Raw genomic sequence first — 132,821 nt, forward strand, 5'->3', positions numbered from 1 at the left:
TTTGTTTTGCTCCGAAGGGCACTCGGGAGGCGGGACAGGTGGGCACTCAGCACCGCGGGGGGTCCGGGGGGGCCTGTATCCTCCCGGAGCCCGGGCTCCGGGCTCAGCTGCTGTTGGAAACCAGGAGCTCTACTGCCACCAGGTGGATCTTTAGTTGCGCGCAGGGTGGGGGGAGCCGGAGGAGGCCCTGCAGGCAGGGGGCCCCTCCGCGGGAGCAGCTCTGAGCCCAGCTACGCCGCACCCTAGGCCCGGGGCTGATTTTTAGCTAAACCCAGACACTTGCTAATTCCGGCCCCAGTTCCCAACCGTGCAGTCATTTCGTAGGGTTATGCATACCGCACTTTTCAAGATTTTATTTATTTATTCATGAGAGACACAGAGAGGCAGAGACACGGGCAGAGGGAGAAGCAGGCTCCCTGCAGGGAGCCCGATGTGTGGACCCCAGGATCACACCCTGGGCCCAAGGCAGGCGCTCACCCTCTGAGCCACCCAGGTGCCCCTTTACTACACTTTTAAAAAAAGTCCTTTTGGGAGGGACACAGAGCATGAGGGGATTGGGAGTTTTCGTCTGCTAGTACTTTTGACGACCATGAAGAGTGATTTGGAGCAGCAGCGGGGCCTGCCTACCTGTTTTTGAAAGAGAAGTGTCTGGAGGCTTCAGCTGACTGGGGCCTGGGGCCTGGGGTCCTGCTGGACGGCAGGCCTGGGGTTGCAGCCTGTCCCGGGCCACGGGTACCTGGGGTCAGGCCTTGACACACACGCGGCCGCCACAGCCTCCCCTAAGTCCTGAGGCGGGAGGGACGGAAGTGCAGGCGGCTCTGCTTGGCTTCGCAGGCCCCACGCGTGAATGACTGACGACAGGGGAAGGAGAAGGAACAAAAGGAGCGTGTCTTAATTCGGGTTTCTCCGGAAGCAGAGCCTGGGAGCAGGGTTCCAATGCTAGTCACCATCTGGGCCTTGACCCCAGGAAGCCCTGGAGGGAAAGAATCAGGAAAGATGTGCCATGAAGCCATGAGCATTGTGCTTTTGGGGCTCACTCCTCCTGTCCCAGCTGAGGTCCGGGTGAGGAGGCTGGGGTGAGGGCTGCTTCTGGGGACATTAACGGCCACCCTTCTGGTGCCCTGGGCCACAGTCGACAGCTTCTAGAGGGCAGAAGTGGGTGCTAAGGAGATGGCCTGGGCACTGCTAGGTCTTCTTAGTGTGTTCGTGTTGGGGGTTGGCACCCAATCCCACTCTACGCCCCTGGGGAGAGGGCCAAGGTGGGGCAGCCCGAGGGCCGGGGAGAGCACAGGAGCCCACGGAGATTCAGCTGAGCAAGAGAAGGTACTACGTGGGTTAGGAGGAGGGTCGAGCGGACCCTCACGGCCTTCTCCACACAGGTGACTTTATAAAGTGGGGAGATGCAAATGTCTCTCAACATTGAGAGGGAGTATGCGGGGGGGGGTGGGGGGCACCCACCAGGGAGGAAGGAGAGGGAGCCAGCGTCCTTGTCTGGAAGCTTCCCCTGGGCTGGCCCTGAGGCTCCTCCTGTAGCCTTGACCAGCAGCCCTGCTGAATCTCCACCCAGTGGAAGACCCAGGTCCTGAAAACCACAACAGGACCGCGCTATTTCCACAGAACACCAAGCACTTAGGGGATAAAAACCTATTAGCAAGGGGCTAAAACTCATCTTGTGAGGAATGTTGAAAAACATGAACCTTCCCCCCAAATCTCTGGCGTCCGTGTTCCTGGGGTATGACCTAGAAAAAAGCATTTCATTGATTACAGAGGACGTGACCTCCTGCTCAGAAACCTGGTGGCCACGGTACTCGGCGACCAGGCCCTCGGGGCCTGTGCTCCATCTTCTGGTTGTCAAGTTCCCACCCGATGATCACACAGGCGACCGGACATCGGTGGGGCCTTAGAGGTCAGCGGGGACAAACACACCACCAGGGCCTCCTGCCAGCTGTGGAGCCGCAGGTCGGCCTCGCTTCGGTCAGCGTGTGCGCGCTCCGGCAGGGACAAGTGTCCGTGAGAGGGCGTGGAGGCCTCTGTCCCTGTAGGCCGTGTCCTGGGTCCTCAGGGCCTGGTGGCGGCAGGCGGAAGCTGATGGTCCTGTCACAGCAGAGCTGGGGGGACGCGTTCACGGCTCCTGAGGGACGGCTGTCCGTGGGGGTGGCTCCTGGGAGCCAGCCGAGAGGGCTGAGGGCGGAGTGTGGGGCGTGTAGCCGGGTCCTTCACACCTTCTAGAACAGGATGGTCCGAGAGAGAGGGTATCGGGCTCCGAAAGCTGCTGTAAAGGACACACGTGGCCGGTGGGGAGAACGTTCCTTGGAAACCGAGCAGCAGCTGAGGCCAGTGTATGGGGGGGGGGGACCTCATCACCTCAGAGAGCCTCTAGTCTCCTGAACGAACAAGCATGGAGCCCGCAGAAGCTCTTCTGGTCACCGCCTTCTTGGGGTCCTTACGAATTCTCTAGGGAAGGAGCTACACGTCACCCCCAGGGGCCCGAGACTCCGTCTTCCTTGCCGTGGGAAGGAGGCCCCCGCGGATGCGGGGTAGAAGACGCAGGTGCGCGAACGCCTGAGGCCAGCCCTCAGCGCGGCCACTTCTTCCTGTGTGATCAGAGGAAGGGCGAAGTCACAGGTCCTGACCTTACGGGACCCTGTCATCTTTGGAGAGGAGGGACTCAACCACCCGGAAGAGATAAGCAGAAGTTGTTTGCGCCCCGTGCCATCGCCCCAGAGAGCGGGGTCCCACTTACAGACCAAGGTGGAGGGGAGGACAGACGGTCGCTCGGGCGCTTCTGTGGCGATCTCGCCTTCACCGTAATCGACCCCGACTTATAACCCTCCTGCCCAGGGGCCACTTTTATCCTCGTACGTTCCCAATAGGTCAACAGGGACGTGGGCGGAGGATCCGCTCCCCAAATGCGAAGGTCTAAAAAAGCCATCACACAAGGTGCGACAGTGCTGACCCATGAGAGGCAGGGCCAGGGAGCTGGGAGCCCCAGCACATAAGGGGAAGTCGCATTTGACACCAAAAATAGGACCCCAAATAGGAAGCAAGACTTGGCAGAGGTGTGCATGCGGTTTCCGGTTAGGCTGGGACACAATCTGTGCCGGTGTGTCTCCTGCCGGGGCTGCTCGCAGACACACAGATGCAACTATCTGTGAGACACCATAAACACGGACAATGCTGTTTCTCCAAAATTTTATTTTAATTTAAATTACAGGGCCAGCCAGATATTCTGATAAGAAATTTGTTTCCTCAGGAGAAAGGGAATGCTTTCATGGCATTGTTAACAATTGTATACATCTCCACCTTTTTTATTTTTAAGGGTTAAAAATCACATTGAGTAACTGTAACTGACTTATGTAAAATTAAACCTTTTATAACACAAAAAGAAACCACTTCCAGTATAACAGTTTTGGTAATATGAATATATTAAATGATAACTTCAAATGCAACTTTTCAACTTTGAATGTTTTCACATTTTTGCTGAAAAACGAAAACAAAATGAGTCTTAACTCTGCCCAGATCCCAGTGCAACAGCAGCGTGTGGGTTTTGACAGGCTGCACCCTCACTGCCTTCCACATGGAGGCGCTAGTGCTGCGAAGCCAACGCCCCAGTGGAAGCCTAGTTAGGTTTTAGTTTCAAGTTCGAAGAACGAGCTTGGCAAGGAAACCTTTTGTCCACTTGGTGAAACTAATGTTTTCACGCTAAACCCAGACATGGAGCACTAGACCACGAGAACCAGAAGGCTGCATCACGGTCCAGTCCGCTGCTCCCTTCCTAAACATCTTGGATATTTTCACTTTGAGGAGCTTGGATCGCTTTCTGTACTTCCGATAGAAAAATGTCAATTATTCTACACAGATTTTGGAAAAGACAGCCTTAGAAAAACCAATTGTAATGCAGACTGCCTTTTTAGTGAGATGGAATACAAACACAGCTATGTTTTCTGGAGCTATTTTCCCCACTGGTATTCCTAGGAGGTCTGGAAACCTCACGCTTGAAACATCCACTGGGAATCTCATTTTGCTGGCTGATAATTCAATTAGTGAGAGAGGCTAGCAAAGAGTAATTATATAAATTTCTTAATCAGCTACAGCCATGCTGAATTCGAACTGGCAAACTCTGATTTGTTAAGTTGTTAGTTGTGATCTTTGTATCACTAAGATGAACAGAGACCATTCTAGTAACTTTACACAGATATGTTCTAGGAGACGTTGTTCTGCTGTGGTCACAGTAACAAAAAGTGGTGCAAAATCAGTTACTTCATAAATACTGATCATTTGCAGCATTAAGGAACAGGACATTAAAAAAAAAATAAATTTCCCCAAAGGACACCTAGGACTAGGGACTCTTCTTTTCCTAAGAGAAGCCAAAGTTTTAATTATTCAGTTTCACAACTATTGTACTGGATTACTTAGTCTAAGAAGGAAAAGGTGCTCTACAGAGGCTTCCCCCACACACGGAGAATCAGCAGTAATTTAGCATAATCGGGATCACCCATATCTGGCAAAACTCACAACTCATTTAAATGAATAAGGCCAACATTGCGCAGGAATACGTAGCCGGACTGGCGGCTCCCCAGTAGGTAACTGAATACAAAGGATTGGTTTCCATTTTTTCTTTTAATGCTGTGATACTTAAATGTTAAATCAGCATTTTCATGTGATCGGAAGTATTTCAATTACATATGAGCATTCATTTTTTTTTTTTGCAAAAACTCAATATTAGGTAATAGTTACATACTAATACAGTAACATTCCTCTGCTGTACAAATTAAATCATTTAAAAGAAATGAGCATTCTAAGAATTATATACAAAAGAAACCTGTAAGCATTGTTGAAATGAAATGCAAGGTGTCACTGTTAGCTCTACTGGTTTAAAATACCTTCCAAAAAGTAAAATTAACAAATACCCTTCAACATATCCAGGTTTACAAGTCTCAAGAAAATCAAATGTCAAAAAATTCTAGAAAGCTGTGAAAAGCATATATACATTTTTCCTTATGACCTTATGAAGCTTCACACCTTTGAGAAGTTGCTATCAATTTATTTGCACGTCAAGTTTATCCACCCAAAAAGCTCATAACTTGGATACAGTTGCCCTCTGATTCCAAATACAGCTCTGCTCCATCTTCCTTTAGCGAAGGCGTATAACCTTCCCATGAATCCACGCTTGGATCTTTAACAGAAATCAATGCAAACACGCAGGCTTAATCTGATAACAGCAATCCCCTTCTTCCCTAAACCACACCACCATCTACACATCTGCCTTCAGGAACCTAGCCACGTTCAGAACTCCTACAACGAACAGAGTCCTTGAACTCTGAAACGACACAAAGATCAAGAGAAAGTCCACGTGTGCTCTAGTGTGCAAGAAAGCAGCAGCTACGTTCTCCAACTCGGACTAAAAAAAAAAACAAAAAAGGTAAAATGAAAAACCGTTCACTTAACAGCAGGATAGCAGTAAAGTTCCTCATGAACCGCTAAGAGCGCCTGATGCTGAATAGCTAACAGCAAATGCTGAATTTGGATTTAATATTTTAGATGTTGATTGGAAATTAGGCTTCTTGCTGAGCTGGTCTCTTCAAATCCCTGATCTGTTTCACTAAATAGGTCTTCTCATCGTTAAATTGTTCGTCCTCGGTCCTGTCATTCTGGAACTTGCTGAGGAACTCTATAAGTTTGGTCTGGTTCTTGAGGAGGATGTCTAGGATGGGCTGCGTCTTGTTGGGGTTGGCTACAAACACCTGTGTAGAGAGAAACTGGTGTGAGTCACAGGGGAAGGACAAGTGCCCAGCGATGGCCCCGCAGTCAGCAGAGCTGCCCGCCGCCCATTCACCTCACGGTCCAGAGGCTTCTGCTTTGGAAGACCTCGTTTTATAAGAGGGGTGTATGGTGGGGAGGATTTTATGTTTTGGCACAAGAAAGACTGATATATTCATTCATGCTCTGAAATTCAGTAGCTGGTATTAAACATAAACTGATTTTAGAAGAAAATGGCCAGATACTATTTCTGGGTACAAAAAGTTAGAATGGATTGTAAGTATTGAAACCTCCAAGAAACGCAGTAAGAAATGGATTGATTACCCTTTACTTTGGCATACATTCTATGCCAAAGATAAATGACACTCCTCTCTAATATATAATTTTTCTGTCCCCAGCCCAGATGATATACCATTTCTGGGTCTATTTTTGTTTAAATGTTATACTGCAAAAATATAAACATTGACTGAATTGTATCACTTAGATCACCAAAATGAGGTGAATAATCCAGTAACTGGTAAATGAAAGGAGATTAACAATTCTAGAGGAAAATATTGTTTATGGTTCTAGTACTCTACCTTAAAAACGTGGAAGGCCTCAAACTGGATGTTACGACTCTTGTCTCGTAGGAGATTCATCATTAATTTGAGGTTCTCTGGTTTACTGATGTATTTTGTCATAATTGTGAAGTTGTGTCTATCTAAGAGTAGTTCTCCGAGAAGCTGAGAAGACATTTAAACAATTAACTCTTACATTATCATCAAGATTTCAAGTAAAATCAAAGTTAAAAAAAATAATTCACTTTACAATCACCACTGTCAAACACAGAACATTAGTAGGCATTCAAAAGACTGATGAGCTGAGCGGAAACTATGACCTAACGTTACCGAGCGTCCGCTACTGGCCACTTAAACACACAGCCTTTCTTGCGGGGGTAAACCTACCGAGCGTCCAGTACTGCTCTCTGGTCTTGACACATTTCAAGGCACATTCGGCCCAGAATCTGAAACTGTCAGAGCCTACTCTTTAAAATATGCATTTACATTATCTCGTTAAAAAAAAAAAAAAAAAGCAAAAAACAAAAAAAACCCAGCAAAGAAAATGGTCAGAAGTTGATAATTCTTTTTTTTTTTTTTAGAAGTTGATAATTCTTGTTTAAATACAAATCTTAATTAAAAAATGATTTATCTGGACTTCCCAGGACAGAGGGTTCCAGGTCCAAAGCTTCCATACACTTATCCTTAAGCTTGCCAAAGTTATGCTTTCATATCTGATTCAGGAAGGTTTATAAAAATGATATTTCTCTGTTCTTTCTTCAGCAAAGTATCCTGAAGATACTCCAATTTAGTCTTTATGACTCCTCATCATCTAATGACATCAATTAAGCTAAAAACAGTCTCCAGGACTTACTGAGTTCTAAAGAGTCTCTTATACCATATCAGTCTTTGATTTTCAAACTGTCACTGCTTGTTCTAGTTTTCTTTTTCTGAAACCAGCAGTCACCCCTTCATGTCCGCGTGCCAACTTCTAGTGCAGGTCTAGAGTGCCTGCCATGGGTGAGGGGTCGACTTGCAGTCCTTAGGGACAGAGGCAGAAGCAGAGTGGTAGACAGCTTGGCCCCGATCATCAGCCTGTCTGGGTTCAAATCCTGGCTCCCTGCTCCCCATGAGCTATGCAACCTTGAACACATTATTTAATTTTCCTGCACCGCAGTCGCAGTTTCATCATCCACGGTGGGAATGGGTAACAGACTTACATCTCACGAGAGTGTAGTGAGAAAGGAAAGCGTGACTATGTGCCATGCATGTGTGACCTAAGTCTGAACAGAGACCAGAGTCTGACAGAGGTCTGAGGGCAGCAAAGTGCGTGAATACAGTTATTTTGGTAAATTCCTTTCTGGATTCCTGGCCATGTTCTAGATACTTGGAAGTTTCCAGACAAATGATCTCTAGATAAGCAACATGTCATCATATTAAATCAAGAATAACCTGACATGCAGGAGAACAAACCTATTCTACTTAGGATTTATAAAGAAATTATAGAAAGAATGCAAAGGTCAAGCTCAGGCTTCACATTAATCTGAATCACGAAATATACAACTTTCAAGGTAAGAAGCAACAAATATTTACTCTTATGAAGACTCAAAAGTTATTATTCAGTATGTGAAAGTTATAGCTTTACTGGTGTTCATGTTCTATCATAGAAACCAAAGACATACCAAACATGGCTCATCTGGTTATCTGGAGAAGGATAATTGGTAATTTAAAAAATTTCTTTAGATATAAAAATAAAAGTCTGAGGTTTTGAACAGGGAATTCACATTTGCTGGTAAAATAAATATATGGATAATAAATGCCAATGTAGCTACAAAAAAGGAAGTACAAATTAAAATCCATTTTTAAAGGACTACTGGTCCTTAAAATTGCTCCATGCATTCATGCGGTATTACGAAACTGTAGGAGCCGAAGCCTAGCTTCATGTCCACGACTAAGGTCTTGCAAATGGCAGTCTTAACTTTCCTTTTCATGTTGGCAATTCATAAGTGGCAGAAAGGTCTTGAAAGCCTTTCTCCTTATCTAAGCAGCCCAAATATTCAGAATTTGGTCAAAGTCTATTGATCTGCCAAATAAACTACCCTGCTCCCCCTTCCCGGGAAGAGATACTGGCCCTAGACGCTACTACCCTAGGTAATCCTGCCTGGCATCCTTGGCCTCAGAAGATGCAGGCTCCATCCAGCTGCTCACGTCCACGTGATGCTGGGCAGACAGGGTGTCATGGCCCTTGGACAGAAAGGGGCTGTTGGCAGAGGCTACTTTACAGTGTTTAGAATCAAGCGAAGCCTATACTAGATCACAAATCTTACAAATATATATTACACTGATGTACAGGAAAGAAAACGTCCTTAAACAGCTGCCAGAAGTACCATAGCGCCCCCCCCCCCCCCCCGATGAAAGGACTGACCTATCGCAGCCATCGCTAGCTAGCACACCTGGAGAAGGGAAGGCGTCAAGGATCCTGGATGCTGGACTATGGGCCAGGCTGGGAGGCGAGGTCCAAACAGCAGCAATGAGTGGGACGTGCCCCAGCCTGACCGGGCCATTTCAGCAGGGACACATTTCCAAACTGTGACTATGACTGGTCCCCACTGTAAGAGTTACAGCCTTAAGGGAAAGGAAGGAAGTAGCTGGCCATACGGAAAGGACTGCTTTGGAAATGTGGATGGTAGAGAGTGTTCTTATCAAAGGACACAAAATATAAAAGATGCTCCTGATGTCCTTTAGTCCATTCCCACAGAAAGACAAGGTCTTCAAGAGTGCTCTCTCCCTGGCAGGAAGGGAAGCAGGAATGCAGTCCTGATCAAATGAATTCAGACAGCTCTGACAGGAAGAACTCTGGGCAGAGAAGAATTTAAAGTGGACATGGCAAAAAGTATAAATGGAATTAGGATGTCCCCCCCAAATCCTCTGTGATTTCCTCTATAGTTCCTGTCAGGACCACTTACTGACAGAGTGAGGCGTATGCTTTTATTAACTGCAATGAGAATTTTCTAGAGCAGAGGTCAGCAAACTTTCTGTAAAGGGCCAGATAGGAAATGTTTTAGACTTTGGGGGTCATATAGTCTCTACGGCAACCATTCAAATCTGCATTATTCTCTGAAATAGCCTCATGTAAATAAATGAATGTATCTGTGTTCCAATAAACCTTTATTAACAAAAACAGGCAGGGACCTGGATGTGGCCCATGAACTATAGTTTGCCAGACCCTGTTCCAGAGTTTTAAATCTTAAATTTAAATTTCAAATGGAACCATCCCTACCCTAGTTTGATACAAAGTGGCCAAAGTTCCCTGTGGGTCCCAAAGGTCAGCACCCCCTCACTCCCAACCACCCTCATGCTACAAGCCTGTGCTGTCCCACAGCTACTGGGCCTTCATCTGGTGGATGCAATTCTAAATTCCAAAAATAGGCTTCCAAATGTAAAATACTGCACTGCTAAGAGGTAGAGACCTCTTCAAAATTCTGTATATTCCATTCTGGTATCCCTACTTAACAGGCAGGTGGCCAGGTGGCCTGTGTGGACCACGGCTGAACTCCTTCCTTTCCACAAAAATCTTGACCATGAACAAATGTATTCTCCTCTCAAAGGTGTGGGACTCACACCAGCACATCTTCCTTTCCCCACATCAATTTCAGACACAGGGGAAGAAAAGTGAACTACGTAAAATAAATGAGTCATACCTTGAGTGACTGTCTTTTTGTCACGTAATTTTCTGAATGAAGTAACTTCTCATATTCACTGAAGAACTAAAAGATAAAAAAAAAATATCAGTAGTTACTATTTTAAAGATCGGTAGAGAACATTAAAAAGCTTGAGCACAAACTTTTTTTTTTTTTTTTAAGATTTTACGTATTTGAGAAGAGCAAGAGAGTGTGAGTAGGGGAGGAGCGGGGGGACAGGGAGAAGCAGGGGCTGAGCAATGTGGGGCTCGATCCCAGGACCCCAAGACCATGACCTGAACAGAAGTCAGGTGCTTAACCAACCGAGCCACCCAGGTGCCCCTGAACACAAACTTCTACCACACGAAGGCCACTTGCTGCCCATCTGTCTCATGCACTCCCAGAGCCTTCCTCAAGGGCACCCGAGGATGACCTCCAGGAGGACGGCTCCTGGGACCCACTCTTACCCAGTGCTAGCCAGGCCCATACAGCTTAAATCTGGTCCTCTTTTGTCATCCAAACTCCATATGCATAGAACATAACTCCTACCCTCCAACTGTTTCTCAAAGTGTCTCAAAATGTTTCTCTCATTTCTTGATTAGAAAATTCCTATTTTTTTTTTTTTTTATACTTCAGTGAGTCCAAAGCACAACCACAAAGAGAAAAGTTACCGGTTCTTTCAATGCATCAAGCAAGAGGAGAAAATAATTAAAAACAGATGAGGAGAAATTTAGCACTGATGAACAGGCAGGTATCCTAGGGAAATTGGGACTTGGGCCCAATCCTGAATAATGGCAGGGATTTCCTTTAGAAAGGGGAGGAGTATTCTTCAGAGATAAAAGGGGAAGGACACAGGATGAGTAAAGACCAGAGAAAGCACAACGTGACACACTTAGGAAGTGACACATGTCCACCAGATTTACAAAATGGTGCTAACAAGCGTGGCGTCACTGGCATGGTTAAGAAGCTGATCGAAGCAGGAGGTAGGGAATGGAAATGAGGGACACACAGGGGCCAAGACACACTTGCTAAAACTATTTGTACCTATGCTTTACCACGGGTCCTTATCAGCCATTCATCTGTGACTTAGAGCAGGTGTTAGCAAACTGCAGCTCCTGAACCAAATCTAGCCTGCCACCTGCTTTTATGAGTAAAGTTTTGCTGGAACACAGCTGTGCTCACTCACGTATTGTCAGTTTATGTATTGCTTGTGGCTGCTTTCTCAACACAACAGACAGGAATGCCGAGAGAGACTGTGTGGCCAGGAAGCCTCAAAGATCTACTATCTGGCCCATCACAGAAAGGGTCTTCTGACCCTTGCCTGAGAGCCAGCCCACAACTGCCTACGCATTCTTTCTTTTGCTTCTCTCTAGGCAGAGGTGGGATGGCAACTTCTTCTTCAGAGGATGTGAATGCTACCTTCTCCTCAAAGAATCATCAAACCAATGATTAAAACTAGAACTGCCTTTAGACAGTGAAACAGAATATGGACCTCTCAAGTTTTTTTTTTTTTTTAAAGATTTTATTTCTTTATTCATAGAGACACAGAGAGAGAATGAGAGGCAGAGACCCAGGCAGAGGGAGAAGCAGGCTCCATGCAGAGAGCCCGACATGGGACTTGATCCAGGGTCTCCAGGATCACGCCCTGGGCTGCAGGCGGCGCTAAACCACTGCGCCACTGGGGCTGCCCAGACCTCTCAAGTTCTTGACAGAAAATGCAGGATACAATTTTCTACTGCCTAATTCTTAGTAAGCTTAGGGGCGAGAGGTTCTCCTGACAGAGAAGCGCCTGAAGAGTACACATGTAATCCACGTGCTCTCCAGGGATGTGTGATTTTTGTCCTTGGGTTAGGAGTCTGGGGCGAGGACAGGCACCGCTGGGGCTCCTTGAAGATCTACTCAGGGAACTACACTGCAGTTCAGCCTTGCAGTCACCCCAAGGGATGTGTCCACTACATGCCGTGCTGACTGAATTCCCCTGAGAGCGCCAATGGGAGAAATTTGTTTTATTTTACAGATATTGTGATTGTTTAACTAATTCTGTTTCCCTCTATGCTTTTGGTTATTAGGAAGCTCAAGGCCCAATTATACAGGATTTCTGATCACATAGTTTTGTGTGATCACACTTCCTTGGCTCCTCACTCTCCTACCTTCCTCAGATCTTTTTTTTTTTTTTAATACTTATTTATCTATTTATTTATTTAATTTTTTATTTTTCCTTCCTCAGATCTGACCACAAGGTCTACACACTTCTGTTAGCTGCCTCCCACAAATTTTCCTAAAATTCTTTTAACCAATGTCATTCATTAATAACATGTAGAAAAATATTTTACTACAAAACTGAACCACTGTCATTGTTAGTTGTATCTTTGATGGGCTTTAAAACTAAGACTCCAGTATGTTAAGTCACAGAATCTTTGAGGCCAGTCAATAAAACAATCTGGCCAACGTTTTACTAACTGCTTACCGTGTTCAAGGCACTGCTGTCACGCACACGACGCACACATTCTTAAGTAATCCTCACAACAACCCACAACAACAGTTAGGGTGCTACTACAAGCCTTCTTTTAGGGCGGAGGATTCTGAAGGCAGCCGCCCAAGGTGGGGCTGGGACTTGAAGCCAGACTCCGGACAGTCTGGTGCCAAAGCCCACACTTCTAACTGCTACAGAAAGGTACCCCTGAGATAACCGTGCTACCATTTTAAACCAACATGCACACAAAGAAACGTACTATATCCAAATGGAAAACTAAAAATATATGACCAGCAATGTTTAAGCCACTCAAGAGGCTTTCTATGAGGGACTTCCTATGCACTCAGCATTACATGATGGACGTTACTGAGTGGGAGGGAAAGAGGAACAGAAAAGAGTTCAAAAGCACAGATTTTGCCTGCAAAATCTTTGTGTGAACAATGAGTATCAACAGTGTATACCTAGAATTTCCAAAATTCAAATGACTAAGTGGAAGAATGAAAACCTAAGCCAAATCTCATGGGTTAGACGGGAATTTTAAGTGGATTGTTAGTGTCCTAACTTCTCTAAGAGCATCCACGGGACTGTGGACAGCACATCAGTTAAACCAGTCTGGCAGAAGGAAGCACCCATGGGCAGAGTGGGGGCGGGGGCAGAGCTGGCACACAGTGGAGGAGAGCATGTGATACTATGGCCTGAAGGCTGTTGTGTGGATCAAGGGCACTCGGAATTGTTCATGAGGTTCTGGGAGTTTTAGTACCAGAAGTCTGACACCAACTCAGACTGGATGGGACCTTCCTGCTGGGCTAGTCCAGTGTCCTCACTTTATAAGGAGGATGGACTTCTGAGTCTCTGAGCCTAGTGTTCTTCTCACCCTCGCAGCTGCCACCCACCCTTCACTCTCCTGGAAGCAGGAGGAATGTAAGCAACTGATGGAAAGGAAGAGGAAGTTAAGTGTGATAATAAGTTTCTTTTTGTCTTAACTGTATATTGTCATTTGGCATCAAAGCACTTTTATTTCCTCCCCTAAAGCAAGAAAAGATGCAAAGGGTAGTGTGTCAATCAAAAAGATAAAATTCTGCTTCTGACCAAGTTAACACTCTATACCTTGTTTCAGTAGAGAAATGATCATAGCACCATTTAAAACCACTATATATGCAATATAAGTAAGTACCTGGCATAAAAATCTAATTTAAATCTTTCATTTCTGGTACAGAACTTACAATTTTATTTATTTGAGAGAGAGAGAGAGAGAGAGAGAGAGAGAGAGAGAGAGAGAATATCTTAAGCAGGCTCCATGCTCAGCAAGGACTGAGCCCAACTCAGGTTCAATCTCACAACCTTGAGACCATGGTCTTAGCTGAAATCAAGAGCTGGACACTTTAAACAACTGGGCCACCCAGGTGTCCCAAAATGTACAATTTTAAAATAGTACTTCATATACTTACTTTATCATAATGTTGTTCCAAAAATTCTGCACTGAGCAATTTATGTCTTGTAAGTAAATCCTAGAGAAAGAAAATACACTATTTTACAATTGTTTTGCATTCAACTTCTTTTAGAAATGAGAATCCTAAAACATGCCACGCCATTTTACCTGATAAAAACTGTTGTTAAAAATCACTATACTTAAAAACATTTGAACATAACTATATTGAAAATGTTGATTCTAGATAAGAGCAAATAAAATCATTAATAATTTGAAACTGTGATTGTAATGAGTGCGATTAGTCACAGGTCTACAGTTCTTAGAAGGAAAAATATAAAAACAAACAAAAAACTCAAAGAAATATAAATTCAAAGAAAGGGAATAAAGCAATAAAGTGAAATAAAAGTAAACGATTGTGGTAAAATGTCAAATAGAATACTGCTCCTGGTAGAGAAAGAGGAAATTTCTTTCATTAGAAAAAGTATTGGTGGTTCCCTTTTCTTCCTCCTAAATTCTGTTATATTCAGTTTCATATCTAATGCGATCTTGCTTTCAGAGACAGAATGTTTTTTAAAAACCCCATCATGTTATAAACATTAGCTCCTAAGTAAGTAGACTAATGCTACAAAAATGTAGATTCAAACATCAGAATGTCCTTGAGTCCAATTCTGCATGAGTACACACTAGAGCTGATGCCTCACCATATGGCTTGCCCAGGAAACCACTCAAGGGTCATTCATTCAGAAAACATCTACTATGTGCCGGGGAAAGTTCTGGGTGCTGGGGCTACAAAGACAAAAAGATGTGGTGGTCTCTGCCTTTCAGGACCTAGAAGTTAGCAACGAACTAGCCTTTGGTCTCACCAGGTGGGAAAGAGAATGGGAACATGTGGTCCATCCACTACTTGGTGAATTACTGAATACAACTCCTTTAGAGCTGCCTACTGGAAAGGTTAGTGCCAACGATCCCCTTTCCCCAATTCTCCCTGTTTCCTTAGCTGTTTATGTTTGAGGGTACCAGGTCACAATGAACTAGTATTTCTTGAAATATGTCCAAGTGTAATGTTGGTCCTGAGAAATGCTCTAGGAAATGCTGCACAAACACACGTGGGAGGCACTAAAGTTTTGGTTCCCTCGTAGGGATCTGGCAGGTCTCAAGAGATCCTGCAGGGAGCTCTTCTGTCGCCTACTTTGTGATTGCCCGTTCCTGAAAGCCTTTCCTCACACAGGCTTTCCCCTCAACTGACCTAACTACCACCCTGGAATCTTTCTCCCACATCATTGTCATAGAGAAGCCTTCCAAACTGGTCACCAGCACCAAAGCATGGACAGAGTTGTCTCTACGTCTGCGGGATTATCTGATTACCATCTCTCTCATGCTAGACTGTAATATAAATATAACGGTCATGTCTATTTTTACTAATCTTTGAATTCCCAGCACCCATGCAGGGCCCAGCACATAGTAAGAGCTTAATATTTAACAAATAAATGAATGAACCAACAAAATCAGGGAATAGGTTTGGGAAAACATCACAAGTCATCTTCAAAGTATGCTTTTAAGAAGGCTTCTAAATCCACCCCAAAGATTTACAGGTGTTCAAACTGCTGGATAAGGTACAGACTGTATACCCAGGAAAGACCTATCTCATTTTTTCCAAATCTCCATTGGGGATTAAATCGACAAAATTAGAGAATTTGGAGTTTGAGCATCCTTAAGAAGCTGGAAAAGAAATGCTATGAAGCTTCCCTATGTGGGGTAGGAGATGGAGCAGAGAAGGGAAAGGAGACTTTATATTATCTTAGTACACTGGCCCACAGGGGTCAGCTATCAGGGGCAGAGGTACACAAGAACTCGAAGGGAATGTCAAGCAAGCCTGTGAAGGGCACTTCCTCCTTCTATATGTGACTGTAATCTGTGTGTGGTGATCTCCCCTGTGTAGGAGCCTCAAGGGCAGGGGGTGTGCATGGTTCACTGCTGAATCCCACTGCCGAAAGAATGGTGCCTGACATGGGGGTCGGCACTCAGGCTTGTGGAGTAAGCAGAATGAACAAGTGAATAAGAGAGTTAAGGGATTAGTGTGTCAGGATCCATGCAAAACTAAGTGTCATTTCTACTTTTTTTGTGGCTAAATCACTCTGGAGACCAATATAAGGAAGTACTGCAAAAGGAACACAGTGTTCACTGTTCTACCATAATCTAACAGAAGAGAACACCAAAGACTGGAAGGGACCTTACTGCTGGGTAGTCAATGGCTACAATGGCTCCTCAACTGGGGTTGATTTTAGGGACAGGCAGGTAGAAAATACTGCTCTAGAAAGCAAAGTCCTAAACCCGTGGTGCAACAGATTTTTACTAAAGTTTTGAGTAAGGAAACCACTCTGAAAGGTCTCAAGTAGGAGCAAGAGCCTCACAGCTGGGCCACAGAGGAAACGGGGGGGGGGGGGGGAACCTCTAACATCTCTCCATCTAAGAAAGATTCTATTACCATCTGGTTTCAAGAAACCAGGAAACTTCAGGAAACCACTGTCAACCTAGGAATCAAATCTGAACAGCCTTGAGTTAGGAGAGACTGAAGGGGTACTCTGAGACTGCTGAAGAAAGAGCTGGACTCCAATGCACAGCAGAATGAAAGCTCCTTGTCAAGATGGGCCACACCAGGGCCTGGAGAAGAGTGACATGCTGGCAGGAAAGGAGCAACTGCTGACAGTCAGTACCCAAAATGGCCAATTCTAAGCAGGGAAAGAGGAGGTGGGGACCTGGGCAGAGCCTCTACCTACTGAGAGATGAGAAGGAAACCTCACCCCATGGGTTAGAGCCAAGAGCCTCAGAGAGTTCAAACCATGGTGGGGGCAGAAATCAACAGAGCAAAGGGAAAAGGTCAGGCAGTCAATGGTCAGAAATGTGCAAAATTTCCAGGGTGCTATGTGTCCCAGAACATGAGGTGCTGGGTCAGCTAGCAGTGGAAAGGAACAAGATCTCTGCTTTCTCACCTATCTGAATTCTAGTATATCCAAGGCCTGGGGAGGACTGGGAGAAAGGTAGGGGTCATCTCCCGAGCCCAGCAGATTGAGCAGCCAACTTTTAGGGTACACTGAATTGAAAAAAATTCCTAAAAGTCAGTTAAGTTGGGGCCTCAAACACTCTGTGGCAAAGACGGCCCTGGGGTCTTCAAAGAAATGCCACTGAGCCCAGGGCTCGATTTCACAGAGCCTTGGCAAGCTGTATGGCCCAATTTCGTCCTTGATGCTTGACCATGTCCTAGGATAAGGGACTCAATTGTTCCAACTGTGTGGCTCACCTATGGAACTCTTACGGGTTAGAAAGTTCTCCCTGTGCTAGAGTCAAACCTATCCCCAGGTTATTTTCAGAAACTGTCAGAGCCGACAGAAATAGGTTCAACCCACTTTCTATAGGATCCCACTTCACATACATGTAGTGCTCTCACGGCAAGTCCCTACCGAGTCTTCTCTTCTCCAGGCTAAATACGTCCAAGTTCCTTTAACCACTCCTCGCATGACAGGTTCTGAGTCCCCCTCACCATCTACTGTCTTCTGAAAGTCATCTATTTGTCTATGTGCCTCTTAAAGTGTAGCGCCTGGAATGGAACACATTTATGTGTTGTTACCTTAATGGCTTATAGTGGGGTGAGACCATCATCAGCTCCTTAGGTCACATACTATGTGGTCACATGTAGCTTTGGGGCAGCAGCATCACACTATTTAATTTTACAGGACATATTTAGAATTTTGTTTCCTCAGAGTGGGCTCTGGAGGCAGACTGCCTGGGTTCAAATTCTGGGTTCCCCATTTTATAGCCTGACTTCACCCAATATTTCTAGACTCCTTATCTGTAAAGGAGATGGTTGAGTAGGATATGAAATTGCCTACATTAGTAATTATTATATTTGGTAATTACTGTATTTAATAATAACTGTATTACTATGCCTTATTCCCACATCCCTTATTTATAGTTAGGTCCTCAAGTGGAGGGACCTCAATCATCGTCCTATTCCATTCTGACCTCTCTGGATCTCTATGAAGCCTTATTTTAGGATCACCATTGTCTGCTATCTTTTCCTTCACAGTCATCACCTACACATTTGATAAGCAGGCTTTGTCACCCTTTATCTAAGTCATTAACAATGTTCAGCTGGGCTGAAACAAAGCCCAGTGGAAATCCACCAGAAAATTCTCTCCAGGGTGATGGCAATCCATTCCCTAGCACTTTATGGATATGGCATTCAATTAGATGTAAATAACTACACTGAAACTCCAGCCCCTATCTTCACTGATTCCATGAAAATACAATTATTCAACATTCAGCATATCCTCATGGCCATAAAGGAATAATTCTAATAGCTACTGTTTGCTGCACACATATTGTGTGTAGACACAATAACCCTGACATACTAGCATTATCACCTCCATCTTAACAGATGAAGAACTTGAGATGAAATCCACAGCAGAGCTGGGAAATGAACCCAGGCAGCCACACACTCTTAGTCCCCTCATCTACTGGCATCTATGAGATTAATATGACTGAACTTACTCTCTTCGTGAATCCATGCTGGCTGTGGGTACACGGTTTCCTTTCCAAAATGCTCAGAAATCATCTCTTTAGAAATACTTTCTAGAACCTTACACAGGTATAACATCGAGCTCCAAGCTCCACCAGCCTCTCTGGGGAATCTACCTTCTTTTATTCTGGAAAAATTGGAAATATATTTGTTGGCCTTCTGATGCCCCTCCCCATCTCCTTAAGTCCTCAAAAAAGAAAACACGAACAACATTTGGCCACTGATTTACTGTCTTAGTACACATTCATTCAACCTACAAATCTTGGACACATTTACAGCAGGTAGTTTTTTTTTTTTTTAATATTTATTTAAGTAGTCTCTGAACCCAATGTGGGGCTTGAACTCACGACCCCAAGATCAAGAGTCGCACACTCTTCCAACTGAGCCAGTCAGGTGCCCCTGGAGCAAGTAGTTTTAATTTCCTTTTGAGACTCAGCACCTGTTCCACAGACTTTAAATTTGGGTTTGCAGGTGAACTGCATCTGTCTGAAAGTATTTATGTGCAGAGACCGTTTTCTGGAGAGAGGGGTATGGTCATATTCTTTGAGGACAGTATGAGACACAGATCTATCCCCCTTTCCTACTGTCATCCTCTCTCTTCCCGAGTCCATCCTTCGAATCCTGCACTGTGTCTGCAAGTTTCCTTCCTTAGGTCGACACCACCTGCCCGGCACTGCCCCATTCTCCCCTTCTCTGGCTAATATGACCCGGCAGGGTTGCCTGACCCACAGTGATTCCATCACCACCACTTTCTCCTTAGCGAGGATGTAATTCAAAGCAGCAGCCCTAACCGAGGGCTGATAACGAAATTATCAGCAAGGCCAAGCAAGACTGTCCAATACTGTGAATCATATCTCTGGCAAGGCGTTAACACATCTCTCCCACCTGCTGGCTGGGTGTGCTACCTTGGCCAGAAGCGTGGCAGGGAGCACGCCCCTCCCCGGGTCAGGGTCTGACTGTGCTCCCAACACTGCGGCCGCTCCTCTCTTCTTCCTCCACCTGCCTCTCCCCCAGAGGCTGCTCTTGGCTCATGGCTTGCTTTCACACAGGAGGATCTCACCACAACACATGGTGCTACCATACTTCCCTCTGTAACAGGCCTGCTGCTTTTGAATGGGGCATCCCCTTCCACCAATATATCCTAATTATCAGTCCTATTCCCAAAATGCAGAGATACAAAAGACACCACATTTGTTACTCTGCTATAACCTGGCATTCAGTTCATTTAGCTTTGTACATTGACACATAAACATCTGAGATCTTACCTAGGGCTTCCGATATCCTCTTTAATGGTTTCAGGAAAATAAATCCTTAGGCACCTCTCACACTATTACCATATTCTCGTTCCATGTGAAACCCTAATGGCCAGGTCCCCAGGTTTTCATCCTGTTTCAAGGGTGTTCATTCACTGTAAGGAACGTATTTTACCCAGAGACCAAGGCGTGTGCTCATTATCTCAAGGGCTCTTTACCTTCATAAAACCGAACCCTCATGAGAAAAGTGGCTACTTCTCACTAAAACAGTGTTCATGGTTTCTTAGCAAAGTAGTCTTCAGGTTAGTATATTAAATTCTGATTACAGTAAAGTAGCAGTTCTAAATATTCACTCATAAGGTCATTTTACATAAGAGAATGGAACTTAAAAGGAACTTAAAGGCTTACTTTCATTGTGAAGAACACTAATAAATATTACTACCTATATACCATAAACAGCATAGAACCTTACAATTCAAAGCAAAAATGTGCATGTTGTACAGCAGTATATCATATGTGTATTTAATTTATACAAACACAGAACAGGAGATAAAGTATACAGGGAAGGGAGGCTACATAATAATTTGAATAGGGCAGGTGATTCTGCTCCCCTTTCCTGAAGTATTTGATAAATAAGTTTTGGCATGAGTATGAAGTAGGAGAGCTAAGTCCACTGTTCCTTTGAGCCTAACTACAACATAATCTCTTTGCCCTGATTGTGGTTCTAGTATTAAAAGACATGCCTATTCCAAATCAGCATGGCTCTGAACAGATGACAACTTTGGTGTTTAACCAAAGAAACTGCTGTAGTATGTTCCAACACAGGAGAAAAACCTGTTTATTAGACATACTGTATATCATTATACCACACTTGGTAAGTAATTTAACAGAAAAGTGTACTTTTGACCATACTTTTAGATAGAGGTTAGAATCTCTCTCTTCCATCCTTTTTAAGCTGTGGCTCCACTGCATTAGCCTAAGTCACACGGACACAAATAAAACATATCTTCTCTCTTCCCGCTAGAGGGCAGCCGTGTATAGACTTAGAGGTTAGAACTTTAGGGAAAAACCACAAACCAGTTAACTGGACTTACAAGTATATTTAGAATTCTATAGTTTCATGTTACCTTGAATGTGGCAAATGCATCTGAAGCTATGTCAAATGTTGACATTTCGACATATCTGAAGAAATCATAAAATTGTTCTGACCACAAAATGATTTTTGCAAGTGGTTCATGTCTGATGCATTCTCTCAACATTATTCCACAATTTAGAGCTATTTCTGGAGATTCATACCTACAAAAAGAAAAAAACAAATCATGATTGCTGTTTTAAAACTCCTCTAATGCTGAACAGTTCAAATTTTTCAAATAGATGTCTCAGATGTGTCTTAATTAAGTGACTAGAGCAGGTTACAAAAGACATCTCTCTCAGAGTAGGATATATGCTCAGGTGAATTTACTCTAGAATGCACACACACATTAGCTGGTGACAACTGCTGCAGCCCAAAGGAAAACAAAAATATAGAAATAATAATAATAAATAAACATTTATTATTTAAAGCTAAAAGATTTGAGAAGTATTTAGGGTCACGCCTCCAAATGGGTTAGTTTTACATGTGGTGCTCTAAGACTTCAGAAATCAAAAACTATTATGAAACAAATAAAATCGTTTCCCAAACTCATGGTACCTAAATAGGTCTAACAAATATATAGCATTTATACCTCATTGTTTCAATTCTATACTCAAAATAGAACCTTTAAGACTCTTGGCAATGTGAACCCCACAAAATTGAAAGCCTAATCCTGAGGAGGTTACCAGGTGCTTATCAAGGAGAGCCTGGAGAACTCTTGTGGTGGGTGTTGGGGACACCCTGGCATCAGTCACGCACACACGTCTGTGGCTCAGCTCGGTCAGAAAGGAGCCCCCACACCTTCCACCCCCGTCTTCCTCTTAGCCCAGCCGCCTGCTCCTCTCTGAGGGGTGCAGATTGGCCTTCGCCCCTTCACTGCCTTTTGGGGCTGCAGGTGCCAGCTTTGTGTCTTCCGAACATAGAGTCTCCTCCAATCCTCCTGCTGCATTCTCTCTGCCTTTCCCAACATTCTACTTGCAAAACACCTCCTCTTGGCTAAGCCAAACTTCTCTCACAACATAAATTTTACTACTTAGTGTCCCAACAGTGCCGACCTTTGCATTTATGTCTTTGAAAAAGGAAAGAAAACGCTCTCTCAGTTCTTCTTTCTACCGCTCAAACTGTTCTTATTTCTTGCAGGGCTGAGGGCATTCCTCCGGGGCTGCCAGCTTGCTAGTGAGCAGCCACAGCACTTCATGGCTCCCACGGGGACTCAATTCCCCTACTCTCATCTGCTCCTGGACTCTAGTTAGGCATTTTCTGTTGCCTCTGGACAACTTCAGTTAAAGGTCTACCATAAGCACTACCCTATCTAAATTCAAATCTTTTCTCCCTTTGCAAAACAGCCACCCTCCCCTGCTTCCCCATTTCTCTAATTTGGCACCACGATTTTGTTTCAGATGCCCAGGTTTAAAACAGGTCTTCCAGAACTTTCTCATCTGATAATGGAAGTGTTCTATACCTGTGCTGTCCACTTCGGTAGTTACTACTAGCCACATGTAGCTACTAAGCTCTTGAAATTTGGCTAGTATGACTGAGGGATTGAATTTTAAATGTTATTTGATTTAAACTCATTTAAAACGAAATGATAGAGTATGGTTAGTAGGTACTGCATTGGACAGAACAGTTTACATCTTCTCCTCTTCAGCACCTCCAACCTTCCCATCTTCGGTGTCCCCACCCATCCTTTTAAAGACTTCTCTGAAATATTTTAATTTCGTTTCCTTTCATCCATCCCCACTGTTGCATTAACTCACACTTAGAAAAGCAAGAGCTCCCTAACCAGCATCTTGGTTTAAGCTGGGTTTTAACCAATTTACCTGACACACCAGTGTATCAACAGCACTTCCAGCTTAAGGAGTTCAAAACTATTTCCTCTTGCCATCAAATAAAGACAAACTTCTGGGCTTAATGTCCAGGCTTCTGGACATATCTCCTCATGAGATATGTTCCTACCATACAACGTCCTTTCCCACTCTGCCATCAAGCACTCACTCCAATTATCTCCTTATTGCTTCCCATCACTATGTTCATTCCTGTCCCTGGACTGACTCTCCTTTTTCCTAACTATGCAAATTCCAAACCCTCTGGAACTTCAATCATTAGTCTCACCTCTTTTATCAACTCTTGCCTTATTGACTAAACCCACATTTTATTTCCTGAAATCCGGCAGTACTAATCATTCTCTAGCAGTGTTACCCTTTTGTCGTATTTGGGTTCATCACAGAGCCTCAAGAAGATCCAAATGGCTCTTCTGTATCACTTATGGCACAGTAACTAGAGTGCTGACAGGCGCTTAGGTGATTACAATGTCTGTTCACAAAATGGCTGATTGTACAATTCACCTTCACTGATCTTAATTCAATAAGCAGGAGACTAGAAAGACAAGACTAAGACAGTTTGGTACAACAAGTTGGGCAGGTTTTGATGGTGGTTTGTCAAGCTCGTCTTAAACGATTAAGCCATAAACCACCAAGTACAGGGCAAACAGTTATGCTGTACAACCTGTTAGCATTAGAGTAGAAAGCACACGAACATTTAAGACACCAGAGGAGAAATGACTGCCTCTGATGCATCTAACACTAGCTACAAGATTATGTTTGGACGCACATGGTCACCTGCAGCACAACATCCCCTAACAGCTGACACTGAAGTGCTTACAGCCTACGTGGATCATCACACCACATGAGAGTCGTTGGATGGACTAAAGGTACAAAAATCTTAAAAGGCAGCTCACAAGGCTCCTTGAAGAGATGGCTGCTTCCAGGTCTGGAGCAGGAACCTGTACAATATAGTAAGGGACACCTTGTGCCAGAAAGCAAGGAAGCTATCAAAGACTAATGGGGTCTTGCCAAAAGGACATAGGAACCACTTGAAGGAGCTTCCCAATTGGCCAAGATGACACAATTTGGATATAAAAATTTGGACATAATGGCTACAATGGACTGAAACATGTCAAATATATTTTTAAAAAACCCCAAAACTTGAGTTCATAATGATTTACCAATTTAAAAGAACAGAGGAAAAAGGAACATGTTAAATGAAACCACAGGGATGTAAAATCCAAAATATGTGATTTTTTCTATAGAACAAATGACCCAGTTGCTTCAACAAGTATTCAACAAGTATTCAAAACAAAAGGCATAATAGTCTTATTAACCAAATGCAATTTATGGGCCTTGCTTGCTTGGAACTGGATTTAAACATATTAACTGAAAAATGACATTTTATGTGTGAAAGGGACATCTGAACAGTGAGTATAACATTGGGTTTGTATATGATATCATGACTATGATAAAAAAAAAAAAGGGTCCTCAAAGTGTTATGTACTAGGGATGCATACTGAAGCAATATTATGTGTGTGAGGGAAAGGAGGAGGCCAGGGGCATGAAGGAAGAGACACTGTCAGAGCTGAAGGATGAGTAGAAAAGGCTGGTTATTTTCTTCCCTCCAGTTTTCTGTATATTTCCCACTCTAAGGGCTAGAAAGGATGGGGAGATGGGCGCTGGTGGAGACCAACACCAGCTGCATGCTCCAGGCTTCTCCTCCTCTCCTTTCTTGCTGACTTTCCTGCTCTGGCCAACTCATGTGAGAGCTTTCATTTTTCTTTAAATCATACCTTAAAATTCTGACTTTACGTGATGTTTAACAATGTTTATCATTCCTCTGGCTACTCTCAAGCCAAAACATAAGCAAAACTAATTTATGGATTTTAATAACCACTGCTTTTTATGGAAAAGGAAATAGTTTAAAAATACACAAAGGCATCTGGAAGGTGCTCTAAGAACACAAAATTTCAAACTACTCATTACATGTTTATACACGCAACTGTGGATTGGTAACAACAAAAAATTAGATGCCAAAAGTTCTGTATGGCAATGTCTGAAGAAGCAACATAGATATTTAGAAATAGAAAGAAGGAAACAGAATGCTGGCATCAAACACATGCACTGACTCATGCTTTGTCTAAACAAGTTTGAACTTGGGGGAAGTGTTAAACCACAGAGATATGAATCAGAGGGAGGCAAGCTATAAAGCAAAGGGGCAGGAGAGCAAGCTGATTCACGCCAATAGTCATGCTACTAAAACGCCTGTCCGCCAATTTAATAGAACAGCACCAATGCTGGGGCAAACAGATGCACACCAGACCTAGAGCTGGCAAACAACTCTTGTGTGAAACGACAGGGGGTGACCTTGCCAATCAGGAAGGCTACTTTTTTTTTAAGATTTTATTTATTTATTCATGAGAGACAGAGAGAGTGAGAGGCAGAGACACAGGCAGAGGGAGAAGCAGGCTCCCTGTGGAGAGCCCCATGCAGGATTCAATCCCAGAATCACAACCTGAGCCAAAGGCAGACACTCAACCACTGAGCCACCCAGGTGCCCCAAGGGTAGGATCACTATTGAGGGAGGAAAGGATTTTTCTTTCATTTTAAAGTTTTGAGGTTTTAGGCTTTTTTGGTTTTTGTTTTTTGATACCAACAGACTTGATACCAACAGACTACCAATAAATGCCTCCTCCTTAGTTCCTGGAAGATGCACTGTGAATTATCAACTAAGCAGGTTAATGAGTGGATACACACAGGTAAAAAGCAAAGGGTAGACTTCATAAATGTGTTCTTTGTTGATGGAATGAAGTAACACTACATAGTACTCAAGATCCACTTCCTAGGCAGCTCCTACTGCCTCACAGTGTGCATGCATGTCTCCCCGAACAAGAGGTCTTTAAACACATCATTTAACTGATAGTTCATATAAATAAACTTTTAAAATCCAGAGAATAGGAATAAAACCACAGAAGACTTTTTTCCTTCTGTTATATAGGATCTGAGAATTTAATTAAGGGCTCACAATTCTCCCACCTTGAAATTCCCATGGGCATTTTCGAATTCAATTTAGCTCACTGGCTGAATTTTAAGGAGGGAAATGTGTTTAAGATGTATGGAAAAATGGACTGACTGAACCATAGAGAAAACACTTTCCCACATTTACCATCCTGTTTTTGCCCAAGACCTCTTTCCTTTTTATTTTTCAACTGAGAATATACATTTGTTACATTGTACATACCCTTTCAATAACATGAACAAAATATTCTGTTGAGTGCAGATGTATTCAACAGTAGGAGTTCTTGTACCAATTTGTCTTCTGAGAATATTGTTGAAAATTTGAGCCACGTCTTTTTTGCCCTATTAGGAACACAATCATTAAAATGTTTACCCGGCTAACCACCAAAAAGCCCATCCACCCTCCCAAATAAACTCAAATTAAGGCACTGCATATTTTTAATTATGACTGAATATTTGACTTTAAAATGTTCAGATATTAAATTTTCTTTATTTACAAATCCGAATTCGAAGTTTTAATAGTACATGAGCAGAATGTTCACAAAATGAAATCTTACTACATATAAATTTCAACCATTTCTAACCCTTAGAATCATGTGGACTCAGATAGGAAAAATTAAACTTTGCTAGATGCTTACAATGTTCAGGGATCCAATTCCCACCCATATGGAATAAGCAGCTTCAAATAAAATGCTCACGTTGTAAACAATACATATAATTTCCTTTTATAGTGATGAAAGGAAGAGAAGCTGCATTCTACTAGTACAAAAAAAAACGAAAGATTCTCTAAGAAGCTGAGCTTTCATGGCAAGTAGACCTTTCTCATTAAGCTAGGTCTACTTAGGAGAGATTTTATATAGATTAGTAATGAAGGCTCCAAGTACCACATGATGAGGCAGTTCAGACATCAGAATTATACAACTGTACTTTACTAAACAAAATAGGACATTACTGCTATACAGTGAATCTTATAATCAGAAAACTGCACAAGAAATTACCAAATGGAAAACAGAACCCCATGAGATTTTTCAGAGTGGCTACCTGTTGTTATGAGGCTGACAAGCCTGTAGGAAAGTGAGTGAAATGCTAGCTTTCCAGGGCTAGAGATCATCCTGGGGCCTGTGCTAGGTGAGGAGAAGCAATAGCAATCTCTAAGAACACATCTCAAGGACACACACTTCTTTTAAATTTAAGCCTCTAAAGTCCTGAATGAATATTAAATTCAGTGTTCAGGTCGGGGAATGAGAAGGGTGGACAAAGCTGAAGGAACTGGAGGTTCTAGTGCATTGCCAACTTTGCAGAGGAAATAAAGATTGTTGTTGGTGGAATCTGATACACTATTAAAAATACATAATCATCCATATAAAGGAAAATATTTTTATCTGTTCTATAGAAGTCAATTTTTACTGTCCTTTATTATCAATATTATTCTCAAGTAACCTAGGAACCACACCCTCCCATCACTCTCCAAAACTGAATCTGACTATATGTCTGCCATTCTCTCCCCTGGTTTTTCAAGCACCTGCACAGACATCTAATTGGTCACTCAGGGTGAAAAACACTGGGGCTTTAAAAACAAAGCCATGACAAAGACTCAGAGGAACCTGCTCATTCATAACCATGCTAGAGCCCTTCATTACCATATATATACTTCATTACCATATATACTTCTCAGTCTACCTTTCAGACTGGTATCAAAGACCATTATTCTCACTGCTAAATTCACTAAATATCTAATATGACATGATTCAGCTATATAAACTTGGGTAATAATATCAAATGCCCACCAGGGCCAGGCAAGAGACAGTATGTTAGGTAAAGCAGGCCCTGAGACAGAAAAGCAAGCTGCTCTCTGCAGCACACCCAAGTGTGCCCATGGGGTGGTAGCTGCTCTGTTCCAGCTGAGGGGCCATATAGGCACACTGACTCAATGCTGCCAGAGTCAAAATTTTCAAGAGAAGCGAGAGAAATTCAAAACTGCATAAAAAATCTCCTGCTATTTAACCGTTATGCTAATTTAAACATTTAAAAACAGAGCTAAACACAAGCAAACAGAACATATCATCTCTGCTGTAATGAGTTCTCAGCAGGTTAAAAAAACAAAACAAAAAACCCTAAAACACAACTGGGTATCTCCTAAGATCTCTCTACCTCTAACATTCTATGGTCTTCTTTAGGTTGCTGACTCCCTGAGAACCCAAGGCCAGTGAATTACGTAAAACAGCAGCTATTTATTAAATATAATGTAAACAAAAGGGCACAACGAATACCTAAGAAACTTCATATACAGTGTGTGTGGTGAAACAGGAGGCGACCTGGCCTAAGCCTGAGGCGGCCCTGAGCTCCTGCCCGGCTCTAATTAGGCAGGCAGCCTGGGCATGCTTACAGGTCAATAACCCCGGAGCCAAGAGCCTGGCAGGAATCTTAGGATCTTTCAGAGGAGAGAACACCAGGAAAAGGACCATGAAGAAGGCACCATTTTTGGAAAAAAAAAAAAAAAAAAAAAATTTGATTTCTTACCTCAAAGTCAATGAGCTGTAAATCAGCTACCAGGGTGCTTAGGAGCCCACTGTTATATAGTTCCTGAGCGAGCTGTGCCACTGCTTCTGTCTGTGGCTCTTTTTCATTCGTGCCATACAGGATTTCTTTCATGGCAACCAGATTTTTGGAAACTTCTTCTGTGGCCTAATTTTGAGGGAGAGGAGAAAAACCATTCATTTTAAAAAACATATGTAAAAAACCTACCTTTGTAAAATACCTTCCCTCTAGATTATATACCCACAGAGCTATGTAAAAGACACAAAGGTGGGCAAGCCCCGTCCCAGCCCTTGGGAGCTGAGTACTGTGCACATATGACACATGTGGAGACTGACATATGTGTTCAAGAGGGAAGGCCAGCAGATACACAACATGTATGCCTCAATGCTGCCAACAGTGTTGTTATGGTAGAAACTGACCAGGGAGAGAAGGTTCGACTCTGCCTCCCATGGGAGAGCAACGTCACAGAAGAGGCCAGAGTGGAGCCTGAGAATGGAGAGACACTGACAAGCAAGAACGAGGGAGGAGGAGATGGACGGACAGGAATGGCAGGAGCTGGAGACAAGGGAGGGGACAAGCACAGAGTCTGCCTGAGGAAAGGTGCAGAGGGAACAAGGGAATGACAGAAGGTGGCTTTGAATGCAGAGTTGAGATATTAGCAATAAATTAAAAAAAAAAAAAAAAACACACTGAAGAGTCTCCACGTCTGGCTAAGAGAGAGGAACAAGAGCCAGATTTACCCCCCTCCATGAAAAAGATGAAAAAACAGAAGAAGTGACATGAAACAATGCATCTTAAACACTGAACTTCAGACAGCACAGGATGGTGAGACTTGAGAGAAGGGAAACAAATGAAGTCAATTCACAAGTGCCCCGGCTTACCACCTGGAGAGCTTCCAGGCCACAGCGTAGGGAGGGCACGCGGTCTCTAGGGGTTGAGACAGCACTGGGACTTGGCAGGGCAGAGTACGAGAGAGGAGAGAGGTGTGCAAACACACACTGCTTCTTCAGCAGGGTACTGAGAAGCCCGTGTGTGTGAGGAACACACCCAAGTCAGGAAGCAGCCGAGCTCTTTCAGGGCGACCTGCCCATCTCTTGTCTTTTCCAGAAAAACTTCCTCTCAGCTTCTTTATTCTTTTAAGAAAAGGAGGACTAATGTTCCAATCCCATTAGGATGGAATGATGCACAAGACACTAGATCACGATTTCCCTATAAATGTCACAAATGTTAATGTAGCCCGACGGTTCCATCAAGAATTTCTGCAATTAACTCATAGAATTCATTCGAAGCCAGGTCTTTGAGTGACCTGCAATGGAGGCTTTAACTCTTTTCACTATTTCATTTAACCTCATTAACAGCCCATCGTTCAACACTGTGGAGGTATTTCTAGATTCTGAAGGACATCCAACATACCAGGTATCATTCTCATATCTGCATTTTCTGCAAATCTGATAGTATACCTCCCACGGTCTCAATCATTAACCAAGACACCGAAAAGGAAACTCTAAATGGAACCTACCATTATGCCTTTGAATCATCATGCTTTTCATTAACGATCTACTAATAATCTTTGCATACGGTCCCTTAGCCACTTACGTATAAACCTATTTCCAAATCAAATTCAAAAGGCTTTTTGTTAAATACTTGGATATAAGATAATTTAACATTTGACCCTCGAACAAGGTGCTAGCCCACTCATACGTATGTTTTTCATAGGACAATACTATAAATATATTTTCTCATGATTTTCTTAACATTTTCTTTCCTCTAGCTGATTTTATTGTAAGAACATAGTATACCGTATATGTAATGTACAAAATGTGTTAACTGTTTATGTTATCAAGACCAAGGCTTTTGGTCAGCAGTAGGTAGGCTACTAGCATTAAGTTCTAAGGCAGTCGAGAGTTGTATGTGGATTCTGACCTGGTGGGGGGCTTGGTGCCTCTTACCCCTGTGTTGTTCAAGGGTCAGCTATATACTATTTCTTCCACATTTCCTGAATATAAGACAATGAAATAAAGTTAATTTGGTAGCCCTTTTTCCTAAGCATATGCTTAGGATTATGACTTTCTTTTCTAAATGTTTAAAATCATCCCAATAATCCTATGGAGAACCTTCCATTATCAGTGTTCAGCAGAATCTTTACCTTCTCCGGTCAAGCTGTTACCACCCTATTCTTTCAACACCTTAGATTTCTTTCTTTTTTTTTTTTTTTTAGATTTTATTTATTTATTCATGACAGACAGAGAGAGAGGCAGAGACACAGACAGAAGGAGAGGGAGGCTCCATGAAGGGAGCCCAACGCGGGACTCAATCCCAGGTCTCCAGGATCACACCCTGGGCCGAAGGAGGCGCCAAACCACTGAGCCACCGGGGCTGCCCAACACCTTAGATTTCTAACAGCAGTTCATCCCTTATACCAAGTTAAAGTACCCCAAAATGTACTTTTTCGGAGCCAGTAGATAAAATCATTTATCAACAGAAAATGTTCTCTTATAAACTATTACATATGTTACTTCTGCAATTTCATTTTATCAACTTTATTCTTAAGATGATTTTCTCTGACAAGGAAGAGCCCGGCATTTAGTGCGTTTCCTGTGTGTATTATCTGTTGATTTTATACCAGTGACCCTAAGTAGTAAGCCTCAGCCCCCTGTGCTTCTCTGACTAGATCACAAGTTTTGAGTCTCTTGGCAACCTTTCATATGCCTCAGGTTACATAGCCTCTTCTTTGAAATCATGATACAATTTTATTATTATTATTTTTAAAGATTTTATTTATTTATTCATGAGAGACATAGAGAGAGGCAGAGTCACAGGCAGAGTGAGAAGCACTCCCTGCAGGGAGCCTGATGCAAGACTCGATCCCAGGACCCCGGGATCATGACCTGAGCCAAAGGCAGATGCTCAACCACTGAGCCACCCAGGTGTCCCAAAATCATGATATGATTTTAGATCTGAATTCAGACCTACTCTGTGCTCTCTTCTGACAGCAAGATGAATAAGAAAGGAGGGAGGTGATAGGTAAAAGGCCTGAGGTTTCTTTTTGAAGTGATGAAATGTTCTAAAATTGACTGTGGTTATGGTTGCACATTATCTGTGAATAAACTAAAAACCACTGAAATGTACACCATAAATGGATGAATTGTATGTGTGTGTTATCTCAATAAAGCTATTAAAAAATAGGGAGGAGAGAAACAAGGAAACAAAGCAACTTATGGTATTTCTCAGATGAATGGCCACCTGGACCCCCACGTAAAGCCCTTTTCTTTCCTCTCAGAAGACAACACTGTCACCTATATTATGGGCTGGGGGGTTGGGACACCAATAGCATTCCCATATCTGCTAACCACTGGACTATGCCTGTTTTTGCTGATCCTCCTGGATTCCATTCACTTTCGGCCTTTCCTGACCTGTTTTCTCACCTCCTTCTCATATAGCCAACTCCCTCTCACTTTATTTTTCCCCCTTCAATCAGTTTTAAATATGGTCAAGACTCCCATTAACAAAATCAAATAAGCTCTCTCCCTTGACAGACCCCATGGCCCCCTTCTGGCTACTTCTCGCTTGTCATTAAACCGTTAAAAAGCATCTACCTGAGTATGCTCTAGTCCACATCTCCTTCCCAGTCGCTCCCAGCCTAATCCCACGTGGTTTCTCCACCTAGTACTTTACAGCTCTTAGCAAGTCACCAATGACTTGCCCGCCAGGAAATACAATTCTCTGTCTTTAGTACATGTTAGCTCTTGGCAGCATCTGAAGGTGCTGATTACACCCTTCTTTTAAAACTGCTCCTCCCTCGTCCTCTGTGACTCACCACCATCCTCATTTTTCCTGCCTGTCTCCTTGGTTGCTCCTTTTGCCTCCTTCTTGGCTCATCCCTCTTGATGAGACCATTTAAATATTGGGAATTCCTCAAGGCAGGGTACAAGGCCTATTTCTCATTCTATCATCTCTCCCAAGTGATGTCATCCACACCCACAGCTTTAATTAACACCTCAATGCAGATGCCTCACAGATTCCTATCTCTAATCCAGTTCTCTTACTAGTACATTCAGCAGCCTACTTGGAATGTCTCCACTTGAATGTCTCAAGGTACCTCAAACCTAACGCAATCAAAAACAGAACTCATGATCTTGCCCTAATGCCTAATACTCTTCCCTTGGTCTCTATTTCGGGGAACAATACCACTACTGATGCTCTTATGCATGTCAGAAACTCAGAAGCCATCCTCAACCCTTCCCCCTCTTTCTCACTCCACCCCAATATCTAATTCATCACCATGTCTCCCAAATCCATCCATTTATCCGCATACCATGACCCCCCATGTCAGAGTCCCCACAACTCTTGCCTGGACTACTATAAGTAGTCCACTGACTGACTTCCTTGATTCCCTATAAGCCATTCTCCATATTAAGACCAGAATGATCCTTTCTTAACACAAATAGGATTGTTGTTACCTCTGCTTCAAAAATGCTCCAATTACCTATTGCTCTTGGGATAGAGAAAATTTCTTAACACAGTCCGTAAAACCCTGCCATGTCTGACCCTCCCTGTCTGACCTTAGTCTGCACTACAATTCCTCCCCCACTATCTCTAAACCACTACTCTGGTCACACTGGTATCTTTTCAGGATCCCTGCACATGTGGTTTTCCTAGGCCCATGCACTGCCTCCACCTCCTGGCCATTCACATTCTTCCTTCATTGCTCAGGTCAATGATCACTTCCTCAGAGGAGTCTTTCTTGTTAAATTCTATAATACATTCGACACTACCACATACTTCTTTTCTCACAGTTGTAATTCTGCTTTTCCTTGTGATTTCTAGGTTAATGTATTTCCTCCTGCTCTATCAGGAGCCCAGTGCTTGCAGTGTCGCCATACACGCTTGACGAATGGTTGAAAATCCGCATACTCAATCACTGAGATATTAAAAAAAGATCCAGATGAAAACTGGATGTAGGGATCCCTGGGTGGCGCAGCGGTTTGGCGCCTGCCTTTGGCCCAGGGCGCGATCCTGGAGACCCGGGATCGAATCCCATATCGGGCTCCCAGTGCATGGAGCCTGCTTCTCCCTCTGCCTGTGTCTCTGCCTCTCTCTCTCTCTCTCTCTCTCTCTCTCTGTGACTATCATAAATAAATAAATTAAAAAAAAAAAAAGAAAACTGGATGTAGAGAAATGTGATGTTATCACACCATGAAGGCAAGGAATTCCTAAAATACACAGTGTATCCAAGCAAGGCAATTTACGTGACAGCTACAGCAGCAAGCAATGAACATAAATCCTGGTGTTCTCACAGAGAATAATCTGGAAGAAGACACCCCAAACTGAGCATAGTCTTCCTATTGTAGACAGGTAAGAAGAATATTTTGTTTTCACTTGGTCTACTTCAGATGTTATGTTTCACAATTCACATTTTACTTTTACATCCATGGTTAGTTGCCATCTACAGAAGATAATCAGCAGCATGATATAAATATCTAAAACTCATCAACCTTATTACTTATTAGCAGTCCTGATATACAGGAGATTAAGCTCATATTTCAAATGATGACTTTTAATTTTATGCATATTTCAACTACTTCTGTGCTTTCTGTTCCCCATTACATGGATAATTATAAGCTGATTAAAGAAAATCATCAAAAAATAAAAAATAAAAAAGAAACATGTCCAAATTTTACTAAAAGATGATCAGAAAACCTTAAGAAGTATTTTACCAGAAAAGGTGATGTGGTAAGTGTCTACTGAATGAAGATAGCCGAGAAAACAAATAAACTTGTCTGTTCTTGTGTAGGTCTGGGTTGGCATCCTTCTTCGGCATTCACAGCAGGGAGGCTGCCTCGTCCCCGGTCTCTGGCCTGCTGGCATTAAGTCAACACGTTCTCTGCCTTTCTGATCACATCCTCTGATTGCACCTCCCCGTCTGTCCCCTTACACCTAATGAATAAGCGAGTCACACTTACCGCTTCTCTAAGCACTATGTCTTCTCAAGATGCTGAGCCCATCATGTCACCTAGTCCACTGGGCTCCTTAACGAGCACATCACCTGTCCTGCTAAGACACCAGGTTTCAGTGCTACCCATGCCCACAGCAACAGTCTCTTGTTCCCCTATATGTTGGATGTCCTTCATTGAAACGTTCTCTACTTCAGCTCCCAGGGTTCTGAGCACTGTAGAGAAAGTGCTGGAAACTTGTGCACACTTAGTTTGCTAAAATCCATGCTATTCGACAGCCTTCAATCCAGTCTGAAACATTTCTTCAAATTGGATTATATCCAACCAGTAACTCCTAGCAGCAGAGCTTTCAAAATTACTCTTATTTTCCTCAAGAGACTTCAGTCTCTATCTCTGCTCCCTAACTGAACATCTAGCTTCACTCCTTCCATGTTGTGACAAGATTTCATAATGAAATCATCCTCAACTTCCTCCATCTCAACCCTGGACACAGACCAGAATAACTTGGGGGTACTTTTTAAAAAGATGCCGAACCCCCTCAAGAGACTCATTAATGACAAAAGTAAAAACAGTACTTTCACATGCAGATACCACTGTAACCATGGGATCAGAGTAAATGGTAATGGGACCATTGACCTCACAAGCCTCCTGGCACAGCAAAAGGTATACAGCATTACTTCTGTGATTTTCTCACCGAAAAGGCATTACCTGCATTGAATCATGAGAAAACATCAGCCAAACCCAAACTAAGGAACAGTCTACAGAATTAACTGGACAGTACTTTCCTAAAGAGTCAAGGTCATGGGTGCCAATGGAAGACTGGGACACTGTTTCGGATTAAAGGAGAGTAAGGAGATGTGACAGCTAAACACAGTGTGTCATCCTGACCTGGATCCTGGGCCAGAAAAAGGACCTGAGTAGGACAACTGATGAAATTTGAAAAAGATCCATGGATTACTTAATATTATCATAAACATGTCAGTTTCCTGATTCTGATCATTAGACTGGTTATGAAAAATGTTAACATCTGGGGAAACTGGGTGAAAGGTATTCTTTTTGCAATCATTTTATAAGTCTAAAAAGTTCACCTACTCTCTCATTTAGCTTTTTCTTCACAGGTGAGAAGCAACCCTTCCTAGTTCCAAGGCTCATGGCTCTATACATGTGTACTGGAGGAAAGGGCCCCTTGCTTCCAGGTCTCCCACATGCAATTCTGCTAGTTGTGTGGCCTTGTGAAGGTACAGATTCCACACCTTGAGATCTCAAATTCCAAATAAAGGCTCTCGTAATTTTCTACTGGACCATCTTCTCTCCTCACTCTCTCGCTGGCTCTCCTCAAGCAACCCTGAATGCTCATGCTACTCCTCTCTACCTGGGAGCCCCTGCACCCACAAAGCCTTCCCTCACTTTCCCCACTCTCCTCCTCTGATGCCACAGCAGCTTCTACCCTGGCCTTGTAGGGTCAGATCTTCCCATTTTTACCGCTCATTTCCCTGTCTTATTCCAGAGCTTTGGAAAAGGCTTGCTTATACTCTTTTATTCCCTCCTCACTCCACTAAGATGGTGACTTACACGTGGTTCAACCTTCATGATTTCGTTAATGGACTAAACTGTCCAAGACATTTCATCAGTTGAACATGGTGTTCTGGGACACAGATGCTTCCCTTAGGTGGCCAGTGAGCTGGTCATATTAAGTTTCATGGACACAGATTACTAACGGCAGCCAATTGTTTAACAAATACATGGTCATGAAGAGAAGCACATCAAAGAATTAGCCCCCCTCATGTGCCTGGGAAGTGATGTGGATCATGCCTCACTCATCACATTGCTGCAAATCCTGCTGTTGCCTTGTCTAGGTAAGAAGCACAGAACTCTAAGTTCTTAGTTGTTTTCTTGAGGCATTTGAGCCACACACAGTGGGAATTTGGGGATACCCAACAGAGCAAAGTCACAAAGAAAAGAATGTGGGGCTTGGCAGAGCTTCTCAGGGTCAAGGATTCAAGGTGAGAAGCTCTGTCACAACTGCTGAGGACCAGGCATGTTGATCCTATGTCGGAAGCCTTGCTGACTTCCACATACAACTGACTGGTAACAAACCTTATTTTCAATTAATATCTTTAAGAGATATGTATTTTTAAAATATTTTATTTATTTATTCATGAGAGGGGGGTGGGCAGAGACGGGGAGAAGGAGAAGCAGGCTCCATCCCAGGACTCCAGGATCATGCCCTGAGCCGAAGGCAGACGCTTAACGGCTGAGTCACCCAGGCGTCCCTTACTCTCAAGTTTTAATAAGGTTACTAGGTAAGCCTAGCTTTAAATATAAAGCACACTTAAGGATAAACACAGCAAAGCTGGTATGTTTAAAGTACAGATGTGCCTGATTTAGAAATTAAAAGGCAAAAAAACCCTTTAAAAAAAGATATTCTATTTCATAATAACAATAAAGTTAAAAATGATACAATATTTTTTCCCTCCCACCAGAGGCAAAGACTTCTAAAGGAAGTCTGGTGAGTGAAAAGTGAATTGGTACAACACACTAGATGGCAATTTGGTGAAATGTATCAAAAATCTTTAAAAGGTGCAATCTCTATAAATCACATATTATACTTCTAGGAATTTATCTTAGGGAAATGGATAATTATACAAAGATATAAGTATGAGCAATGTGATTTGTAAGAGCAAAGAATTAGATGAAAAGTTATCCCACTGAACCGGTTAAATTACAATGTGCCCATAAAATGGAAGACCATGGCAAGCTTTAAAAATAATTAAGTAGATCTCTACTGACATGCAAAGATGTTAACATTAAAACTGCAAGACAAACAAGGTTACAGTATGATCCACTTCATTTACTTATTTGCCCCGGAGTGAGGGAGAACACTGGAGTATGAATGAGAATCTGTACGGATATCCTACCAAATCAACAGTAATCATATATATAGAGAAATCAATTACAATTTTAGGCATAATGGAAGGAGCATAGTTCTCTCACACACCTCCCCTAGATGCCTTGCACCTCTGTGTGATCTACAAAGTGCTTAGGAAAAGAGAGAGAGAGAAGTTACAGGTATCAGCCTCCTTTTCCCCCACCAAACGACTTCAGATGAACACGGCTTTGGCAAACAGACGCTGAAGTAAGGAGAAAGAATATGACGACTAAGCTTGTGAGCCAGGAATATAAAGACAACACTTTTTTTCTTTCTTTTCTTTCCTTTTCCTCCTTCTCCCTCTTCCTTCCTTCCTTCCTTCCTTCCTTCCTTCCTTCCTTCCTTCCTTCCTTCCTTCCTTCCTTTCCTTCCTTCCTTCCTTCCTTCCTTCCTTCTCTTTTTCTTCTTTCCTTTCTTTCTTTTTTCTTTCTTTCTTTCTTTCTTCTTTCAAAAGATTTTATTTTTAAGTAATCTCTACGCTCAACATGGGACTCAAACTTACAACTCTGAGATCAAGAGCTGCATGTTCTCCTGACTGAGCCAGCCAGGAGCCCCAAGACAACATTTATTTCTTAAACTGGTCCTGAGGAGAGAGACCAATTCTCTTCAGAGAAAATGAATTAGGAATTGAAATGCTACGTTTGAAGCAGTGTTGCAGTATGGAATGAGAGCATCTTAAGTATTGAAAGGAACATCAGAGGTCATCCAAGTAAGTGGGTTTTTAAAAAAGATTTGTTTGAGAGAGAGAGAGAAAAGGAGCATGTGGGAGTTGGGTTGAGGGGAAAGGGAGACAGACTTTTGAGCAGACTCCATCACCATTTTTCAAAATGAAAATCTTATGTAGAATCTCAATATACAAATGAGGATAAAAGTAAAACTTAAAAAAAAAATAGACAAAGGAAGAAGGAGCACCTGAAACCATGGCCGGCTTCTCTAGAGCACACCTTTGGAACATTAGGTTTAAAAGCAAACAAACACATATACAAAACACACACTTTCCTTGACCTCCATTTCTAACCAAAATAAGAATCCGTGCTTTAATCTACCTCATCGGAAATATCAAAGTTCCTCTAGATAAGCAGGCAGCAAACATGGGTCATACAGTCTCTGTCACAACTACTTAACTGCCACTGCAGCAGGAAAGCAGCCACAGACCACATGTCAATGAATGGGCATGGCTGTGTTCCAATAAAGCTTTATTTACTAAACCAGGTAATGGGCTGACCTGGGCCACAGTTTATTGACTCATGCACTGGAAAATATTTAGTGAGTAGAAAATAGGCCAAAGGGTATGTGACCCTAGAGTTAGTTGTATACAACCATCAAATCCTCTCAATCCTCCCTCAGAAATCTAGTCTCATATCTTGCTTCTCTTTCTTATCCTTTAGCTTTCCTTGTCATCAGAGTTCTCTCACAAAGTTCATCTGCCATTACATCCATCTCCAACACACTTCCAGTCTCACCCAATCGCGGACTTGAAATATTGCTAGTGGGAATGAAAAGTGGAACAGCAACTCTGGAAAAGAGTTTGGTGGTTTCTTGCAAACTAAACACACAGTTACTTTATGACCTAAGGATTGCACTCTTGGGCATTTATCCCAGAGGAATGAAAAACCTACGTTCACACAAAACCTGTACAAGAATGTTCACAGTAGCTTCTTTTGTAATAGTCAAAAACTGTAAACAGTCTAGATATCCTTCAGTAGGTGACTGATTAAACACAACAGTGGGGTACATCCAAAGAGTGGACTACTAAAACTCAACAGTCAAAAGGAATTATCACCACTCAAAACTACATGCATTGATCTCGTGGGAATTAAGCTAAGTGAAAAAAAGTCAGTCTCAAAAGGTTATACATTGTATGATTCTATTTATAAAATATTCTTGAAATAACAAAATTATAGACTTGGAGAACAGATTTGTGGTTGCCAGCAAGGGTTAGGGAAAGGGGAGAGGAGACAGGTGTGGTTATAAAGGGACAGCAAGGGTGATGGACTCTGTGTCGATTGTGGTGGTGGTTAGAAAGAAACCACACAGCTACACATAAGTACGCACATACGTAATACTGGTGAAATGTGAACAAGGCCTGTGGACCAGACCAACATGAATTTCCTGGTCTTGATAACTGGATATAGTTATGTGCCATGTTACCACTGGAGGAAACTGGGGGAAAGGCCCATGGGCTCTCTCTGTATACTTTTTTTGCAACTTCTTGTGAATTTATAATTTTTTAAAAACGGATTTAAAACAAAACAAAGCGAAACAATAACAACAAAGATTTCTGCAGCTTCCTTGGTGTGTATCATTAGGTCGTGTATAAGGCCTTTTCAAACTACCACAGCCTACAGCAGTAGCCTCACTTTCCACCACTTTCCTCTAGTCAGTCACCCCGATAACGTCACCCTGAACTTATCACCATGTTCTGGACAGACATACCATAAACTGTTTCACATTCCATTCCCTCTCATTCTTTGCCTGGCAACACCTTAAAATCCAGTTCAAATGTCACTTCAAACTTAATTCTGTACCCGTATTTGTATCTATCTCTGACAGAGGTAGTACTGTTTTATCCTCTTGGCTCTCACAGAATTTCATTCACCCAGGTGCCCCAGGATTTATTTATTTTATAGACAGAGAACAAGAGAGCAAGAACACATGCAGGGGGAGGGGTAGAGGGAGACAAAGGGGAAGGGAAGCAGACTCCCCACTGAGCTTGGAGCCCGATATGGGGCTCAATCTCAGGATCCTGAGATCATGACCTGAGCCAAAACCAACAGTCAGATACTTAACTGACTGAGCCACCCAGGTGCCCCTTGTGTTATATTTTTCTTTTTTTGAATTTCTTTATACCCATTCTTTAGCAAAAGAATCATTTTACACAAGGGTCCTCTAAATATGTACCAATCTATATTTAATGCCTTAAATATCAATTCATTCTCAAAAAGGGACCCAGTAAATGACCTCATTGAAAATAAGGAAGTTCTTAAATCAAAGTAACTTAAGATAAAGGATGTGAGATGGAATCTAAAAGTGAACTGAAAAATATTGTTGGTGCCAAACATTTGACAAAAGTAATTCTATTTTTACATTAATCCTTGCGTTAATTAAAAAAAAACAAAACTCCTACAAACACACACACACACACCTCTCTACTAAAGAAAATGTCTGAGTAGTCTAAGCTGAAAGATCATGGACTAAGAATAACCTATTAATAACCTCCTGGTGTCAAAGATTACTCTAAACAAGTTGAGTAACCATGAGTCACTGTTAAATGGCTATGCTAGTAAAGGCTACTCCCTTCACCCCTCTTAAATATGCCAAGATAGAGCAAACTAATTCCTCTCATGAAATGAGTGAATATAGCCATTCAACACTATGAACACATGCATTCACAGTGATGAAGAGAACCAAGTATAAGCTGAACAAGGCAGTCCTACCTTCTTTATATAGCATGCAGTGGGCAAAGAGTGTGTAAACAGTTATTACATACACAGATTTATGTGGCTCTTAGCAATGAAAGAACAAATTTCACCCCATCCCACTCCACCTCCATGCCCCAGTCACCTAAAAATAAGAGTGGTAAGATAAACCATTTTTTCCCTAAAAGTATATGGAAAGTCGTTTTCAAATACTTTTAAAATGGTGTGGCACGGTTCCTAAGGGACTAATCTATATTTATTTTATACAATTCTTAATATGGCAACTGTGTACCATATAAAATGAGTAAAAATACCAACATATATTATAAATAAGGGAATAAGCATTCAAATATTGTATTTATCATTTCATCTACAAAATCACAAGAAATGAATGAGAAAATGATCATGGATATAATCAGTAAGGCATTAATAGGCATAATTCACCCTGGGTTTGGCAGAGCTGGGAGTGAATTTCACCCGACTCTAATACAATGGGTTATACTAGAAACAATAGCTTTCTTTATATGGATTATGAGAATAATGACAGGAAACTATTATAACTTAAAATAAGATGGATGCCTATTTTCTATGAAGGCACCTTGCAAAATGTTGTCTCAATGTAAGGATGTGTCAACCATGTAAAGCTTGTATTCCAACTGCAAGACCTAAGTGGGCTCTTAGCCTGTGCCAAATACATAGAGAAAGAAATCTGCTCTTTTGCAGGGAAGCCAATTTCCATCTATTATTTTTCCAAACAGCAAGATTTAATTGGACTCCCTGTTTTACTTCCACTTACAGGTCTTAATTCTATCTCCTGCCACTATCTGGAACCTTCTCCTTCCTAATTGATCCTCTAAAAACATTTTACTAAGAACCTAGGGCTCACATTTTGTTCTTTCTCTACTTCACATCTCTGGTTCATTCAATTATTCCTCATGGTAGAGTTCTTAGTTTCTGTGCCAACTGGTCATTCCTCTCAACACATTCTAGTTTCTCTACATCCTCAAGTATGGACTCTACAGAGAAGTCTATACAGTCTATACAGAACAGAAGATGATCACTTTGATTTAAATAGATATATTTCTATTATTCCCACCTAGGCTTTCAGTGGTCTTTCTGGGTGCTTTACTACATGATATATAGACTCAGGGCAAATATATATGGTTTGTAAGCCACTTCTAACTCAGTTGGTTTATGGACAGTCTTTTCTTACTCTCTTTAATGAATTATAATCGACATACAAGAAACCACACAGATTTAAAGTGTACAATTTTATAAGTATGGACTTATGTATACACCCATGAAACCATCAAGACATTAAACACACCCATTGCCACTAACAGTCCTCCGCAGTCCCCTACACTTTGCCAACCCTACCCTGACTATTCACATCCCTGCCAATCCCAAAGCAACTGCTCATCTGCTTCTGCCATTATGGCTGTCCATAGAGTTTTGTAGAAATAGAACCATACATTATGTACTCTTTATAGTCTGGTTTCTTTTAGTCAACATAATTATTTTGAGATTCATTCATGTTGTTGTGTACACAAAAGTTTCTTCTTTTTTTATTGCTGAGTAGTATTCCATTCTATGGATGTTTATTCACACACCTGGACTATTTCCTATTTTACACTATTACAGATAACATCGTTATGAACAGTTATGTACAAGTCTTTGTGTGGACATATATTTTTTGTTCTCTTGGTAAGTACCTAGGAATGGGATGGCTAGAGGTAAACTTAGCTTTTTAAGAAACCAATAAACTGTTTCTGGTAGTGGCTTATCATCTTACATTGCCACCAGCGCTGCTCTGCATAATCATCAACATTTGGCATAGCCTGTTTTCCATTTTTGCCATTCTAATAGGTATGTAGTGGTATCTCCTCATGCCTTTACTTTGCAATTCCCTAATGATTAACATCTTTTCAAGTGCTTACCTGAAAGCTGTGTATTTTCTTTGGTGAAGTATATATTCATATTTCTTGCCCATTTTTTACTGGATTGTTTTCATATTGTTACATTTTCAAAGTTCTTTATATATTGTGGATGCAATCTTTTATCAGATACATACTTTGCAAAGATTTTCTCTCATTTTGTGGATTGTCTTTTCATTCTTTTAACAGTACCTTCTGAAGAGCGAGAAGTTTTAGTGTTGATGAATCCCAACTATCATTATCTAAGAATTCTTTGCCTAGGCCAAGGTCACAAAGATTTCCTGTTTTCTTTTAGAAGTTTTTTTTTTTTTTTAAGATTTTATTTATTTATTCATGAGAGAGACAGAGGGAGGCAGAGACACAGGCAAAGGGAGAAGCAGGATCCTCACAGAAAGCCCGATATGGGACTCAATCCTGGGACCCAGATCATGCCCTGAGCCAAAAGCAGACGCTCAACCGCTGAGCCACCCAGGCAGCCCATAATCTTAGATTTTCATTAAGTTTTGTGATCTATTTTGAGTTAATTTTTGTATAGGGCGTGAGTTATGGATCCCATTTTTTTTTTTGCATATGTGGCTATCAAATTGTTTTAGCACCAATTGTTTAAACAACTACTCTTTCTCCATCGAATTGCATTTGCTTCTTTGTCAAAAATTTTTCATACACAGGTAGAATAGTTTATTTCTAATTCTGTTCTGTTCCACTAGTCTGTCTTCTTTATGTTGATGCCACACTGGATTACTGTTACCTTTATAGTTCTTAAAATCAGACGGCATGAACCCTCCAACTTTGTTTTTTATTCCAATTCACTTTGATTATTCTAGGTCCTTTGCACAGGTCCACACAAATTTTAGAGCAAGCTCATCAATTGCTATAAAAAAGCTTGCTAGGATTGCAATGAATCTATATAAATCAATTTGGGGAGAACTGACATTTAACAATATTGAGTCTTCCAATCCTTGAACGGAGGTATTTCTCATTTTATTTAAGTCTTTCATCTCTTAGCAAGATTTTGTCGTTTTCAGAGTACAGGTCTTTCATTTGTGAAATGTTTCATATTTTTTGATATTACTCCAAATGATTTTTATTATTTCAATTTTGGGTTTTTCATTGCTACTATACAGAAATACAATTGTTCTCTGTATATTGATGTAGTAACCTGTAACCTTGCTGAACCTATGTATTAGTTCTACTAGCTTTTTTGTAAAGTCCTTCAGCTTTTTAATGTAGATGATCATATCATCCACAAAGACTGTTTTACTTCCTCCTTTTCATGCCTTTTTTTTTTCTTGCCTGACTGTATAGGCTAGAAATTCCAAGAGCAAAGTTGAACAGAAGTGGTAAAGGTGAACAGACTTCCTTTTTCTCCTTTTTTATTCTCGATCTTGGAGATAAATGATTCAACCTTTTACCCTTATGTATATAGTGCTAGCTGTAGGGTTTTTTGTAGATACCCTTGTTAGGGTTTTGTAGAACCTTGTGGAAGTTCTATTCATAATTTGCTGAGGGTTTTTATCAGGATTGTGATTTTTTCCCCCTTCTTTCTTTTCACCTACTGACATGTAGTTTGTCAATACAATGAATTGATTGACTTTTGAATGTTAAGCCAGCCATGGGTTCTAGAAATAATACATCACTTGGTCATGATGTACTGTCCTACTGTTAGATTCAGTTTGCTAAAATTAAGTTTATAATTTGTGCATCTATGTTCATAAGGGATATTAGTCTAGTTTCCTTATAATGTCTTTGGTTTCGGTATCAGGATAATCCTAGCCTCAAAGGATGAGTTAAGAACTATTTTTTCTTAAATTTTCTAGAAAACTTATGTGGAAATTGTGTTATTTCTTCCACATATATTTGGTAGAAATCTTTAGTGAAACCATCTGTGCCTAGATTTTTCTTTGGGAGAAAATTACTAACTAAATTTGGAATTACTTTAAGGGATATAGGGCTATTAAGTTATCCATTTTTTTTCTGGAGTGAGCTTGGGCAAGTTATGTCTTTCAAAGAATATGCCCATTTCATCGAAGTTGTCAAACTTAGTGGCATGAAGTCGTTCCAATAATATCCCCTTATTATCCTTTTAATATCTGTAGAATCTGTAGTGATGTCAACTCTTTTATTCCAGATACTGGTGATTTGTGTTTTCTCCTTGTTAGTCCTAGCTAGAGTTTACCAATTTTATTCATCTTTTCAAATAACAAGTTTTTGGTTTTAATTTTTTTCTGATTTTTACTTATTAGATTTGTTTTGATCTTTATTTCCTTTCTTCTTACTCTGTTTAATTTGCTCTTTTTTTTTTTTTTTTTTTTGGTTTCTTAAGGTGGGGACTAAGACCTTTCTTTCCTTCCTTCCTTTTTTTTTTTTTTTTTAAGATTTTATTTATTTATTCATGAGAGACACAGGCAGAGGGAGGAGAAGCAGGCTCCATGCAAGTAACCCGAAGTCCTTTCTTCTAATATTTGCATTTAGTGCTGTAAAATTTCCCCAACCAATGCTTTAACAACATCACACTAATCCTGGTATTATGTTTTTATTTTTATTCCACTCAAATAGCTTTCTAATTTCTTTGATCCATGAGTTACTCAGAAGTATGTTTAGTTTCCAAATATTGTTGAATTTTTCAAAGGCTGTTATTGATGTCCAATTTAATTCTACTGTAGTCACTGAACATAAGTTATATAAATTTATCCTTTTAAGTTTTGGAACTTCTTTTAAGGCCCAAAGTATGGTCTATATTTACTAAAAATATGCCTCATGTCAAAAGGATGTAGGAGTGTTCTGCTGTGGTTGGAAGGAGCATTCTATAAATATCAAATCAGGTCAAGTGGGTTGATAATATCTTTCTGGTCTACTGGAAAATCCTTGCTGATTTTCTACTTACTTGTTCTACCAAGTATTGAGATTGGGGTACTGAAATCTTCAATTATAATTCTGGATTTGACTGATTCACCTTGCAGTTTTATCAGTTCTTGCTTTATATTAGGGCTCTGTCACGAGGTGCATAAATATTTAGGATTGTTATGATCCTTGGATTAACTGACCTCTATTTTATCATGAAATGATTTTACCCCTGGTATTACTCTTTGCTCTGAAATCTACCTTTAGCTTTTTTTTTTTTTCAAATATTAACATGGTATATCTTTTTCCATCCTTGTAACCTAACTGTGGCATTATCTTTATTTATTTAGTAACTGAGTGTGTGAGCCAGTGAGCTTAAGTTGGGGAGAGGGAGAGAGCATCCCAAGTAGACTCCATGCTGAGCACAGAGCCTGATGCAGGGCTCAATCCCATGACTCTGAGATCACGACCTGAGCTGAAATCAAGAGTCTGACCCTCTTCTGACTGAGCCACCCAGGCTCCCCTGTGTTATTATCTTTAAAGTTCATGTCTTATAGGCACATTAAGTTAGGACTTTTTCATTCAATCTGACAATCTCTGCCTTTTAAATGAGGTATTCGGACCATTTATATTTAATGTGGTTATTGACATGGTATATTTGAGTCTATAATCTTGCTGTTTGTTTTCCATTTGTCACATCTGTTCTTTAATCCCCACTTTTCCTCTTTTTCTGTCTTCTTTCATTTAATCAAACATTTTTAGTGATTCTATTTTCTCCTTTGGCAGGTAGGTTTTTTTTTTTTTTTTAAGATTTCAGTACAAAGCTATACTTTTATCTGTATTGCATTTTATCAGTTAAGACCATGCCTTTCCTTCAACCCCTGCTGCACCACCTCTAGCTAACTAACGCTCCTCTGGTATTTGATTCAGTTACTTATAGACTCTATTATCCTTCTACAATATTTGTCACTCACAAACTCTGCTAACAATCCCTTTCTCTTCATATAAATCAGTAACAACAAATCAACAGCTTAGAGTTTAGGACCATATCCTTTTTTTTTTTTTTTGAAAGATTTTATTTATTCATGAGAGACACACAGAGAAGGCAGAGACATAGGCAGAGGGAGAAACAGGCTCCTCACAGGGGGCCCAATGTGGGACTTGACCCTGGAACTCTGGGATCACACCCTGAGCCGAAGGCAACTGCTAAGCCACGAAGGTATCCCTGAGGACAGTATCTTATATGAGATCACTAGAACCTTGCCTAGAAGCTTTGAGTGATCCACTAATCATATCCACTGGGTATAATTATTCATCCAATCATTAAAAATGTCCTCTGAACATCCTGAACTACAGAGAAAGATAATTAATGAATATAAAATTATATGGAAGATACTAGGACCAACAGGGTAGATCTCTTGAGAAGTCATTTATCTCACTACTTCTGTGTTTGGTAGCACTAAAAGGGAATGTGATATTTGGCCAACATCATACAATCTAGAAGATACCTATTATACCCTCTTACTAGTCACAAACTCAAAAAACAAACTTACATATTCTCAGTAATACCTGTTTTATCCCATTCAGTAGGAATTAAGAGTTCAGAAGAGTCACAAGGTGACAGCATTTCAAGTTAACTGTGCTTTGTATTCCACTTTTAATAAATGTAAATAGTCACTGAGCTCTCTTTGGAAGGTTTATAGTCTAACATGGGGAAGAAAGAATAAACAAACATCATTAGTATATTAGCATATATTCAGTGCTAAAAAGGAAAATAGAGTAAGATCAAGGGGAACAGGAATGCCAGAGAGGAGAGTTGCATTTTAAATAGGGGGTTGGGTGCAAAGTGACATTTGAGCAAAGACTTGAAGGTGATAAGGGAGTAAGCCAAGCAGAAAGCTGGGGAGAAGAACATTCTAGGCAAAAGAAACAGCCAAATGTGAAGGCTTAAAGGCAAAAGCATGACTGGAGCATATGAAGAAAGGAAGTCAAAGTGGGGGGAGCACTTGGAGAAGGGATCATTGAAGCCACAGGCCTGACTGTCCAGGGCAAGGGTCATCGTGTATTTTTATGCTAAAGGGCAGACGGTAAATATTTTAAGCCTCGCATACCATATAAGGTCTGTTGCATATTCTTCTTGGCTTTTTAAAATCAATCCTTTCAAAACATAAAAAACCATTCTTAGCTCACGAGCCTTACAAAAAGAGGCCTAGGCAAGGATTTGGCCTGTATAACTTAGTTCAGATCTTTGTAAGAACTCTTTTATTCTAAGGTAATATTGTTTGACTCATGTTTTGAAAGAACCACTATGCTTGTACGGAGGCAAAAGAGACCAGTTAAAAGGATACTGTAGTAATCCAGAGCAAAGATAACAGTAGCTCAGATGAGAGCTGGAACTAGCAAAATGGGAGACATGGTTAGATTCTGGCTTTTAATTTTTTCCCCCCAGATAAAGGGAATTGATTTGCTTATGAACTGGATTTGGGAAATGTGAAAGGAGTCATGGATGATGCAAGACTTTTGGCCTAAAAAAACAAGGACAGAGTTTCATTAACTATGGTTGGAAAGACTGTGAGTGGATGTGTGAAGTGTGTGTTTTGTTTCAAAACAAAGTAGAATTTATATTCCTTCAATCCTGCCACAACTTTGTAGTTATTTTATTTATTCTTCTAGAACTTCAGAATAATTTTTTGTCAAGTTACAAAAAAATCCTACGGTAATTTAAATTAAATTGCTGTAGTTTTGTTGCTAATGTAAATGAAATATTTTCTTAAAAGAAAGTTTCTAGATAGTTCTGACTGTTATTTAGGGATATTAATATAGCTACTGATATAGCTGCCCTGTGAATTCACATTTTCACACTGGTTCATTTGTGTTTTATACAGACATACAAGTATCTCAACAATGTAATTTTTCCTGTTTATTTACAGTCGCTGTATTTTTTCACGTCTAAACCATTTCTTTATGCTCTGGCTAGATTTCCAGAACACTGCTAAATAAGTCACAGTAAGCACTCTGGTTTCAATGGGACTATCTCCAAGTTTTCAGTCTTAAATATAAGGTCAGTTGTTTTTCATGGTTTTTAATCGAGTGATCCAATTTTCATCTTTCCTTTGTTTTCGGGTCTCAGTTCCCTCCTTCAACATCTGCATCAGTTGCTACTTGCTTTTGAATCTTGCTAACAAGGTACATCAGAAAATTCAGGGTCCTCCCTCTTCTTAAAATCTATTTCAGAATAAGTAATTTTTATGGATTGCTTCTCAGAGTTGTCCCTTTCCTTTGAAGTAAAATTTATTTTTCATAAATTCAACTATTTTTCTTTGCTTTGTTTATCCTAATAGCAGGAGGTCTATGCCTGTGAAGGTTTAAAGCAGGAGTTCTTAACCTCAGTGTTACCTTTTGGCCCAGATAATTCCTTGCTGTGGGGAGCTGTCCCATGTTTAGTAGCATCTCTGGCCTTTACTAAGTAGATGCCAGTTGCAGCCCTCTTTCCAGCGTTAAAAGCAACAATGTCTCTAGACATTGTCAAACATCCCTTAGAGGGGAAAACTGCCCCTAGTTGAAAACCACTGATTCAGTAAAGTAGATGATATGGATTCCAGAAACTAAACTCAGTTTCTAAAGATTTATTTATTTATTTATTTGAGCAAGAGTGTGCACGAGAGAGCAGGGCTTGATCCCACAACCCTGAGATCATGACCTGAGCTGAAACTTAGTCAGACATTTAACCTTCTGAGCCACCCAGAAGCCCATAAACTTGCTTTCTGTAATTACAGAATTCATCTCCAATGCCACCTCCTTAATAAGGGTTCATCATATAACCATTTAAATTAGGACACTCCCCCTACCTGATGCCACCCACATATACACATATGCATCTTCCATTAACTACCACAGATTTCAAAGCATGGGTTTTTGGGGATCCTTGAGACCCTTTTAAGGGGACCATGAGGTCAAAACTATTTTCAATCAATACTACCATTATTTGCCCTTTTTACTATATTGCCATTTGAACTGATGGCACTGACCTCCTAGCCTGAGTCAAGGCAGGAACAACAAACTGTACTAGCCATCATTGTAGTTTTCATCACCAAGCACTCAGTTAAAATTTAAAAAAAAAAAAAAAAAAAAAAGTCAGTTTCACTTAAGAATGTCATGAGGAAGCAGGAAAAAAAATATTCATTTTGTTAAATTTTGATCTTTGAGTACACACGTATCTTTTTTAACATTTGGTGTGATAAATGCAGAGTATGCATAAGACACTTTCTGCCCCTTACTGAAGTATAACTGGCTGTCTTGAGGAAAATACTTGTATGATTGAGCTATGAGCTGAACAAGCCACTTTGTAAGTGGAAAATCATTTCTACTTGAAAGAAAAACTGACAAATCATTCAGCCTTGGATATTGGGCAGGCGTTTTCTTGAAAATGAAGTAAACCTGTCACTTTAGGAAAAACATCCAATGGTATTTGTTACCAAATTTGAATTTTGAATATAACACGTGTAATAAGTCTGACCACTTCCTAATACTTCGACTTTTCTGATGGGATTAGTGGTAATACTTAAAAATGTCAATTTCTGATATACTGTGTCAGCATTTGAAAGATGTGTATATGTCAGTGATCCAATACTTTCTAAATGACCAATAAATATTACAATATCATGCGTAGATAAAAAATGTTTTCAAAATGCAGAGTATGAAGTTTATTCGTATGCTTCCAGGTTCTATTACAACCAAGGAACAATCAGTAGTTGAATTTTGGTTTGGTATAAAAAAATGTTCAGAATTATCTGAAAGGCTTCTCAAATACACCTCCCTTTTTCACCTATACATCTGTATAAGGCTAGATTTTCTTTATATACTTCAACCAAAACATGTAACAGCAGACTGAATGCAAACACAAATATGAGAATTGAGCTATCATCTGTTACATCAGACTTTTTTTAAAAAAAGTTTAATCATGTCATTAATATTTATCTATATCTTACTATAGGAATGTGAGACTCTATCTAGAATGTCCATGGAAGATCTAAAGTTGAATTATAAAAAATTTTACTAATTTTAGATTGCTTCCAGTGACAGAAAGATATACTAACTGAATAGCCTGTAACAAATCTTAATCCCATAAATGTGAACTTTTCATAGGAACACAGGTAAAGCACAGCCTTCCACCTAAAAAGATGGTAGTAGCTAAGTAGTCTAATATTCAACAACCCAAGGAGACATGAAACAACCTTCTAAAATAAACACAGGGTGGAAAATGCCATTCCAATGAATGTTTGAAACATTCATTCAAAAAATAGTAGATGTCCAGCCCATGGGAGTTAGGTACTGTGGAGGGCACACGTGGACCAGAAATAACACACAGGTCAGAGAGCTCATGTTCTAATAAGGGAGCCAAAAACCTGACACAAATAAAATATGACAGCAGTGTTGGAGTTTCCAAAGAAAGTACCCAAAAGGTAGAGATTTGTTTTAGGGGGCAAGGATGAGGTAGGAAAAGGAGTATTCTGGGAAGCCACCTAGGAAAAAAAAAGGTATAGGGGTGGTACTGAAAGATGAATGGGGGCTGAGGTGGAAATGGAAGGGGTGGACAGTAAAAACAGAATAGCTGATTATCTGCTCTAATGAAGAGGCAAGCTGAGATTGCTAGAGCAATCTAGCAACAGGATAAGTGGGAGAGGGGTTGAAAATCACCTAGAGAGGCAGAGACCAGGTCATGAAAGGTCTTGTGTGCTACGGGAAAAGTCTGCACTAAAGGTTTAAAGCAGGGGAAGTATTTTAGAAAGAGCATTAAGGAGGCTACTGCTAAGGTCCTTAAGAAAGGTCATGAGGGTCTTCATCAAGTGGAAATGGAAGTCAGGATCAGTTCATAAAACCCTTAGGAAATAGGCGTTCATACTATTTCATGAAAGATCACATTTTAAAGAAGGAGACAACTGGGATGAAAGCCAGGTTTTGGACTATGGTGACAGGGTAGAGGGAGACACTGGTCATGGCTACAGAGAACACGGGAGATATGCCTCTCCAAGACTACCAGTGGAAACAATGATTTCAGGAATCAGATAAACCACTTCAACAATGAAAAAAAAAGTCCCCAAATTTAAACAAACGAAGACCTGAAATGAAAAACTGAGAAAAAAGTTAGAAATCAATCTGTTAGATGGCAGTACAAAAGAAAACATGTGGTGTTTAAGCAGCAGTAAATGCCACTTTAGGAGTCTATTTTAAAAGCACCAAATAAACCCAAATTGGGATTTATCAATCTTTTAAAATCACCTCACAATCTTACATTCGCTTTAATCAAAAGATCGAAAATATAAAATAAAGCCAAATACATACCTTTTCTGCTTTTTTGTCAGAAATGTCTTGCTTTTCCAGAACGGCCATGCTCTCCTTCAGGTTCTTCACAATGTCTGCTGGAGATTTGTGAGACTTCCCAAATGGGAACGGCATGGCGGCAGCGACAGACGCCTCGCTGCGCTCTGCCTGCTTTACCTGTGGACACAGCACAAGGCACAGGTGAGAAGAAGTGAGATCTGTAGAAGACATACTTTCTGAATTCTAACTTGGGAAGAAAATCAGTGTTTGAGAAAGTCTTTTTAAGACAAGACTTTCAAAATGAGCAGGAACTGGGAAACCCACAAATATCAAAGGGAAAATACCAGGGAAATGATAAAGCAGAGATATCTTAGAATTATAGAACACTTTGGACTTTTTAAAATACCTTTTTTATCACCTGCTCTCCTAACCACCCATTTGAAGAGGAACATGCTGGTGCTGATGAGCAGGGCAACTAGTACTGCCAGGCCCCACACTAAGCACTTTAATTCATCATCTTATAGGATCTTTTAAAACAATTCCCTGAGGGACATTATTAGTCCCATTTACAAGTAAACTTAAATGGGGTCAAGAAACTGATTCAAGGTACTAAGCAGTAAAACCAACTCAGGTCTATCTTGATCCAAAGGGTCCTTATAATCAACTGCACTATACCTCTAATTAATAGACATCTCTATTCTACATTGAGGAAACTGAGGCAAAAAGCTAGGTAAGGAGCTCAGCCAAACAGTACTAGCAACAGGCTCACTCTCTGTCTCTCCAGTTGCGCCTTGGCCAGTGTTTACAGTTTCCTCCTAAGCACCCAGTGGGCACACACCTCCTTCTCCTCACTCAGTCAGGGTCTCAGAGTTGGAGAGAATCTTGGAGGAGCCTTGGGCAAATCTCCCAGCAGATCCTCAAGTCCCTGAAGTGACAGTTTCAACGTGTACTCTTTCTGCCTGGATAAGACCATCTCCTATGAAGAAACTCATTGGTAACCCTGGGGATAATGAACTTCTGGAAGTTCTTAATTTTTTTGTGGGTAGCAGAAAACAGTACTTCAACCACATAAACCACAATATTACATCATATAAAGGGAGCACATCAACTATTTCAAGAAGTCACCACGAAAAAACAAAGTTAAGACAAACAATGGAAGTAACTTGGGAATGTGTCAGAACTTATAATTACTTTTACTAAATAAACTGAAAGAAGTTACAATCACAGATATTAAACAACCTCATATAAAGATACCAAAAGAGAACATTTTTAGAAGAACCTTACAGATTACTTAGGTCAGTGGTTTTCAAACTGAATTCTAAACTCCTGTATTTAACTACCCCCACTGTGGGGAGTGGGGAGTGCCCACTGCCCATCTCCACTGAAGTTTTTTCCCCTCTGTCAACATAAAGTATCTCCACTGCACAGCATCATTAACGCTTCTTTTGGACTTTGCCTAAAACTTCACTTGAATAAAGTATTTGAATGTTTTTTCTCTAAAGTTTGAGGTACAGTGACCTGCATACCTGTTTACAAACACACTCGAGGAAAGAGCATGCAAATTAGCACTAACATTAAGCCTACAATTAAATCATCAACATGTGTTATTTCCGACATGTTTTGATATGATCTGTTTGGACCAATCTTTACACCCAAATATCACCCATATAGCTCACCTTCTTTCTATCAGCTTGTAAATCTGCTTGATCACAGGACCAAAGAGAAATGTCCTCAAACACAGGTTCTCAAAATCCAAAGATGCATAAATTTATCAATTATAAGTGAGTTATCCTAAGTGGCTCTTACATTATCTGATTACCTGGCTAGATGGTACACAAATCCTGGATTATTCTTTCTTACTACTTTTTTTCTTTTTGACCTTTTTTTTTTTGGAGGGAGTACAGGGTAATACAGGTTGCTTTTCCATAAACATAGTGGATTCACAATCACAATAAATCCTTTGAAAAATACAATCTTTCCTATTTGTATTCTGCAAATAATAGGAACGATGCTACAAGCCAATGCTGGGTGGAGGGTGGGAATGTTTAATGGTATTTTGCAGGAAGTGCCATGGTGCTATGCAACAGAGATATTTTCAGCTCTAGCTCAATTGTGGAAGAAGTGACTTTCCAGGGCAAAGGGGGTTCTAAAAGGTTCTACCATAAACCAAATACTCGTCATAGCAGGAGTACTGCTGCCGAAGAGAACCCATACAAAGTGCTTCTGTGAGGGAAAGAGGAAGCATGACACAATCCTTCCTTTTAATTAATATACTATGCAGCCAAGATTTTGCAGAACATATAACTAGTAAGACTGAGGAAATACAGTTAGTCACAAGTACTCAAAACAAGAAGAGGACATTCCTGAGCATGATCCTTTAAGGATGTGAAACACACAGGCACACGTCTGAGTTTTGGAACTGGCAATCCCAAGAGTATGGAGATACCAGGGCTGGAAGTAGCAATGGTAAACAAGGATTAAGATGGTGAAAAGACGCCTTTTACCATAACAACAGTTTGCCTTTCCCAGTCTCCTTTCTTTTTTACCATCAGCAAGCAGTATTTCATTACAAGTATTTGAGGGAGTTTTAGGGATCAGTAACAAGAGCCCACTGAAGAAGGCTCTTCAATAATTCTGAACTGCCGGGACACCAGCTCAGTGGTTGAGCATCTGCCTTTGGCTCAGGTTGTGATCCTGGGGTCCTGGGATCAAGTCCCACATCCCTCTGCCTATGTCTCTGCCTCTGTGTGTCTCTCATGAACGAATAAATAAAAATCTCTATAAAAAAATAATTCTGAACTGCCCTTATTATAAAATCTAAATTCCTACCGTGGCCTCCTAGGCTTTACCCACTTCCAAGTCATGGCCCAGTGCACTGGCCTTTATCACAGAGGTCCAGCCACACTGATGTCCTTTCTGTTCCCATAATAGGCCAACTACTTCTAAGCCAGAGTACCACGTTTGCAAATAGGGTAAAAACCTTAATTATTAAATTTAAATGGTGGGTTTTTGGGCTTTCATGGTTACTCAACTTTTCTGTATTCAAACTCTTTCTTGGGCAGCCCGGGTGGCTCAGTGGTTTAGCGCCACCTTCAGTCCAGGGCATGATCCTGGAGACCCGGGATCGAGTCCCATGTCGGGCTCCCTGCATGGAGCCTGCTTCTCCCTCTGCCTGTGTCTTTAAAAACAAACAAACAACACACAAACAAAAAAACCCTTTTTCTTAATACTGTTTTAAAACTGCCTAAACTATGTTTTGGATGTAACTGGAGTTCATGAAGAAAATGGACAAAAATATATATAATAGAAAAATCTAGTTAGCTTTCAAATACAACCAATTTCCTCTATCCCTTCAAAAAAAGGTTTGTTTTGCTTTTTTTTTGGTTCATAATATATCTTAGCAGGATTCCTCGGGCTGTACCAAAATTATTAATGCAATTGGGAGAAAACTACCCACTGTTAGGATTCTAAAGAGGGCTGCTGAAACAGCCCTACAATTCTCAAACTGGAGGTAAGCGTGTTCCTGATGGTAAACCATGGTATATGCTTGAATCCCAAAGATAAGCCTTGGATGGGAAATTTAACTTGAAAGTCTGAGGGACTGGGGGGGGGGGGGAAGGTGGGGATAGGAAATAATTAAACATACTAGTTTCATATTAAAATCAACATTTATAGAATTGCAAGCTAAAGATGCATGGAAGGCATCTGTGTGAACACTGAGTCCTGCACACCCTTAGCTCCTGTGCACTGCTCTCCCTTAGCTGTTTCCCTTTCTTCCAAAAGCCCTTTCTTTCTGCATTTAATTTAATGACTCACCTTTACTCCAACGTTGATGTCCTTCTGGGCTCCACCCTTGGCTGTGTTCTTACTCTATATTCTCTGATTGATCTCATCTACCCATGGTTTCAATAACTTGGAATCCACCTCCTGCCCCAACCGAGTGGCCTACATTTCCAACTACTGCTCTCTATAAATGTCCTCCAGGCAACTCAAACCTCATCCTTAAGTCCTGCTTCTTTTTTAAAGATCCCCTTCACAGTGAATGCTTCCATTGTTTATCCAATCACAAACCCTGGTCATCATACCAAACCCTTTCCACTTGTTAGCTCTTCCATATATAATTAGTTCACAATTTCAGCCAATTCTATTTTCTCAAACTCTCTATCCTTCAGACACCAAATGTAGACTTTCACTATCCTCCACATAGGGCAGTGGTTGTCAATGGGGGCAATATCACCCTTAGGAGATTTGGTTCACATAATCATTGGGACCACTGAAATTACCAAAAACACTGGTTGTGCTGTTATTCACATAAGCATAGCCTTTAGCGAGCTTCTATATACTTTGAGGGGAAGCGGGGAGGCTGGGCTGGGGGTCAGAATAATGAAAGTCTTTCTATTTACTTCTGCATCTACTTCCATCACGGAGAGTTAAACTTCCAGTTTTTAAGAAATGGTGACATTGCTCACTATGCAAAATTCAAATATTAAAGGACGACACAAGGTAGACAGTGAAAACCACGGGCAAAGCCTACAGAGATAACAGGTATTAACAGTTATCTGTTAATCACAGATAATTTAACAGTTATCTGTTAAAGTTGTATATATTCTTTTTATGCTCTGTATCTGTGGTCTTTTGTACTGGGAGTCTCCTCTCTTCTTTAAAACAGAGACCAGATGATACTCGAAGTGGTCCTTAATATCTTATAAAGAACAAAAACTGCAAATTACTGCTCTGTTATGTGAATACTCTCAAGAGCACAAAGTTCCACCCCAAGAAAGGGCTGGAGAACATACAGAACACCCACTGGGAAAATAAGTCTAACATCATTAGAGTCCGCATTGGTAGGCCCTGCCTTTCTTAGGCAATCTGACTGCTTCTGGCTTGCGCGATCCCCTCTTAACTACAACTAACTCTATTCACCTCTGTACTGACAAATACTGAAAAGTAGTCAAGTGGTCCATAAGCCACTCATTAGGACATTCAACCATTCACATTCCAACTATGCACTCACCATACGCCATAAACTAAAAGCATCAGGGCACTTGCTCTTAGGAAGACAACACTCTGGTGTGCATGGATGTGGGCGTATGTGTGTAGACACAATAAGGAAAAGCTGCTGAATGACAACACATTCCTGGACAGTTGATTTCACAGGACTCTACACTAACATATCTGTTAGATCTGACTCATAAACTTGGTGGTCAAAAGCAAAAACTGGAAACAAAAACCCCCACATACAAAAATAAGATTGAAGTACTTAATTAAAAGCAGTCACGGAAAGTGTGAAATGTAGTATATACCTGAACCCACTGTTAGCTGGCTCTGACCCACAATGTCCTGCTTCTAGGCTAATGTTCCTCAATTCGAATAAATAAATATCTACAACATGCCAGATATTGTGCTAGGTACAAAACTATCCATATAGTTGGTGCAGGGCAATTACTTAAAGCACAGTGGCACCTGGGTGGCTCAGTGATTGAGTGTCTGCCTTTAGCTCAGGGCATGATTCTGGGGTCCTGGGATTAAGTCCTGTATTGGGCTCCCTGCAGGGAGCCTGCTTCCTCCTTTGCCTTTGTCTCTGCCTCCCTCTGTGTCTCTCATGAATAAATAATTAAAATCTTAAAAAAAAAGATACAAAGCTGCAAATACATATAGACATTGTGTGTGTGTATAAAGTAATCCCATGTGTGATCTATATGTGCAGATACATATGTTAAGAGAAAAAATATCAAAGGTTAGTAACAAAGGTAGTGAAAATGAGTTGTATATCAAATTTTTTAAGGTTAAGTACCTATAATGTGCTGTAATACTGTTTTTTTCTTGATAAAAGTGCTATTTTAAAAAAATAATACAAGATCATTCCTCATGAAAGGAACCAGGTCTCCATGAAGGAGCAGGAAATATACAAACAAGATGAGCCTGGGGCATGTTAATTACTTCAGTAAGCAAAGATGAATGGGTTCATGACAAAAAAGGAGTCAATTTGAAAGGCTCCCACAGGCCTAAAATTATACAATCTGGGCATAAAAAAGAAAAATGATCACAATGAATTGACATACAAATTAAACATTTGCATACATATAATATGTAAATTATTACATATATTTAATAATAATATAAGTACATTTAATATAGTCAGTATAAGTAAAACATTAAAATTCATGAATATTACAGTAGTAAAAAAACATTCATTGGTAACCTCGGAGTTTGTGTGAACAACAACTCAATACTCTCAAAACTGGTACATAAAAGGAAAGGAACAGCACATTTATCTTGTCTTTTCTGTATAGCCTGTGTTTGAGGGTAACCAAATAGGTGACAAGGAAAAGTTCTTTATATAAGATTTACATAGCTAATAAACACAGGAAGAAAAACAGAAAATTATCATTTTGCAATCCCTGATGAATCTAAGGATCTAGGCAATTATTAATGGCCATTAAAATCCTAGGTGAAAGGATGATTGAGAACTTCACATTGGAACTGACAACTTGGAAGACACTGATCTATGGCTAAAAATAGGGCAACCAGACATCAATCTGTCTCATATAATGCAATAGGAAATACAAAGCTCTATCTATAAATATTTGATCTCCTTTCCCCCACTATAACAAAATTTCTAAATCTAAGAACAATTTGAACATGACTAGGGAGCAGTAAGTCAACCCCAGGACAAGAGACAAATCAAATAACTAGGTTTCTCCAACAGGTTAAATAGCACAAGGCAGGGTGGGGTGGGGAGAAAATACTGAGACTCCCAAGTCATAGTCATATGTATGGATCTTCTCTGGACTTGGATTCAAATAAACCAACTGTCAGAAAGACATCTTGGCAATCAGAAAAATTATACAATAGATATGATAATCACTCTTGATTCTGTTAGGTATTATAACGAACTAGAATAGATATGAAAAAAAATGTTCTTAGACATACATAACAAAGTCTGACTAATCTGGGATTTGCCTTAAAATATTCCAGTACCCCTTCCTAAGAGTAAGGTGGAGGGGCCCAGATGAAACAAGGCTAGCAAAACATTAACAACTGTTGGAAGCTGAAAATTCATTATACTGGAGTCTATTTGTATATGCTTGAACATTTTCATAATTTAAAAAAAATCGGTAATAAGGAAATGTTCCTATTCTGAAGAATTGGTAGGTTTCTTTTAATTGGTATGTCTACTGTGCTTTGCTTTGTCCCTTTATTTGCCAAAATGTACAAAGTTAAAATTTATGTGTAACTACAAAACCACCATAACCCATGTTTCTGACATAAAAATGACCCATTCTCCTCTACCGAGCCTCATAGCTCTCTTACTTCACTGTTCCAATCTACATATATTCATTTTGCTCACTGCAGTTGAATCAACTTTTCTGTTGACAGCAGATAGGAAGAGCATCTACAGAGGCATAAGTACATGGGCAAGGCCATTAACCGCTGAGGTACAGTGTCCCTCCTTGAAATAATTCTTCGAAAACTACACCAATACCACCATGGACAGCCCTTCCTTGGGAGCACCTTCTCTACTTGTCCAAACCCTGGTCCACCACCTACCCCCCACCAATGTCTAAATGCTAGCCCCTCCAGGAAGACCCCACAATGGAAGTTGCCCCTCCCCCCTCACACTCCTAAGCTTTTAAAACCTTGATGATGCTATTGCTATTTATGTATGTATCACCCCCAACGAGTCAGGAAGCCCTGTGGGGGCAAAAGTAAGTATTAGCCATCATGTTACACGCTTCGTACAAGACTCCAGGTACATTTATTGACCGGGACTGAAAAACACTTGTCAAAACAAATACAAAGAAGGACACAGGTATGACTGATACATAAACAAACAGGAGTTAACTAGAAAGTTTTAATTTGAAACCCAACCAGAAAGGGGTCAGGGGTCATCACCTGAATGGTTTTATAAGTGAAGTGAGCAGGAAATCTTAGGAAAGCACCTATAATTTACCTCTTGCTATGCACAAGGCTGCACCCCTATTTGCTAAGCAACTCTAATCTGTCCACCTGCATGCTCTTTGTGCCAAGAGTATAAATATGAAGAATTCTGACTAAAGTGTGATGGATTCAGGGAGCTGACCAACATGGAATACTGCAGGGTTCCCAAGACCATGGCACAATTTGTAGAAATATCCTCTTTTGGGTCTTCACAACTTTTTTCACATGGGCTGCTTCTATTATTGTTAAATTAGAATGAACTTATCAGCACTGGTCACTTGTATACTGTGATAAATATTCTCTAATCCAATGTCTACAGACTTTTTTTTTTTTTTAGTTAACATGCAGAGTCATTTTAGTTTCAGGTGTACAATATAACAATTCAATTCTGTGTACTTCTCAAGATAAGTGTCCTCTTAATCCCCTTCATGTATTTCACTCATCCCCTCCACCCACCACCCCATTGGTAACCATCAGTTTGTTCTCTATAGTTAAGAGTCTGTTTTTTGGTTTGTTCTCTTTGTTCATTTGTTTAGCTTCTTAAATTCCACACGGTATTTGTCTTTCTTTGGCTTATTTCACTTAGCACTATACTCTCTAGCTCCATCCACATTGTTGCAAATGGCAAGATTTCATTCTTTTTTATGGCTGAACAATATTCCACTGCATATATACCACATCTTCTTTATCCATTCATCTACTGATGGAGACTTGGGCTGTTTCCATAATTTGGTCAATATAAATAATATTGCCATAAACATGAGGGTGTATATATTCCTTAAAACTAGTGTTTTTGTATTTTTACTATGAACACTTTCTATCTCTGAAATTATTCCTTCCCACCTTCTCAAATTCGTATGGTAAATACTTCCTATACACATCTTTAGATTCACAGAAAATGCTGGCCCTGAGGTCCCATAATGAGTGTGGATGTTATAAGGATTCAAGACAAGTCTACTGACTCCAAATTCTCTTTGTATTTATCTGTCCCTTCATCTTACATACAGATCAAGTATTACAAAAATGTACAACAGTATTAAATTATCAGAGTATCCAGAATAAATGTTTACCAAGTGACTTTTTAAAAAATATTGGTTTTTAAAATTCTGAGCAAATAGGCAAAAGCCAATTTCTAAGATTCCTGAGTTAAATAAATATGAAAAGAATAGCCCTGAATGTCCCCTATCCCACACAAACCAAACACACTAAACACACACAACACACTAACACACAAAACACAAACTGGCCTATACCTCTGTTTCACACACTTTGGAAAGGATTTTTACTGCTCATTACTGACAACTCAAGTTCCTTTTCTATTAAACATCAGAAATGCACTGCATAGAGAACTAGGCTATGAAAACTGTATACTCCTTTCTAGTTTCAACTAAGTCTAAACACATGCAGAGTTCTGAGTGACCATCAACTTCTCCAACCATTCATCCTTTTAAGTGAATTACAGAATGAGTACTTAATGAAATGGGCTTAGTGAAAGTGATGTTTAGAAATAATTTCACTGTTGTGTTCTTCTAAAACAGGCTTTCTGTTAATCCTTGAGAGTTTCTTTCACTCACACTAAACATGGGAATGTCAAATTATGAATGCCTATGAAATATTCTCTATTGGTAAAGTTCATTCTATATATGAGCAACAAAGCAAGAGATGCATACTTAAAGGAGAGGGCTTTGCTTTAGTAGCTGATTTTTAGATAAAAGTAATTTTACAAGAAGTTGTTTTAAAGCATCAGTTCATGTAAAAAAAAAAAAGGCTGTGTTAGCTTCACAAACAGGAACTTCATGTTAAACTTCAAACACTAATTGAGAGAATCTACTACTAGTGTCAAGTTTTACTGCGATAATTTCAGCGTACCATGCAGTCATTACAGACTTTCAAGATTGAAGTTAAGATAATTAGGTACAAAGGAGTATTTCCAGCTACCTTAAATCCTTTCTGGAACAAGGCAGGGCATATTTAAACATCCACTCAAACAGTTCTACAATTCACTTTAAGGACACAGTTGGAAGTATTTTAACTGAACACACAGCTAAGTAACTCTTAGGAATTAAGAATATATCATGGATTAGAGCTCCATGACTTCAATACACACACACACACACACACACACACTCACGTACTAATTTCACTTCTGCAGAAAAAAGTGTGCTCTTTATATACATATTTGCTCTTTACAATCCTCTTTTGAGGGTTGGGCCCAGAAGCAGTTTTCAAATGTCTTTTGTTGTTCAAAAGAAAAGTACTTTGCTGCAGACTAAAGCAAGAAGCCCTGAATGGGAGTACTCTTAAAAATGTTTTTTCTTCTAGTTGTGATTAAATGAATATTAAATTCTAAATCAGCTTAGTAATATTACAAGTAAAGTTGTTTTAAAAACCAAGGTCTGTGTCTTTATGTTTCAACATTCTGCATGAACACAGTTTGGCAAAACTTAATATTTTATATCAATAATTCCATGCACACTTCAGAGCTGAAATTGTTGGATCAACACAGCTCTTTTCTGAGTCAGCAAGGGGTCACTGTAGCATTTCTCCAAAGGACGTGCTGTTTTGCAATGTCTTCAGCAGCAGAAATACTCAGGTCACAGGCTTTGGGTCTTATTTCTAATGGATGACCCTTCCCTTCTGTGCAGGATCTGCCCAGTTTTATTTTGTATTGAGGTACCATGCCAGTTGTCCCTGGAAGTTATATAAAATGAGTGAAGGTAAAGAAAGTCTTTGTCTTCTCTTGACTAGCCGGATGTATCTGATTCAGGATCATCACTGAAGATAACTATCGGTTTTTTATAAACATCATAGAAATGATCCTTGACCTGCCCACCTTAGAGAGCAATTTCTCATAAAGGATGACTAAATAATGGGCTGCTCTGGCCACAAAAAGACCACATGATGTTCTGTGTGGTTCTGGATGCCAGGTACCAGAATAAAAGAAGCCAAGGAGATTCTGAGAGACTCAGGTAAGGCAGCAGTCTGAGACTTGAAATGTGAAGATTCTTAACTTGTACCAAAAGCTTAGGCCAATTTACATTGCCATCAACAGTGCACCAGCTAACCAATAAGAGGCTCCATTAATCCTTTTTGAGTTCTGCCAATCTGTTAGATTTAAAAATGCTATTTTCTTGACCTCCTCTCCCTACCCCTCTCATCCTTACAATTCATATTTGATCACTGATAACAATGAACATATTTTCATGCCTAGTGTCCGTCTGCATTTCCTTAGTAAAACTGTACTCTACTGCCCATTAGTTTACTGGGTTTAGAGTATGTCTTCTTATTGACTTGTAGGATACTATATAATTATGAATATTACCTCTTTAGCTGGTTTGGGTTTTTTTTTTTCAAATGTCCTACTTTGCCATTTGCATTTCAACTTCTTAAACTTGGTGTACAAAAATCATTTTTTATAGCTTTATCTATAACCTTTTTCTTTATGAATTCCAGATTTTTCTATTGGGCTTATAATTGCATGCTGAATATGAATGCAAGATTTCATACTTACAGGTATCAGATATTATTTACAATTAAGCAATGAATATCCTTTTCTGAAATAATGTTCTAGGAGAATCTAATTTAACAAACCTCACTATATTATCCAGTTTGACAAAGTAAGTCAACTTTTACATTACCGCTGCTTAGTTGTGGGAAAGTCAATCAAGAAATTCACTGTAACACAAATTATGACCTTTCTTCAGTTAACCACCAACTAAGTTATCTGGGAGGGGGGCAGCACAGAATACATTCTTCATTTATAACTATACTAAAAATACATGTTAAATAAGTACAATATTAAATAAACACTAAATTTGATACTTCCCAAAATTACAGGTGTTATGACTTGAGAATATTTTTAAGATGACTCTATAGACATGCCTTTTAGACATGGATTCCAACATGATGTGACCAATTCCTCATTCCTAGACTTTATCCCAATCTAAGCAAGCCAGAGGTAAATACTAGAAGTAAACTGATAATATGCCATCAAACTTCAGTAGCAATTTCAGTGAGCGTCAGGTAGGAATATTTTACAGTAGACACGTATCTTCATGCCCTAAGCACTGACACATCTAGGACAAGGGTAAAAGGAAAGAGAGATTTGTGAAGAAACTCAAAGCTTTATGAGCAGCCTTATTAGACATGCTGTTATGTAAATTACCATTACCACACTAGCCTGTGAGCTGCGTGTGCAAAAGCCATGGGTCTACCTTCAAGGTGCACTACACCGAGCACAGATGGTAACCAAATTCCTATACAATTTATCCAGTTTGGGTTCTGTTTCAGATAAAGATGAGCCATGGAAGAGCCAACTTAGAGGATCCCTGTTATTCTCCAGGCATTCCTTCTTAAGAGTATAGCGTTTCAAACTGAACCCTAATTCTCATATGTGACCTGACCAGCCAAGACTACCTACACATATATTTCATAAATGTAGTCATGGACTCCATCCAGAGCTTTGATAGTCACATACATGGCTGCTTTCTATTGAGCGGTTTAATTGACCTAAGTCTTCTCCACGTGTTCTACAGGGAGCCACATCTTCATCTACTGTTTACGTCTGCATTTTGGGAAATGTCTGTAGGACTGAATAAGTATTCCTATTAAATTGCTTCTACTTTAGAATCAGTATACAGTTGGACAATTCAAATTCTTTTTTTTTTAATTTTTATTCATTTGTGATAGGCACACAGTGAGAGAGAGAGAGAGAGAGGCAGAGACATAGGCAGAGGGAGAAGCAGGCTCCATGCACCAGGAGCCCGATGTGGGATTCGATCCCGGGTCTCCAGGATCGCGCCCTGGGCCAAAGGCAGGCGCCAAACCGCTGCACCACCCAGGGATCCCAACAATTCAAATTCTTTCTTGGATCTTGAGTCTGTTATCTTAGCTTTCCCTACCAGATTCCTATCAACTATTAATCTGATCAGCAAATCATACAGGTCTTCCTCTACTCCCTGTTAAAAGTACAAATACCGGGAGCACTGCGTGGTTCAGTGGTTAAGCATCTGCCTTCAGCTCAGGTTGTGATCCTGAGATCCTGGTACTGAGTCCCATATCGGGCTCCCCATAGGGAACCTACTTCTCCCTCTGCCTCTTTCTCTATGTCTCTCATAAATAAATAAATAAAATCTTAAAAAAAAAAAAAAACTACTGAAGCTTTCCAATTAAAGCATGCCATCCATCTGTACTGTGTATACAGCCATTTAAACAACCACAAGGCAACCAGGCCACCTAACTGCATTACCACTAGCAGTGATGGCTTAGATTTCTCTGACCTTATGACATACATATATTCATACATAAAAAATAAGTATCACACACATGCAGTACCACCAAACAGTACTTATCCTTACCAACTAAAATTACAGTGATATTCTCTGTTCTATTCCCATTCCCTTCCTCCCTCTTAAAATGCTACTCAGAATCCACTAAGCTGATTTCACAAACAACTAATAGGATGGAACCTACAGTTTGTAAAACAGATGTAGAATCAATCTGAGTAGCTCTTTTACTAATGACATCTAACTTATTCACAATGCTGAACTTTTCCGATTATCATGAGGCAAAACGATTTCACGACTTGGTTTAAGGTCTGAAATTACAGTTACATACTACAAAGCCTTACTTAGAAACACCTGTAATACATGCTAATTAACTGATTTCATGAATATGTTAAAGGCCTTTTATCATTATGATGTGCCATCTTTAATTTTACCTACATTAATTTACAGATGGTCCCCAGGAATTAAGAGTGACACTGTTACAGTTTTAGAATTAGTTCCAGAAAATGTGAACTTCACAACTATTTCCTTACAAATTATAAGGTACTTTAATACAAAAGGTTAATCAATGTCCACATTTTAAAATGTGAAACCATCAGTCTTCATAAATTCATTTTTCTTCTGGTTAAATTTACTGCTCACTTTGCTGCAGGGTTGTGTAAACATAGTCCATATGATCATGGGCAAACATCATGATTTCACCCACATTTTGGTAAATAAGAAAAGCAAACGGCTAACTCTGCTCTTTTAAAAAAAGATGGTAATCCTTTAAAAGGATGTGTAATTCAAAACTGAACTGTAAACAATTGAGAAAATTTGAAGCAAAGTTCAAATATGAAAAAAAGTCTTTCAGAAAATTATTTTTGTGTCAAAGATTGATGGAAAAGCAAAAGAAACAAAAAAGTTCAAAAAAGGTACACCTAAGAGTGGTGAAATGATTTTTATTTTTTCTTTTTAGTCATTCTAATGAAGAACTGTGTTTTAAAAGAACAATTTCCTTTTGAAAATTTACAACCTTCAAGGGTACCTTGGTGACTCAGTCAGTTGAGGGACCTGTTCTTAATTTCGGCTCAGGTCATGACCTCAGGGTCATAGGATCCACACTCAGCAAGAAGTCTGCTTGGGATTCCCTCTCTCCCTCTGCTTTGCCTCCCTCCCTCCCTCCCCCAACAAGCGCCGCGCCTGTGTGTGCACTCTCAAATAAAATCTTAAAATAAAGAAAACGAAAATTTACAACCTTCAAACTTCTATCTAAAGGATCAGATATAAACCTGGAAAATCACTTTCCTTCAAGGTCCAGCATTACTATTTCTGTTCTGGCCAAATGCCCATGAAAGCACAAACATGCCACAAAACCAGCCTGAGCTGAAGCACCATAGTTGGAGATTTGAAGCTTGTTTCCTTTTAAACTGCTCAAAGGCCACTATACAGTGGTATTTAATGTAAATGGGCTTTTTCTAGCAGAAGTATTTAGAGTCACAGAATACACAGTTCTAGGGCTTCCTAGAGGACTGTGTAGAACATCTCACTCAAAGAGGTTTCTGTGAACGAGTCAGCACCTCCTTTCCACCTGTCATCCTGTGGTACCCATTCATTAGGAGTTGTTCAAGGACTGGGGAGACAAGGAACGCACAGAGAAAGACTGAAACCTTTTAAACCTGGGGTCTGCATGCCCCCAGACCCTGTTTAAAACACCCAAATAAGTGAAAGGAGCAGCAAATTCAGAGGACAGACACAGTACTGGGGGCTGAAGATCTCAGACTTCAACTGAGGAGATGCTTCTTGAGCTGCATTTTGTAGACAGGATAAATTTGAGTAAGAGTCAGAAAATGTATTACAATTGACTGGAGAGCTTTATGCAACAATCTGAATTAAGAAAACAAAAATTATTTTGTAATTTTATCCAGGGCTGGTGTATAATAAAGTATCAAGTGACAAGGAAGGCAGAACTTAAAAAAACTTACTGTAAACTCAAGGGCTGTTTACAGAATAATCACATGCCTTCTTTTATTGCCCAAAGAACATTCCACACTTGATGGAGTGGTGCTTTCCAGGTGAGTGTTGACATCACAATACAGTCACAATGGAAAACTTGCTTTTTAATCTGAAAGCTGTATCTAAAATACACAACAAAAAAACATCTTATATCCATGGGAGTCCAAAAAGTTAAGGTTTAGGTAGAGGCCCCAAAAATTCAAGAAGAGCTCAGATGGAGCAATTACTTAACACTTAAAATGTATTTCCTTCTACAAAAGTTTTGAATAGGAGATTCCGTTTCCTTTACTATTTTGGCAGAATAATCTACTAACTCAAGTGAATGTGGTAACTATATTATTTGTGAAAGTGCTCTATAAATCTGAAAACAAAACAAACAAAACAAAACAAAACAAAAAAAAAACAACCAACAAACACCATGCAGAGATTATTATTTCTGTGCAGGCCTCAAAAATCTTTCTTCTTAGTTTTTATCTTCCAAATGCTTGGATTCTTGCTAACTATATTGTCAACCTGTCAAATCTTGGTGGTTCAAACAGGAAGTTCATGTTAATTAAAACTAGGCTGTAGCTGTTCTTGTGGGGAGGGGGATGCACAGGGTGAGCTCGTTCCAGTGGGAGACAGATGATGCAGGCTTTGAAATTTTTCCAGACTACAGGGACATTAGCTATGCAAATGACAGTGGCCTTTAAACCTTGTTCTAAGGTCCAAGGAAGGTGAGTGAGGGTCCATCTCTTCTTGAGCCTAAACATCTCATTCCTATTAGTTTTTTATACTGCACTTCAGTGTCAGAAATTTAATGAAAAATGTTAAACTACTACTTTATGACATTAAATACATCTGCATGTTAAATACAGAAATTATTTTCCAAGGAAAACACTGACCTGGCCTCCAAGTCAACCAGATTTGAAATCAAGCTCTTTAATCTTCAAAGGCCAATATCGGTGCTGTTGGCCAGCTAAGCCAGCTGTTAAAGCGGAGCGGTTACTAGAGAACTATAACCTTGGACTTCTCTGGTATCCAATTTTAATAAAAAGTTCAGTGGTATGAACAATTACAGAGGGCTACTTCCAAAGCTCCAGAACATCAGAAAGTAATGATTTAACTGAACTGTACTCTGGCCTAATATTATTCCTTATGTTTCTATACTAAGATAGCTTAAACTTGAACTCAGGTACTTCACTTTTACAGGCACCATACAGAACTGAGAGAAATGTACTAAGGACTCAGATCCCGTATTAATGGATCCACAGGGTCTCAGTTTCTGGAAAGATTTTATTTCTCTTAAGTGACTGATTTGTTTTTGTTTTTTAATATTTTGTTTATTTATTCATGAAAGACACACAGAGAGAGAGGCAGAGACACAAGCAGAGGGAGAAGCAGGCTCCATGCAGGGAGACCGATGCGGCGAGACTGGATCCCAGGTCTCCAGGATCACGCCCTGGGCCGAAGGCAGCGCTAAACCGCTGAGCCACCTGGGCTGCCCTGATTTGTTTTTTTTTTATCTCATGAACAGTTTTGCAACCAATCTTGTTTTCTTCTTTGTTCTGGCCACTAAAACTCTGAGCCACAGGTGTGGTCCCCAACCAGCTAGTGTCAAAGACATGCACTGATTTGTGTACTCACCCTGCCCCAGGAATCATTCTATTTGCCTTTCATTATTTTTTCCTTTGCTCCTTAAGAAATTCTTTGGGGGTGGGGAGGTAGAGGGGGAGGGGACGTAAGAGCAAAGAAAAGAAAAGGAAACATACCCCTAACTTGTTTTATTTCCTTCAACTGGAAAGCAAGGAACATGAAAGAACAACTATTTCTGGCATGAAGGTGTGGCTTTTAACCTTACCACCATGATAAAATTGTTAAATACTGTATGACCTAGGGTGTTAATTCTCCTGTTCAGGTGAAAATACATGACCCTGCAAGGGGACATCCTGTCTGGGAGAGATTACTAAATTAAGTCAAACAGGGACAGTGTACCAGGGCAATCAACATGTATGGAGTACAGTAAAATAAGGCTTCTACCATTTTTCTTCAGTCAAATAATTCCTACCTGTGGTAACAATGGCCTCAGCCTCCCCTGTAATGTGAGGGGTATCAAGCACAACTCTGGCTCAAGAGCAGCTCCTACTCCAGTGCACAAGACCTATTTAATCCCTGCCATTGGCCCTTTTAGTAAGTAAGAATGAATAAAAGTATTTCCAAGTGTATTCAACATATTTTTCAAGCCTCTATTATGTGTGAGGCCTTGCGGACATTAAGATCTAAATGGCTGCCTTTAGAGAAAAATATTTTTAAACTAGTTATATAAAGTGTATTCAACTAGTGTTAAACATACCATTCCTAAGTTAAAAGAGCTGAGCTGTACTTTCAAACTTCTATATTCTATCCTAATCTTTCTCAGAAATCAAGAAAACAATAAGAATATGAGTTGGGGTGAGGGTGGGTGGAAGGGTGACAGGCAAAGGGCACAAAGTAAATGTAAACAAACTGCACATGACGAGAAACCAAAATGCTACCCAATCAAATCCTGGTACTTTAGACTAAAAGATTAACAAGGGAGCACATTCCACCCTTGGGTAGCAAACATTCCAATCCCTTCTTGTGTATTTCTGGGATTGCTGAGGGACTATCAGTGCAATAGCTTTTAGGCAGGGATGGAATTCCTTTGGGATTCTGGGATCCAGTCCTTTAGAGACTCCTCTGGGCCTTGAGGATATCTATGTGCAGAGCTAAAAAAGAGCATGCTTTTCAGGGCAAATGAGATAAAGGACAAAATGAGAATAGGAAGGAATATGTGGCCTGAGGGCAGACAATAATCAAGAAGTTCATCTGAATTTATTTTTGGACACCTCAACAAACCAGAGAGGAGGATAAGAACCCCAATAATCTTCACAGTTGGGAAAACACCATCTCCTTCTGGCAACTGCCCGGCCCTACCAACCACTAACATTGCTACCATGGGAGGTGCAGTAGTCCCTGTTAGAACCAGAGTCCTGTGGGCCCAAACAAAGGAACCTAGAGGGGAAGAGAGACTTCTCCTTAGTTAAAGTCTCTATGGCAGGGCTGAAGCTACATGAAAAACATTTACAAAATGTCAGTGGCCAGCCTTTCTGTCAGGTGGAGAAGGCTGGTCTGCACAGAGAAGATGAGTAAGCAGAGAAATGGAGTAGTAAATGGATAGTCATAATGGAGTTTGTGTTCCTGGTCCTGACTGCTGGTGAAGACCTGGGTGCATTGCTGCCTTTTCCCACACTTCCAGTGTTTGACTCCTGAGATAAGCTTTCACTAAATCCCTACCTTGTTGGAACAAACAAGAGTTCCAAGTAACACGGGGGCTACCTGTAAGCTATCAGTGCTCCTGTCCTATGCCCCAGAAAGGCAGCTCTAACAAGGGCAGGACTCAGACATTTCTCTCTTAACCTTTCAGAGGGCCAACACCCGACTCGTGAACACTGAGACCGGCACTGTCTTTTATTCTTGCATGTAGTCTGCATACCTGCATTCAGAGTTGAAGATCTGAAATGTGTCATTAAATGACAGAGGAAGAAATATGGAAAAAAAATAACAATGTGAAAACAGGTGTATCTGTTTATTCTCACAAATTGAGAATAATGTTCAAGATTATTCAAGGAAATACAAATTAAATGCATTTTTTTCCCTAGCCATCCTAAACTGAACTCTCAGGATGATTTTGTGTAACTCCTGATCTTTCCCTTTGGATATCGCTGCTCTAAGACTTAGAAAATTACATAAACGTAAGTGTATGAAGAGTGGTGTATCACTTCCCTGAGCAGTTAAATGGCACCCAAGAACCACCATTTAACAACTAGAACTCCATAACTTCTCTTCTGTAGTAGTTCCTGAGAAGTGGAGGGAGAGTGAAGAGGGCATCTGGGCGAAAACAAGGTGTTTACATTCAGACAGTCTCAGTGTCTGACTTGAGGCAAAGCAGAACATTTTAGAGTTAGAACATCATAGCTCTCATTCAGACAGAAAAGTCAAGGCAATCTAATGAAAAATCCTCCTGGTTCCAGAGGGACCAGGTAACTGCCATGGCTCCAGAACTAGGGCCTCAAAATGAAGCTACTTGAGGATCTGACAGATTTGTGCTCTAAAACGTCAAAAAAAAAGGGGGGGGGGGAATGTGTGTGTCAAGAATCAGCTAGTTTGGCAACTGTTACATGTTAGATGACATAATTCTAACCAGGAAAATTTGGGGAATGAAGGGGGATGCACTGAATAATTACGTAGGGACAAGAGGCATAAACCTGGACTTTCCCTGCCAAACAGGGCTTTTGATCACCTATTCTAAACTGTGGCTATCTTCCCTCCTCTAGAACCAGCCAATTTTTCTATTTCACTTCCCCTGATCAAGGGCAAAGCACCCTCCCTCCACTTACAGCAAAGTCACCTGCACACAAATATTTATTAGTGGTGATGAAAATAAGTCTCTGTTGGCAATACTTGGTATTTCAAATCAGTTAACATCTACAATTCACTGGGTTTATAGAGGAATATGCCCATGTCACAAGAATAACCTTAACTCTTCACTTCCCACCAAATATTCTTTGCTCCAGGCCAGGTGGTCAACAAGTTGCCAATTCCCCTACAGGTGAAATACTATCTTGACTCATCCCACCATGCTCTTGTTGCTGAAAGGTTCAGAACAGGCTGATTTAACTGATCTAACTTCCGCAAGAGCCCAGTACACCTCAACAGGAGCGCAACACACTCCCTGCTCCGTATCCCTGCCCCAAACTCTGAGCTATTTTACCCTGACTTATGTAACCCTGCATTTGAAAATTACAAAAAGCACATTTCATGTATATCCCTAGAGATCAAGGGCAATCTTCATATAATCTTCACAAGGTAGGATACTACAAGAAAAATGACAGTGAGATAGTGTGTTTGTGTGCACATATGACTTTTAAATAAAAATGAGGTGTAAAGTGTTTCCTAAAATCCAAGCATGTGATCTTAAGGCTGACTTTGAGAAACTTGAAACCATAAAAGTTCTGAGCTTCCTGCTAAAAGATGACTTCACTGGACTACCAAGGTTTCTCTACTTTGACCACTAGGGTATCCTCAACACTAATTTCACCTTCTTCAGGTTTATCATGTTGCATCAAACAAGGCATTCCAATAAAATCAGTGCAGCATCAATTGGAAGAATCTAATTTGTTTGAACATCTTTCACAATTCAGTGATTCAGAGAAGCAAACTCCATTTTCTTCTACGCAATAGCTAAAATAGCTAATTTAAAATCACAGCTTTACTGACATATAATTTACATACCATTCACTTAAAGTATATAATTCAATAGTTTCAACAGTTTACAGAGAATTGTGCAGCCATCACCATAATCAATAAAATAGCTGGATTTTTTTTTTTTAAGACATTGGAGGGTAAGCTCAGTGGTTGAGTGTCTGCCTTTGGCTCAGGGCATGATCCTGGGTCCTGGCATCAAGTCCTGCATCAGGTTCCCTATGAGGAGCCCGCTTCTCCCTCTGTCTATAACTCTGCCTCTGTGTCTATGAATAAATAAATAAAATCTTAAAAAATAAAAGACACTGGAGATTCCCTGTAGTAAGGATAAAATATAAATACTTGTTATTTTATTTTCTCCTGGCTTACATGAAAGAAACATCTTAAGAATCTGGACATATATTGGACCAAAATATTTCCCAGAAAGGCCAAATGGGCAGTATATGAAATTGCCTTATCTCCCTTTCACTGCACCTCTACTAACACAAGCATTACCACCTAAAAAAATACTTTAACATCCCCCTTGTTACTTGTCTTTTATTTAGCCACTACCTGAGCTCACTGTTCATTTACCCAGTTTTAGCATCTGACATGTTTGAAAAACAGCATGTTTCAAGGGCTAAGAGGATAAGCTCTCAGCAGACCCAAGTGTTGTGAACCCCAGTTTTGCCATTGGAAGAGATATGTACTAAAACCTTTGAGCAAAGCACTTTATATATAAAATGACAGCAGGACTTAAAATTTTAACAAACTAAAACATCCAGGGTAGCATTTACTAATGAACAGCAGTTGCCAGTTTGTATGAGCTTTTGCTGTACTGAACTAAATATTAACCCTTGGTCTATCCTCATGTAAAATTTTTTTCATATCTTTATCTCAGGTTTTTTTTCCCTTTTGATCACTTGATAGCAATGAAAATAAGCATATTTCCTCATCCAAAGGTCTGACAAATATTCATATAAATGTTCTTCTAATTTATGTTTTTAAACTCATTCTTCCATCAAATTAATTTTCATAAAGTGCAGCTTGCTTATCAAAATTGATTTTCCCAAAGAACAGATAACCAATTATCTAAAAATCTTATGCCAAATAACCCCTCTTCTTTTCTCAGTGTAAGATCGTGTAGTAGTCACATACATACTTTTTACTGAGCTTCTTAAGTTAACTTTTAAGAAATCTGACTTTACTTTCTGGCTAACAATATGCTAACTTTGGAAATTTTCTTGCTTCCTACCATTCATTCAGTCTTAACATTCAGGAACATGGTATCTCTCCATTATTACTCAGATCTTTATTCCAATTAAGTTTATAGTTTTCTTTATAGAGATCCCAAACTATTTCATATAGATCTCCCTTACCTTAGGTGTTTCATTTTTTGTATAGTAAGATCTTTCATTTTTATAGCTGGATATTGCTAGAAAGAAAAATGCTACCAATTTTTAAATATGTAGCATATGGCTAACTTCCTGAACTCTTATTTTCAGTTTTTCAGTTCATTCCGTTGGTTTTCCTAGGTTTAAGATTGTAACATCTGCATATATTGCTATTTTCCGCCATTTCTTCCTACCAGTTTTACATTTTATTTGAAGTTTTCTTGCATTGGCGAGGATGGTATCAAACATCAGACACGTTACTGGGCATGCTTATTTCACTTTCTATTCTACCAGTTTTTCCATTGGTAGGCTGTTTGATGTTGGTTTAAGACAGATATTCTTTTATCTCCTACCAGCTTTTAAAGACCTCATAATCAAGAACTGGTATATTAGCATTGTTATCTTGGCAAATTCTGAGATGATACAGCACAAAGGGGCAATATACCCTGGTGCCAGACCCCAGTGGTTCGAAACCCCAGGCTCTGTGACTTACTACCAATTTATCCTGGGGCAGATTATTTTACCTCTTGATCTAAATTCCTTCATCTGTAAAATGAGGGTAATAATAATACTAATAACAACCTCTTTGTTGGAGGATTAATTGAGATAATTAGAATGCCTGGCACACAGTAAATACCAAGTGTTACATGTTATTTGCCCTCTTGAATTAAGAGAATTTCCTATTCAATCATTTGCTGATGTTCTGCTTAGGATTTTCATGACTACTTCCATAAATGAAACTGAGACATCGTATTTTTCCTTTGTAATGTCTTATATCAGGTTGCCAATCTTATATCCTATCAGGTTTTTAAGAGTTTTTGCTAGTTTTGAAATAAATATGATTTTGTTATCTTTTCTATTCTTCTAGGATCTAGAATAAATGAGGTCATTTACTGAAAAGTCTTTTTAAATTTTTAAAGAGAACTTAGACTTTCTGTATCATCCAGGTCCAGAGCTCCACTCACTTTTTTGGTTGGGAGGCCATGGCATTTATAATCTGTATCTAACACATTCCATGATTAGTAATCTATTCAAGTGCTCCACTTCTTTAAAAAAACTTAGTTATTTGGGGGATTCCCGGGTGGCTCAGTGGTTGAGTCTGCCTTTGGCTCAGGGTGTGATCCTGGAGTCAGGCTCTCTGCATGGAGCTTGCTTCTCCCTCTGCCCTCTGCCTGTGTCTCTGCCTCTCTGTCTCTAATGAATAAATAAAGAAAATCTTAAAAAAAATTTATTTGGGGGGGTGGGGAAGAGTGAGTATAGGGAGGAGAGGCAGGGGAGAGGGAAGGAGAGAAAGAGAAGCAGACTGTCCATTGAGCTTGGAGCCCCATAAAGGTCTTGATCTCATGACCCTGAAATCATGACCTGAGCTGAGGCCAAGAGTCAGACGCTTATTCAACTGAGCCACCCAGGTGCTCCTCAAGTGCTCCATTTCTTTTTTTTTTTTTAAAGGTTTTTTTTTTTTTTAATTTTTATTTATTTATGATAGTCACAGAGAGAGAGAGAGAGAGAGGCAGAGACACAGGCAGAGGGAGAAGCAGGCTCCATGCACCGGGAGCCTGACGTGGGATTCGATCCCGGGTCTCCAGGATCGCGCCCTGGGCCAAAGGCAGGCGCCAAACCGCTGCGCCACCCAGGGATCCCAAGTGCTCCATTTCTTAAGACAGTTCTGAAAAGCAACGAGTTCCACTTTCATCATTAGATCTTTCAAAGCTGTACATGACACACTCAGACCCAATGTTTCTCTGGTCAATTCCTTCTGGATGTTCTCTTCTGTCTTGCTCCTTCTATGTCTTATTCCTTCCTCCTTTCAACAACAAAAAAAGCCTCTGTAAAAGACAGTTTTGCCCTTTCCACACACCTATGGGGTGTTTATATACAATAGCCTAAGCTAAGCAGACTCATCTCTCTGTCTTTTCACTATATTTATTTATTTATTAATTTAAAAGATTTTATTTATTCATGAGACACACACAGAGAGAGAGAGGCAGAGAGAGAAGCAGGCTCCATGCAGGAAGCCCGAAACGGGACTCGATCCCAGCACTCCAGCATCACACCCTGAGCCAAAGGCAGACACCCAATCAGTGACTTACCCAGGAGTCCCACCTTTCACTATATTTAAAAGTGGGGCAGCTTTTATAAGATAAACAAGAAAAAACGAATATGCCTCACCCTCACCACCATCCCCCTGAGGTTTTACCTTGTGTGAAGAAGGAATGCAGTCTATTGTCCAGCCCTCTTCCCATCAACGCAGCTTCCAATCACACACTACGTAGTGTTCGGGAATAAGAGAGCAAGACTAGCTCTTGAGTAAACAAATGGGTTATGACCAATTGTAAAGAATAAGGATGAATAACTTTAACAATATAAAGCTAGAAAGTATTTATTGTGCTGTGTGTACATACCAGGAAGATGTTACCAGTTCTAGTTCCTTCCTGCCTACTTGAGAAGGCAAGGCACGGGAATGTGGGCCACTGAATCTGTGACTAATGTGTTATATAGCACTTAGGAAAAACATATTATACAGCTTAAATTCTAATGCAATGAAAATAAGTAAAACAATCTTGTAAAGACATCAAAATGACTTCAAGTCCTAGAAAATATATTCTGACATACACTTTAACATTTTTCAGGTAATCTCAAATATGAATGAAATTTTGAATCCTTACAGATATCTGTATCCTGCCTACATCCTTATCTAAGACACTTAGAATTCTATTACAAAAGGAAATAGTTAAGAAACTGTATTTGGTAGCTTCTAGAAATCAACACTTTGCTAAGAACTCACTCCCTTCTGGAATATGCCCAGCAATCAACATCAATTTCAGTCTCTATGATTGTGGATTACACCGTTCCCTTTTTTGGAAAAACAGTACATTAGCATCTCTTATCTTCCTGCACAGCTCCCTCTCTTCACAGCTCCTCAAAGGTCACTGACAGCAAATCAGTAATATGAACATTCTCTCAGTGTCCTAGGATCTCACACATCTTGACCAGAAAACTTGCCGTCGTGTTTCTGTAACAGAAATTCCCTATGTTCCAGGATGACTCTACATCCCAGTACCTTGTGGTGGAGGCAACAGAGTTTAGTGGGTTTCAAGTGTACACTCTGGGACCAGGGTTTCCAATCTAGCTATATGACTTCAGACTAATTACCTGGCTTCTTTCTTCTCCATTTACTCACCTAGAAATATGGAGATGAAAAAAGGGTTACTATAGGATTAAATGAGGTTAAGCTAGAGAGGTCTTCAAATTTATACCAGCAGGTAACATATAGGTGCTATGTTAACAATTATTCCTTTTACTTCAGTTTTTTTGCTTACACAAGTAGAAAATCTCTGCTACCTTAACACTGAACTGATATACCTCAATGATGCCATCAAAACCTCTCATTTCAGCAACTCCAGGACCTAGTGAGGGAGACTTGGGCAATAAAAGAGACCGACAGAAACATCTAATCAGGGACAGACAACGTCAATGCCTCAGGAGGTGACATAAGTGTAGGAGGTGGCCAGCTATGTTCAGAACAATAGTAACAGTCTACAAACTAGATCTGGCCCCCACCATTGTTCATCCCCTCTAAATGTCCTTTTCTCAGGTCAGGACACAAAATTAAACTCCCAATTGCAATATAAAATATTGAGGATGGGGGAATTTTAAAAACTGCAGAAATGAGCATAAAACAAGAAAACAGCAACTTTTACTTTGCCACCTTCTTTTAGTGAATTAAACTATAAAATGCTAAGTTAATCACTGATATAGGTATGTACATATTTACATTTGATGACATGTTACAATGCAAGATTATTCTAAATTTAAGATACTGTTAAAAAAAGAATGGTTTAAAAAATATACAATAACATAGCATAAAGCTCAGCAAATGTGAGTCCACTTGCAAATATGAGGCAAAACAACTTTAAGTGGGTCCTTTTGACTATAAAACTATCCCAGAAAGCTGGTATCAGAAAAAATGATACATCTAGCTACAGATCAAAAGAGTCCAGGTTCACTAAAGGCTGCTTTAACACTTTCAAAGGCTTAAAATACTTTTTGAATATGAGTATGGTGCAGTAGAGAGTCTTAGAACTTCAGTTATCACAAAAGCTAAAATGGACTGGGCACTTAGAGCATATCAGGCATGTTATGTAAAGCATTTCTCACTGAAGTCTCACAACTACTCTGCGCAGGTTCTACTTTTGGTATTTTACAGATGAGAAAGCTGAGGCAGAAGAGGCATTAAACATTCGCCCAACAAAATACCACCAGAATCTAAATACAGGAATTCCAAGGCTAGAGCCTCTCTTCTTATCTCTATGCTGAGCTTTAGTTTTCTAACAATCTCTCCAGGGCCTTTTCCCAACATCACTTTAGACATTTATAAACTCATGTAATCTGTGTGTTTCTCAAATTACATGATGCATTGGTTTAGTTGCTCAAACATGTTAAAAAATATAGCAGGATGAAAAGTATTTGAACGCATCGTACACAGGAAGGCCTAACTAAGTATTGTTTCATGAAAGTTCTTTCTCAGTTTTGACAGTGTGTTTATGTACGGTGCTGGGTCACTGATCAAAAATGTAATTTCTCTCTGTGGGTTGAAGTTGAAAAAAAAAAAAAAAAGGCTTGAAAAGCCACTTAGCTAAAGTACTCATTCTTTTACTTAACAAAACCGAAAATAGATTATTCCAACCTTAGTTGGATCCAAACCTGATATAAGTAATCATCCCAATCAACAAGCAAATGCTTTGAATTCCATACTACATATGGATATGTAAAACATATGTAAATAAGGTTTCTCAAACTGTATTCCAGTAGAATCCTCCTTCAAGACTTTGGGGGGACTATTTCCTGGGGAAGGAGGTGTTCTTGTGACCAAATAAACTTAGCAAATTGGGAAATGCTGCACATTATATTTCCTTCCTGGACAGCCACAATGTACATTATTAAAAACTGACAAACTCTGCAGAAAAACAGTAACACAATCACTACCAAAAGTTAAAATCTGATTAACTGTTTTTAACCCAGTGTTTTCCCAAACTTAAATTTTATCATGAAACTTCTCTAACAATTAACCTCTCATAAGACTAATATTCTACAAAACAGAATTTGTAAAACACGGTTTTAAGCAATATTCGGAAAAGGGAGATCCTAATAAACTTCAGCTACTATAGTATGTAAACCTTCAAATAAGCACAAATATAGCAGAGATAAATAAAATATACAGAAAAAGATATCTTGGTTAATATCTCATCTCTGCTGAGCAGTTTTGTCAGAATATTACATAGCTCTGTCATTTAATGAACATTTACAGGAACAATAATATTAGAGTCTAAAAACACAAAGTGGGGAAAGAGGGAAGAGCAGAGATACAAAAAAAAAAGATTTAAAAATCTACAATTCAAATAAATCACAATTTATTGCACAAAACATACATATAAGAAAAACCTAAAACTCACACATACTGTAAACAGCCAAAAGATCTGGAAAGGTCATCCTGGTGACCTGAGTTTCTGTCCCTTGCCTGGAGAATTCAGAAGTAAATGAACTAACTGGCTGATAACATGCCAGCAGAGCGGGCAGAGTTGTTTACCTAGACTAGGAACTCTTTGCAACTGGCATATGGAACAGGACTCAGCATAATGGGCTGTAAAAACTGCCTGTGGAACAAATTAATTCATAATAGATGTTTAGGAGTTATGAACGCTCAGGGGTGGTGCATAGCTGCCCTCTTATCAGTGACAGAACGCTGGGCTGGAAATAATCCTATGATCTTAGCCAGCACACCACCTTTCTTAGAGGATTAGTATCAATTACAGCCAAAGAATACTATCTTAAGCATGTTCCTCACATCTTCACATTTGATTCTACATTTTGGTCCTTTCCACTTTTCTACTCTCCTCGCCTTTGGTTAATATTTTTCCTCTTCCCAAAACAAAGAGCTTATAGAACTTCATAGCAAACATACTTAAAAGTTGACAATGAAACTCATGTAAAGCTTGAGGATTTGTTAATCATTAACTTGACTAAGCTTGTACTTTACAAGCAGATGACATTTAGTTCTTAACCATTTATTCGTTAAGTACATTAGAAATTCTGAAAATACATATTGTGATACATTACGAGAAGCAGAGAACTAACATGCTGCTGTGAAATAGGAAGACCAGGTACCTGACCAACCAGAAGACAATGATGTTAAAGCATGGTCACATGCCATATCTAGAGCCCTCATAAAGAAACTAACTTAAAAGACCACAAGCAAAAGGAGAGGTACGTAGTATAAGGGGGCGGAGGGTGGGGGGCAGCAAATGAGAAAGTCTATAAACAGGATCACTGAGAAGAAGAACAAAAGAGACCAGGGATTTTCAGCCTGGTTCCCTTAGCATGATAATGGCATGACTGAAGAAGCCCCAAGAGGTGGAGTGACCTGCCCAGTCACTGAGTCAGAACCCAGCCCAGGCCTTCCAATTCCCAGGCCTCTGTGTTGCGCACGGTAACAAAGGCCCCCCATTTCTCTACAGGACTACTATGAGAAGTAAATACTACCCATTGGCCTAACTAAAACTAGAAACCACCAATCAAATGAGGACTCTATACAACCAAAGCATGTAGCACAAACTATTTCATTTTGTACTATCATGTGGTTATAGTCTGGAAACCTATTAAAATCCACATTAAGCTTTATTTACAAACCTTAATTCTGAAGTACTAAATCAAAAACGGTCAGCAAAAAAAACAAGACCCTATAGAGGAATATATTTGTCTTATTTTTGTCTATCTCCCTTGGTTCTTTGTCTATTTCAACTTTTAACTTTATACTACCACCCCTAAGAAACTTGCCAGCTACATCACAATTACAAACATGAATAAACACCTTTAAAAAAGGATTATGTGGGGATCCCTGGGTGGCGCAGCGGTTTGGCGCCTGCCTTTGGCCCAGGGCGCGATCCTGGAGACCCAGGATCGAATCCCACATCAGGCTCCCGGTGCATGGAGCCTGCTTCTCCCTCTGCCTATGTCTCTGCCTCTCTCTCTCTCTGTGTGTGTGTGTGTGTGTGTGTGTGTGTGTGACTATCATAAATAAATTTAAAAAAATAAAATAAAAAAATAAAAAAGGATAATGTGCTAAAGAGCATTTAATATGTGAATACAATCTTCGTAAATGTTAGCAAAAAGGTTCAAAGAAGACATTACTGATAAAGTACAAAACAATTTCTTTCAAGCAAGCTAGATAAAGAATGAAGAGGCAGGTTCTAGACTCAGTCCTGTGGCTAATAAGTCACACAACTCTGAGCAGGCGACTCTACTTCGTAGAAAGCCCCACCAGTTATAGCTCAAAGTTAGCCACTCACTGCTCTAGTTTGGGTGGGCCTGTGTCCCCATCTGCAGAAAGAACCATCCCACTAGAGCATTTCTAAAATTCTCACGTTTCTTCCTTTTGAACCAGTCAGTCTGGCGTCACCATCATCAGAGAACTTATCATCAGCATTCGGTATGAGCACCTTAGTAGTAAAGTACTAACTTATTTAATCTCCCTACAGTTTTCTCAGATGTGGTCTATATCACACCTGTCCAAGAAATCTAGACTACAGAGAAGTGGAGAAACTTGCCTAATGTTATAGAGCCCACAGGACAGGTGAGGATTCAACAATCCAGGTAATCTGGTTACAGGGAGTCTGTTACTGCTTGTAAGCACTGTAATACTGCCTCTCAGAAGTAAGTCCTAGAGTGGGTCTTAACTGGAGACATGTAAAAAGAAATGTGTTCATGCTATTTCTTCTTGGAGCCCAAATACAGTGGATACAGAATCCACTGTGGAGCTAGAGAACCGTGAGTAACATGTGAACACTACCCTGTAGGAGACCAAGTTATAGTTCATTAGACAATGTTATAAAGTAGCAACTTAATTCAAATCAAGCTACAAAAGGTATATTTTGTTTCTTGAGTATTTTATCAAAATAAAGTCTTGTGATGTTTCAACTTTATCATACTTCCTTAGTCATCAACAAGTGATCCTCTGGATAATGTTCCCAAGGAATAATTATCATATAAAACCACATTGCTACTAAATATTGATTAGCGAGATGTCCTTAGTCTCTTTAACTATGTGAAAATACGTATATACATAAAAATAAGCAAACTCAAACCAACACCACTGTACTTTGAGTATCAAAATCTCAAGTTAGACACATTGTATTATGGTACATGCCTACATAAACAGCTAGGGCAGTCTTTACCTCCCTCTTTTGGGGCCACTTCACACCTGACCAACCTCTTGCAATTCTCTGCATGCCATTCTTCCTTCCTCTGCCAGCTTAACATCACAGTTGCTAATAAATCACAATTCCACCATCCCCTCACTCCTAAAAGCACAGTGGAGCCAGGAAGCTCAGGAAGGTAGAGAATGATACCTACACACATGCACACACAAGTACACAAATCCCAAAACAAAATGCTAATGGCAACAATCTGTTAACCTTCATTTCATCATGATCAGTCTAGTATCTTGTCACTGGTCCTGTAACAACTCTTCTCATGATTCTGGAAAGGCCTGAGAAGCTGAAGCAGAATATTTAACGTTTACTGCCTCAACTGCTGGTAGTAGATGTTTGCCTCACTCTGCTCTGCCACCAATACTCTGGACTGATAAAGGCAGTGATGGGGCCCAGTAGGAGAGCATTAGAATGATGAGACACACAAAGGAAGAACTGTCATTCAGCTCAGTTCCTTCTTCAAATAAGGGTGGCCCTTGGGTAGCCCCAACAGCAGTCTTCTTTCCAGTAAAAACCAAACTACAGGCTGACGACTAACTTGTTACACAAGTCTTAGGCTACTTGGCTTGATCTGCATTCACACGAATACAAGATCCTTAACCTTAGTAGTAATAAAGCAAAAGTCCCAATCTACCCTACAGGTTCAGAGACTTGATCTTCTTTCCTACAATTTTATAACACAACAAAGTTTTACCAACATTTTGCTGTTATCCATGCTAATCCACCTATCATTACTACCAGACAACAACCATAAAATCAAATTCCTAATTAAAAGGAGCCATGGAAAAGGAGAAAGTAGATTTGTAAAATAGAAACACCATCAAAAAGGTAACCAGAAGACACTACCTGAAGTGAAAGTCTACCATATACTGGATTTAATATTTTGTGTGCTGAAGGTGGATGTGGGTTTATGTCTGTATTTTTATGGTATATGGCCAAACTACGAATGATCAATAATCAATCCCTCCTGGAAAAAACTCTAGGGAATGCATGGCAGTAATTACAGAGACCCATAAACTATGAAAGTTGATCAAAGAAAAAATATTTAGTAAATATTCAAAAGCAATAAATGATGCTTTGTGGTATATACATTTGCAATGTAAAAATAAAGATTCAAATAAAACCAAATTATAAAAGCAAACTGCATACCTATTAAACTTTCTTAACTATTCTTTTTTTTTTTTTAAAGATTTCATGTACTTATTTCATTTATTTATTCATGAGAGACGCACAGAGAGAGAAGCAGAGACATAGAGGGAGAAGCAGGCTCCATGCAGGGAGCCGGATGTGGGACTCGATCCTAGGACTCTAGGATCATGCCCTGGGCCAAAGGCAGGCGCTCAACCGCTGAGCCACACAGGCATCCCAACTATTCTTTTATATTAGCTTTATGAAAGTTCATACAATCTAACTCAACATCTCTTTATATGCGATTAGAAACAGAAACTGAGATCCCACTAATAGATTTTAGAATGTAAAGCAAAGGGAAAAAAACTGGTTTAAACAAGAACCTGTAGTCTGAAATGCCAATGAACCTAAGTGAACTGTCTTGAAATGAGAAACAAAACAAAGTCCCTTTTGTTATAGCAGCAAATTATTTCACCAAATTCTATATTTTACTAAAGAAACACCAACAGAAAAACTACATATAGAATCTTTGCAATGTCATGATCAAAAAGTAGTTAATCTATACGGATAGCCTTAGTATAAAGACTATTTTTTAGAAGAGGAGGGTTAGGGGAGATGGGGAGATATATCACTCTGTATGGGAGATATTATACCAGCTAAGAAAATCTTTTTAGAAAGTACATGCTTTTTTAAAAAGTATATCCACTCATATAAGCAGAAATGTGTAATCTCTTCCGTATCTGATGCTGACACCCCCCCAAATAAAACCTTTCTTCAATAAGTAATAAGACCTAAATCCTACAAAGAGGTTAATAAATATACTTCAAACAAGACACCTTTAGAAGTTCTGCCCACCATTGCAGTTATTAAGCGTAACTACTGCATTTTATCTGAGATAAATAAATGCAACCGTGTCCAAAAAAAAAAAAAGAATACGATTAAGACTTTCCTTACTTGGGTAAAAATGTTTTCATATAAAGATATTCAATGAACAAAAATGTTAATATTTATACATACATGCAGTTTTTATTTCATCATGCAAGAAAAAAATAAGCATAAAAAGACTGAAAAGGAAGTATGCAAAAATGTTGCAAAAGCAACCAAATCTAAGTGGAAAGATTATAGAAGATCATTTAAAAAATGTTTTCCAGGACCTCTTGCATTTTACAAGGTTTTCTTGACTGAAAAAAGTTGACATTCACGTATCATAGAAACAAACAACAAACAAGTGTTTTAAGAAACTAACATGAGTTCTAAGCTGCTTCCACAAATCATCTATTCTAGACTTCAAATACAGCTAATTATCTGCTAGTAATTTTGTTGGGGGGGGAAATGTACAGAAATCAAGCTAGATTTTCATTTCTCACTCTCCTACACTTTCATAACTAAAAACTAATAAAGAAACGTTTACCTTTCCATAAAACGGTTCTATGTCCCAACTTGCCGCCCCGGGAATATTAGTAACAACCTGATTTCTTTTTTTTTTTTTTTTTTAAGCCATCAATTTAGATTGCCCTTACAAAATGCCCTTTCAAAGAAGTCACGCTTAGCTCAGTAATCCCAAAGCGTAGCCACCTAACACACAGTGGAAGAAGTTTTGATGCGTTTTTTTTTTTTTTCTTTTTTCAGTGCACCGCACCAACAGAACGCCTTCTGTGCAGACGGGCTTATTTCTTGCGCATCTTTCCATTACGTCTTAAGAGCCCGGTATCTAAATGAAGCTTTTTCTTTTCTTTTTTTTTTTTTTTTTTTGCAAAAGGTTCTTCGCTTCGCCTGGACATGAATTTATTTGTAGCTGTCAAAACCGATCTGGAACTGCATTAGGTTCAAGGCACAGAACGTCGACTCTCTACTGGGCCTCCCTCCTCCTCTCCCTCTCCCAAGAGCGCCTCGCCTTGAAGAGCTCCCAGCTTACGTTTCCGGGGCTCATGAGTCACTGAGCAATGAGCGCTGGGTTTACCTTGGAATGCCACCCCAACAGCCCCCTGCACAGGAGCCGAGCATCCGGCCCCTCCGCACCTCGGGAGCCCTACCCCTTCGCTCCCCGACTGGCCACAGGCACCTGAACCAATTACCCACTGTCTCTAGACCATGCCCCCCCTTCTTTCTTTTTTTTTTTTTTTAATTCTTTGGGTTCGCTGCCCCTCCACATACCGCCTGGTCCCCACCCGTCCTCTTCCAAACCCCATCGGGCCTTCAACGCCCGGCTTGGCACCGCCTCGCCCAGGAAGCCTTCCAGATTCCTGCCAGGCGGAAGGAAGTGATCGATCGATCGGGTCCGGTCCGGTCATCCCCTGGGTGCCTTTCTAGCACTCTGTAGCCCTTTCACAGGACTGACTTACCGCCTCGTCGCCGGTACCGAGGTTATTTGTGTGCTGGGCTTATCTCCCCCACAGCAGAGCCCGAGCTCCTCGGGGCGGGGGTTACCTCTGAATCCCTCCCTCCGGCGCGGACCGGCCACGGCGCCCGCCCGCCTGCCCGCCCGCCCGCCCGCCCGCCCACCTGCCCGCCGCGCAGCGCTCGGCTTTTGGCTCAACTGAACCCGGGAAGGCTCCGGCCGCACGATTCCCAGCCAGAAGTCAGTCATCAGGCATTTCCACCCCCACCCCGAAGGGAAGATCACAAAAGGTGCTGCCCGCGTCCCCGGGTCGCACAGGAAGCGGAGCGGGGGTCAGGGGCGAGGGGCCGCGGCCGGGGCCGGGGCCGCGGCCGGGGCCGCAGCGGGAGTGACAGCGGGCCCGGCCGCGCGCGCCTCCCCGCCCACCCGCCTGCGGCCGCCGCCCCCGCCCCCGCCCGCCGCCCCGCCAGCCCCGCCGCCCCGCCAGCCCCCCGCGGAGGGGAGGCCGGGGAGCCCCGGGCCGCAGGCCGCTGGGCGCCGCGCCGGCGAGGGCGAGCGGGGAGGGCGGGCCGCCGCCTCCGCCGCCACCCGAGAAAATGGAGGCAGCCCCGGGGCCGGTGACGGGCCGGCGCCGCGGGCAGGGCCGGGCCGGGCAGGGCAGGGCCGGGCCGGGCCGGGGGCTCACTCACGGGGCTGGGCCGGGCGGCTCCCTCTCCGCCTCCGCGTCGTCGCCGTCCCCGTCCTCGGCCGCCGCCGCCTCGGGCTGCTCGCTCGGTCCCCGCGGCGCGGCTCGGGCGCTCGGCCCCTCCGTTGTCTTCCGCCCGCTCCTGCTCCCGGCGACGGGCTCCCGCGGCGGCGGCGGCGGCGGCGGCGGCGGCGGCGCTGCGCGGGCGGACGGCGGCCCAGGGGCTCCCGCGGCGGCCGCCGCACTGCTGCGCTCGCTCGCTCGCTCGCTCGGGCTGCGGCTGCGGCTGCTGCTGCGAGGCCCCGCGCCGCCTTCGCCTTCGCCTTCGCCGGCTCCCGCAGGCTCGGTCGCTCCCAGGCCGCGCCGCTCCCCGCTCCCCGCTCCCCGCTCCCGGCCCGAGCCCGGCTTTGACGTACGCACTGCGCAGCCGCCGGAGGCGCGACGTCGGGCGGTGCCGCAACGCCCCCTTCCGCCTCGGGCGCCCCCCCGCGGCCGGGCGGACTCGGGACAGCGGGGTCCCCGCCCGCGGCCCGAGCGGGAGGGGCGGCGCCAGGAAAGCCGCGGCGGAGGGAGGCCCGCGGTGCTACCACCTGCCGCTCACGTGCTGGTGCTCCGCGCGCTCCCGGGAGGAACCCTGGGTCCGCCTTCTGCCGCCGCTTCCTCAGCTGTTAGCAAAGCTTTTTTTTTTTTTTTTTTTTTTTTTTTTTTTTTTTTTTTTTCCTAAAAAAGCAAGGGCCGACTTTGTGTAGATGGATTCTTTCATGCTGGGGAGGGACAGATCAATTCATTTAGCATCCTCGGAGAGAGCGCGCAGAAAGTGATGGAATGATCCAGATGAATAGGATTTAAACTCCAGCCCCACTCTGTGGATTATTTCCTGTCCCAATGCCTGGGTTCCTTTGCGCACACACACACACACACACACACACACACACACACACACACTACCATAGGCTTATGAGGATGAAAGAGCTAATGCATTGCAAAGCTCTGACAGCAGAGTCCTCTACTTAGAAATGCCAGGCATGTACGGGTTTTGTTTCATTTTGTGGCTTTGTTCTTAACTTGTGATTGAATGGATCGTTTTTGAGCTTCCACTGTGTGCCAGCCCGTGTGTCCTAGGTGGTGGGGAAGTGAACAGAACAGGCCCTGCTCCTGCAACAAACCAATCAACAAACAAACCACTGTATGCAAGTGGCATCGGATGGTTTCCAGGGCTATGGAGACAAACAACACAGGCCAAGGAGGGGAGAGAAGGGAAGATACTTACTGTGCTCCTGCAGGGAGCAGCTACAAGAAGAAAGAGCTCTGTGTATGGAAAGGCAGAGGGAACAGCAAGGAGGAAGGCACTGAGATGGGACACCAGGGAGCCCAACAAGGCACTTGCACGGAAGGAGGGGAGGGGAGAAAGAGGCCAAATGGAACAAACTGAGGACTTTGGTTCTCACTCTGCATGAGATGGGAAGCTATTTGGACGGTTTTGAGCAGAGAAAGGGCTTGGGCTAAACTTTCAAAGGCTGTAATGCCCAGCCTGAAGGACCTGAGGGTTTCAGCCAAGAGACTGCTTGGAAGGCTTTTGAAATAGTCCAGTCAAGAGGGACATCTGGGCAGGTCAGTGGTTGAGCGTCTGCCTTCAGCTCAGGGCGTGATCCCGGGGTCCTGGGATCAAGTCCTGCATCGGGCTCCCTGCAGGGAGCCTGCTTCTCTCTCTATGTCTCTGCCTCTCTCTGTGTGTCTCTCATGAATAAATGAATAAAATCTAAAAAAAATAATAATAATCCAGTCAAGAGAAGACAGGCTCAGTCCTGGATGGTAGCAGTGGAAGAGTAAAGAAATGGTCAGGTTCTAGACACATTTAAAAGGTAGAGCTGACAGGTTTCGGCTGGTTTCTTAAGTTTTTGGTTTTTGTTTTCTCAGGCAACTGGAAGATACAGTTGGTAAACTGAGGATGATTTAAACAGAAGTAGACAGGAAGGGAGGAACCCAGGAATACATCTGGGGGCATATTAACTTTGAACCCAAGTAGGAAGCCAGATACAGAAGTCTTGGGGTTTAGGGGATGGGTCCAGGCTGGAGATAGAATTTTTGGGAGTCTTCAGAATAGGTAAAATCTCAGGACTCAATGAGATCATTTAGGGAGTGAGTGTTAATGAGATGCAAGGCCAGGTATGAGCCTGAGACCCCATGATAATGAGAAGTCAGTCATGGAGATAACCAAGAACCAGCAAAGGATGCTGAAGAAATGATCCAGGGTGGCAGGGGAGACTTAGGAAAGCATCATGTGCTGGTAGACTAGGGATGGAGGAGGGATTCATGCCACCAAACGCAGCTAATAGTTCAAATAAGGTTGGTGTTGGTGATTAGACATTGGTATCAGCACCACAGAGGTAGCTAGTGGTCTTGGTAAGCGCCATTGAAGCAGAGGCCAGTGGGAAAGCCTGATTGGAGTGGTCTCTAGAAAGAATGAGACCTAGAAAGAATTGGGGCTCTAGAAAGTGACCATGACAACTTTTTCTTGAAGTTTCACTCTAAAGGGGAGTAGAGAATTAGGGTGATAGTTGGAGGGGAACGGAGGGTCAAAGCAAAGATTTTTGTTTTGTTTTCTTTCATTTTGTTTTGTTTCTAGAATAGAAGTCTGTCTGTGTGCTGATGGGAATGACTTAGTGGTGAGGAAAAATTCAATAATGCAGGTATGTGGAGGGGGGTGGGGGGCATTTTCTGGAGACCTGTCCTTGAGCAAGCAAGTAGAGAAGGTCTGGCCTTGGATACCAGCAAGGCAGGTGCTCACTGACAGCAACAGAGGGCGGGCACAGTGTGGGCATAGAAGCAGGAACCGGATGGACGAGGTGCCTGAATGTGTGGACTTGTCCTTCTTCTTTTTTTTTTTCCTTAAGATTTTATTTATTTATTCATGAGAGACACAGAGAGAAGCAGAGACATGGCAGAGGGAGAAGCAGGCTCCCTGCGGGGAGCCTGATGCAGGACTCGATCCCAGAACCCTGGGATCCTGCCCTGAGCCAAAGGCAGATGCTCAGCCACTGAATCACCCAGGAGTCCCTGTACTTGTCCCTCTGAGAGCTTCTATTTTCTCAGGGAAACAAGAAGCAAGGTCATCAGCTTGGGGTGTGGAGAGGGAGGAGGTGTTAAAAACTTGAAGGAAGAGAAGAAGGTGGAAAGAAAGATCCATCAGCGGGGCTCTCCTGTGTTTTCACTGGCCACATTTTGCTGGGGAGGAGTGGGAAGTAGTGAAGGTGGGGAGTAGGTTTCCACCAGGGTTATTTTTGTGAGATAACTCTGTGGAAAGAGAAAGGGAAAGGAAGGAGAGGTATGTATACGCAAGAAAGTAATAATGATAATGACCAGCTGTTGAATCCAAGCCAGATAAGAAGGGAGTGAGCAAATCGGGGTGGTGGTGGTGGTGGAAGCAGTGGTGGAGGACAGACTGTACAAGTGGTGGAATCAATTGAGTGAAGGGCAGAAGGAATCAGCACAGGAAGGGGAGGGAGCTGGAAAGAGGGGCTGCTGGTGGGAGAACCAGGTTGCACGCCCTGAGATTCTGTGAGGAACAGTTTTCAGTAAATGCAAGGCCTGGGGCAGCTTCTCAAACTGGAAGGACCCCCCTGCGCATTCCCTGGGAGATCTTGTTGAAATGCAGATACTGATGCCATTGGCCTAGGGTGGGGGCGGTGATCCCACATTTCAAGCAAGTTGGGGGTGGGAGGAGGAGGATGCTGATTAATCTTACTCTGGTTAATAGCCTTGATACCAAAACCTCAGTAAAGGCAACACTCGGGCACACAAAGAAAACCAGACGAATCTTGTTAGTGAATATATATGAAAAATGAAAAAGAAAAAAAAAAAAAAAAAAAAAAGAAGGCAGCCCGGGTGGCTCAGCGGTTTAGTGCCACCTTCGGTCCGGGATGTGATCCTGGAGACTCAGGATCAAGTTCCGCGTTGGGCTTCCTGCATGGAGCCTGCTTCTCCCTCTACCTGTGTCTCTGCCTCTCTCTCTCTCTCTCTCTCTCTGTATTTCATGAATGAATAAATAAAATCTTAAAAAAAAAAGAAAGAAAGAGAAAAATGGTAGCATGTTAAAAGTAAAGCTCCCCACCCCCTACCTAGGACAACTTAGGCCAAGCATTTTTAGAAGCCATTAGAAAAACCATAGCTGTCTAAGGGCTGTCTCTGCTCAGAGTGAAATAAGCCGACAAACGGTCCAGAGCAAGCCCTGGATTTGGGGAGTGGCTGGTTCGAGGAGCTGACTCTGCTTTTCTCTGGTCACGGTGGAAGGGAGGTGCCCGGCAGTCTCAAGTGTATGAACTGCAAGTTTTATCTAATTTTGAAACTTTGTTCAGTAAGGACTTTACCCCACAGTGATTTGTGTGTGTGTGTGTGTGTGTTAAGCCAAGAGTTTTTTTTAAAATTGTGGTCCCAGAGGGAGAGGGAGACTTTCAGCCTGTTCACATTCTACAAAAACAACTCAGGACTCAATTTCCCACAAAATACAAGAATGCATGGGGGTGGATAATCCCATATGTAGGGGTTTGATTCCTTTGTTTTAAGAGTCAGATCAGGATTCCAGATTAATCTCTTAACTGGGATAAAGCTGCTGCAGCAGCAAGACAGGAGAAATTCCTGGAGCCAGGGTTTGTAACAAATTCTGAAGTCCAAGGGGAAGGAGTCATGTCATTTGACTGCTTGAATTTATGCCGGGAGACACCTTCTCAGTCCTTCCACAGGGCCTTCTGGAAAGCCCTTTCTATTAATATATTTCTTTGTAGATACAACCTCTTTCTGGGAAATCCCTCTACCCCTTCATCTTGAAACCCCCGTCACAAAGCCCTCCGCCCCCGCCATACTTCTTCTGTAGCATCCACAGATCTCAGGATCATAGATGGGTTCTCATGTTCCAGGAAAACCAATCAGTGATGGTCCTGGGTAGATGTCTTGTCGCTTTCATTTCCTTTCCTCTCCTCCGTTGAAGTTGGGCCATCAGATGAAGTCACCTCCCTACCTTCATCACACCATCTGTGAAAGGACTTTGAAGTCTAACTCACAGCTTCCTCCCCAACCCACCCAGTGCCTAACTTCTGGGCAATGTAAGGGCCACTCATCCACTATGCTGGATCCTTGTTCCCTTGTATTGTCCTCCCTGGTGACCTTCACTTCTCTTCCACTTCAACAACTACTTGGTTGGCCCTACCCTGGTCTCTGCAGTGGCTGGATTCTACCTCTGAAGCTTGAACTCTGTAACTTTCCTGCATAACTGCTGCTCCTCCCATCTACCCACCCTCTCCACACCCTCATACCCACTAAACCTGCTTTAAATGTCATCGAAACCTTATTTATTTCACAAATACTTTTTGAAAGCACATAATTCCTGAGCATAAGCAATGATACGTTGAACAATACATGGTCCCTGCTCTCAATGAGCTTGTAGTCCAGGAGAGACACACAAATAAACAGGTAATTACAGAAGGCTGAGACATGGAGCATGAGTAAGATTTAGGCAGTTGAAGATGGGGATAAATGTTCAGGAAAGCCATGCAAATACCAAGAGAGCAGGAGAGCATGGTGAATTTGAGGAAGTACATAGGAATAGCTCAGGATATAAAGCTTAGAGTTTTAGAAGAGACATCTTCTTATTGCTATTTTTTCCTCAACTTTATTGAGAAATTATTGACATATAACACATGTGGGTTTAAGGTGTACAATGTGATGATTAGATTCACGTACATATTGCAAAATGATTACCGCAGTACGGTTAATTAATACATCTTTTACCTCACCTAATGATTTGTGTGTGTGTCTGTGTGTGTGTGTGTGTGTGTGTGGTGATAACATTTAAGACCTAGGCTCTTAAAAACTTGCAAGTATGTAATACAGTACTGTTAATTACAGTCACCATGCTGCACATTAGATCCCCAGATCTTATTTGTCTTAAACCTGGGAGTTTGTATCCTTTGACCAACATCTCCCCATTTCCCTCATCCAAAGCCCTTGGCAACCATCATTCTACTCTCTATTCCTATGGGTTCGTCTTTTTTAGATTCTGTCTGTAAGCGAGAACATACAGTGTTTGCCTTTCTCTGACTAACTTAGCGGAGCGCCCTTAAGGTCCACCCATGTTGTTGCAAATGACAGGATCTGAGGAGGGGAGCTGACACCAGATAAGGTTGGAAAGAAAAGCAAAAGGTCCAATGACAAAGAGTGATACCATCCATGCTCAGTAGGCTGGGTTTCAACAGGAAGGCGGTGGGGGTAAGTTGGGAGGAGTGGGCATTGAGACTCTAAGCCATGGAATGATGAGCTCAGATGTGTATTTTAGATTCAGAAACAGCACTCTGACCCTCTGTGTGTTGTGGGTGGGAAGAAGGCCAGGGTGGAGGTAGTGGAATTATAGGAGGCTGTTCTCATCCTGGCAAGGGAAAATGGGACCTCAGCTAGGATGGTGGCAGCGGCCCTGGAGAAGAATGAATCAGTTAGGAAAAAAGTTCTTAGGAGGTGGTACTTGGTGACTTGATGGATATAGATGGGGAGATCACAGAATGAAAAGAAGGCTTTTGACATGAGCACCTGGCTAGGCAGTAGGGCTAGTTGCTTAGAGGGATACCATCTAGGAGCACTCAAAGGACAGGAAGAAATCCACAAGCACATTTCAAGAGAGAAGCTAGGTGACAGACAGCCCAGTGCTACAGTAGGATCAGATAATATAGGACTGGAAGATACTGGTTGGATGTGGCAACAGGAGGCCCTGGTGGTGACCTTGGAGAGAGCTGTACGAGTGGAGAGATGGGTGAAGAGGCCTGCAGATGGCAGTGGGTTTAGGGTGTGAATGGGAGGTTAAGGAATGGAAGTAATAAGCATAAGTAGCACTTTGAAGACAGGAAGGTGGAGAGGAAGGCCTGGTCAAGAAAGGGCCTGAGGGGAGCAGAGATGACCGTGTTTAAAAGCTGGTGAGAAGGATCTGCTAAAGAAGAAGCTAAAGGTGCAGGAAGGAGAAGGTATCACAGGGGGGCCTTACATTGAGAAGAGGCTTTATGGGAGCACAGAAGGAGGCCTCCCTCTTTGTGATAGAGAAAGAAGAAGAGAGAGGTCCAGGGAAAGGATGGCTGAGTGAAACAGTATGTTCTTTGTTAAGGAAAAAGAGTGGTTTTGTCCTAAAGTAAAATGGCTGGTTGTTCCAGAATGAGGGAGAAGAAAGCCTAAGACATAACCAGAATGGATACAGAAAGTCATAGAAGGTTCTAGAAAAGAGAATTTTGTCATGATTAAAGCCGGCTAAGGTTTAATGGATTTATTTGGAAGTTTTTCAAAAAGAGCGTTAGCATAAATACATGGCCGGGCAAGCTAGAATTTGGTTTCCTCTCTGTTCAAATGAGAAAATTATTGGTCTGCCATTCCTAAGAGGTTCGTGGTAGATCGAACAAAGGCCCCCTAACAATGGCCACAGCCCAATCCCGGGGACTGTGAATACGCTACTTTACATGGCAAAAGGAATTCTGCAGATTAAGTTAAGGACCTTGAGATGGGGGAGATTATCCTGGATCACCTGGTGGGCTCAGGGTAATTATAAGGGTCCTTATACGAGGGAGGCAGGAGAGTCAGAATGAGAAAAAGGTCATATAACAAAGGAAGCAAAAGGAGATGGGAAGATAAAGCACCGATGACTTTGAAGATGGAGGAAGGGGCCAGGAGCCAGGAGTGAAAAGGGCCTCTCCACGGTGGAAAAGGCGAGGAAACACCGTCTCCTAAAGACTCCAAAAGGAAGTAGCTTTGCTGACATCTTAACTCTGAGACTGATTGTGGACTTCTGACCTCTAGAACTATAAGATAATAAATTTATGTTGTTTTAAGCCCTTTAATTTGCAGTAATGTGTTAGAGCAGCAATAGGAAATGAATAGGAGGTTGTTAGATTATTCTTTACCTTCTGGGTAGTTTGCCTAGATAACAAAGATTGTGCGCTTTACCAGAATAACTGTCTATGGTTTACGCTGACTTGCTTATGTCCCCGATTATTTAAGAGAACATTTTTTTCACTTAAGAAAGAGCTACGATAATTACAATCGTGTTACCCTTTATGTTTATTTCTTTTTAATCCTTTATTGTCACTTTGAGTACATAGCCAAGTATTATTTCTCAGGAATTCAGGATCCTGCCTTATTCAGATATTTAAGTCTCCTGACAACTTTTAACGTTTTGCCTTCCCCAAATTGATCCTCAGTGATACCTTTTGCACCTAAAACTGTCTTTTTTAAAAATATATATATATATTTTATTTATTTATTTATGAAAGACACAGAGAGAGAGGCAAAGACACAGGCAGAGGGAGAAGCAGGCTCCCCTCAGGGAGCCCGATGTGGGACTCCATCCCAGGACCCTGGGATCACGCCCTGAGCTAAAGGCAGACACTCAAGCACAGAGCCACCCAGGCGTCCCTAAAACTGTCCTTGAGATTTCCCAAAGGAAAAGCCACAAATGATCTGTTCTTTCATTTTGTAAGAAGAGAGATGCTAGGAAATAATTGGGTTTATCTAATGGTTGCCCTTCATGAGTTTCATAGGAAGAGACGCTGCTTAGCCTGCCCCCAGGGTAAATCGGTGCTATGTAGTTACGTCCAGATTTCCAGAACTGTGTGTTGTGTGGGAAATTTCCAGAGCTTTACGAATGCCCTCACTGGCCCTGATGTTTTTTTGGTGCTCTTGTAGTATAGTAGCCAACCACAGTAGATGTTGTCAGTCAGAACATACCATTTCTCCAAACGGTAACTCACAACTTCCTTAATTTGCATCTAGCATCTTCTAGGGTGGCAGTTTTCCCCTAGAACTCATATCACTTAAGTGCGGAGTTACATTCATACGCAAATGTTTAGAACTTACTCCAGATTTCCAGAATCTTTTTACTTGATATTCTTTAGATATTCCTAGCGTATTCTATGTTCAGTAAATTCATGGGATACTATGTCAGGATTATTCAATGTTATATCTGAAGATTTTTTTCCTCCGTGAAGATTATATCCCTCCATTTTTATGAATTAAATATAATAGCTGCTCCCCTTTGAAAAAAGAGTCATTGTGTTAATAGATATTTTGTCTACAGGGTTTTCTGGATCAAGTTTATTATTTGGTTTTGTATGCCACATAAATGATCAAATGCCCTTGTCAGTCGTACTGTTCCTGTTACGAACTCCCAAGAGCTCTTACACTTGAGAAAATTGTCAGTGGGGCACCTGGGTTGCCCGGCTGGTTAAAGCGTCTGCATTCAGCTCAGGTCATGATCTCGGGGTCCTGGGATCAAGCCCTGGGTCAGGCTCCCTGCTCAGTGAGGAGTTTGCTTCTCCCTCTCCTTCTGCTCTTAGCCCCCTGCTTGTGCTCTCTCTCTTTCTCTCTCTCAAATAAATAAATAAAATCTTCAAAAAAAATTTAAAAGAATAGAAAATTGTCAGTAATGGGTTAACCACAGCCATTTTATTTTGTTATCTGCATATAGTTGTTTTGTTTTTCTCTGATGCTTCTCTGAAAGCACTTGCAATCCGCTGCGGATTGTCACCGAGCGATTGTCACTAAGGCATGCCAGATTGCCTTGCAGCTGGCCTTCCCCCCAGAAACTGAAGAAGCTCTGCAAGCTGAAGCCCCATAACTTGACATAAATCTCAAGGGACCCAGCAGAGCAGCAGACTGTGCAGGAGCTGGAATTCTTCTGGAACAAGATGCTGCTGGGCTGCTAAAAGAGTCTGACAAAATGCTTGGTTCACACATGGTTTTGAAGACTACGGACAATACCACGAAGAGCAGGGCCAACTTAGCTTCAAGCAACTCAGAAAGTAATAATTGCTAGATTTTCTTCTATAGACCTCTGGAATCCACTGGACTAGTTAATTCTCAAGGTTCAACTCTTGGCTCCTTACACGAATACAACTTTTATAGTATTGTCTATTTTCGGCATCTCTCTTTTTAAGGTGTCTGATCTCTAAAACCTTAAAACCACTGATCTTTGCCCCACCCTTCAAGAGATGGCTCACCAATTTTGCAGGAACAGCACCAGCAAAAATCCTGAAGGAACTATTTCTTAGGCCTTGTGTTTTCCCACTTGGGAGATTAGGACTACCTCTGAGTTATTCGGTGATGAATGATATTCATCTTTTTTTTTTAAAGATTTTATTTATTTATTTATTCATGAGAGACACACAGAGAGAGACAGAGACATAGACAGAGGAGGAAGATGATGCAGGACTTGATCCTACTTCTCCAGGATCATGACCTGAGCCTAAGGCAGGTCACTCAACCACTGAGCCATCCAAATGCCCCAAATGATATCCATCTTGAACAAAAGGTGGTTCTGACAATGCTGAACTCCATCTAACCCCTGTGCAGCCTCAACCATGATGCTTAAGAAATGCTGCCTCCACCCACCACTTTTGTGTTTTGGAAATGGAAAGCCAGCTAACCACAAAGGACCACATGGCCCTGAGTGTTTCCAAGAGATATCTTATCTCCATCCTTTCTTGTGACCCCCATGAGACTCCAAGATGACCTCCTTGTTTACTTGCCTCTACAAAATCCCAGACCTCTTCCTTTTCTTTGAGGTGTTCCTCACTAGCGTGCTTTTTACCACAATAGCCAGACTAAAAGTATCTTCTTAATTATCAGGTGAATTTTGTCTGTCACAGCTCCAGTGAGGACCTCCCTTTGGTGGCAGCCAGTGCATCACCCCTGACTGTCCTGCTAAAGCAACACCACCTGTGCCCTGAGGCTCTGGTCAGCCCCTTGTGACTTACCCCTGTGGGCCACCACACTTTCAACAGCTCAAGACATGAGTAAATTAAGAGGAGGATATGTGGCCCTGGATACCTTGGGTCCTAGTGCGGTTGTGCAAGGGGACAGAAAGAAATTGGTTTGACATGCTTCTGGGCTGAGCCAGGGGTAGACACACGCAGTTATGCCTTTAAAGGAAAAAGAGATAATATTGAGGCAGCTGAGGTCCCAGACCAGACAGGTGCCAGATAGATCGTAGGTGCCTCTCAGGTCTCAGGAGCTGACAGTGTGGCCAGTATGAAGGCCAAGGGTGAGCCTGAAAGTCAGAAATGCCAGGAGGAAGCTCTAGAAGCTGGGAGGGGCGGAGATCCCTCAAAGAAGGAAAATCTAAGGCATAAGCCTGGCCAAAAAATAAAAAGAATACAATAATGTAAGCCTTCAGCCAACCCTGAACCCTCTCATTCCTCTTCTTGTTGGGGGCAGGAATGGGGACAGATGGGGATGGCTCCACTTCCCTGGGTAGAATGTGCACAGTCAGGGGTGTTTGAAGGCAGCGTGTGACAGCAATCGCCACCTCTGCAACTTTACAGAAATCAGAAAGTGCCCTTCTCAATTTCAGCAGGGGCACATGGCAGAGAGAGGTGAGAAGTCCAGATGATGCCACCGTTCTGGAACTATCTTGTAGCCTGAAGGCTCTAGACATCTGTGGTAGGTTTTTCTCTGATGTGTCAGATATCTGATTCCCTTAGTGAAGTGAGCACATCTGGAGCGAGGTCCCCAGGGCCATGGATAACCAGGGAGCCCTGAGAATTCTCAGGGCCCTTGCATATTCTCTGTGCTGTCCTTGGGCCTAGCACAGTGCCTGGGACTGAGGAGGCGTTTCACAGTGCTGGAGAATCTGTACTTACTGCGTGTGCAAAGTGTGTTCTGAGTCACATAAAGACTGGCAAAGCCAGAAAAGTCATCAGAGGCAGGGTAAGAGACTAGGTCATGCTTGACTGACATGTAGCCAGTGGTCATATTAAAAATATTTAACCACTAAAACTACGCAAGCACATACTGAGCAGAATGGATTGTGGCTGAAAATCAGCCCTATGCACAATGATGGTAGGACCTCTGTGGGCTCTGGCTCACTTAGTCTTTTAACAAAAGCAAGGGACAGAGAAATGGATTGGGCACATATTTATCTTTGAACTATGCCTCCAGAATTGGGGTGACAACTGAGACCCCTTGGATTGGAACCCGACCTTGAAGAGCAGGGCTATGATGACTGGAAGCAGGACCCTGGTCTGGGAGATCATGCTCATTGTCTTGATCAGGCCACCCATAATACCAGCTATTCAAGAGGTCACGACCATTATAGAGTCCAGTTTTTCAGGGGCCTCTGGCATCTGAGACCAATAAAGGAGGCTTCGGGGTCTTCTGGGCCTCACCTTGACTTTTAAACATGTTCTTCCAAAAGACCTGACATCTGGGTCCTTCTGGGTTGGTGTTCTGGCAGCAATACGTACCTGTGCTCTGGTTTTTCCCCAAGGAACATGCTGGAGGGGTCGCAATGGCAAAGCAAGCCTCCTTTATCCTCTGCACCCTGGAAGTCCCTGCGGACTGGTCCAGGGGCTGCTGAATGCAACAATCTGTTGGTAGTGTCTGATCATGCTGGTGGTTCTAAGAATGCTTAGCTACATTTTTTTTTTTTTCAGAATAGAGGATCTTTCTCATGTCAGCTGGCGCCTATTGTTTGGGATGGTATGACAAGGTTCTCATTGAGTGGTTACCTAGGCTAGTTGTTTGAAAATGTCAATCATTTATAGTCAAATGCCCACTTCAAGTGGCCAGGTCTAAGTTTGTCTGTCTCTTAGAGTTGTTTCAAGCCACAGTGGTCAGGCTTTAAGGCCCACCAATGCCTGTTTCCACTGAGTTCATTTCTCCAAGCAATAGAGCCCTGGGAAATGAATTGGTTTCATATGGAACTAGAGTCTATGAAAAATAGGAATAAGAGCAAAAGTTCCCTAGCAACATAGTGGCACCATATACATGGTTGGGAGTCCTCTACATCAGGCAGACATGGGTGGGCTGAGTTAGGATAGTTTTGGATGAAGGCAGAAGAGAGCAAGTCCATGGTTTCCTGAGGAATTTTTGCTCACTTTGGGGTCCAAATAACATTCCTCTCACTTTGAGGAGGTCCGTTGACAAGGTGGTAATGGCAATGTGAGTTTTGGGATACCTATAGTAAAGAGAGAATTTCTATTATTCCTGATGTTATAAAAGTTGGCTATTTGACTACAGAAACCTGGTCAAGTTAACCTCAAGTATTTTGAATATATATTTGGGGGAGGTGGCCCTGACCAAGGGTTTGTTGTTAGCTGGGGCTTCCAGCAGGAGTTATGGATAGCAGTTGAGGAGCTCGTGCGTACACTCTTGGCAGCAGTGGGGCACCCTAGTAGTAGGGACTCATCTGTGCTGTCTGTCTGTCCAGAATGGTGTGGACCCAAATTCAGAAGGTTCTTTGACACCCTGCAATCTGTCATGACAAAGATGATAGTTCTCTGCAATCCCACCGGTAGCCAGATCCTCTCTGCCCTGGGTTTTTTTTTTTTTTAATTTTTTTAAATTTTTATTTATTTATGATAGTCACACACACACAGAGAGAGAGAGAGAGAGAGAGAGGCAGAGACACAGGCAGAGGGAGAAGCAGGCTCCATGCACCGGGAGCCCGATGTGGGACTCGATCCCGGGTCTCCAGGTCTCCAGTCTCCTGGGCCAAAGGCAGGCGCCAAACCGCTGCGCCACCCAGGGATCCCTGCCCTGGGTTTTAGAGCGGACGGTTGGGTCTTAATTCCTGGTGAATGATATTATCCTTGGGGAGTTGGCAAGGGATAGATGCAAGGAGCATCTATTAAGCTGAGGAATGTGCCGTGCATGGTTCCCTTGGGTGGTTTGCCCATTGGCAGTGAGGATGTGTGAGTGTGAAATGCGTACAGGTGAATGAGCATGTGTGAGAGTAAGCACCAATGTGTGACATGAGAGAGAGGCACAGCAGGAGTCAGCCTGTAATACTTACGTAGGAAACCACTGACCCACCCCAGGCAGTGCATGCTGGGCTGGTCAGGAAGGCAAGAAGATGTAGCGTTCTATTAACCTGCTGTCTTCTGAGGTGGGAGTGCCAGATGGGACAAGCCCCAGTAGAAGCATCCCTGACCTTCCATGGAAGGGTGACCAGTGACCTCTGCCAGTGTGAGCAGTGACTTACCTTCTGGAAGAAGAAGAAGAAGGATCCAGGGATCAGGACCATCCAGGCCAACACTCAAGCAGCAGCCTTGGCTGGAGTTCAGCCTTCTTGAGATTCTGCTACAGTGGAAGAGAGCCTGGGGCAGCTGCCAGCTGCTGTGGGTTAGTCCTACTCCTTCCAGAAAAGATTGTTGAGACCTAGAGTGGTGCAGAAGACAGGCTCTTCCAGGCGTAGTCTGGGTGACAACACTCCACGGCGCATGCCCGACTGGTGCGGCTAGGATGCAGTTGATGGACTTGGCACTTGGCCTCCACTTGACAGCAGGACCCCCAAGAAAGAGCTGCAATATCTCCAGCTATTTTAGGATCATGCAGAAGATGTTACTTGTACTGCCACAGTGTCTGAGGAACAGTACATAAGGTACATAAAATGTGCTGGAGATGGCCCAGATCAAATTCACCAAACTGCAGCTTGGTTTCTTCCAGCCTGAGGATCCACGTGTATCATCACAATCTCAGCGCTGCTTCTGCAGATCCCAGCGCACCCAGCTCTACCAATTCCAAATTCCCTGCACACTCTCCCAGCCGCCCCCAACATCATGCAAATTCATTTCCAGAACCAGCGGAGGGATGGGTACTGACGAAGCAGCAAACAAGTTTCAAATGAAAAGAGATAAAAATTACTTTCAAAAAAATATAAAGTATCAACAGAGGAACATCTTCATTAAAAAAGTGTCTATTTTCTGTTTGGAAGCCTGCGTTCGTCCCAAGGGTCCAGTTAGCCAGACCCGTTTTACGGTGATTTCACCACAAACCACCCCAGAACACAAGCCAGGTTATTGGCAGATGAGATACTGCTAAAAACCTCAAGTCCCAATGAGTTCGCTGATAATCATTGTGTGCCCCCATCAAAATGACCCAGCAAATTGACCCTAATACTATGGAATGTTTTCAATTAAAATTACATTGAAACGGCTCAATTTCCACCTCAGCATTTCAAATATAAGTTCCATCACTGACTGTTTGGACAAAAAAGTATCTCTAAAAAAAAGGCATCTTGATTAAATTAAAGGACAAATTACATCATAGGCATTATTTATAAACATGTTGTTACTTGCCAAGCTATCGTGTGATCAAAAACTGATTTCTGCATTTTTGTATGATCTGTATTTTCTGAATGTAACTCTGTCATACAAGTTTATACTTTTCCTTGAGCAGAATTGGCCACACTTATATAATCAGATGAAGAATTATGTACAAGACCGAGCAGTTTTCAAATAAGTTCTATTCAGCCGTAAAAGGAACATAACAATTGGCAATTCTACCTCTAGAATAACTCATTTATAGTTGCCTCCCCCCTCCCCTTTATGAACATCCTGAGTCAGTACTTACACAAATTTCTTGCTAAGCTTATTTATCTTGATGTTTTAATGTCCTTCCCTGATTCTTATAACTGGGACCTGCAAAACCATAAGCATTTGACATCCTGAGAACTTTTCCAGATCAATACAGATCAAACCTTGATTTTACTGTAAATTATACCCCACTCCATTAAGTAATGAAATCCTTTCACAAAAAGCATTTCGAAAAGCAATCTAAACATTCAAGTATTAAACTCAAGTACAAACACTCAGATATTTACACACTAACAAAATTTTAACAAAATTGATATGGTCCACATTGAGTGAATCACTTGAGTGTGTGTGGTGGGAGGGGGTCATAGGTGGGGGAGGCAGCTGGATTCTGAGCCAAAGGGAAATTCAGGCATTCTTTCCAGACCTACTGCCAAGTATCTAACAGTGTTCTTGCATTTCCTTAAAAATCAATAGGGATCTTTGCATCAAGCAACGGTCTCTATATTTCCACAGAAAAAGTAAGAAGAAAAGAAAAAGTGGTATGCTTTCAACTCACAAATTTGCAATAATCAAAGTTGGTGGTTTCTTGATTCTTTCAGGTCTGGTTCTCTGAGGCTAAGGATTATTTGTTCTGGATGTTCCTTGCTGCTTGCTGAGTCACTCATTAGGCTTCATCATTTGCCTTTCCCAGGCTTGGAACCAACATCTCCTACATTTCAGTTGCTTTTGTAAGGTTCCAATGAGGTGATCAATTTCAAGATATTTTTAAAAGATATTTCATCTTTCATTTTTCCTCTTGCTAAATCCCCTCTGCCCTTCCCCTCCCCCAGTCTCCTAGCCTTTAATTCTGGTCACACCTGCAAAGTCAGAGCACATTATCCAAGCCTTGCAAGGACACCTCCTAAGGCCCATACAGAGTCTGAGGCTAGGAGTCAAACAATTCACGGAGACTTTGAAGACTTTTTCTTTTTTCTTTTAACATCTTGAAGTAACAGCTTTAAAATAGCAATTTTTTTTCCTGAGTCTTTATTTTGTTCAAATCCTGTGCCAGAGGCTTTACCTACATGATCGCTGATCCCACAATAGAAGGCAAATACCACAGTTCATCACATCCAGCACACCTTGGTTGTAAGACTCATCACTACTTCATGTAACATTAAAAAAAAAAAAATCACGATCAACTATATAGTAACCTGTCACCGATTGCAAGTTGCCCTCTTATTTCAGAGGTGTTAAAAGGTGAAGAAAACAAAGAAAAAGGTAAGTGATAGAACTGATGACAAAGAATTTTACAGAGAGGCTGGGTAATGTGGCCAGAACCACAGAGCTAATAAGAGGCAGAGCTGAGTTTAGATTGTTCCAGAGTCCACTGCTTCTCTGGAGGGTTTGCAGGTTTTATTTATTTTATTTTATTTCATTTTAATTAATTAATTAATTAATTAATTTATTTATTTATTTTGCAGGCTGTATTTTCTTGAGCAAGTTTCATCTTCTGGGTCGGCCAGTGGTCAGCAACTAGTGTCTAAGCCATCTGTCCAGGAGCACAGAGCCTCCCCTTTAAGTCAGCCAGACTGCTAACTGAGCTGAAACAACTGCCTTTTTTGCAACCGCTTCCCCTCTGCACAGCGCCTAATTATAGAGACTACTCATTCCGCCGCATTATTCTTGGTGGTAGTAGGTCAGAGGGGAAGGAGTGGGTGTTCCTGAAGGCTAGGCGGCCTTCCCCTGTCTCCCACAGCTCCTTGCTTCTCTGCTCCTCGCCCCAGGCAGCCAGGGGCCACAGCCCCGCCAGCAGATTAACAGAATCGGATTGAGGGAGCTGGAAGATGCTGGGATAATCCACTCAGGCCTCTCCTTATCAGATCTTCTTGCTCTTTGTCAAAATGAGCTGCTCCTCTAAACTCAAACTCAACTTCTGCTGCATCCATTGCCTGTTTGTTCGACTGCTGGATTGATCCATTGGTTTGTTCCTATTGAGTGAACAGCTGTGACGTCCAGGTAGTCTGAAGACCAACGATAAGCCGACCCCCCTCCCCCAATGCCTGCCTTCATGGGGTCCACAGCCTAGCAAGAGACACAGGTGTCATCTAAGAAACTTGCAGGCAGATGTAAAATGACAACTGCAGTGGAAGGTTCTCGGGAAAAGCTGTGCAGAGACAGTGCTCTGCAAATATTCTGCAGATCCCCCTACTGTTTCCAGCCCCTTTACTGTTTATTAATTCAGGTCAAGGACCTTGAACTGGTGTGCTGTGGGGGCCTCCACAGAGAGACTTTGAGAGCTGGTATGTCTCTTCCAACTCTCTTTGCTCTGCTTTGATGACCTCGGGCACCACGTGTTCCAAATGGTATAGCGACAGTGTCAAGGAGGGCTACCCACCCCATCTTGAACTTCACAGTTAGGGGAAATGCACCTCTGCCGTGCTTGCTCAATGAGACCCCAGGGTTGACTGAGTAGCTGGCGGTAACCGCCTTAAACCAATACAGAATCACATGTTCCTATGAGGGAAGACAGGGAAATAACTGATCAGGCAAAGGGTCAGGAGAGACATACTTAGGGAAGTGATATTTAAGCTGGTGTCAAAAGGAAGAGTGGGAGTTAACTTGGAAAACAGTGTGGGGAAGAGCAGTCCAGGCAGACTGACAGCTTGTGCAAAGGTCCTGTGGCTAGGGGACACAGGACACATTTGATGAAATGGATATAGGGCCCAGGGACAGGCCCAGGGAACTCAGTATGAGGAGCTCATCTCCTTGCTGTCAGGCTGATCTGAGACAAAGCCTGACATCCAGGCCACACACTGGGATGCTACTGCTTCCCAAATCCCATGGACTGCCATGGGCTGTAGGATGGGTCACCTAGGTTCGATGGGGTCAACTTTGCCCTCCCCACCCTTCTTGGCGCCTCACAGCCAGTGTCTTGCCCATAGTCTATCCCTGTGTTGCTATGTCTATTTTTCTAGAAGGACCAGAGGGCCCTGGGGAGAGGGTGGTGGGGGCCAGAGTCCTGGGAAGCTCATACTCAGCGTTGCTGGGGTATGGAACCTGAATGCTGTGACAGGAGCCTCAGGGTAGCTGGGCAAGAGGCCTGGCGTCAAATGGGAGGACCATGGTGAGGACCACAGGGCGTGCATGAGAGGCCGGAGGGACAGGACTGTGGGGTCTACCGAGGGCTGCTCTGACCTCAGCCTCCTCTCACCACATGCCACAGGGCCTTGACTTCCTCTTGTGAACAGAGCAGTAGAACACATCTGCCTGGGTTGCCTGGTTCACATCTCTGTGGTACCCCGAGGCCTAAAGGGGGTAAGGGAGATGGGCAGCCACTGCCCCCACCTGAACTGGTGCCATGGTGCCCCCCTGCCTCCCCACTGCATCTGGCCAAGCCTGGCTCTTCCAACTCCCTGAGTGCAGTTTTACCTGTCCCGCACCTGCTCAAAATCCTCCTGAGAGCTCCCCTTGGAGCACAGTGAAAACTCGGGCCTGGAGTCCACAGACCCCAAAGTTCTGGCTTCTGACTGCCTCCTGGTTAGTCTCCTCCCAATTCCATCCCTTGTCGGCCTGAGTTCTCTAGAGCAGGATAAGACCCGTGGCAATGGGTTTCCTGTTTGCTGACCAATAGCCAGTCCCTGCTTCTTCCTTGATTTTAGTTCCATGTGTGCCCAGCCTCAGGATGTCAGTCTATCATGACAGTCTCATTCCCCAGTTCTGGCTCTCTCACAGCTGGGGAAGGCCATGTGACTCCGTTAGCTCAAAAAGAGGTCGGAGGGCATCTCCTGGGGATGAGGCAGTGGTTTCCAGAAGTGGTTTTGGTTTCCTAATAACTGGGAACATCTGTTATTGTTATGCTTGGTACCACCTGTTCTCCTTCTTCCCTCTTTGACTGCAAATGTGATGGCTGGAGCAGGGGCAGCCATCTTTGAACCATGAGGAAATGGATGACGGAGGTTGCCCTATCATCAAAAGGTTATTGAACTAGCATCAACACCTCTCAATTTCTGGACATCGTATTATGTACACCCCCTTGTTCCTGTAAGCCACTGTAGTCATTTTCTCTTGCTTGCCTCTGAATGTCATTACCACCTGATAACACCTATTCAGGAGCCTAGCCTCAGATTTCCTTCATCTCCTCAAGATGACTCTCACCTCTGCTCCATTTCAGCACCAGACCACATCCAAACCCTTGTTATCACCTAGAACTACTCCATGTCCAAAATATCTTTTACGAACTGCCCATTTTCTGAGCCAAACTCTGATCCTCCCTTAATCCAGGTATTGATGAAGGGGTACCATTGATTTGGAATTGGAAAGGTATTTTGGACTCCCTGTGGAAAGAGTCAGGATCCTCAGGTAAGTTCTTATTGATACTTCTCTCCAACGTTCACCCTGGATGAAGTGTAGCTACAGCTTGGACATCCTACTTTCCCTCTCACCCTCCCTTGTCTCTGGGCATTAGTTGTCCCTCCTTTTTTTTTTTTTTTAAAGATTTTATTTATTTATTCATGAGAGACACAGAGGGACACAGAGAGAGGCAGAGACACAGGCAGAGGGAGAAGCAGGTTCCATGCCGGGAGCCCGACGTGGGACTCGATCCCGGGTCTCCAGGATCACACCCTGGGCTGAAGGTGGTGCTAAACCACTGAGCCACCCAGGCTGCCCCTTAGTTGTCCCTCCTCATGATCAAGTCCAGCCCCTCCGCCATCGCGCTCAATTCTGTTTCGTCTGGTGCCTCCAGAACTTGCTCCTTCCACTCCTATCGGCCTCTGATGCCTTCAACCTTAACCCGTTTATTTCTACTTAGAAACATGCTCAAGCTTTCCCCACCCCCAAAGCACCTTCCTTTGAATCTCTCTTGTACTCTCTCTTTGCTTTCCCTTTGCCCTGAGCTTGGCGAATGAGCCATCCTTACTGGGTGGAAAGCCCCACTCAGTCACTCCCCATCTGTGCACTCTGCTTCTACAACTGTTTCCAGAAGTCTCTGGTGAGTTCCAGATTATCAAGCTCACTGGATACATTTCATTCCTTATCTTTCTAGACTGCTCTGTTGATTCCATCTGCTGACTACGATCTCATTCCTGGGACTTCCCACTTCCTTGGCTTCCAAGATCTCCCTCTCCCACCTTGTGTTCCCCCCACTCATTAACCGGTTCTTCTGAGACTCCTTAACAGAGACTCATGGTCTGGAGACTCACGTCTTACCCCTCAGAGTTCTGTGCTCAGCATAGCACTGTTTTCTTCCACACTCTGCTCTATTTCTCCTTCACGTTAGATTTTCTATGACTTTTTTGCTGCCAGTGCCTTGGTGTCTATCTTTAGCCCTCATACTGCTTCTAAGGTTTAAGAAAACATCCTATTATCTATGGATTATATCTCTGGCTTGCTCCATGAACATTGATTGCCACATGGCTGGCCACCAAGGTCAAGTTCCCCAGGATGACATATGTGCCCTGGGGTCTTGGTTCCTGCTCTTTCTTCAGTATTACTCCCAGCCTAGTCATTCCAGACTCACTGGGCTTCCCAGTACACACCGTGATGCCTCATACCTCTGAATTTTAATACACATGACCTGAAACTCCCTTTTCTACTTCTTCTTCCCTTCCTCATGCTTACTCATCCTCAGTGCTCACCTTGGGCATTGCCTCTCTGCCAGAAGGATTTACCTGTCTGGTGTCCTCAAGCAGAGCCATGTGCCCCTTTTCTGGGTGTGCCTCTACTGCTCTTGTATCACAGCACATTGTGGCAGATGATCAGACCCAGCCTCTCCCCCCCCGCCCCCACTTCTCCATCTCTTTGTCTCTGTCTCACTCTCACAGGCTCTATCCCTCTGCACACTTTCACCACGGTCTCCTTGTGAAGCTTTACTTTACATGTGGCACTGACACAAATTCTATGTCACTTCCCAGCTGCACTGTCCATGAACTAGCTTCCAAAAAAGCAGCAGCACCCATGGGCCTCGGGACTTCCTTTCACATCCCTAGGAGAAAGTGCTTAGGCCACCTTGGGTGGGTCAGGGATGACCCATGGGAAAATTGGGGGTAGGGGTTGCAGAGGCATTTCCTGAAACGCAGGTTGCCTATCTGAGCTGCAGCCTGGAAGGAAATGATTCCCATTTCCAGTATAACTGATTAAAAAAATAAACCCTGAAAAAGAAACTTCTAGAAAACAGCATTAAAGCTGGTTTCTTTTCCCCATGTCCAGAACCAGCATCTCCTATGGTTACTATGAAGTTATCTGGGCAGAGCTGTCTGCTGGTCATCCTGCTGTTAATACTGCATTGTGATTCATATGTTGTTGAAAATCAGGATTTCAATTGATTCTTTGCCTGAAGTCCTCTTCTTTAAGGGCTCACAGAAATGACATTGGCTCAATCCCTAGCATTGGTTTCAAGAAGGTCTGAGTTGGCAGAGGTCCTTGGGTGGTCCTGGAATCCTGTGGAAGCCCTGCTTTGACTTTTTTGGGCCTTCACTCCTTGGACATCAGTTGGGTGATCTGGGGAAGGGAAGGCACAGGTTCAGACACCTAGGGATCTCTGGGCTCTCAAGGGGTAAATGGCCATGCATGTGGCAGGCCTGGTTGAGAGGACCACTCCATAGGGTGCCTGGCAACCCAGAAGGGAAACACAACCAAATGCCTATCCTCTGGGACCATGCAGTGAGAGAGAGACACACACATAAAGGCATGATCTCTCCATGCCTCATCCCCTTTGCTGCTTTGTTTATCTTCACAGAACTTCAAATCTGACATGCCACGTGGTTTACTTATTTATTTTTTTGTCTCCCTCCCACACACTTTAGAATGTAGCCTCCATTAGGGCAGGGATTTTTTTTTTTTTTTTTCTGGCTCTTTTGTTCATTGCTGCATCCTCAGGGTTTAGGACAGGTGCCTAGTAGGTAGTTAAGTATTTGTAGAGGAATGAATGAAACACTAGGAGCAAGGTCTGTGTAGGGCACTGGAGAAGTGTAATCCATTCTTGGGATTTGGAGAGGGCTTTCTGCAGCCAGTGTGCCTAAGCTGCATCTCTAAGCAGTTGCCAGGCGAATCTGGGTAGGAGGAGGGAAGAGGGCATCACAGGCAAAGGATACAAAGAAGGAACAGCCTGGTGTATGCTTGGCCTGCCTGCCTTCAGTGTGGGAAGGCTTCTGGATGTAGGTGTGGCTGCAGTGGCTGTGAGCAAAGGCCTTGGGGGCTGAAGATACTGATTGGGTGAAAGAAGAGCTGAGGCTACAGGTGTCCCTCTTTGGGGTGGGTAAGGCTGGGTGACACACAGGTGCTCATTCCTTCCTGTGTTGGAGACCAGGAGAGGGGCCGTTGGCATGAGGTGGCCTCTCCCAGTAGCTGGATAGCCAAGCCCCTCTGGAGTTGGTCACACTGGATCTCAGAGCTATGGGCTCGAGTCTCACTATGGGATTTCAGCTTATAACAAGAGCAAAGCTCAGGATCTTGGTCAGCAGAGGGACAGAAGGGGCTGGGACCTGGAGATGAGCACTCCACATAACACAGGATTCCCAAGGCTGGGGGGGGACAGTAAGTAGATAGAGACTTTAATCCAACTCCTCATTTTGGCTGCCGCTGCTCCTACCCCTGCCATGAGAGAGTTGCTGCTGGGAAAAGACCCGGTACAGGAGAAGGCCTCCTTGTTCTTGCTTGGGAGGATGCCTTTGCTCCACTTTTAGCTCAGATGGGAGAATAGCCCCCCCTTGGCTTCCCGAATGGTCTGTTCACAGTCTCGTGCTCAGCTGTGGAATCGGGCTCACTAACCCCTTGTGTGTAGACGCTGGGACCTGTCACCACCTGTCCTCATGGTGAGTGTCCCTCTGAGGCCCTGTGTGCATGGACCCTCATTTGGGACAGCCTCTGTTCATCAGAGGTGCTCTTGTGGTGCTGAAGGTCAAAAGCCCTGGGGCCCTGGGTCTGGAGGCTCCGCGGGCCCTCTGCGAGTATGCCCACCTGTCCCCAGGCCAGCTCTGCAGAGCAAGGAGCGATGACATTGAACACAGGCTGCTGCATCCTCAGAGACCATTTTGGGGAGGATCCCCGGGTGGCTCAGTGGTTTGGCACCTGCCTTTGGCCCAGAGCGTGATCCTGGAGTCCTGGGATCGAGTCCTGCATTGGGCTCCCTGCATGGAGCCTGCTTCTCCCTCTGCCTGTGTCTCTGCCTCTCTCTCTCTCTCTCTCTCTCTCTCTCTCTCTCTCTGTGTCTCTCATGAATAAATAAATAAAATCTTTTAAAAAATTGTTTTTTAAAAAAGAGACCATTTTGGGGTCCTGCAATGCTCCCAGTGGCATCACCCCTTTGACTTGTCCTACCTGGCCCCCACTGGGCCCCTCTGTGGTCAGCCTGGAGCTTGCACTTGGTTCCACTAGCAGTTCACTTGAGCCCTAACTGCCTTGCTATGTTAGCCTCCTCTGGGAAGCTCCCCATATAGACTGCAGCTCCTTCGAAGTCCAGCCCCTGTCCCCAGGATCCAAGCGTGGCTTGGAAGAGCTCAAATGTGAGGTGATCTTTGCCTGACCCTCAGGTTGACCCAGATGTGGCTGCACCCCAGGCAGGTACAGAGGCCTGCACAGGAAGTAGGGAGCAGGGGCCAGGTAGGGCTGCTGGTGGTGAAGGGTTCCCCTCTCCCCCCACCTTGCTCCTGTTTATAGCTTGTCCACTTCCCGTCGATGGGGACATACACTTGGTTGCTTTGTATCCCCCTCCTTGCTCAGCTTAGGCTCCCTGCTTTTTCCTGAGCTGGGGATGGAGGGGGGCAGCCCTTTCCCCACTTCTATACAGGATAGGGAGAACCATTTTGTTAAAAGCTAGGTTGGAGGTAGGGCAGGGGGAGATCAAGTCATCTAGATTATCTTTTTTAAGACAATAGCTTGACTTGTGAGGCTCTGTTTTCCTCTATAGAAGTTGAATGGCACCTAGATATTTTTCTTAATTTAACTTCTGAAACAAATCCTAAAATTCCCCCCAGGCAGATGGAGCACAGACTAAGGCGAAAGTTCAAGTTCTCATTAATAGTTTTTAAACGAATCATATACTTTGCTACTCATCCATCCATCATGTGCAAATACAAAATTCTTGCTCAGAAGAAAAAGAAAGGTTTTGTTTGGCTCTCTGAGGAAAAGAGCTGAGATCTCCTCTTTGTTTCTGTCTTCCTGTTTTCTGAATCTTGAATGAGTCAAACAATGATGGAATATATTGGGGCAGCCTTTTCTTCTCCTCCCGAGTGCCACCATCTCTCCTCCCTTTTCAGCCTCCTTTGTAACCCACACAGCTGTCCTACATGTTACAGAAGAATGTGAGGTATCTTCCTGTGGTCATCTGCTGTGGAGAAAGCATCCCCCCGCCCCACCCCGGACCAACGCCAGGATCTCAGGACACAACCTGAACACACTCCCTTGCAGTTGTCAAGGGGAAGCAAATAGGTGGGTGGAGGCATTCCCCTGCGTTCTGCCATCTGGACGTTTGCTTGGGGAGATGACAAAGGAGAAATAAGTTGCATTTCTTCATAGCTGCAAGTGTTGTCTGAGCATTTATGGAGAGAGGCCTCACAGAGGAACCGGGTCCCTTGCTCCGAAGGATTCTCTGTAGGATGCAAGACTCTCACTCGGAACAGAGAACCATAGTGATGGTGACACAGCAGCTTCATCCACCCAAGTCTCAGTAGTCTGCCCTCACCCCCACCCCCACTCATCTGCATTGGAACCCCCACAGTCCCCTTTGGCCTACATCCTATCTCTGGAGCCTGGGGCTAAAAATCTTGGACTTGGCTCCTGAGCAGCCAGTTCAGATCCTACCTCTGCTCCTCACTGGTTGTGTGACTTCTGTTCATCTCTCTGAGACTCAATTTCCTTATCTATAAATCAGGGATTATACTAGGACTCAGCCATAGGGTTCTGTGAGGATTCAATGAGATCGTGGCTGGAAGGGGTTAAGCACAGAACCTGGCATGCCAGGACTCAGGGACTCTGGTTATGCTGATCTTTTCTTGCCTGGAGTCCATAACCAATTCTGGCTAAAGAGCTCTGAGCTGCAGCAGAAAGAGGAGAGGACATTAGGCTCTGGTTGGGGAGATAAGATTAACCCGTGGTGAGAAAAGAGAGGACAAATGAGAGCTAACTTGTGATACTGGCCATGGATAAATTAGGGATGAGACAAGAAAAGAGAGGACTGGGGTGTAACTAAGGAGGTCTTAGAGCTGCTGTATACAGCTGGTGTCCAGTGGGACCGGAAAGATCCTCTTTGGGTAAATAGAGGCCATTCTATGACACCCAGTTTGGGGCCAACTGAGGCTGAGCCAGCCCCTAGCAGACCCAAGTGGTGGGCTTGGAAGATTTGGTACCGCCCCAAGACGGTTTGCAGTTGGACTCATTAAGCACCTACTGTGTGATCAGGATATATTTGTAGAATAGTCCCAGTTTCACAAAACATTATTCCGGGAAGTATAAATACACGACTTGCAGGCTTGCTGTTAAATATATACCTAAAGGTTTCCTGGGTAGATGTTTGGCAGAGCTGAAAAGCTCCCTTGTTCTTCTGTGATGAGAACCCAATTTAGAAGTTTTTGAGGACAAATCCAAGCTTGGGTTGGTATGATTTTACTCTATAATCACTGACCCTCCCTTATTTTTCTAGCCACGAAGAATTTCTTTACTTAGAAAAAAATATTAGTTACAAGTTGTTTTTAAAAAAAGATGTATTTATCTCTGAGAGAGAAAGAGAGAGAGAGTGTGCTGGGGGGAGGGGCAGAGGGAGAAGGAGAGAGAATCTTTTTTTTTTTTTTTTTTGAGAGGGACTCTTAAGCAGACTCCACGCGGAGTATGGAGGAGCCCGATGCAGGGCTCCATCGCGTGACCCTGAGATCAGGACCCTGAGATCACTATCTGACCTGGAGCTAAGAGTCAGATGCTTAACTGCCTGAGCCACCCAGGCACCCCGAGTTGTTTGTTTGTTTGATTTATTTATTTATTAAAATATTTTCTTTATTTTTGAGAGACACACAGAGAGAGGCAGAGACACAGGCAGAGGGAGAAGCAGGCTCCATGCAGGGAGCTCCATGTGAGACTCAGTCCCAGGACCCTGGGATCACCACCTGAGCCAAAGGCAGATGCTCAACCACTGAGCCACCCGGGTGTCCCACCAAGTTGTTTTAATTCAAATACCCATTACACTAGGTTTTGCGGTTATGCAGGAGAATGGATAATTCTTTGGAGATGCCACTAAAGCAATTAGGGCCACTCTGTCTCCTTGTCTACAGCTCACTATCAAGTATTTCCAATACAGGTAGGTAGATGGAGACTTGGGTAGTAGATTAACAATTGTTGCATCTACACGGAGGCTTCATGGGTGGCTGTACACTCTTTCCATTTTTCTCTGTGTTTCGAAATTGTCAAATAAAAAGGTGGGGAAAATCCACTGGACTCTGGGGGAAAGATGAGGTAAGGGGAACAGCTGTCTTCTCCTGGCTGATAGCTTTGGGCTCTAGCCTAGGGCACTTCCCTTTTCATGCTTGAAGTCGGAGGGTTTCCCCTTTACTTTAGGGTTCCTTAAAACTTGGGCGTACTGGCTGTTCATTACAGGCTTCCAGTCTCTACTGTCTCTATGCTTTTTTTTTTTTTTTTTTTTTGTCTCTATGCTTTTCACTGGCTTCCTCCTCAGCCTGCTGGTCCTTCTGAGGCGCTACCGGGCCCTGCCCCGGCTGCCACGGCAACAGAGGAGCAGCCCCTGGAGGAGGATGAGAGCGGATGGAGAGCCTCTTAATTTTTTAAGATTTCGAGATGTGGGTTCTTTGGGGGACCTGTTGCATAAAGCCCGAGAATCCCTGCAAAGCACCTGTCAGCCCTAAGTCTTGGGCAGACACCTGGGAGTCCAGGGGTGGGGGTGTCGGAGGGGAGGCATAAGGACTTAGGTTTTGCGTGTGTGTGGGGGGGTAATCTGAGGAGACAGGTCTTGTGGAAGAAATATGGTCCCATTGGACTTGTTGAGAGATTTACGCCTTCCTGATGGAGTTTCAAGGCTGATTTCAACTTTAAGCTCTTTAGACCTTACTTGCTAACTTTAGATCTAACCTCTCTGAGGCACCCGATGCCACTTTGTAATAAAGTGGTCATTCATTCATTCATTCATTCATTCCAACCATACTTAACCTAGTGCTTATTTTGGGCGCAGTACCACGCCAGCGCTGGGAACACAGGGCTCACTGTGCTTTGGGTCTGTAGGTGCCCCAGGCGCTGTGGAGAGGAGAGCTCTCTTGGGGAGGTGGTGGTCAGGGCAGCTTTCTCTGGAGGGATGGGATGGGGCAGGGAAAAGAGGGGTTGAAATGAGATAGGAGGGGCTCTCTTGCAGGGTGGGTGTGGGGGACACCGTGAGTGAAGGCACCATCTGATCAATGTGCATTCTCTGGCTGGATGGAGATTAGTGGGCCTCGGTCAGGCTGGGGAAAATCCTAAAATTAGCCTGGCCAGCTGGGCCTGGGCTGTGCAGGACCCCCCCTCCCCACCCTCCTGGCCTCCTCGAATTTCAGAAAGCCTGAGTGTGGGTAGGAACAGCGTGCTTTGCCCGGGTCACCGCAGGCAGAACAGGTCACCTGGGGCTAGGCTGGGCAAGGGCGTGTAGCTCCCAGGAGGGATGTGGGCTCCCCAGTCCTGCAGGGCCAGGCAAGAGGGAAGGGGAAGCCCCCACCTGTCCCCTCTCTCCTTCTTGAGAACTGCTTCCTCTTTGGCTTCCTCATTCCCCTTGCAGATCTGCAGGCTCTGGCAGCGTGGCCAGTGGCAGATCAGAAGGGTGCCTGGGCCAGCAGAGTGACAGCGGCCCGGCGAACCCAACCCGGGCAGAGGCCTGGACAGGCACCTTCCTGGAGCCTTGGGGGAGGAGCGACCAATGAACCCTACCTTCACCCACCGAACCCTGTGCCAGCCTCCTTCCTGACCTTGCCTCAAGTTCTCCCATGAGTCACCACGGGCAAAGAGCAGGTGCTGTCATCAAGGCTTAGAAGTTGTTTGAAAAGCTAATCTTGCCTTAGAAGGCGCTGGGGCTGGTCGGAGAGGTAAGGAGCCATGTGGCACTGGGGAAGTTGTGGGCGGGGAGGCGGGAGGACATGGCCCAGCCTGGTGGTGGCAGTTGTGGGGGCTGGGGACCTGCTGGCAGTCGTGGGGGCTGGGGACCTACCAGCCTCTTCAGTGTCCCACACCCACATCAGATGACCCCAGCAGGTTTTTCTGGTGGGCTGAACTGTGTCCCCCCCCCCCCCCACTTAATTTCATGTGGAAGTTCTAACTCCCAGGGCCTTGGAATGTGACTGTTTTTGGAGACAGGATCTTTAAAGAGGTAATTATGTTAAAATGAGGGTGGGCCCTCCTGCCTTATGACTGGAGTCCTCATGAGAAGAGGAGACTGGGACACAGACACCCACAGATGGAAGATCATGTGGGGACACAGGGAGAAGATGGCTAGCTACGAGCCAAGGAGAGAGGCCTCCGAAGCAACCGACTCTGCCAACTTGATCTTGGACTTGGAGCCTCCAGAACTGTGGGAAAATAAATTTGGGTTGTTCAAGCTGCCCAGTCTGTGATGCTTATCATGGTGGCCCTGGCCCACTAACACAGCCTCTCCCTGGAATGCCCTGTCCAGTGTCCTGTCTTCTCATCTCTCTCCACTCTGGTGGGCCACCAACTTCCCTCCTGGGCCACCAACTCTGGCTTTCACAGTCTCTGAGACAGTTACAAATGTAAGCCCTGGTGCTCATGACATTTCCTGAGTTGCTGGAACTTTCTAGATAATGAAGCACAACTGAGCATGGGCAGGAGGGCCCTGGAGGGCTTCCATAAGGAAGTGTGGTGAGGGCGAGCCCCTGATGCCCTGTCATAAATGGCTCAGTCTGAGCTAACAGCAACAAGAGCCATCCTTCCCAGAGCCAGGAGAGCCTTGCTGTATTCCCTGCAGCCTCCTGGGCAGCCCACAGGCCCAGCACCATCATCTACTGAAATAAGAATTTGGGGTTCCTCTCTCTACATAACCACCTTCACCCCCTTTTCCAGCACAACCCCTTGCTTGAGTGTCCCAGCCTTGGGAATTGGCAGGCCTAGAATGGCCCGTCTACTAAAGACCTCAGCAAGTGCAGGCTGGTCACCGGCCCCCTGACAATAAAACTAGCATATACACCCCCCCACACCCCCACTCCTCAGCTTCGCATTCCTTCTCTGGCAGAGTGGAGGGGGACAATCTTCCAGAAGCAGAGCTGAGGGGCGGTCTCCATCCCCCGCCCATTAGGACGATGCTCACAGCATCAGGGAGACCCCGTGGCAAGTGTGTGTGAGAGATAAGAGAGCGCTGCTCTGTAGGATGGGGGCTGTGGACGCTGGCTCACGGGGCGGAGTGGGGGGGGGGGCGTGTGTAGACGAGAGGGCAAGGAAAAATCTTCCTAGCCCTGGCCTGTCCATGCCACGCAGGTGCTCCAGACCTGCAGCCCCAGTCTCTGACCTCTCCTGGAGCCGTGGCTGCTGGTGGGGGTGGTCCTGGGCTGGGCTCTTGGCTCCAGCTCTGGCCTCACCAGGGCTCTGATGCATCACCCACCTTGGCTCTACTGAGCCCTACGGAGAGCAGCGTGCGAGACACCTACCCTAACGCCTACTTTCCCCTTCTTCCTACCAGCAGTGCCCTCACCGGGTGGGGGTGGGGGTGGCTGTGTATCCAGGTAAAATACTTGCCAGGATCTTTTCTAGCCAGTGGTGGCCACGTTGACCTAGTTCTGCCCAATGGAATGAGAGGGGAAGTCAGCGGGGAGATATTTAAAAAAGGAAATGACTCATCTGGCATACTCGTCCGCCCTTTACCTCTAACTGCTGACTACACCGATCCCCTTTCTACCTTCCTAGAAGACAGATTAGATGCCTGGAGGCACAGCAGCCATCTTTCAGCCATGAGGATAAGAGCCAGGTGTCCTGGAAGAGGCGGGGAGAGGGAGTCTGGCTGACCCCCCCAAAGATGTAGCACCAACTCTGGACTCCCAACTCAAACTTATTTTTTCTGTACAAGATAAAAAAAAAAAATCCCTTCTTTGTGTAAGCCCACGTGACTCTAGTTTTCAGTGCCCTGCAGCCAAACATGGTCCTAACTGACACACAGCTCTTCCTACACAAAATCTGGTGGGTCCTTCTGAAATCTCAGCACCTACCCCAGCCCCGGAGCCGCCTCACCCATGGATGGCTGGGCCTCCACCCTGGCCCCATCACGCAGCGGGGATGGTCCAGAGGAGGGCAGGGCATGAGGTCACAGGTTCAGAGAAGGTGACTTGCCCTTACAGCTTGTAAGGAGCAGGGTCCAGAATCAGAGTCAGATCTTTTGTCCCAAGGGCACCTTTTCTTCTCTGATACTAGAGCCAGAGCTAGAGCAGCGATGAGGGGGTTCACAGCCCAATACATCTGATATTACTTCCTAGGAATAATAATAATAATAATAATAATAATAATAATAATAAATAGGGACTCCTGGGTGGCTCAGTGGTTGAGTATCTGCCTTCGGCTCAGGGTGTGATCCCGAGGTCCTGGGATCGAGTCCCCCATCCCGTTCCCTGCATGGAGCCTGCTTCTCCCTCTGCCTGTGTCTCTGCCTTTCTCTGTGTGTCTCTCATGAATAAATAAATAATAAATAAATAAATAATAAATAAATAAATAAAAGAGCCTTCTGAGGCTTTGACCCTCTGCTCTATAGCATGGCTTCAGGCTTCACAGCCTGGGACACTGAGGGTCAGAATGTCGGTGAAGGTGAATCGGGACAGTTCCTTCTCTGACTCCTTCGAGAAGGCAGCTCCGGGGATCCCCGGGTGGCTCAGTGAATTAGCGCCTGCCTTCTGCCCAGGCTGTGATCCTGGGGACCCGGGATCGAATCCCACATCGGGCTCCCTGCGTGGGGCCTGCTTCTCCCTCTGCCTGTGTCTCTGCCTCTCTCTGCGTCTTTCATGAATAAATAAATAAAAATCTTAAAAAAAAAAAAAAAGAAAAAGAAAGGCAGCTCCCTGGGACCTCGCTGCCTCTCCCAGGGGCGGATGCAGAAGAGTTGGGGGGGGGAGGTGTGTCCCCCACATCTGATGTGCTTCTGTGTGTTAGGGGGGCATAGGGATGGAGTGCATGTGCCCAGGAGCGTGACCCTCTCTGTTGGTGGGCCTGCCCCTGCCAGCAGACCCAGGGGCCCATGGGAGGTGGCGTGGGGCGAGGGGGTGTGTGTGGCCTGGATGGCCTTGGTGGGAAGCCAGGGGGCATACGGGGCTACACCCGGCCACGCCCGCTTGCCTGAGTGTGAGGAAGTGGCCCGGGCCCAGCTCTGGGTGCCCGCGGGCCTTGGCAGGGCAAAGGCCTAGGGCTGCGTCCGGGGCCTCTCAAGGGGCACCTACAGGGAGGGGCTGGGCTGGGTGCCGCCTGCTTCAGGAGAGCCTCGAGGGAGGGGGTGATCCTGTGTGTCCCGGCGGGGGGGCTCTCTTGGCAGGGCTCTCACCTCCCAGCCACACTTATCCTACCATACAGGCTGGCTTCTGGGCTCTTCGTTAGAAAAAAATAGTCTAACTGCCATCCTTCTGACCCCCTTCCCCCATAACCTGCAGCCCCTCTAAACGCCTGTCTTCACTATCAGACGCCCAGCACCCTGTTTCTCATTTCCTGAATGACTCTGCAGTTCTAGAAATTAGGAGCTGCTGTGTTCTGACAAGGGGCTTTCTGTCTCCCCTGGAAAGTAGGCAACACGTGTGTTGTGGCTCCCCAGGACGCCCCACGGCTGCTGAGGCAGAAAGTGGGGGATGAGAGGACCCAGGGCCCGAACTAGGGCTGGCTCAGCAGGAGGCAGCAGCAGGTGCTCTGCACAGACAGCTGGGGCGGGGTGGAGGTGGGGGCTCGCAGGGGCACTGGGAGGGGGCTGGCAGGGGGCTGGGAGTGCTGGGAGCACTGGGAGGGGGCTGGGAGAGGGTGCTGGGAGCGCTGAGAGGGGGCTGGGAGAGAAGTACTTCTGGTTGGGGGTGGGGAACAGGAGCAGGTAGAGAGGGGGATGTCCAGGGCTGGCAGCAGAGGCCTGGCCATGCAGAGGGGTTCTCAGTGCGAGCTGGAGGGGGTGGCTATGGGGGGGGGTGCGGTCGCCAAAGCTGAGGCAGAGGGCCCCAGGGGCATTCCTGAGGCTCCCTAAGAACTGCTTGGGGCGGGCATTGTTTGCTCCTCAGCCAGACTGCTGCATCGCTGGAGGCCTAGGAGGGGGCAGGTGAGGTATTCAGGGCAGGATGGGGTCGGACACAGGAGGACAAAGAACTTTCTCCTGGAAGGGCCTGAAGAGTGCACAGTCGCTGCCGGGGTCCTGAGGCTGTGATGGCATCTACATCCAGAGGGGGAGCTGGTGGCCGGGGGTGAGGGATGCCCAGCATGTGCCATCCGGTCACTGCAAGACTGTGGCAGAGGCCTGTGGTTTGGACAGAACAAGCCACTGAGGGGTCAGCTGCCACAGCTCCCTTCTGGGGACCCCTACTCGGCCGAAGGGCTAGTTTCTTCCCTTCGTGAAACAGAGCCTTCCAGATGCCCATGGAGAGTCTGATGTGTGCAGGGCACCGTGGGAGAGAAAGGGGAACAAGGCAGAGCCGTGTTTCCAACCCCCAGAAAAACCAAAAAGGCGCAGGCACCCAAAGGAATCTTTTTTTTTTTTTTTTAAGACTCAGAGTGTGGGCTCCAGGGTGGGGCCACCTGGGTGTGGGGCACCGAGCAGGTGACAGTGAACTGGGCCCCGAGGACGGGGCGGGCTGCAGACAGGGAGGCCGGGTGGCCAGGATGGTGGGGGGTGCATGGGATGGCCTGAGGAGTCACAGTGAAAATGACAACAGCTCATAGTACTTAGGGATCAGTGATTGTGGCTGCAGTCACTCCGGGCGTGACACCAGGGGCCCTGAAGTGCTGGCTCGGGGCCTGGCAAACAGTCCTGGCTATTATCACACAGAAGCGGGCCCCCCAGACGGAAGGGCAGCCTAAGTGAGATCCAGGGTGTCCTTTCTGCTCCTCCAAGGGCTCAAGTGCGGTTCTGAGGCACTTTGCAGTGTGTTCCAATACCCAGATGAGGAAACTTCACCCCAACCCCACCCACGGAAGCCGGGGCATCATTTGGATGACTGTGCCTCAAAATCTGCTTCCCATTACCCACCAGGGGGTTGTGCTTCCCGCCCCCTTTCTGACTCCTTTCTCCCATGTATCCAACTGACTTTTTCTTCGGAACCTTCCAGATGCTCTCAGATCTTCCCTCGTCTCCTCCCTGGGCCCTGTCTTCTCCTGCCTGTTATTACATTAACCTCTCCATGTCTGGCTCCCCTCCAGGCTCTCCTCTTCTGGGCCATTCTCCAAAGAGCTAAAAAAGAATCTTTTAGAAATGCAACCCCCACGCCAGAGTTCCCCTTAATGATTCTCGATAATCTTCTAGATAAAACTCAAATTCCTCAGCAAACCAGGCCCTCTGGCCCGAGGCCCCTCTCTCTCCCACCTCCCCACCCCTCGGACTTCTGGGCCCAGGCCTGCTGAAGTCCACCTGAAACCCCTGGACCTCACTTTTTTGGAATTCTCACACCTTTGATCCCTCCTGCCTGAAACACCCATGCACCTCAAGCTGTTCTTTCCCCTAACTCTTGCTCAATGTTTTCATCACTGTCTCACTGATGATGATGATGATGATGATGATGATGATGATGATGATTTGACAGGAAATGTTTATTGTTTGCTTGCTAGAGGCATGACATATGATGGCTCTGCGCAGGGGTCACTGCCTCTTCAGGTGGGCTCCCTGGCGCCTATGATGAGCACACAGGTAGTAGTAGTAAGTGTGTAATTGTTCCTTCTGCAGGTTTCTCATGTTTTATCCTCATACCCAGCAGTTCCTGAATGGTATCAGGTGCTTAACAAAGACATGATGAAAATATCTAACATAGAGCAGTGAATTCTGTGTCAAAGCTCAGATCCAAGGGTGAGAATTTACAACAGAGTTTAAGTGGTCTACTCCTCAGCTTTGTCCTCAGTCCCCTCCCTGCCTCATGGCAGATACTTAAGCCAATTCCAGAAACCCAGCACCTCTGTGACCGTCCTCCCTCATAGTCCAGTTATGCTCCACGTATTCCATTTTCTCCTCTTCACTTCTATAGCAGGATCCATATGGGGGTGCATCCCTGACATGTCCAGATACTGGGAGGGGGGCAGAGGCGGGTCCTTGGGGGGGCATTCTGAAGCCTCCCTGGCATCAGCCCTGTCCTTTGTTTTGCAGTTGGCATCTGTTTCTCAGCCTTTGCTGAGATGAATTCTCAGCATGTTTCAGAAGACTGAGGGAACAACCACTGAGTGGGGGGGCTCCTGGCTTTGTTTATATCAAAGAGCCCCTTCCCCTTGCAAGTCCCAAACCTCAAGACCCTACCTGGAAAAAACACCTTTGGGAAGGAGGCAGTGGGTGTGCAGCAATGTATCCACCCACTTCCCACCTCCTTTCTCAAAAGTGGACAGGGGGGGATCCCTGGGTGCAACGGTTTAGCACCTGCCTTTGGCCCAGGGCGCGATCCTGGAGACCCGGGATCGAATCCCACGTCGGGCTCCCGGTGCATGGAGCCTGCTTCTCCCTCTGCCTGTGTCTCTGCCTCTCTCTCTCTCTCTCTCTCTCTCTCTCTCTCTCTCTCTCTGTGTGACTATCATAAATAAATAAAAATTAAAAAAAAAGCATCCAAAAGTGGGCAGGGATCCGAAAAAAGGGTAGACTTGGGAGAGGTGTCCCATTCTTCAGAAAAGCACATTATCTGGAATGAGTCTTTGAATGTGAAAAAAAAAAAAAAAAAAAAAGCCCTGTGTGGTCCAGGTTGGTGGCAGGAAGTCCTGAGCATGTTGTTCTTTATACTAAACTTGGGAGGAATGTTTTTGGAGTTGGATTCAGGTGGTGTTCTGGGGGACAACAAAGGGGGTGAGGGGTGAGGGTCAAGTGAACTGCTGACAGAATGGTCCAGGGACTATTCTCTGTCACTTTGGTGGGGTAGGCCCTGTATGTAAACTTCTTTTCTTTTCTTTTCTTTTTTTTCTTTTCTTTTCTTTTCTTTTCTTTTCTTTTCTTTTCTTTCTTTCTTTCTTTCTTTTTATTTTTTTTTTTTAAAGATTTTGCTTATTTATTCATTCACACAGAGAGAGGCAGAGACCTAGGCAGAGGGAGAAGTAGGCTCTCTGTGGGGAACCTGATGTGGGACTCGATCCCAGGACCCAGGATCACGACCTGAGCCGAAGGCAGAAGCTCAATCACTGGAGCCACCCAGGGTCCCTCCCCAAACTTTCAATATAGTAGGCTGCTCCTTGGAAAAGGAAGGGAGGCTCTTTCCATTCTATGTTCAAACTCCCTTCTGCAACTTCACCCTTGGGGAGGCCCTGGGAGAGGCAGCCACATTTACCCAGAGCCTGTCTTCCTGGTGTGACCGGCAGCCAAGCGCTCAGTGCCTGGTGCAGCACTTTTGAAAAGTGTCACCTTTGAGGAACTGGGTCCCTTCGACAAACCTGGGGTAGGGAGGAGTCAATTCTCCACCCTCCTCTATGAGTGCATTTGGCCCTTCAAGTAGCACTTGGGTGATCTTTATCCCAAAAGATGGAAAAAGAAAAGTTGTTCCTAAACTGGGCTGGGACAGAACTTTTTTGAGTGTGATGAGATTTGTAATTCTCTTCAGGGAAGAAATCAGCATTTCTGATGAAATGCATAAGCAAATTTCTGATGAACTTCAACTGAACTAAGACCAGTGGGAAACCAGTGCCCTGCCTGCCCAGCTGCCTTGAAGAAGGAAGGGGGCTGTGGATGGGGCTGCACAGAGGAGGAGACACAGAAATAGCTCTTTCCCAGCTCCTCCCCCAAAGAGAAGCTATCACACAAACAAATGCCCTAAAATAATAATAAAATACATGGTAGAGGGTCCACTTGAGTCTAAACAGACTCAGACAGAAACAGGCTCCCGGTGACAGTGTGGCGAGGTGGGTCTTGGGAGCGAATGGGCATCCTGAGGGGTGATGGAGCCAGGTACCACGAGTGTGACCCTGGGTTTCTTTGTCCAGACAGATGGTAGTTGCTCTGCCTCCATCTCTCAAAGGTTGTGATGATCAAATGAGACAAGGATTAGGTGGGAACATACTTGGAAGAGTAGAAGGCAACTTTGAAATCAGGGACTTATTATTACGACCATCTGATTCAGAGATAATCTGCCCCACGCCAATAAAGCCCAAGATGGAGGATCTGCATTGGTCTTCCTGAAATAGGCCTTCTTTTTTTTAAAAAAGAAAAGATTTTAAAAAGATTTCATTTGTTTATTCATGAGACACACAGAGAGAGGCGGAGGCAGAAGCAGACTCCCCACACAGCAGGGAGCCTGATGCAGGACTCAATCCCAGGACCCTGGGATCACGACCTGAGCCGAAGCAGACCCTTAATCAACCGAGCCACCCAGGTGCCCCAAAAGAGGCCTTCTTTTCAATGACAACCAATTCCCCAACCACCCACCTTGAAGCATGTCTTGCCCTGTGCATTTTCTCTATGATTGCTCCAGCTTTGAAGCCTCTGAGTGCATGACTTCCTTCCTCCCTGCAACAGCTTCCTGACTCTCCTCTTGAGAGTCCTCCCCCCTCTCCCCTGGCTCCCCAACACTCAGACTGCACAGCCACTCCCCAGCCCGCCACCACTGCTTCATTTTCAGCAAAGCCAAGGCCACTGGAGCTGAATTTGGGAGAACAGGGCGAGTCACCTTCCCAGCCCACAGCAGTCCCTGCCCGGCTTCTCCCCACCCCCAGCACAGGCGCAGGGAGCTCTGTCTCCCTGCTGATTATGAGATAGCTCATGGCTGTTAGGTCTGCTTGAATAAGCTCTTTTGTCCCAGAGAATTTTCCCATGTCAAACATTTAGTCTGTTGTGTTATGGGTCAGTGAGCAAGGAGATAAGTCTGCATTCTTAAACAACCTTGTGAACGCAAGACATCTGTCTGAAAGGCAATCAAGCAACATCTGTCACACTGTCCCCAACTTTCAAGACACTTTCTTAAAAAACAAATCATTATTTCATGTTTTAATTTTTAAAGAAATATATTTTCTTTTAAACATCCAAATAGTCTCGAAATACATACTGTAGAAGATGAAAGTCCCTCGTATATCTGTACCTCCTCCCTTCCCTCCCTCTCCTCATGCCAGAAAACTATTGTTAATACTTTGATGTGTGTTGCTAGGATTTTTCTCCCCTGCACCTACTAACATAGATAGTATTATTATTTTCACCCTCCTCTCTGCCACTGGACCACAGATATTGTTTGGCAACTTGCTTTTTAGACTTAACGCATTTTAAATTTCTTTTGGTATTAGGATCTCTCTAACGTAACAATTGCGTAATGTTCCATTGTTGCTATGAATAATCATTTATTTCAAAAGATTCTTACTGACAGATATTTGAAATTCTACGCCTTCTAATGCAGTTTTTCCTTTATATGAACAACACCGCATATATGTTTTTGTACAGTTGTGAAAGTGTTTCTATGAGTTAAGAAAGCAGAAATGCTGGGTCAAAGGTATAAACACTTGAAATTTAGTAGGCATTGCCAAACGGACAAAGCAAGCATTGTTGTTCAGTCTGTTGATTTCTGGAAGGTGGAGAATGCCACTGGGCACCTAGAAGAGTCAGTGCCAACAACAAGAAGTGGTCGTTCATCTTGGGTGCACTCATGAGAGTTTCCCAGCTGCTTACAAGGCTTAAGGCATCTTTTGAGTGTGAAGATTAACCCAGGAGAGATCAGAGGCATGAATTATCAGTCTGGAAAGTACAGAAATCATCAGTTGAGTGAATTCCAGGAAAGGTGAAGCCAGAATGACACAGACATATATTTTTTTTTGAAGATGTGATTGGGTTTATTAATATATCCCGTATAACAAGTAGAGAGATGCTCCCCTGAATGGCAAGAGCATTTATGAAATTGTCTGTTTGGCACCCATTCTGTCTTTTGGGACAGCACATCCCTTTGGGAGTGACCTCTTTCCAATGCCCAACTCCAGAAATTGGGTTCCAGTAGGACCTACCTAGGTTACTGTTTGCCAACCTAGGCAGGGGTCCTTAAATAGAATCTGTGGCTAATGAGAAGCCTTCCCTAGAATTTTTTGAATGGACAGTAAATGGAAGAGAGGTATTGTTCCAGGTGAAGGGGCTGGAAATATATGTGTCCAGGGGGCCCAGGGGCCATGGTTGCTGCTCTGCAGAGAAACATATTTGCAGAGACTGGAGCTGAATTCCTAATAGAAACTCAGTCTAGGGATGCCTGGGTGGCTCAGCGGTTGGGCGCCTGCCTTCAGCTCCGGTTGTGATCCCGGGATCCGGGATTGATTCCTGCATTGAGCTCCATGAAAGGAGCCTGCTTCTCCCTCTGCCTGTGTCTCTGCCTCTCTCTCTCTCTCTCTGTGTCTCTCATGAATAAATAAATAAATAAATAAATAAATAAATAAATAAATAAATCTTAAAAAAAAAAAAAAAAGAAAGTCAAGAGGTAAAGAGAGCTCCAGAGCTGAAGTGTTGGGTGAGGCTCTGATTCTTGTTACCCCCAAGGCCCGAAGGCTTCTAGCCTCTTCCCATATTTTTGATATGGGCCAAAAAATTAGTTTTGCATGTTTTTGACTGTTGTATAAATGGAGTCATAAAATTTGTACTTATTTGTCCTGGTTTCTTTGACACAGCAGTACGTGAGTGAGACTCATCGTTGTTATTGCCCATGGCAGTTTTTCATTTCAACTGCTTTATGCTATTACAATGATCTTGAGTGTATACCCATAATTAAGATTGTTGGGCCATATGGTAACTCCATCTAACTCTTTGACGAACTGCCAAGTGGTTCCCCAAAGCAATCATGCCATTTTTAAGCTCCCACCTGAAAATACAAGGTTCCGATTTTTCCACATGCACACCTGTACTTGATATTGTCTGTTTTTTTGGATTATAGCTATCCTAGAGGAGGTGAAATGGTTTTCCACCATGGATTTTATTTGCATTTTCCTGATGGCTAATGACGCAGAGCAAGTTTTCATGTGCTTACCAGGCATTTGTATATCTTCTTTGGAGAAAAGCCTATTCAAATTCTTTGCCCATTTAAAAATTGGGTTATTTGCCTTTTAGATAGATGGTAAGAGTTCTTTAAATATTCTGGATACCAGACTCTTATCACATATGTGATTTATAGATATTTTCCTCCTATTCTGGGGCTGATTTGTGTTTTCGAAAAATCACTCTGGTTATTATTTTGACAGGAGACTCTGGGTAAGAGGCAGAGCTGGGAGCTGGGATAACAGAGAGGAGGCTGATGCAGTCATCCAGACAGAGATGATGGTGGTCAAAATAAATTCTGACTCCCTAAGTCATAGGGCAGATTCTTGAGTCTGCTCGAAAATCTCTGTCTGCTTCTGGCCTTGGCATTGTTTTTGACTTTCCTGGGCTCTGACCTATTTATTTTTTGCCTATAGTTTTGCTCACATCTGCCTGATTTCATTTTATGTCCATGTCCTCATTTTTCTTCTATTTCTTTATATATTAATTTCATCTTGCCAAACTGTAGCAGTTCTGTGAATCACCTCATATTCCCTTTGCAATGGATACAAAGGATGGGAAAATAAAGATAACGAGGTGGTAGGTTGGAAGATGGGTGGACAAATTCCTAGCTTCTGTGGACTTACAGAAATGGGGCTTCTCCTGGTACTTGGTCTTCTGCAATTATATATCTGGCTCTGATTTCCTGTTCCACTTCCTGGATTTCCAGTTGCCCATGATGCCCTGAGAGCCTGGTAAGTGACTCAGAAGTGGAGGGATGCAATCAAGAGCTTTAGGGGACAGCCTATAGATCCCTGAAAACACAGATACTCCATTCTTTTTTAGTCTATGGGGCAGCCCCTTCTGAATCTTCATGTCACTAAGCTTTGATAGGCAGGAGTCAAGTCACAGTCCTGGGTGGCTCTGTTGGTTAAGTGTCCAACTCAGCTTCAGTTCGGGTTATGATCTCAGGGTCATGAGTTCAAGCCCCACGTTGGGTTCCATGCCCAGTGGGGAGCCTGCTTGAAAGATTTTCTCCCTCTGTCCTTGCCCTCCTCAAATAAATAAATAAATATTAAAAAAAAGAAAGTATGGGAAAATATCAAATAGTCATGAATAAATCTTTTTTTTTAAAGATTTTATTTATTTATTCATAGAGACAGAGAGAGAGAGGCAGAGACACAGGCAGAGGGAGAAGCAGGCTCCATGCAGAGAGCCCAACGTGGGACTTGATCCAGGGTCTCCAGGATCACGCCCTGGGCTGCAGGCGGCGCTAAACCGCTGCGCCCCTGGGGCTGCCCAGTCATGAATAAATCTTATGAAAGATGTTCAATATTTCTGTAGCAAATACTTTGTTTTTTTTAAATAAATTTATTTTTTATTGGTGTTCAATTTGCCAACATATAGAATAACACCCAGTGCTCATCCCATCAAGTGCCCCACTCAGTGCCTGTCACCCAGCCACCCCCACCCCCTGCCCACCTCCCCTTCCACCACCCCTAGTTCGTTTCCCAGAGTTAGGAGTCTTCAATGTTCTGTCTCCCTTTCTGATATTTCCCACTCATTTTTTCTCCTTTCCCCTTTATTCCCTTTCACTATTTTTTATATTCCCCAATTGAATGAGACCATATAATGTTTGTCCTTCTCCGATTAACTTATTTCACTCAGCATAGTACCCTCCAGTTCCATCCACGTCGAAGCAAATGGTGGGTATTTGTCGTTTCTAATGGCTGAGGAATATTCCATTGTATGCATAAACCACATCTTCTTTATCCATTCATCTTTCAATGGACACCGAGGCTCCTTCCACAGTGTTGCTATTGTGGACACTGCTGTAGCAAATACTTTGAACATTACTGAGAGAATTTAAAAAAGGATAAAATAGGGGTGCTTGAGTGGCTCAGTTGGTTGGGCATCTGTCTTCAGCTCTGGTCATGATCTCTGGGTCCTAGGATCAAGACCTCCCCAGTGAACATGGAGTTCCCTGCTCAGTGGGGAGTCTGCTTCTCTCACCCACACATTCTCTCTCTCACCATGAATAAATAAAGTCTTAAAAAAAAAGGACAAAATAAGTGAAGATCTCTACCTCGTTTATGGATTAAAAGACTAAGTATTATTAAGAACTTAATCTGCCAGTTCTTCCTAAACTCACCTACCAATTTAGGGCAATTCCAGTAAAAATACTAGCTGGTTGCTTTGTGGTAATTGAGAAAATGATTCTGAAATTCATATGGAGATTCAAATAATTTAGAATAACCAAAGCGATTCTGAATACAAACAAAGCTGGAGGACTTAGACTACCTGATTTTGAGACTTACTATAAAGGTACAGTAATTACAATATAATATTGGATGCAAGAATGGGCAAATAGGCTGATGGAATAGCAAAGAGTCAGGAAACTTCCCTGACATATATGGTACCTGGACTCACTCCATGGCAAGTCAGTAAGGAAACAATGTTTTTTTTTCAATAAGTGATACAGATCGATTAAACATCCGTATGTAACAAAGTAATCTTGACCCCTTCCTCACACCCTATACAATAATAAATTGTCATCCTAAATGTGAAGGTTAAAACAATAAGTGTGATGGTATATCTTGATGTTGGTAGTAGTTATATGAACTTGTGTCCACTTTGTGGCAGTTTATCTAGCTCTATATTTATGTTTTATACTCTTTTAATCTATGAATTATACTTCACAACACAATTTATTTAAAAAACAAAAAAAGAAGCATCAGAACTATAGATGAAAATGTTCGAATTTTACTGCATGTAAATTACACTTTGATAAGAAGATGGAAGAACAAAGTAAGGCTATTGGGCTGTTGGGAGCTAGTTACCCTGACATAAATCAGCCACCAACCGCAACTTTATGAACCTGTGCATCATAGGAGCTCTGCCCCCATGAACAACTCATCTCACTCCGAGGGCACCATGGGAGGAAGTGGAAAATTCACCAGGCAGGAAGAAGTCAGAAGAGGTATGTGATTAGCATCTGACTCTATGCAGATTCAGTTTCAAGAGGTGATGAGTATGTAGAAGAGAATGGAAAACCCCACTGCCTCCTGTCCCCAGGTTTTAGGCAGGAAACTTCATGATGAATCACACCCAAATACCGGTGTGATTGATCTGTTGAATGGACAAGCAGCAAGAAACCAATCTTTTTGTTTCCTAATGTCAACTCCAACCTGCTTTTTGAAATCACCGTATCTTTTCTTGGTGTTTTGGTTTGGGTGTCCCTAGAAGCAGACATGAATTTGAGATCAAGTAATTTTTATGGAGGCAATCCCGTGAGTAGGAGTAGTGAGAAAGTGAGATAGAAAAGTGAACCAGCCAATGAAGAGGGAGTTTTCAGGCCATATAGTGCAGGAAGCGGCGTCCTGACCCTACAGACACCTGCTCCTCATTGGTTGAGGATTGCTTCCAGGCCCTGAGCTCTGTAGCAGTTCTAGTTTGCCTTGCTTGAGGTTCAGGTGCCCTCCTCTGCCAGATAGAAGCACTCAGCCAGAACTTCAGGTATTAGCAGTACGTGGCCTCCCTGCCTAGAGTTAAGGCCACATGGGGTGGGTATGACTGTGTCTGTTAAAACTACTTAAAATATGAGGAGGGTTCATATTTTTTCTGGGCCCTTTAGTCACTAGAAAAGACTTTTTAATAATCAAATAGGTCTCATCTGCTCTAATATTTGGTATTTTATTGCACTTAAATCCTCTCCCTGACATTAGCTGGGGCCTTACTTAGTCTGAGGACCAACAGGAAAGTGATCTGATTGCTTTTCCTTCCTAATCACTCATTTTCCTCTTTTACTATCTGCTCTTTTCAGTTTCTGCAGAGTTGCAGTGGCAGGGCCAGAGAGGAAGGGGCAGGAGAGGCTTTGCCTGACCTGTTCCTTTGTAATTGCACCCTGGTGTTTTCTCTGCATGTGGCAGATGCTCAGGTACTAGATTATTTTCTCAGGGAGCATTTCTGGGGGACTTGGGAGGGGTCCTATTTTGGGATATCTTGCTCCTGCAGTTCCCTGGAAGTGGGTGATGTCTCCTCTTGCCGGCCAACTGATTACCAATGAAAGACTCCCTTCTCTACTTTCTAATTCATCCCTCTGCTGTCCTTCCACATGGGTCTCTTGGGCAAAGCCTCCCTTGAGAAGACCTGTTAGGGCTCCCTACAGCAAGCCCACCTCTGGCCATTGGGAGATGAACATCCATCCTTGTCCATTAGACTCTCTAAGTGCAGGCATTCCCATCATAGAGATAGCTACTTTTTTTTTTCTTCTGTCAGTTGCTAGCTTCCTACAACTCACAGGGTGAGTTTTAGACACAGCCTCCAGCCTTTAGACTCTGCAAGTATGATTCCAGCCCTGTGTCCTTCATGTCTAGCTCTCCAAGAAGTCTTTTGAAAGCCCCTTGCACTCGTTGGAAGTGGTGTATATGCCTTGCGATGCCAGCTTGAAAGCTAGGAAGCCTTGGGTTGCAAGGAATGCAAAATCCAAGGCTTAAACTATAAAGCCTTTAACTGTAAGACTGGTATATTTCAGGGCAGACTGAACCAGGGCTTTAAAGATATCTCCAAGAACCCAGGGTGTTTGCCTTTCTCAGCTCTGCTGCTTCTGAAGGTGGCGGGTATCAGATGCAGTTCAGGTTGCATGGTTTTTGGTTCACATCTAGTAGTTCACATCCTTCTCTGGAGATCCCTCTGTCCCACCATTTTATTTTTTTTTAATTTTTTAAATTTATTTTTGATAGTCACACACACACAGAGAGAGAGAGAGAGAGAGAGAGGCAGAGACACAGGCAGAGGGAGAAGCAGGCCCCATGCACCAGGAGCCCGACATGGGATTCGATCCCGGGTCTCTAGGATCGTGCCCTGGGCCAAAGGCAGGCGCCAAACCACTGCGCCACCCAGGGATCCCTGTCCCACCATTTTAAGGGGAAGTTCTGAAAAGTCACTCTGGCCCAATTTAAGATACAACCCCCCCTCCCTTAACAGTGTCTCACGGGTGAGGTAATGGAAGATGCTGATTGGCTAAGCCAACCAGGGTCTGACCTGGCATTGGAGTAGGTCCCGTCCCCTGCAGTATGCAGTTAGTGGCAGAAATGAAAATCTGGGTGTTGTTAGGAAAAGAGGAATGGATGATGAGTCAACAACCATATTAATTCCTGGGGCAGCTGTAACAAAGTTCCCCAGACTGGGTGGTTTGAAACAATAGAAATTTATTGTCTGACAGTTCTGGAAACTAGATGTTTAAAATCAAGATGTTGGCAGGGTGCTGGTCTCTCTGACAGCTCTAAGGGAGATTCCTTGCCTGCATCTTCTAGCTCCTTGGCGTTCCTTGACTTGGAAATGCACCACTCCAGTCACATGGCTGTCTGCACCCTGTGTGTCTTCACATCATTTTCTCTGTGTGTGTCTCTGTTCATAAGATGTTCCCTTTCCTCACAAAGATGCCATATTGGATTAAGAGCCCACCCTACTAGAGTATGATCTCATTTTAACTAATCTGTGATGACCCTATTTCCAAATAAAGTCACATTCTGAGATACTAGGGATTAGGACTTCAATATATCTTTTGGGGGAGACACATAAACAACAATAACATCTACTTGAAACTATTCTCACAGCTTACTTTTGCACAAAATTGTTTAATTTGATGATATAACTTATTCATCACACTTAAATCCAAAATTAAATCTGTCTAGTTCTTATAAGCAGCTTTGCTTAAAAAAAAAGAAATATTGACCCTCTCTGAAATTATTAAAAGATATATGTTATCTATTTTGAAGGTAAATTCCAAAAGGATGTATCAAAAATATTTTTATCCTGGCAGCATCATTGTGAATATACGCAAAGCCTCTGAAGGATAGTATTGTGGGCACTTGCTCATTCAGTGCATACCTTCTGGTGAGTTTGGGGAACAGTTACTCATGCTATCCCTGTCTTAGAGGAACCTAGAAAAAGGCCAGAAGAAAATGTCAGTGGAGTGGTCTCTTCAGTGCTTCAGGGGCTTTGCAACTGATCTGCCTCCCAATGGTCATACTGTGTGCTTTCTATACGTCCAATGCTTTCTCTCCTATCTGTCTATCTTATCTATCTATCTATCTATCTATCTATCTATCCTACATATCTCTATCATTATCTATTATCTACCTATGATATATATATATATTTATCCAATCTATATATATTTAATTTTTTGACTGCATAAATAAATCATGTTTACTGTAAATTTAGTGTTTGGGGCTAGGGGTCATGATTTTGTTCCCCCGAAGACATTTGGCAATGTCTAAAGATATCTTGTTTGTCAAAGCTGGAGGATGCCATTGACATCTAGTAGGTAGAGGCCAATGATATTGCAAAGCATCCGAAAAGACACCCGATGGGGCTCGCAATAAAGAATAATCTGGCCCCAAATGTAACTAGTGTCACTAGGGCTAAGATTGAGAAATCTTGTTGTAAAACAATAGAAAATTCAAAGAAGCAAATGGAAAATCATTGCCTCTGGGCATTCTCCCAATCAACATTTTGGTCACATTCATCCAGATGGCTTTTTACACACAGATATATATGGGAATAATTACAGATGTGTAGGGAAAAATGTGATTATAATTATGCATGTTGTTTTATAACCTGATTTTTTCACTTAATAGTAATATTGCTCCATGTCAGTAATTTTTTCTCATTGAAAATGAGTTGTTTAAAAACAAAAGCATTACATTTATGTGGTTAAAAATAAGAATTGCAAAAGGCTATGCAAGAAAACCATGTTATTTCACAAGTAGGTATGTATACTTCAGTACATGCAATTCTTAAAAAGCCACAAATTACATTATGCAATAAAATGTTGTATACTTTGCTTTCATTACTTATTAATATATCTTAGGGCAATTTCCATAATTGACACACAGATCTACCCCATTCTCAGACTGGTGCATGGCATTACCTACTACCCTATTGGTGAATACTTACCTGTTTCCATATTTTTACTCTTCTAATCGGTGATGCAGGAACATTTCCACACCGCCTCTCAGTAGACTCTGGGGGGTACACCCAAGAATTGGAACAGATGAATCAAAAGATATGGACTGACATTTTTGGCACCTCTTGCAAAATTACTCTATAAAGAACTTGTCTCATTTACCTCTCCACTGTCTTCTTCCCATAGCCTCAGTCATAAAATATTTAAATTTTGCAAATCTGATTTAATAAAAATGATATTTAGTTGTTTTTGTTCGTATTTCTTTAGTTATTAATAAAGTGGTGCATTTTTTAATGCTTCTTTCCTATCAACTGTTCATTTTCTCTGTCCATTTCTTTTTCTCTGTAGGGTTATTTTTTATGTTGTTGACTATTGTGACCTCAGTGGATTTAAGGAAAGTAGTCATACACCTATAAATACTTTCTCCTGGTTTGTCTATTCCCTTGTGGAAATTTACATTTTTTATTTATACAAAAAATTTAAAAAAATTCCCATTTATGGTGTTTGGATATGCTATACTACAAAGGCCTTTTTCTTTGTTTTCTTTCTTTCTTTCTTCTTTCTTTCTTTCTTT

The 132,821-nt window shown here is 43.0% G+C and overlaps 1 protein-coding gene across 3 annotated transcripts; it reads right to left on the bottom strand.

Annotated features, from left to right (window-relative positions):
* Positions 1–3,175: 3,175 nt before the first annotated feature.
* Positions 3,176–86,288, bottom strand: CAB39 (calcium binding protein 39). 3 transcript variants are annotated; one of them, XM_055300418.1, is made up of 9 exons: positions 85,898–86,288; positions 51,641–51,796; positions 28,204–28,368; positions 25,907–26,025; positions 20,835–21,003; positions 13,898–13,957; positions 9,998–10,063; positions 6,339–6,482; positions 3,176–5,744 (listed from the first exon to the last, which is right to left on the bottom strand). In XM_055300418.1, the coding sequence occupies exons 2-9, from the start codon at positions 51,752–51,754 to the stop codon at positions 5,556–5,558; spliced, it is 1,026 nt and encodes a 341-aa protein (XP_055156393.1). In that variant the 5' UTR covers positions 51,755–51,796; positions 85,898–86,288; the 3' UTR covers positions 3,176–5,555. The 3 variants fall into 3 exon arrangements, with proteins under 3 accessions (XP_055156393.1, XP_055156392.1, XP_055156391.1); XM_055300417.1 differs by lacking the exon at positions 85,898–86,288 and adding an exon at positions 85,213–85,295; XM_055300416.1 differs by lacking the exon at positions 85,898–86,288 and adding an exon at positions 66,810–66,962.
* Between the last annotated feature and the right edge of the window lie 46,533 nt (positions 86,289–132,821).

This window comes from Nyctereutes procyonoides, unplaced genomic scaffold, assembly GCF_905146905.1.
Source record: "Nyctereutes procyonoides isolate TBG_1078 unplaced genomic scaffold, NYPRO_anot_genome, whole genome shotgun sequence".
NCBI lineage: Eukaryota > Metazoa > Chordata > Mammalia > Carnivora > Canidae > Nyctereutes > Nyctereutes procyonoides.

What these genes read in the sequence shown, in the direction of transcription:
- CAB39 (XM_055300418.1), bottom strand. Translation starts at nt 51,754, where the DNA reads ATGCCGTTCCCATTTGGGAAGTCTCACAAATCTCCAGCAGACATTGTG. An exon ending in ATGCATTTGCCACATTCAAG is followed by an intron (nt 13,958 to 20,834) that starts GTAACATGAAAC and finishes TTCTTTCTCTAG; the next exon opens with GATTTACTTACAAGACATAA. An exon ending in TGGAACAACATTATGATAAA is followed by an intron (nt 10,064 to 13,897) that starts GTAAGTATATGA and finishes TTTATCTTTTAG; the next exon opens with TTCTTCAGTGAATATGAGAA.